This window comes from Copadichromis virginalis, linkage group LG7 (assembly GCF_057382275.1).
Source record: "Copadichromis virginalis isolate Kocher_CV1m ecotype Utaka linkage group LG7, C_Virginalis_male_GT1.1, whole genome shotgun sequence".
Classification (NCBI taxonomy): Eukaryota; Metazoa; Chordata; class Actinopteri; order Cichliformes; family Cichlidae; genus Copadichromis; species Copadichromis virginalis.
This window is the reverse complement of record NC_140624.1, coordinates 64,482,333-64,626,511: the sequence shown is the minus strand read 5'-3', so window position 1 is coordinate 64,626,511 and position 144,179 is coordinate 64,482,333. Positions and strand designations below refer to the sequence as shown.

Here is a 144,179-nt window from a genome sequence, read left to right as displayed (position 1 = left end):
TCTAGTAAAACCAGCAGATCCCTTTCATTACACATGTCTGTAATTCTCTGCCAGCGGATGTTTTCTTGTGGATTCGCAGCGTTTTCCTCCAGGTGTTAAAAAGCCTCAAGCTGAACGCTGGTGTGCAGACGGGGTTAAAATGTGTCCAAAATGTTGCCTGCTGTTTTACATGCTTCAGTTGCATGTGTGCTTATTGTCAAATATAATTGTGTTAAGTATAGACACACACACACACACATATCTACTTCACACTGCAGGCTTGTTCGGGCTGTGGCAAGGGGACAGTGCATGGGAAGTGTGAACAGTAGAAGACCAGGCAAAATGACATGTGTTCGCCCAAGGGGCTGGCACAGTAATTGTGTGTGTGTGCGTGTGTGTGCGTGTGTGTGTGTGTGTGTGTGTGTGTGTGCATATGGTGGTGGTGTTTGAGTGTGGTGTGTACTGCGCCAACCCTGCTGTTTACCATGGGGGATTTTAGAAGAATTGTAGGCAGCTGGCAAGCCCCTTCAGTTTGTCTTTTTTCCCCTCCCTGAGTCTGTCGCTGTGTGTAGTAGTAGCCTGCCCCTCACACGCTTGCACTCCTTACGTGCATGGATTTGATGTACCACAACGGTTTTAACAAAATAGGCAATTTCCTTCATGAAAGGAAGCAATACTTTACCTCTTGCAGCTGGAATACAGGCTTGCTACATGTTGATCGGTACTTAAAGCTACATTAAAAAATATTTTCCTGGTTTAAAAAAAAAAAATCTGACTTAATATCAGTGTGAATCACAAAGCAGGCTGCAGAGAGAGAAGAATGGCACCCCTCCATTATGTTTGTCCCATTTTCTGAAATGAAATTCTGGGATGTGGTGATCACACCTGCACAATGCAAGCTGAAAAGCAAAATTTAGCAGTGAAATCCGTATTTGTCTCCTGAACATGACCAAGAAGCTCATTGGATGCAAGTCGCTGGGTGATCAGTTGATCCTTTCCTCTGGGCTTGGGGGTGTAATTGTATCAAAACTTTGACTCTAGTTTCTTTTGTCCTTTTCTTGCTCTTTTTTGTGTTAGTTTTTTGATAAAACATAGGCACAGCCACAGTAAGACTGCTCGCTGGAAAAGCGAGGCACCCTTATGAAGCCTCGAGCTGATTTTGTTTTTGCTGTCGCCGTCTTGGTGCTTTGGAATCGGACATGACAAGCGAGAGGCGCATCTGTCTGTGGAACAGAACTCAATGTTTTATTCAAGAGTTTGATCGCAGTGAACACTCTCCTGATCGCTTTCACAGAATAAGGGATCAGAGGGACGTTTTTCCAGAGACTTCTATACAATCGGGAGTCTTTTTGGAACCAGAGGAATCGGCCCCTGCTGGTCAGTGTTGGCTTCAGTTTCCAGACCCTAAAGCTGCATCCGTCGTTTACAGTCAGTGGTTATAAGCAGACCCCTACTGTACCAAACAGTAAAATTATTCGCAGTTTCAATATTAAAAGGTTTTTCAATAGCGTGCCACTTTGTCTTGTCTTATACGTGAGCTTGTGTTGCTGCAGTAAAATTTAATTTGCATATATGGGAAGAATCAAGTTTGAATATTAATGACTAATACGATACTTTTCTTTGTTATTCCTCTTTTCTTGTAGAGCTCTGAGGTTGGATTTTGGAGCGGCTCACTCACTTTTCTACAGTTCACTAGTCCTTAAATTTTTATTACTGGTAGTTACCATTTGGAGCTACCGTCAGTTTCTAGTTGGCCACAGCTGGCCGTTGTTACTGGGAGTTAATTATTACCATTATAGTTCATTTTAGCTTCAGTTTATCACTAGACTTTTAATTACTTTATCAACTTGGCATCAAGGCATTTGCACTGAGTACACATCAGCTAGTTACCGTTAGCTGCCAGTATGGAGCGCAGTAGCTGGAGTGGCAGTGAGAGTCCAGGGGAGGACATGGACAGACTGAGTGATTCTGGAGGGGACAAGACCATGGATGGGGATCCCGAGGGAGTTTGGAGCCCGGACATCGAGCAGAGCTTCCAGGAGGCCCTGGCCATCTATCCGCCCTGTGGAAGGAGGAAGATTATACTGTCGGATGAAGGGAAGATGTACGGTGAGTGATGGGAAATCAGGGCTGGGTATAAATCAGTACAAGTTACTGACACTTGAAAAACTGAAAAAGGTCTTTTTCTCATATCAGTGTAGATAAACAATGAAAAACAGTTTTACTCCTCGCTTAATAAATGTTCCTATTGCTTTGGACTGCGAATTACAGGAGCTGTTGTGAAAGTGCGATGCACCCCGTGTGCTTTGTTTTGGTTTCTTCACGAAGGCGCAAACAAGCAGAGGTCACTTCTTTGTGTTGTTCTACAACCGTGGGCCATATTTAATAAGTGTGAATAAATTTGATAGTTCGTCACTAATTCACACGGTATATGTGGTAGAATGTGATATAAACGCACCGAGCGACTGGCCGAGCTGTTGAAATGTTCGCTGTTGTGTCAGACGGTGCGAATAACGACATAGACGGCTGTGGCGGAGGCTTGTCGCGCAGGGCAAAGTGTCAGAGATGCAGGGGGAGGAAAGAGCCGTAAAAGAGAGGAAATAGAAGCAGGCTATAGGTGCGCAGTGTGTGTGAGCGTGGGACTAAGAGAGAGTACTTATATGTGTGTGTGTGTGTGTGTGTGTGAACTAATAGAGTGATGAACAGATGGTTCTCTGGCTGCCACCAGCTGCGTCCCCCCCTCCCTTTCACCCTGTTGTTTTTCTTTTTTCCTCTCTTTCGTCGTATCGCTCTCTAGTGAATACTTCTTGAGTTTTGGGAATCGAGAGAAAATCAAAATCAGTATCCTAAATATGAGATAGTTATTTCCTCTATCATCTAGGTTAAAGGTCCCACACAGACTAGAACGCTAAATATGAGCCCCGAAAGAGGGCGGCCATATTTGTTTGTCCCATTAGTGAGGTCAGGTCCTGTTCATGGGTGATCTGGCTTACAGTCTGTGTACCAGTGCATCTCTAGGGTGTTTGGTTAGGTTAAGGTCAGGACTCTTTAAAGCACCTTAAAGTTATACTTTTAAAAACTTGTGAATTGTCCCAACATCACAGTTTCCTTCGGAATTTTTGCAATTTTAGCGAATCGTCTTCTTTTTTTAGCTTCATGTTGTTGTTTTGCTTCAGCTGTCCTTTTCTTTGAACCCCAGAGACACAATAAGAAGAGTTTCTAAGCCTGTAAAGCAAACTTATGTAACATTAATGCTATGATAATCTATGAGGAACATGATCTACTATAATTAGATGTCTTAAACCAACAGTACTAATGTTCTGTGTGCTGGTATAACTCAGTGGTTGAGCAGGTGACTTATTTGCTAAAAGGCTTCTGGGTTCGAGTCCGCCCTGGGCCATTTCCTGTGTGTTGTTCCCCTTGCTCTCTCTCTGCTGTTCTACTGTGCTGTCCAAAATAAAGGTGAAAATAAAATTAATACATTTTCTGATGTGTAGATCCGGCCACGTGTGTTGTTATGAAGGGCTATGGAACAAAAATAATCTCGCTGCATTATTTGGCTGAGTTGTGATGCAAAAAAAGCCAGCCAGCTTTCAACAGAAATGAGCTAAATGTTCTTTCACATCCCCTGGTCATTCATGGATGCACTGCTGCTGTTCTCTGAATAGAGCAGAAACAGAGAGAGGTGTACCCAAAAAACCCTAAACGCTACGGACATGCACAGATTGGAAGCAGCAGCGCTCTCCTGTCGCGTTGATGCTAAACCTCGCGATCGACCTCCTTTGTGTTCCCGATCAGTTGCCGATCAATCAGACTCATTCTGTTCTCTGCCTTGGTGGCATGTTCGGTTGTTTACCTTGTTGACTCTGTGTGCAGGTTGTTGACACGTTTATCATGGTGACCTAATCGAGTTAGATGGTGTCTGTTTTCAGAGGCAGAGCAGGAAAGGCGAAATGGCAAGAAGGGATGAGCAGCATTTGGCCACAGAGACCAGGGGTTTTAATCATTGCCTACAACATCTGTGCAAAGCGGAATTATAAAACAGTATCTCGTTTATTGTAATTTTTAGCTAATGGAGCTTGCAGGATTGAATAGGCTCTTATTTTATTTCATGCCTGGTGTGTAATCGGGCTCTTGAGGCTTTGTTGAGTTTGTTTTGTTTTTTAATGATTTTTCTGCTTTTTTTCCTGCTTGCACAGAAGCAAAATACAAGCTTAGTTATTAAAGGCAAACTTAAACATCTTTAAGGGTAGATTCGCTTTCTTTGACATTACATTAAGGCACACTGAGTGGCTGGTAAGTTGTCTTACAGTACAGAGGAGAAACGAGTAATACTTGATAGGCAGGGGACTACTGCGGTTCTAGAAACACCCCCCACAGGGTGGAGGAAAATGGAGTGAAACGTAAAAGAAGAAGAAACGGGTACAAAAAGTGCCGGGATAAACTTAGTGGATGAGAAGCTTAGAAACATCATAATGTGGGTGCATATAACAGGGAATGAAAAGGCGAATAATGGCTCTATTATCCTTGGGAAAGATGCATCAAAAGTACAATATAATGACCAGTGTCTTTGTCTCCTACATATCCTATAGATCTACTGACTAATACACAGAACGGCATCTGTCTCTTCAGCGGCGAGCATGCTCAAACCAGCTATGTCACAGGGGGCTTTACTTATCGAGAATAACAGTGGAAGAAGTATAGACTGTGACACATGTTGGCAAAAGTTTTCCAGTCACATGGTGTCATACACACCTACATTTTCTTCATTGTAAAAATGTAATCGTCTTAAACTGGAGGTTGCATCCTTCATTGGGGCTGAATGGTTTTGGTTCTTTCCAGTCGACATACCAACAACGTTGCAAAATCAACTTCAGCGAAACCAGTTACTCGACTTATATGACTCATTTTGAAGATACTCTTCATCTTCCCCTAAGACAAAGGGCTAGCTACCCTTCTGCCTTTGTCTGTTCATTTCGAAATCCTTTAGATGGCGAGGAGTTGAATCCTCACGTGCCCGATGCGTGACTGTATTTTTTAAATGTTTCTTCCTGTGTGTGCGTTACTGTACCCCGCCGATGTATCTATATTGTTTTTTACCTTCTTAGGGGCTGTAACCTACCCAAGTTTGTTTTCCAGTAATAATAAAATACAAATCATAAGACTCACTAAATTTCAGGCTCACTGCCGCCTACTTTATGTGACGTTATTAAGAGAAAAGTTCCTCAAATCGCCGCTTTTTTCAGCTACATTTGTCTTTATTTCTAATAAATCACATAAAAGTAAAGAAATTTCTTTTTAAAGGATAATTCAGTAGAAAACAAATTTACTCTTAAGCCAGTGTCTGGTCAGATTAGTGTGGTTTTCACTATGTGATCAGCAGTGCTGACAAGCTTTAAGCACAACACCCAGATCTTATCACCTTATGGTGAACATGTGCGTGAGCACGCGTCTGCATTAGCATTTATTTAAGCCCTGTTTGGCAAATGGAAATCTGGTAGCCTTCGCTCTCCTTTTAGCTGTCTCCACAAACACTTTTAAAAGGAAATATCTGTTTTTTTAAGCTGCTAAATGCTCTCCAGCTAGTCCGTGACTTCAGCCGTCAAAGCTGACGTGTGCTGCTGCGAGTAACAGGATTTATGAGACCGAAGGAAAAGAAAGAGACGCAAAAACAAAGCAAAGAGGAACCGCCGAGTCCTGCGATCATTCCCCCACAAATAACGAGTCATCTTAGACCACTGTAATACGGAAAAAACATTTTTAGTCCACGTTTAATTTCAGTGTGCACTGTAACTAAATTGGAATAAACTGGTATTAATACTGAAATTTTGGAGTGGTTTCAGAATGAAAGGAGAAAATGAATATTAAAGGCTTTATTTGTTGTCAGAGTTGAGGGTTTAAGTCTTTTACTGGTTCTATCCTCACAGCTTCTTCTTGTTGCATGTTTTAATCATCACATTATTCCGTTCCCTGACACCGGCAACAAATATCATACTATTATCAGCACTTTGAAAAACAATATTTACACGGTGCTGGGAACACTCAGTCAACACTTCTTGGTTCCTTTGAAACAAGTCGGATACCGTGATGCGCTACATATTACGGTCGTCCAACATTAGAGTAAGTCGATGTTACCAAATCTCTGCAGGTGGCATCACCTGGCAGTAAAAGATTAACAGGATTTGGTTACTCTTTAAAAGAACTGGCAGCTTGTTTGTAATAAATGAAAGATTAACTTCAGTCTGCACCAACCAGGATTTCAGGGATTGTGCCTTGGAGGACAAAGGGAAGAGCCTCAAATGAGTGCAAATGCAAATCCTAAAGGTTTAGCACTTTAAAAACTGCTTTTTGGATGTAACGAACAGAAACTCCCACAAAGCTGCTGCGAATCCAGGCTCTAGGCCAGTGTTTGGCCCCTGTGGTCTCTGAGGTCTGTCCAGGGTACACAACAATACACACCACTCAACTCCAGCCTTGTTAGCGAGCGCGGTCAGCGAGGCCTTGACCTTATTCTGAAAGGGGTTTTGAGCTATTCTATGAAGCAGCTGAAGCTCTTAATCACCCCACTAAGAGAGCGACGGCGTAACAGTAATGTACTGCGGCTAGCGGACAGGAAAGAAAAGGCGCATTTCTAACCACACAAACTGCAGGAAGCGTCTGATTTAGCTTCTCCTTCTCACTCGTTCTGCCTCGTACCACCTCGTATTCACTTTTGTATTGTAACCCTGTGTCGTCGTAGCATTACATCACCAACCCGGCTCTTGTTTCCTGTGTTTTCTGGAACTTTTTTCGTGTTCTCAAATCAGCTCTAAATGGTTCAGAATCACATAACAAACATGTAATTTCATTACTTTTCTTTCTTCCCAGTTTGTCGTCTCCATTAATATCGGCTTGCACGCGGTGGCCTCAGCCTAGAGATAGGGAGCTGGGGGGAGCACGGGGGTTGCTTCTGTTCGTCACGGTTAATGACCATCTGACTTTGGCCTTGAAGTCTTTCACTGGGCGAGTAGAGAGAGATGGAGACAGAGAGTGGAAGAGGGAGGGAGGGAGCAGACGGGAAGCCCATTCACTACAAGAGGGACAGAGGAGGGGGGAAAAGGAACAGCCAGAACACAGGATGGATGGATGGCCGAATGAAGGGAGGGAAGAAAGTGTGTTTGTGTGTGCGTGCGTGTGTGTGTGCTGGAGAGTTTTTGAAAGAGAGGGAGGGTGAGAGTGAGGGATGTGTGCCGCAGGGTTAGTGAAGGATGATAATTCACCGTTAAGCCTCCTAGAAAGACCAGCTGGCCCCTCTGGAGTCAGATGTCAGCCTCCACAGCCAGGACTACTCAGTGTGTGTGTGTTTCTGTGCACGCGTTCACAGCACGCACTCATGTTTGCGTATACATCTATGTGTACTGTGTGTGTGTGTGCGTCTGCGTGCTGTCGTCAGTCACAGCTTTTGACTGCTCGAAGGAAAACACCTGCATGGTGAGCTGTAGATTTTATCAGTCTAAGCTCCATATCTCAGTGAGAGTGGGACTGCTCAGAAGGTACACACACACACAGACACACACACGCATGCACACACACCATCTGCTAGTTAGTTAGGGCTATTGTTGCAAGCCATTTGGGTAGTGTGTAGAGGTTTGGCTTTGTGCTGATCTTGACCATCAGTTGGCCAGCTGGCCCGACTTTGGTTTTCCACTTGGTTGCAACAGAGAACAGATCGGGAGCGAAACCAAACCAAACCAAACTGAACCGCATTTGCTTGTTAGCAAATAAAATTACAGTCAAATTACATAATTTCCTGAAATCTGTAAAATGGTCTGTCGTCCTTAATTCCTAAGGACTGTAAAGCTGTAATATAGCCAGGCGGAGCAGGCCTAAGTTAATATGTGCAAACGACCCCTCCCCTCCCCTTCGGAGTTTCTCTGGATGTAAAAGTTGTGTTTTTCTGCTTTGTTTCTCACTGCCTCCCTCTCCCTGGCTAATCTATACTAGCCAGGTCATGCTGAGTCTGCTGTGCTCCCCATTGAATGGGTTGAATTATTCAGCATCGTAAGCGTGCGTGCGTGTGTGTGTGTCTTTATGTGTGCGTGTATGTGTGCACGCGTAAACACGGGTACAGCTGGCCTGCTGGCTCCTTTAATCAGGGGACGGCCGGTCCGCATGAATGCCTGTATTGTTGGGTCATGTGTATTCAGGGCTGTGGCGTGTGTGATTTTATGTGCATGTGTGTATGTGTGGACGGCTCAACAGGGGTATCGGTGATTACAGCGTTTCTATGTGAAACTGCACGTCAACCAGGCCGCTGGGTCAACAGCTCTAAATCAGCCACTAAGTTGTTTGTCAGGGTCATATGATTTCTGCGTGCGATTGTCCGCGTAAACGAAAGACCGGTCAAATGGGGTTTAACATGCATGTGGGCATGCATAATGTTTCATTACTATGTTCTGTGTCTTGTGCCTCCAGGTCGAAACGAGCTGATAGCCAGATACATCAAACTCCGAACGGGGAAGACGCGAACAAGGAAACAGGTAATAATGGGAGTGCGCTTTAAATCTAGTCATGCCGCCTACAGTATGGATCGCCACGTATCCCATTATACAAAGAGTAGCTTGGAAAAAAAAAAGATCTCCAACTGTCGGAAAAAAGCACAGAGATTTAAAGAATATTGTTTCCCCGATTAGCTGTTGATTCAGCAGTGCAAAAAAAGCCCATTCAGGTGCAGCTACAGTCAGCTATACTCAGTGTTGGGGAGGAATAGTTTTCTATACGAGATCGCTGCAAAAAGTGCAGCCTTACCTAATGTCCACCTACTGTTACTCATTTATATTAAGATTTAAACATCTAGTTGGTGTTGGTATGGCGAATAACCTTCAGTAATAGTAATAAATCACATTCATGTAGTTGTAAGAAGCATGATAATATATTAAGTAATCCAAAGTATTCAGAATACGTTAATCTCATTGGGTAACGTAACGGAATACGTTATAAAATACATTTTGGGGCATGTACTCTGTAATCTGTAGTGGAATACATTTTAAAAGTAACCTTCCCAACACTGGCCACGCTGGTTACTGATCCTGATTTTACTTGTATCATTGTTACCTCGAGGTAAAGATGCGTGTGCTTAGTAAAGCTCCGGTAAGTGTGATAGTGCAGCTGGAGCTGTAAGCCAACATGCGCAAGCTAACCTCTGATGTAACTACAGTGGGGCAAAAAAGTATTTAGTCAGCCACCGATTGTGCAAGTTCCCCCACTTAAAATGATGACAGAGGTCAGTAATTTGCACCAGAGGTACACGTCAACTGTGAGAGACAGAATGTGAAAAAAAAATCCATGAATCCACATGGTAGGATTTGTAAAGAATTTATCTGTAAATCAGGGTGGCAAATAAGTATTTGGTCACCTCAAACAAGGAAAATCTCTGGCTCTCACAGACCTGTAACGTCTTCTGTAAGAAGCTTTTCTGTCCCCCACTCGTTACCTGTATGAATGGCACCTGTTTGAACTCATCATCTGTATAAAAGACACCTGTCCACAGCCTCAAACAGTCAGACTCCAAACTCCGCCATGGCCAAGACCAAAGAGCTTTCGAAGGACACCAGGAAAAGTATTGTAGACCTGCACCAGACTGGGAAGAGTGAATCTACAATAGGCAAGCAGCTTGGTGTGAAAAAATCAACTGTGGGAGCAATCAGAAAATGGAAGACATACAAGACCACTGATAATCTCCCTCGATCTGGGGCTCCACGCAAGATCTCATCCCGTGGGGTCAAAATGATCATGAGAACGGTGAGCAAAGATCCCAGAACCACACGGGGGGACCTGGTGAATGACCTGCAGAGAGCTGGGACCAAAGTAACAAAGGTCACCATCAGTAACACACTACAACGGCAGGGAATCAAATCCCGCAGTGCCAGACGTGTTCCGCTGCTGAAGCCAGTGCATGTCCAGGCCCGTCTGAAGTTTGCCAGAGAGCACATGGATGATACAGCAGAGGATTGGGAGAATGTCATGTGGTCAGATGAAACCAAAGTAGAACTTTTTGGTATAAACTCAACTCGTCGTGTTTGGAGGAAGAAGAATACTGAGTTGCATCCCAAGAACACCATACCTACTGTGAAGCATGGGGGTGGAAACATCATGCTATGGGGCTGTTTTTCTGCCAAGGGGACAGGACGACTGATCCGTGTTAAGGACAGAATGAATGGGGCCATGTATCGTGAGATTTTGAGCCAAAACCTCCTTCCATCAGTGAGAACTTTGAAGATGAAACGAGGCTGGGTCTTCCAACATGACAATGATCCAAAACACAGCGCCCGGGCAACAAAGGAGTGGCTCCGTAAGAAGCATTTGAAAGTCCTGGAGTGGCCTAGCCAGTCTCCAGACCTCAACCCCATAGAAAATCTGTGGCGGGAGTTGAAAGTCCGTGTTGCTCGGCGACAGCCCCAAAACATCACTGCTCTCGAGAAGATCTGCATGGAGGAATGGGCCAAAATACCAGCTACTGTGTGTGCAAACCTGGTAAAGACCTATAGTAAACGTTTGACCTCTGTTATTGCCAACAAAGGTTATGTTACAAAGTATTGAGTTGTATTTTTGTTATTGACCAAATACTTATTTTCCACCCTGATTTACGAATAAATTCTTTACAAATCCTACCATGTGGATTCATGGATTTTTTTTTTCACATTCTGTCTCTCACAGTTGAAGTGTACCTCTGGTGCAAATTACTGACCTCTGTCATCATTTTAGGTGGGGGAACTTGCACAATCGGTGGCTGACTAAATACTTTTTTGCCCCACTGTATAACTGTAGTTTTACTGACGACCAACCATCCTTTTATATTATATACACGTGCATTTTGGACCTCATATTGTTGACTATGGTTATGTTCCATTGATGGATTTTAATTGGAGTATATGTGTATTATGTCATATTGTGTGCCATATATAATGTGTTTATTCTGCAGTTTCATTTCATTTTAACATAACGGTCGTCCAGTCAAATAAACTGTGTTGGAAAGTGTTGTGTTTGTTGTCACAACAACCAAATGTGACATCTTCTCTGTGCTACTAGAAAGGAAACCAGGAACGTATTGTCCGACTAACTGCCTAGCAGCTGCGCTACTGTTACAAGTTGAGCAATGATATAAATACAGGAGAATGATAGATTATACCACCCGTCTGTTGAGAAACACTAACTGGGTGTCTGGATTTTTATTTATTTTTTAATTATTGCATGTCAGTGAAGTGTAATCTTAGTATCTGAGCTCTTGGCCCGTGTTCCCAGGTGTCATTTTGCTTGCTCAAAAGATGTGCATAGATGGGTCTATTCACTGTTGTCAGGGGAGGTAGGTGTGTGTCTGTGTGTGCGTGTGTGTGTGTGCACCCTTCCAGTGTAGCAACAGTCCTTTCATAACCATGGCAACTCACTGTTTGGTTCTTCCTCCTCTCCTTCCTACCCTTCAACCCCTCCTTCACTTCATCCTCTCCTCTCGTCTCCTCTCCCCCAGGTATCCAGTCACATCCAAGTATTGGCCCGAAGAAAATCCAGGGAATTTCAGTCCAAGCTAAAGGTAAGAGACCGCACAGAAACGTTTCCAGAAAAATCCTCTGCTGCTCAGGAAGTGTTGCTGTTTTTTCTTTTCCAGTTTGTTTGCTATAAACACAGATGATTAGTGAGGATTTGCTGTGATGACTACAGTGGATGAACAGAGTGAAAACAGCATCATCCACACAACTGCAAACAGATTTTTCTACGTTAACATTAAGAAATGGAATGAAAGAAAAATCACTTTTTAAAATTTGGAGTCTCTGAAGCTGTCCTGAAGAAGCAGTGGGAATCTGTAGCTGGCTGCTTTGCTCTTTGCTTGTTAATGTGACGCTATAGCTGGGAGGACGCCTGTCACGTTGACACCAGTTTCCTAGGTGTATAATTAGGTCTGTTTAGGTTTTTCACTCTCTCATGTTTCCTCCTCTTCCTGTCATTCTCTTGTATCCATACATTATTTTGTCCTTGTCCTCTTACTCTCTCTCTCTTTGAGTCTGCTAATCTCGTGTCCTTAGTATCTTGTCCTTCTTCACCCCTCTTTCCTTTTCTTCCTCACAGTTGGTTGTAATTAACTTTATGTAAAGCAACAAGGGAGCGCTTGTTTTCCGAGAAGAGCAGTCGGAATGAGAACAATTGTTTGCTTTCATAAAAGAAACAACAGATGGTTAATTGAAGTTTATAATAAAGGTTATTCAAATTCATATAGATCCTTTTGTTGATGATACACTATATGTTTAGGAAAAATTGTGCATGTCTCTAGTGTTGCTTTCTGATTTATTTATTTATTTTTTACCCCCCTTAACAATTTTCTAATTGGTTACACATCTAATGACAAAAAGCTTCTAGTGGGGTATAAGTGACGATTGAGAGCAAGTACTTCTTTATGTGTCTATACATTCATTTCAGTTCTTGAATATTATACCTTTTAACCCACAAGTAAGTTGGTAATTGTCAACAAAGGAGGTGGAAAGACCTCTTTAACCGTAGACAATCTTACATGAGATCACGCCACTGATGATGCTCGCGAGTTCTTGGGCCGTACACGTTTTATAACAGACAAACGTGTATGTGTGAGTGCTAATTTCGTCACCACGTGGCTTTCTTGAAGAGCTGCACGCATCTCTTACGTGACTGTAACGTGTGACGTGATTAACTGTGTATATGGATGGCTCTTATGGCCAAAAGGTTGTATGACAGTCTTTGGAGTAAAATGAAGGCTTGATCAGATGATTAGGTCACAGAGCCCGTCACTAATCCATTAAAATGAATTGACCTGTAGCCCCTGAAGGTTTTAACAGCACCTAGAAGCCACCTGTGAGATTGATTAGGACAGAAATGGCAGGAAATGGGTTGCAAAGTAGTTTGTAGGGCAGGCAGCAACTGTATGCAGGTATCATTACACATGCAAGATTTCCCAATTGGTTGTGAAGATGGTTATCAGCTTAGGCGTCAGCGTACGTGGGCAGGGATTGAGATCGACTGAGCTACCGGTACTGCTGGCTGAGCTTGATCTTTTGTTCTGAGTTTCGGTGGATTTTGTCCTCTTTGCCACCCTCTGTGCGTAACACTTGACCATTTAGAAAACCGAAATATTGTAGAAAAGTGGGAAGAATGGGGAAAGTGTGAGCTCAGTGTAGATCACATCCCAGACCATGAGACCATTCAAGATACAAGATCATCAGATAGTGTGTCTGCTGTCCGAGTAACATTTGCTGCTTCGCAGATTTAATACATTTTCTGATCATCTATTAAAAATCAAACTACGTATGCGACTCTTTGTGTGGATTTCACAATACTTCCTCATTCAACAGGAACAGGATCATTGGTGATTTTGAAGGAATGAGTTGAGGTCAAGGTGGTTATCATACCCATATGGCTCCTGGTATTTAATATGAAAATCCAGCATGATTCCCATTTCAGTGCCTCCTATAATGTTATTACCTCCCCTAGGAGGAGAGATTTCTCTCAGTGCCAATTAACTTGAGTGAAGCAGCCAATTAGTGATTCTCCAGCTATGGCAGTGGCTCTAATTCCATTTCTTTCAGCTGTTTCATGAGTTTCATGCTGCCTTTTTGTTCACGTTATAAATAAGCCCACACCATCAAGCTTATAAATCTGCTATATGTTATCGTTTGCCCCGAGGCAGCAGCTCTGATCAGCAATGTTCACCGCGCCGTCTGAAGCACATTCAGCTCTGCTGTACAATTTGTCCTCGCCGCTCACCACTCATGTCGCCATGATTTTCCCTCGAGGCCACAAGCAACATCACCACACCCAAATGACACGCACAAAAAGACAAAGCCCTGTCCCCTGAATCGCTCTGAAACGTCACAGGGACAGTTTTTTACAAAGCAAGAGATTTAGATACGAAAGAATGTAGTCTGACCCTGATAAGGGTGTAAAAGAAGCTCCTGTAATTGTTCGCTTGGAGCTACACGGTGTTTTGTTGGCAAATGAGCTGCTCCATGTTGGGCAGTTTACTTAAATTGCTGTACGTTAATTTGTGCAATCAAAAAGTAGCAGGAAAGTGGCAGCCTGATCACATCCAGTCACACAGGGACAGTGTTTTCCCCTCAAGCTTTAATATTTAAGATTCCATTATTCAAGACAATTCAGATTCTTCTTCTCAATTTCATGAATTTTCCGGCTTTTTATGACTCACTGCTGATCTGCACAAGCTGCACGGTAATGACAATGTTCAGAGGAATGACGATGTTAATGAGTGTGTGGTGTTTGTTTACATGCAGGACCAGAATGCCAAGGAGAAAGCTCTGCAGAGCATCTCCTCCATGTCCTCTGCTCAGATCGTCTCAGCCACGGCCATACACAGCAAGCTGCTGCCTGGGATAGTCCGTGCCAGCTTCCCTGCTAATGCACAGGTAATACTTGCGCACACACGTGCATACATACATGCATACATACACAGATGTGCTGTATTTATTCTCTGTGAATAAATACAGGGAGTAGGGGATGAATAGAAATAAAGCAATCTGAAGTGGCAGTGCACAAAAAACATGCAGAGATTGCATTGCATGCATGGTTTGCATTCTCAGTCCAGTGTATTAATGTGCATGTGTGTCTTTCCAGCTGTGGCAGGGGATGATTCCTGGAGGACAGTCCAGCTCCACCGCAGAAGAGTGAGTCGCAGTCACCTTACACGTTCTCATCCAACTTTACATGTTTTCTCTTTTGTCCATGCTTGCACAACTGCAAACTATCATGCATATTATGCCCTTTTGTAGTAAAATGAAATAACAGCGACTGGTCTGCAGGTGTGGGATAGGATTTGAGAAATAACTTGAGATCAATTCACGACTTTATGGAAAGATTGCGATGATTTGAAAGTAAAATCTGTCGATAAAGTTAAGAATTCACAAGCAAACACTTGGGAGATTTTCGTTTTTAAGTCAAGGAACTTGATAAGCTGTCAGTTCTCCCAAATCAGCGTATTGTTTTCTTCTAAATAGGCCCAATTTACAGCACCGTGAAGCCGGGATGCTTCTGATAGTATGCTCAATGTGGTTACAGGTCATTCTAAAATCACGGGTAATTTCTTATGGCTTAATCCGATTGCCAAGAAGGCTAAAATTTGATTAGTTCATCCACTGGAGGCATAACACATGTCAAGCACCGGCAGCAGCACTGGTGTGAAGAGGTTGTTACACCTTTGCAAAGTAACACAATATAGTTCGTTGACCAAGAGAAAAAAAGACCTATTTTTCCCCCCCAAAATCTATGAGATGTCTTCTAAATTTGTAAGTTTTTAAATCTTAAACTGCTCTGTAATTTCCATTTTCACCGACAGTGGCCATACTAACCACTAACTGTACTAAACACAGTGAAACATGCACTTTGTTTCATTTAAGTGAACTTGTAAACCCTCACATCAGGAGTTTTTCACTCCTCTGACTGTAGACATTATTACTGAGTACTCGCTATGTTTTTGAAATGTCAGAGAGGGTTCATCCCATTTACTACTAAGTGCTTTTTGAAATATGACAAGCCAGAACTCAAACACACAAAGATTTCTCAGTGTTGTCAGTCTGGATTTGGCTTAAAGTTATTGATGCATTTTTTGCAGCACACAGAATCATAACAAGAGTCTCGCAGACACATCCAGATGCATGCAATCAGAATAAATGAATGGATGTTTAAACAAGGTGGCAATTCAGAAGTCATAAATCTGATTAGTTTGCAGGAGTGACACGTGGAATCTTCCAATTCCTTAGAAAATAACGGTACATTTGATTTCCAACATGGTTAAGCTGGTTTCTTGGCCTAGTTTCTGTTCACATGGCTAGCTGCACCAAGTTCAAACCCCCTTTTCATTTCATCACCTGCTGCTCTTACGTGCCCGTGAGATGATGATAATGGTTGGAAATAGGGCTGGTATAGCTTTTACTGAACTCGGAGCTGCTCTTGATCTCTGTGCTTCTACTACTGTTCATACAAGACGCACAGCAGACTTCCTCGCTGTATAATGTAAGTACAGTGACAATGCTTCCTTTCTGCTTCTGTCTCTGTTTCTCTCAGCATCAAGCCTTTCTCTCAGCAAGCCTACTCTGTGCAGACAGCAGGGACCACCACGATCTCAGGTGAGACGGACCACAGCGCAATTATCTTCTTTTTTTTAAAGAGGACTCGCAGTCCTGTCTCCTGCCATTTAGACCGCTGCCTCACTACAGGATGGTTTTTGAATCTGTCTGAACACCTGGGTCTCCAGCACTCCCGCTTTTGTATCGTGAAGAGGTCGTGAGAGGGAAAAGGTGTCGATCTGACTTTTCTTACGTCATCTGTACTAAAAGTTTGTGTTGCTTTTTCTAGAAGCAGCTTTGAAAATATCAGGTGGAAAGTGCAATTTCTGGGAAAATTGCACTTTGATTGCTTGGCATAGCTTTTGCAGCTTGCGTGCAGCTGCTGAGCCTGTCTGTTTACTGCCTGAAAATGCTAGTAATTTTAATCTTGGAGCCATATACCCTTTAATACAAGGAGTAGCAGGATAGCAAGCAGCGTTCATTTGGTCCTGTCAACTTAAAAACTCTGTGTAACCTCAGAAAACCATTATCAATAATGACCTCCATTGCCGCTGAGTGAACTCCAGTGTTGAGGACATTAGTGTGCAGCTCGTGCTCACACATTGACTATTACTGCAAAAAGTCAACTTATACATCTGCCATTAAACAGCTGGCAAGCTATCCAGATAGAAATATCCCTCGGATATGATTTTGCTGCCGATAATGTTAGCAAGAAAGACAACTATACCCAGTGACGTGTCCATAATGTAGTGCTGCTCACACCGAAGTTGGTTCCTCTTGTTACAACCTTTATCCAGAGGAGCTGCTTTGAGTCTACAGTCTGGAATCTACATCAGACGACATTATTAGTTCAACTGGCTGCATCAAAGAATAGATCCAATTTTGTGATGATACGAGCCAGGCCTGTATGCTACTTTGAGACCAAGCCTGGGATACCTAGTGACCTAAAAGAAATGGTAAATGGACTGTACTTGTTTTCTATTCAATTTAAGCTCTTGGTGTTTTTCTACTCCAAGCCTCATTCACACACACATTCACAAAAGTGCTTTTTCTTTGCCTAACTGAAAAAAATGATGCATCAGGAGAACTCGGGGTTCAGTATCTCGCCCGAGGATACTTGACATACAGGTGTCAGAGGAGCCAGGGATCGAACCACTTTTCCAATTAGTAGACAAACCACTCTACCTCCTGAGCCGCAGCCATCCACAAAAACTGCTTAGTATAAAGAAGAAACACTTTAAGGTGACAGGGAAGAAGTGAACTCCCAGAGGAGAGTGAGAGTCCACGTAAGGGTGAAGCTGGAGGCCACACGCGACCACAAGAGATATGTGGCGAGGAATGAACAACGTCACTGAGGTTAAGATGACAGACAAGCAGCGCACAGCCAGTTTCTTCAGCAAGTTTAGCGTGGCCTCTGTTCACCATCGCTACATGATGGTACCAACTGAGAAAGTTGGAGGTGGTCTCATTTTTAATATTTTTATTAAATATATTACCTAATTTTTATATTACGATCCTGTCAAACAATGAAAAACTAATGAAATGACAAAAGTTAGTTTTATTGGCTGACCTGTTGATTGCACACACCTTGTTAGCTTTGCTGTTTCAGAGTGGAAAACAACCTCAGCTGCGTGGCCTGTCCTCTCAAATGTGGAACAGGGCACCCAAACTAACGAGTTCCTTAGTGTAGTGCTGCTCTTGAAAAAGTTAAAATTTGAGTTTGTCAGAAAATTAGGTAACCACGGCCACTGGAAATGCCCCAAAACATCTCTAATCTTTTATCCACTCATGACAAATCAGAAAAAGACTGAGCCAGAACTGAGCCAGCCACATGACTGACCACAGATGAGGTCAACAAAAGTTACGTTTCATGAATTTAAGAAGGCGCCGCGTCACTTGGCTCACCCGGCACTGTTGAGCTTCCTCTCTTCAGATTGGATGATGGGGTGTGCTAGTTACAATAGCATGAAACTAAGTGACGAGAGTGGCGAGGTTTTTGAAAATGGAGCGAGTGAGTTTTGAGGCAGCAACCGGGGGTCTCGCTGTGGCCCCTGCATTGTTACCCCTTTACATATACTGTTGTTAACCGCTTTTTAGTGCCTCGCCTTTACCTCAGCCGGCTTTTGTCCTCAGGCCTCCAGTAATGGCTTAAAGTTTTACACGTTTACATTACTGCTAAGCCCGTTAAAAAGCACGATTGAACATGTTGCAGTGGTGAAGTGGGATTAAATGGTGTGTGTGTGTGTGTGTGTGTTCAAGGCTATGAACCTCCCAGTGCAGCCCAAACGCACCGAGAGCCGGCATGGCAGGGTCGCTCCATCGGCACCACCAAACTACGACTGGTGGAGTTTTCATCTTTCCTGGAGACACAGAGGGACCAGGAGGCAGTGAGTTACTCCGCACACATGCACACATATCCAGCACCAGACTACAATAAGCACTCCCTATTGTCCCATAAACAGAGATGACAGATAACCCCACAGCAGAGAACAGCGTTAAAGCCCTTTGTGTGTCGCCTAGTATGAATAACCTTTGTAAAGCTCTATCTCTCTGTCTGCTCAGTCTATCTGTCATCCTGCCACGCTGCGTACTCACTGCCATTTTTCTACCTTGGGCTCATAGACAGCTGGCATTCATCTTGTTGCTTTTTGTTTGCTTAGTGGGAAAAAAACTGTTGTACAGTGACTTTGTTGTACAGTGAAATAGATTCTGTTGTCAAACGGCATCATTTACATTAGTGGGAATAAATGGAGTCCTTAAATGTAGATCCATCCCACTGAAGTCACATTTAACATGCAGATTTATCAGTAGGCAAAGACAAAGTTGGGTAAAAATGTAGAAAATTATGTATTTTTTTTAACCAACCAGACTAGCAGATCTTTCTATTAAGTTTTTTGCCCTCTGTGATCTGTATAGCTGGCCAATATTGCATTAAACTGTATGATTTATTGTGCTGCAAAGCCAAACAAACTCACACCCTGTCTAAGAAAAGCAGGTCAGAGAACAGCCCAGTAAAGTTGCCGTGGTCCTGTTCTGAAACTGGTCAGTGGGAGTAAGTCAGTAAAGCCTCTATTTGAGCTCAGAAATAGAAATTTGAAGTTTGCTTTCAACATAAGCGTATTAATCAGCAGCTTACATGGATACTGAGATTACAGTTGAATTATTAGCAGTTTATCCCTCAGTTTAATTTTGTAGTTTTAGCCATAACTTCTAGCAGCTATGCTTGCATTCAGTTTGTTATAATTGATAAAACCTGACTTAAATTTAACGATTAAATGATAACCACACATTTAGGTTCCTAATCTTTTGGACAAAGACAGTTTTTGCAGCTTTGCCTGTGCAGCGACTGCAGCGTTTGACTTTAAATCAAACAACGAAGATCTGACTGAAGTGCTTTCAGCTTTAATTCAGGGGAATTAACACTAAATTTGCATTAACTGTTGAGGAATTACAGCCATTTATACACAATCCTGTTTTCAGAGGCTCAAAGGTATTATGAGGATTTTTTCACTGCTTGGATGAAAGCCATTTGCAGTCTGCCTGAAGTGGAGAACCCATGGACACCATCGAGTGTTTCCTCCCTTGAGATGCTCTGCTAGACCTTTACTGCAGCTTCCTTCAGTGGCGGCTTGTTTGGGTGTTTTCTCTGCCATTAGTTCAGTAATGAACAACATGATCTGCTGGGTTGAGATCACAGCTAGTGATAGAAACATTTCTGAGGGTTTTTTGGGTCCTCGGGGGGAGAGAGTAGCTTGTCTCTTGGTTGCAGAACTTGACAACCTCGATGAACGGTAGTGTCTCAATTCATGCTTAGAGTGTTCTTGACTGTGTTTCATGTCGATAAGTTGATTTTCTAAACCATGGAGATAACTCGTTGCACTTTCAATGACTTCTGTGGTCTTGTTGGCTTTTGGTTGTGCTGTGATGACGTGCAGTCTTTCTTTTAACAATCCACCAGATTGCTGATCTAACTTTATATTTTTCTGTTTCTCTGTTAGGTTCAAAATTACAGTGAAAAGTTATAGCAGGATCCTTGAAGTAACTTTAGGCGTACCCAGTGTGTTTATCTCCACATTTCTGGCGTCCGTCTGATTCAAATGTTTCTCTCTTCTCAGTACAACAAGCACCTTTTTGTGCACATCAGCCAGAGCAGCCTGAGCTACAGCGATCCGCTGCTGGAGTGTGTGGACATCCGGCAAATCTACGACAAGTTCCCCGAGAAGAAGGGAGGTCTGAAGGAGCTGTTTGATAAGGGCCCACAAAACGCCTTCTACCTGATCAAATTCTGGGTAAGCAGACAAACTTTTAATCAGTTTCCTGTTTACTTGAGTTTTTTTTCCAGTACCTGTCAAATATCTTAAAAATATTTCTGGACTAAGGTTAATGTTTTTTCCTCCTGAAAATGCTTTGGACGTCACCGAGTAGGGTCAGCAAGAACTGCATTCCATGCACCTCTGCCCCCACCCAGGGAAAGTTCCCTTATTTTTCTACGCAGCACTGTGTGTGTGTGTGTGTGTGTGTGTGTGTGTGTGTGTGTGTGTGTGTGTGTGTGTGTGTGTGTGTGCTTGTGTGAGTTCCATCTGTCCACCTGGAATATGGAGGTGGTGGGTTGATGAAAGCGCAGATGCTTTGTTTGAACACCTGCTCACCTCCAGACTCACAGGTAGCTGTTTTCACCTGTGTGTGTGTGTGTGTGTGTGCTGACTTTACTGTCCTTTCTCAGAACTCCTCTGTACCATAGGACTTCCAAAAATCCGACTCTCAAACTAATAATTTATAGCCTCTACGAAAAAAAGTCAGTAACAAAAAACCCAGTAAGATGACAATAATTGGATCTAAGTGGGCGCCTGTGGCGTTATTTTTGTGCCACTATTCTGAGTGCACGTAAAAAAAAGTTTGCAGGTGCAAGTGTTGTATTTTGAGGAGAAATTTATTTTGAGTGAAGAAAAGCTGAATTTGAGTGAACAAAATTCATTGCTGCGTGCAAAAAATGTATTTCAGTGTTTGCTATTATCCATACAAACGCACAATAGCAGCCCCTCAGTTCGGTCAGTTTTTGCATTTGCACTCGCTCGCAATGTGTTGCTCGCACTCTAAACATTTCTGCCCGTGCGCGCTCAACTCTTTCTCTACACCGTTATATTTGTGCCACAAAACCAGCCAATCACAGACTTGGATGCAAAAAAATCTGATTGGCTGTTTTGGTCTCCAATCAGCTCGAAATGACAAAATGCAATATCCCAGAATCCATTTCGTCCAAAACTCAATCGAGGCAGTGGCGGAGGAACACAAAGTGGCGGAGTTTGAAATATTGCTCTTTCTGGGTCTGAAAATAAACTTTTAAGATATTTTCATGCGAGAATGGTGCTGTGTAAACTTCTAATATCTGCTCGATTCATCAAGACATCACATTTTTGCATAAGTGCTCTAACGTTTTCGGAGATGCCTGTTACCCACCAGCTGACCGCATAGCTGGACTGGAACCGGCCCCGGTGAGCCGATGATGATTTTTCATTTTTATGTTTGTTTGTTTTTGTAACTGTATAAACAATGAAAGGTGGTGGATTAGCCAATTCGTCATGATCAACTCTGGGCTGGACCAATTACAATACATCCGTATTGAGGGGAAAAGGAACGCGATTAGTCCCGGACTTCAGCTACAATGAAAAAGACACAAAGCTGGAGTTATTCTGTCTTTACGCTGTGAGCTGCCTCTTCTTCTCTCATCTTCTCCCCTCTCTCTCCTGTTGCTACTTCAATCATGAAACTGATCAATGATCAGCTGATCGTCTCTCTTGTTTGTTTATCTCCCACTTTGCGCCAGAAACAGGAAACCAGCAGATGTTGCGCTAAACAACAACAGCAGCACGTTCAAGCTTGATCAGCTGTTGTTAGAATTTATTTAAAATTAATTTCTAGTATCAGCTGATGTTTGCTGGAGCCACAGCTGTAAAAGCTGCTGCTCATCATATCGGTTTGGAAACATGAAGGTGAAATAAATCATACATATATACCAACAAGACAGTGTACGTCACTGTCACAACAGCGTTTGTTTTAGTTCAAAGGCTTTATTGTTTTTTCCTATAATACCTGGTGGTGTAGTCGGTGATTTTTTGTCAGTTCAGCCTCATATATTATGTTTAACCTGAGTGACCACCCGGTCAGCTGGTGGGTAACAGGCGTTGCAGGAATGAATTTTGTTCACTCAAATTCAGCTTTTCTTCGCTCAAAATAAATTTCTCCTCAAAATGCAACACTTACACCTGCAAACTTTTTTTTACGTGCGCTCAGAATAGTGGCACAAAAATAACGCCATAGGCGGACGCTTTCAGCTATTGTGTTGCTGATTTTTGGAACAAGCTACTCTCTTCTCAGTTACATGTGTGCATACATTCAACAACAGACCCCAAACCTTTTTATTTACACAGATCTTCGCTTAATAGGCGTTGGCGTTGTTTTGTTGTGCAGCTTTGACTGCCTTAAGGCATTGCAAACATACACAGGTTTTTATGTCTCTATCTTCTGCGTCAGGTGGATTGAGTTTACATGTAATGAAATGTGATCTATAGATAAAAACGTCATTGTCATTTGCAATATGAATTAAATGTGTGTAAAGGTGTAGTAAGTAGTTTTTCTTAGAATCATCTCAGATGAATGGGTCAATTAAAGTAATTGGATTTGGTGATTGACAAACTGAGCTGTTGGATGCTTTCAGTGCTCACGGTGGAAAAACATACTGGCTTTTATCTTCATGTTTTCAGACAGTACTTCAGTCTGATGATGCTATGTCATAGTTATTATGCTGTAGCATTGTGGTGGCCTTTGAGTTGATGTTCTGTGACCGTGTGGCTACATTGTATTGTTAGTCGCTAATCAGAGTAGCTAAAATCCTTGCCTGGAGAAGTAAAATAAAGTGGATATTGTGTAATTCTTTTTAACCACAAGCATTTCGAGTTGGATATCAGATGTTGTCACAGCCCTAATTCGTAAGCAAGTTAGCTTAGTAGGAGTCACACTGATTTGCTAGCTAGATGAGCTCATGTTACAGCAGACGATCTATTCTCGACACCTTTTCCTCTTTCCGTCATTGTCATAAATGTAATTCTAAAACGACACCATCCTCTTTGCATGTGTTACACTTGCACTGCTTCAACATGAGCAGAAATCCAAGGCTTCCTGTTAGTTGCAGCTGCTAAGCTCCATGACTGGAGAACTCCTGTTCTGGGGTGGGGCTGGTCAACCGACAAAATCACTGTGAGGTGAGGAGGTTGTTGGACAGTAGAAATAATCCAGGAGAGGACAGGAGCCTGCAGGCTTGTGAAGTGGTGAGGTGTGCTTGCAGCATGCGAACAAATAAAGAGAGAGGGTGTGTGTGTCATGTAGAGAGCCTTCCCTTGAATTTAATTAAAAAGCTCTCAGATCTACCACAATGGAGTGTGTTTCTGATAATCTGCAGCTTTAATAGAGCACGGTTTGATGTTTGTGTGCACGTGAATGGATGTAAATGTAAGCGAGTAAGCATATGGTGTTTGTGTTTGTGTGTTCTCTGAGCCCCGAGACGCACGGTGCTCCTCAGAGGACTCATTACAAACAGTACAAACCCTTCCTCGCTCCTCCCTGCCTGCAGTCCAGGTGCAGCGTGTTCTCTCTGCTCTGATTAAACATTTTTCTGCTTCAACTTCAGTCGCACAAAGTTGTATAAGAAAATGTTTCTTTCTTCTGTTTCCCCCCTGTACCTGCCTCTTTCCTGTCTCATAAAACACCTGCATAAAGGTTTGGTTCAAATAAAAAAAACAAACAAACAAATGTGGATGTTATAAAGGTCAATCCCCACATTTTACAACAATACATTTTTTCTTCTTCTAAAGATTACACAACAAATTGCATTTTAACTGTTTTATGAGGTGATTAAGGAGATAAACATGCATATGCAAGGTTTCAGAACATTTTAGTGCCCAATTAAAACAGCACTCTGCACTGATGGATGGAGGAAGAGTCTCGGAGATGATTCTTTTACTTCATGTACTGAAAAATAAGGTTGCACATTGCATTTTCATGTCAGTTTCAGCATCATAATCATGGATCTGCTCGTCCTCTGGAGACCTTTTATGGTGCAGTACCAGCAGAGGGCACTGTCGGAAAACTTTAGCTTCAGAAAAGCAACAGGACTAAACGTGCTTGTTTTCTGTGACCTGATGTTTGCGTTGTCGTCTTTGCTCTGTGGTTTCCAGGCGGACCTGAATTATAACGTGCAGGACGACCCCGCAGCCTTCTACGGTGTGACCAGCCAGTACGAGAGCTCGGAGAACATGACAATCACCTGCTCCACCAAGGTCTGCTCCTTTGGCAAGCAGGTGGTTGAGAAGGTTGAGGTGAGGACTGAGGATAACTGCTAAATAGAAACATGTGGGGTTTATTCACACAGCAGGTGATTTCTGCATTCAGACTGAAAAAATATTGATACTTGCAAAATGTCCTGTAACTCCCTATGTGGGCTTTAAAACCACCACATCCTTCATTTTCTTCACCTTAAGCCCTCGATGGCATCAAATAATCCCTTATGACACTAGCAAAAATGATTATGTCAGGCCTGACAGTTTTCCACAGCTGCACATAATGTTACACAACCATTTTCAAAGGCTGAGCTTTTCGCTAGAAAGCTGCTTTTGATGTGTAAAACTGATGGAGGTGCCTTTCATTGGTGCGTTGTGTAATATTATTTGGCTAAAGCATCTTCCTTTGCTTCCCCCTCTCTCACAGACGGAGTACGCGAGGTTTGAAAACGGGCGTTTTGTCTACAGAATCAGTCGTTCGCCGATGTGCGAATACATGATCAACTTCATCCACAAGCTCAAACACCTGCCGGAGAAATACATGATGAACAGCGTGCTGGAGAACTTCACTATTTTGCTGGTGCGTCTCTCTGTGTGCTGTACTGTTTATGTTATGCAAATATATATTTACCACCTTCCTTCTCTCGATGGGTGAAAATGTTACACTAATGCAGTTAATCCAAGTCTGGGACGTCTCTTCCGCTTTTCCTCATTCTCTGTTATATCGTTACTGTTATCATGGCAATTGCTTATATTAAACATGAAGCTTCAAATAATGAGGTCAACATATGTACAGGTAATCCCCATGAGATAAAAGCTCCGGTTTCATCCTGTCTAAAAACTGAGTTTTTAAACTCTTAGACCTCTGTGATGTCAGAGTCATAGAAGCTAATTATTAATATCCTTAATATGATCATCTCACACTGACAGCCAATCAGTAGAAAGCTGGATTACAGAGAGGGAGATTTTAAAGGGAGAAGAGCTAAAACCGCTTGCTTTAGAGAGTGGATAAGGTAAAGACTGTATATCAAAGATGTACAGTGTGGCATTAATGACGGACCCGACCACAGGCTTGTGCTTTTCAGCATCTCTTTATTAACTCGGTTGCTGTTAAACACACACGAATGGCCTCAGCTCTCCCGCTGCCAGCCGCACGCATCACCAACAACAATAACCCAGGACCCAGTGCAGATCTTCCAGCCGACGACGCGTGACTGCCGATGTCATGCACGTGCATCCATCTCCCCTGCAACGGCACCACAGACCACGCCCCGCCACACACAGATTCTAGGTCTGGAAAAGGAATGGAACATCAAAGTGGTTGATTCATCAAGCTGGTTGCAAAGAGGAGTATATTAAGATCCTACTTCCCATCAAACACACGGGAAGATAAGGCAGGGAAGGTGATGGAGCAGTTCTTACAACATGAGCTTCAGTGTGTCTCAGTTTCCCAGGCAGACCAACCCCTCCCTCATCATGTCTGGCTTTAAAATGGGAAGATGACAGCAGTGAAAAAGCTTAGCTCAAGACTTCACAACAGGATTTCACTAGTCAGCATCTGTGTTGACCTACTTTTATATACAGTCTATGGAATGAACTTGGGGGCAGCACCAAGATCCAGTACAAAATAAACAAGAGTGATTTTAAACTAATGCAAAGCCACCTTAGTGGAGTCCAAGAATAAAAACATGAAACTGGGAATGAGCAGCGTAGGTCCCCTTTAACACCAGCCGGTGCCAGGTCTCTGTGACACTACATTCACTGGGAATAGATAATGAGAATCTTCTTCAGCGTCTGTGCAGAGCTCTCGCTGCTACTTTATCCACTTTTTTTGCAAAAATCACACAACCCCAAAACAAATGGGATTAACCAAACTCTGGTTTTCTCCATAAACCAGCACCTTCAGTGTGCTACTAAAACTGTGCATGTGAATTTCTCAGTGGCACCTTTCTGCATTGGTAGACCTTTTAAAGTGCTTTTGTTCAGGTGCTGTAATTGTTTCATGTGCTTTGTATAAGCATATTGTCTTCTATATCCTACAGCTGTGAATACATGTTGAAATATTAGTTGTTGCCTTAAGGAGGATAAGAGTTTAGAAGTATACTTGTGCAGTTCTTGATCTCGAATGATATATGTATACGAGTGTGCTTAACCTTGACCTCTTGTGTGTTCTTCATTCCCGTGTGTGTGTTTCCAGGTGGTGAGCAACAGAGACACTCAGGAAACGTTGCTGTGTATGGCTTGTGTGTTCGAGGTGTCCAACAACGAGCACGGAGCACAGCACCACATCTATCGACTCATCAAGGAATAACACACACACATATACACACTCACGTTGAAACACATGTATGGCCTTTGCTTGGTGTTTTTTTTTTCCTTTTTTGTGACATCAGAGCTAAAAATGTCTCTAAAAATTAGTTTCAGCCAAACAAATTCGTGAAAAAAAGAAAAAGGCTGCATTTTCACTGAAAATAACGGGGGTAAAAATATTTTTTTTAATTAACACCAGATGTGACACCGCAGAAACCTCCTCAACAGGAGCATATCCACACTAACTCCAAACCTGGTGATCGGTAGCTCATTAGCTATAATGATAATAAAAAAAGCACAGTGGCAGTGCAGCCATAAAAACACATCAGAATCGACCTGGTGCATTTCCCCAAGAACATCCTGACTCTGATATCACCAGGGGATGTCACGTCTCCACTAATTGGTTCCTTCTTCTCTTTCTCCCAGTTTTTTCTCTTTTCTGTCTTTTTTTTCTCTTTCCTATCTTGATGATGGAAATGAAAGTGGTGTTTCTGTCATGAGTTTTGGTGAAAGTCGACCCAGGGAGAAGAAAGAAAGAGAGGGGGAGAAAAACAAAACAAAAAAACAACAAAAAACAGAGAGAGTGAGATCTCATAATTTCCCCCCCGTGTGTTATCTGTCAGGAAACTGACAGGCGCTGAAGGTCAGACCCTGTGTATCATCAATAAGCAGAGAAAGCTGGAGGAAATAACACTACTGCATTATCATATAGTAGAATATAGAGGTGGATTTGTACAGATGGACACTGCAAATTGTGTGAGCTGAATTCTTATACAAGAGGTTTGTCCCAAAGAAAAAGAAATCAAATTTTTACCTTTTTGTATGTTTTCTTTACAAAAAAAAGAAAAGAAAAAAATCTTCTAAACTTTGGGGAGTTGTTTATTGATAATAGCATAGAGATTCTATTTTAATTCCACAATCACTATCTAAACCTTATGTTAATAATAAGAAACTATAAGTGAAATTGAACAATTCAGGTAGCTTTTTTTGTGCAACAGGTGACTCTTTATTTTGCTTAAAAGACTAACGAAATTATAATCCTCAAGATTTCAGAATCCTGTTTTGTGGGCTTTTATTGTGAAGCAGCAGCTGTAGGAAATGCCAGCTCTGTGGGAGAACGGCAAACGGTGAAACTGACGTCACTGAGACGTCATTAGAAATGCTAAAACTGGATTCCATAAATGGATTCAACGTGGAATTGCAGGCTTCATCCCAAACCGTGACAGCTGTCAACCAGAGGGGTGATTAACAGATAGAAATGTGATTACAAACTATGATCAACTATTAATATGAGTTTGCAGATCTTAAGGATTATAATCTGAAGCATACTCTGGTCTACTGAAAAGCACTGTGAATTTTAAACCTTATACATTGCCATTCATGGTGTACACGTAGGGAAAAAAGTTTTACTGCTGTTTTTATTGTGTAAATTACTTTTGCAACTTAAAGGGGACCTATTGTGTTCATTTCCAAATTTTCATTCTTTTAGTCTCCTAGAGTAGCTTTGCATGCGTCACAGTTCAAAATAATCCTCCTTTATCTTATTTTGGTCCTTGATGTAGCCCTTCAGTTCATTCAATGTCTGAGTCAGCCTCCCATTATTAAACCCAACTTCTTCTAATTGGCCACTTCCTGCAAACAGAAGGCTCAGCAGGTGGGCGGGGCTTTTGTACACAGAGGTTGTTTTTTTTTTTGTTTTGTTTTGTTTTTTTGCTATCTGAAGCAGAAACCTGAGCTTTTGGTTCACAGGGATTACTTATACATACCCGGACATATTATTTAAAATGTTGGCCTAGTTTATTCCAAGTGTCCACCATTTTAACTTTATATATGATGGAAAACAAGGAAAAGTATAATATGTCCCCTTTAATGTTATCTTAGGTAAGTGTGATGACCATGCCCATACAAGCAAGCCTGAATATTACATCCATATTTAGATGGGACAGCCCTGACCAGAAGCATTCTCACCTCAGTGTCAGGGTTATTTTAACTCTAGATGACACAGTTCCCCTCAACCACTACAACACAGGTTTTTCTGGTTATATAATATTTAAAAAGTAATTTATGAATTTTAAAAAACCAAAAACTCTCGATGGAGTGTACTGTAGCAGGTGTCGTCTGGTGGTTTGTCTGTGTCATGCCCAGCAGCATGAAGTGCCTTTGGCTGGAAACAGCATTAGACATTTCTATTGTGTTTCCCAAAAGTCCTGATAATTTGATGTTGTAGGTGGTGCATGGGTACAAAAAAACAAAAACATTTTATTGTACAGGAACATTTTGGTCCCACATGCCCCTGTTTTCTGTGTCCTGGGATCAGTTTATCCAAATTCCATGTAAAAGTGGTTCTTTAATTTAATTTGTGGACAGTCCTGATTAATTTTTCAATTTTTTCTGATGTCTTTGGGATAAATTCTTGTTCATGTGGTATCTATTGGCAGTATTTATTCCATGTATTTGCATTTGTTTATTACATGTATGACGGATTCATGTAGACAGAGCTTGTGCACTAGATATTACCTGGCGCCTCGTTCATAAAATGCAATTGTTTGGACTTGTCACTGTTTGGACGACCTGCTCTTACAAACCTGCTGTAGAAGCATTTTGATTATCTGTTTTATATAGACGCTGTTAAAAGTAGTGGATGCCATCAATTAACTTTTTACAACTTTAATATCTCTGTCTGATACAGCTACAGCTAGCAGGTTAGCTTAGCTTAGCATAGCAATGAAAGCAAGTGGAAACAGTGCTCATAATCCCTTCTAAAGCTAGCAAATTCACATATTATATTGTGTTTGTTTGGTATGTTTTAAAAAAAAAGCATATAGTCAAGTTAGGCAGTTTAAAAAATAAGAAGAAATGCTAAAAGTCAACCAGCTCTCAAATCATCTTGTCTTGTTATATATTCGCATACCTATAGCTGGTTAGCTTAGCGTACTCATAATTAGCTTTTGCAGATTTTCTGCAAGTTTGGCCTGTATTCCCAACCACCGGTGTTTGGAAGGCTAGTTTTAAAAAGTAATAGATTAATGAATTAAAACTGAGTCAGACTGCCTGCTCTCAGACTTGTTCCAGCAGTCCAAGCATACTTTTGAGAAGTAGGCAGTTTCACTTTTACCTTTGCTGTTTCCACATGTTTTCATGGTGTGATAAACTCATGGCATTAGCAGCTTTCACACAACAAACCGAACAAGAAATGTATTTGTTAGAGTGCCAAACTGATTCTTTCAAGTTAGACTGAAAAGGCAGCTATAATAAGCTACACTGACTAGGTTTACCGATTTATCTGGATAAGCTTCTTTCTCTTGGAATTAAAATCCATGATTTGTAACTCATTGCAGCTCTTAAAGATTTCTTTTTTTTTTTTTGTTTACATGTGGGAATCTGTTTAAACACTAGAAGGTCGGAAAAATGAAGCAATGTGAATAAATGAGGCCCAGAGATTTTTATGTTTTAATAAGAAAACCTTGATACAATGATGTTGGCCGAAAATGCTTTGCGGTACAGAAGATCCAGTAACTTGTAGGAACTTCAAACCTCAAATGACACATCTTTGCTCAGAAATGGCCAGCTGTTCAAAATTTAGCCTCAACAAGTTATGACTCACACGTGATTCACGTCTCCTGCCTTTGTGCTGAAATGGATTAGTGTTTATCCAAAACCACTAGGTTTTGACTCTGTTAAACTAAAGACCCCTGTGGGTGTCTGTCGGGATTACAAACCACGCTTTCCCCCCTCACACTCGTGAATCATCCCGCTAGGAAATTCCCCTGCTCTTGACTTTCCCAGACTTGTGGCTCACACTCCAGTATTTGTTGTTTGTAGACCGAACACTAGGCCTTCTGCAGGAGGATGGACACGTAACGTGCAAGTGATAGCCCAACAAAAGCTGCAGCTATGACCCTCTGTCCAAACAGTATCTAGCACCTGCTTACCAAAGACAGTCATGTGACACAAAGTAAAGAGGAAAGTGATTTATTAAAGCTCGCTTAATGAACATAAAAAAACAAAATCAAAAATGGACGCCCCTTACCATCTTGGCTGTCAGGAAAAGGCTTCTTTAAACTGTGACTCATTAAAATGCTCTAACTGTCCGTTAAACATTACAAGGACTCAGCTGCACAGCTTAACTGTTAACTGTCCATTTGCTGTAATCAGCTGGAGAATATGTGGTGACAATGAAATAACACTAAAGCAGTGAAGTCTAAAAGGTCGTTCAAAAGGTCACAAAGTCCAGTGAAGCACTGAGTTTTTCAGTCATCGTCGTCTGTGTTGTTAATGTCGTCTTGTATGTGCAAGTTGGATATTATCTTCTATTACGGATCACGTGAGGCGCAGAAATCCTGTCTGTAATCAATTCCAAAATGGCCTTGAATCTTTTTCGCTCCGGTGCAGCACGCGTGTGTCGTGCACCGAGGGGTTTTTGATAAGGTGCTTTGTATAAAAGTGACAATAACGTTTATTACAGATGTTGTGTATATCTTTGATATTCTAATGTTTATCCTATTTTGTGAAGAGAGTACATTTAGGAGAAATCCAAAAGCTAGTGATGTGTGTCTATTGGTACTGCACAGGGTCTGATCTTTGCTTTGTAACTTTCTCCCCCCTCATGGCTAAAGGTATGTTAGATATTTTCTAGCTTTGTAGAGACTTTGTACGCATATGCTATTCAGTTTAAATAAATGGTCAGTTCTAAACTGTGCTCGTGGGTTTTGTCTTTTCTCATTAGTCTCATCTCTGAACTTGCTGTTATTGTTGTCATTAATTAATTTAGCTTGAATGCATTCACATGATACATGCAGAATTCTTCTTTGCATACAGAATAGCAACGGGAGGTTTCAGCAGAGCTGTTATAGATTCGTATTTTCCAATTAGTTTTATTGTCATTACATTTCAAGTATTTATGGTAATGGTAAATGGACTGATTCTTATATAGCGCTTTTCTACTCTCACGGAGTACTCAAAGCGCTCTATACAACATGCCTCATTCACCCAATCACACCCATTCTCACAAGCACTTAATCTACACTTAGTGCTTTCTAACGACATTCATACACATTCATACTCCGATGGAGAACAAGTTGGGGTTAGTATCTTGCCCAAGGATACTTGAAATGCAGACTGGAGGAGCCAGGGATCGAACCACCGACCTTCCGATCAGTAGGTGCCCTGCGCTACCTCCTGAGCTACAGCTCAGTGGTGACAGCAATATTTAAAGCTTAACCCCTTTTTGTAACCTTTTGATAAAATTCAGGATTGAGGTTAATCAAGTCGTTGTTATAAGTTGACTCTGTCATGAGACCTCCCACAGCATTAAGAGACACACACTGTTTTTTTAGGAATTTGCTTTCAAAGAAGCTTTGATATATTAAAAGAAACCAACTACACCCTCCCATACAAGACTTCCATATAAAAATGTGAAACTCTACTGTAAAATATGCTGTATGTTTACAGCCCGGTGCAGAAAACTGTTCTCAATAACAAACTTTAGCAGTTCGAGCCAATGAACTAGACATCTTGACCATGTAGAGCCTTTTTGGTTAATTGCATCAAGAATCCATTCAGGAAGATTTTTATTCCAGTTTTGTGTTTGCCACACCGACTGAATGAACTATGAACTCAAGAATTGTTCACACATATGTCTTATGAAGCTCAAACTGTATCGATGCATAGCTCACACGCAAATGCACAAAACATGCAAATCAAACCTGAACCATCTGGAGTTTAAATAGGCTAAGAAAGTAACCATATAGTATGCTTATTATACTGGAGCAGTGTTTTCAAGTACTTGTACCCTGTTTAATTATTGCCATTATTTTTTAGCTGCCAAGTCAGCTCAAAACAAAACTGAAGAACAACTAATATATGCTGAAACCTTTTTGTTGTTCTTTACATGAATTTTACTTCACATTAAAGTTAGAACTTCCTTATATTCAAATATCAGCACTAATCCCTGCGCTCATTAAAAGAACAGATACACACAATGAATTTCAAGTAATGTGCTTCAAATGATTGTTGCTGAAAAGATTTTATTGGGTTTTTGTTCCTGTTGTACAGATCAATGGAGAACATATGGATTAAGTGACCGCACATGGTAGCAAGTGTGATATGATTGTAGCAACGCATTACCTCCAACAATGTTTAAGACTTTAGGATCTTACAGGAAACAATGGAAGTCTTTGGCACTGACAATTTTTATTCACATAGTGTTGAGGTTATAAGATGCTACATCTTAGAGATCTATCAGGATGACCTCTTAATTTCTGTGCCCCTTGCTAATGGTCAGTACATTTTCTCTAGCTGTATATGATTAACAGTCAATGACGCAGCCAATCAGAATCGCATAACAAAACATAAAACAACATCTGGACCCACAATTCCAGATGTAGCTGAGACAGAGTGAACGTCAGCCAAGCAGTTTCCCTTAAAAACACCAGAGGGAGCTCTACTCAAAGAAATGCATCCAAAGCGCCATTGAAACTGCATTTGCTCTGTCACTTCACTTTTAAGAATTTGTTAGAAAAAAATGCATAAAAATCTTTGATTGTTCACGTTATTAAGACAATGATTCATTTGTTTTAAAACTAAAAAGTTTGTATTTAACTGAGGCTTTATCCATAACTGAGCTCAACTACAACATTTTATTTTTCATCAACAGTGAACGTGACGTTTTGTGAAGTAAAATGTTTTTCATGCTACAGCTGGCTTTGTGGGCATATTTGTTGTGGTGAGACTGGAAACTCCAAACGTCTGACAGCCAATAACAAGTCTGCAGGTCACACACAGACAGACACAGTGACCTCACAGGAAACAAGATCCAAGATAAGAAAAACATTCCGCGTTATCGTGCATCCCAGACGCAGAGCCCACAGTCCTCTTAATCCAAATCTACTGTTTGCAACGCATGCCCAGAACGTATGTGAACATGGTTCTGTATCCAGTAAGTGCGCACACTCACATGCCTTAACGCGTGTGCGTGTGTTCATATTCCCAGATGGTTTCCTAAGCAGTTATTTTACCAACAAACCCGGCCTGATGTATCACTCCTGACAGTACTCAAACAGACTAATGGTGCCTGCTGGGGATCAACGCTTGCCATCAATGCAATATGTTCACTACCACACACACCAAAACACTCTTAATGCACATAAATCCTTTTACGAGTTTGGTCGACCATATTCTGTCCTGAAATAGTTGAAAGAGCCGATTATGGGATCAGACGCTATATGAGGACCCTGCGGGGTGTAATAGATGGATTTCCTTCCGCTTTTTACCCAATCCAGCTGAGCTCTAAAACATTCGGCTCTGTGGAGATTATGAAGATGAAACTGAGTAACAATACATACTGCAGTCTTAACACTGCTGAGTAAGAGCTTCATCAGCGGTTTAGCTCAGTCCGAGTGCCTCTCTGCTCCAACTCTAGCTCTCTCTGTCTTGTGCGGGACACAGTAAGCAAAGCCAAAAGACTGAAGGTTCTGCTCTGTGCTTACCTTGAGATTGTACTAACCTAATGAGGCAGACAAAAACACACACAAAAAAATCTCATAGCTGCAAACAAAAAAGAAAAAAAGTAAAAACATGAAATTCCACCTCGTCAGAAATTATAATGACAAGTCTTGCAGTTACCCTCATAGTCTTTAGATGAGAAGTATTTGAGTTAAAATAAATAAACCAAACATTAAACGTGTGGACGGTCACGAGCCAGTTTGCATTTCTGAGCAAATGCACAAACTGCAAACTGGTATCTCGCTCAGTCAGCCAGAGGAAGAGAAAGTGAGAGGAGCTGGTGGGGCTGCTGGATAATCTCCTGAGCTCAACCTGCACAGGTGTGCTGCATGGCTGAGCAGGTCAGCTCCACCCACCCACCACGAAGAAAGAGAAGACAAGAGGCCCACTCTGTGCCGCCCTCCCACTCCTGTGAGACATCTGTGAACACATCCGTCTATTTACATTGTGAAGAAACTGGACAATATGGAATTATGTTAAAATATTTTGCATGTGCCTGACCTGACATCCCCTTCCAAACACTTCAGAGTCTGTGAACAGATTCACAGTGAAAAGTGAAGAAGACTGCAGAAATCATGAAAGGCCAGAAAGTCGCGTTAAAGATGGAGATGATCAGGAACTAATCTGACGTGTTTCTCGTCAGCTGTAGTTAAGACTTTGAAATATTATAGCGCATTTTGGCAACCGCACTTTTTTCACCCCTTTTTGCTGACCTGAGAGATGACGGTTCTATTTCCAACCGAACTTAATAACTGTTGATTATTTGACATCCCAGATATCAAGTTTGACTTCACTGCAGTTCTCATGTAGACCAGACTGATCTCAAGAATAAAACCTGTGACATTAATAAAAATACTACAGAGCTCTAAGCAAACGTGGATAACAGCGCTGACTTTTAACCGTGTAAACACACCGGCCCATAGATTATTAAGTCACGCACGGAATTAGTTTGATAAGTGTGTTTCAGACAGTTATCTGAAGGCAACCTTGTCTTAACCCTCAGTACCGACTTTCTACTTAACAAAGGCTGGCATATCAGTCCAGATTACCTTTGTTATCAAGAGTGAGAAAGTGTGTGTGTGTGTGTGTGTGTGTGTGTGTGTGTGTGTGTGTGTGTGTGTGTGTGTGTGTGTAAGTGAGAGAGAGGGGGCGAGAGAGCGAGAGAGGAGGCAGGAGGCGTGTCCCAGCGTTACAGCACCCTCCTGTTTTGTCCTACACACCAGAGCAGCTTGCCCTGACGCAAGGACGCACTCCTCATCTCCTCTCCGGAGCAGCGCGCAGGGCTCAGATCGATATGCCGGGGAGAGAGCCATGAGGTCCCAGCAGACTGCCCCAAAACAGACCACGGAGGTAAATAAATATATGTGATTTTTTTCTTTTTAGAAATAAGGCAGATATTTTTAAGCGTAATGAGGTTACATGTCCGGACTTCTGAGCGCATTTAAAGTGAGAGCTGACACAGACGACTGCGCAGAGAATTCCTGATGAATGTTTTGCATCATTAATAAAAATATTTTTGTCTCCTTTATTTTTTTTTAGTTGCAGCAGACGAAGGCAGCAGAGAGGATTCAGTGAGGGAACTTTTCTTTCTTTCTTTCTTGGAGTTCAGCCGGAGATGGAGTCGGAGGAGGGAAAGATCTCGGTATGGGTCTGCCGGGAGGAGAAGCTGGTCTCGGGGCTGACTAAGCGAACCACCTGCGCCGACGTGGTCAAAGTCCTGCTTGAAGATCAGAACCTGCAGCAGGGCGCCTCGGCAGCGATGCTGTCTGGCTCTCCTCAGTCCTACTGCGTGGTGGAGAAATGGAGAGGCTTCGAGAGGATTTTACCCAACAAGACCAAAATCCTTCGGCTGTGGAGCGCCTGGGGAGACGAGCAAGAGAATGTTCGCTTTGTCCTGGTGAAAAACGAGGCTTCGCTGCCCAACAACGGGCCCCGCAGCGCCGAGGCCCGAGTCGTCCAGAGCCGGGAGAGTGGTGGTCCGGGCGGCTTGCTCAAGGGTACCGCCCGGACCTGCTGGACCGCAGCGGCCGCCGCGGCCAACCTGTCCCAGGAGAAACAGCGGCGCATCGTCAGGAAGGCCTTCAGAAAGTTGGACAAAATGAACAAAAAGAAGGAGCAGACTGTTTCTAAAGATAAAAGCTCGGTGGAAAAGATGGAGACGTTGGTCCACTTGGTGATTTCTCAGGACCACACCATCCGCCAGCAGATCCAGAGGATCAAGGACCTGGACCGGGAGATCGAGCGCTACGAGGCCAAAGTGCACTTCGACCGCATTAAGAGACACGGGGTGAACTACGTGCAGGACACTTACCTCGTAGATTCCACTTCAGGGGCTCCTGCCCTTTCGGATTGTAAGCGCAAAGCGGAGCGTCAGGACGCGCGGTGCACGTCGGAGACGCTTGCGCAGTTTGAGGAATACGCGCGCCGGTGCGAGGAGGTGGTGAGGCTGCAGGAGGAGCTGACGGAACGCGAGGCGCTCGTGGAGAGCATCACCGGGGAGATCCAGGAGGAGCTGAATCGGCGGTGGATGAAGCGTCGGCGGGAGGAGAGAGGCGCAGAAGCAGCACAGGACACGGACAGTGTTTCGGAGGAGATGTGTCTCACTGTGTCCGCCCCTCCAGCTGTGGAACCAGATGTTGAGAGTTTGTCTGAAAATGAGCTCGTACTGGAAGAGGAAAGGATCAAAACGCAGCTGGACACCAGCCTTTACATCGGCCTGAGACTGAAGACAGATCTGGACGCCATCAGGGGGGACTTGGACCTGAGTCTGGCACTCTGGGAAACCAAGGAGAGTGAACTGCTGGACCTGCTGGCCAAAGTGGAAACCATGGAGATAGAGCAAGCAAACAACACACTGACCGATGATGGAAAGGGGGAGCTGGGTGCAGTGAGCGCTGATGCAGAACCAGCATCAGGGGAGAAGAGCGGCGGTTGGGTGGAACAGGCCCGAGGTCTTTCCAAAGCCTGCAACACAAACGATGAGGACTCGGACACGGGGCTGAGCTCCATGCACAGCCAGGACTCTGACAACACACCTGTGTGCGAGTCACTCGTATAGACTCACTTTGCTTGGAAGCATGTTGGACTTTTATGCAATGCCATAAACTCAGGGGCAGAGAAATCAGTGTTGGCAATACTGGGAGATGTTCTCCCCTACCCAAAATGCACCTCTGTATGGATGATGTAGTTCTATAGCAATAATTCTGACATGTAGTCATGCACAATAAGCTAGAAAGGACAGCATGCTTATAGAGAGAGATGCCATGCTGCTCTATAGCTGACCTTTGACCTGTAAGAGGAAGGTCAACAAAGCACCACTTGTTAGGCGAAATAACCTAGAAGAGTATTATAACAAGCCTCTTAAAATCTGTAGTCCTCAAATTAACTTTAAGGCGTCATTGATGGAAGGATGGCTCAGAGGTAACAGCTCGCTTTTGTCAGGGAGTCCAACAACTCGCTGAAGCGACTGAAAGACACGGCTAAGTGTTGTTATGCTGAAAGTAGGTCTAATGGCCATGCAAAGTTTCCTTTAAAAGGCCAACATGAAATGTATCTTAATGCACAGTAAAGACTAGTCAGCTATCCACTACTATACAGATAGATGAGTCAGCTAAGAACATGTTACAGCTCTTTCAGTCTCCAAAAAAGTAAATGTGGAATCAGTTCATTGCTTCCTTTTCAAAATAAGACTGGAAACTATAAGCGCTGACTATTATTACCCAGAACTGCCTAATATTCTGAATGATATCAGGGTTTGGAGCAATTATACCGTAAAGTTTATGAACGTATACTGATCCCTGATCTAGTCGGCTAAGCAGAGCTGATAGATTGCTCGATATTGTCCTGTCATACAGTATAGCGTGTCTCTTAAGCACAAGAAGTCATACGTATTTAACCATACTGCTGAACTCTCACATTCTAGACTTAAAAAGAAAAAAATGAACTATTTGATTCTTGTGGTTTTTGATTGCTGTGAGCTTGTGACCCTTTAAACCGATGCAAAGTCAACATCATGCATTATATATTTCCATGAGCTCTTAGCGTTTCAAGTAAGCAAAGCCAGAGAAGGCCAAGTGTTATGTCATGAATAGCCCTGAACAAGCACCAGGTTTCCAAACATTTTTTTTTTTAAGTTGATTTATCTATTTGATTATTAGGTTGAGTTAACAGCAAGAAAAAAAGTGCCATCTTTCTAACGAAACAGCTATGGAAAAAGGGGGAACTCCAGCAATGTAGTAACAGATTAGGGGAATCACAGGAAACGGACTGAAAAACAAACAGAAACAGCAGAGGCTCCTGTTTCTCAAACAGATCCCAAACCTCTGAATCTTCAGGATTTCCTAAAATACAACTGGATATGATCTCTAATTAGACCCTCCTGCCCCCTCGATGCCCACAGCTTTTAAATCTTAGACCAGACCATATGTTAGATAAACATGAGATAAGCTAGGTGTTGTCATGAGGAGTGACAGAAACAGAAAACATCAGCAATTTATTTACATCAGCTGGGGATTGCGCCTCCTGATGAGTACTTTGAATTTGGTTAGCGAAACTGACAGAGTGCTCCTTTAAATCTGGGTCTGGATTATTGTAATGGAACATCGGTTTGCTGCTCTGAGCAGTGTTGTTAACATGAAAAGCTTCTTACTCAAGCATAATCAATGTGAACAGACAAGAAAAGCCAGATGTTTATATCAAAGTTTAAGTCGAGGAATTACTTCCCCTATCAGACGCCACATGCATTTGTGTAACAAACTGAAACAGCAGGTTTACATGTGTGAACCTGCACGTTAGTTATTTACATTATGGTGGATATGTTTTTTGCCCAATCAGCAAAATACCCCCCCCCCCCCCCCCCAAAAAAAACCCAAAACAAAACAAAAAAAACCCCACAAGAGAAACGTAGGCCACATTCCACACATTTCCATAAATGAGATTTAATCTTGAACTTGTTTTTATTTCCAGTTTAAATAGGCATGACAACATCCCACTTATTTACAGAAACAGATTAGAAAACTGTCTAATCTAAACCTTTACATGCTGGCGGACCTCTTTGAATAACACCTGTGAGGCTTTAAGATGCTTTTTGGGAGATTCAGCACCCCAAAATTTAGCAGTCCCTCCGTAGCCGACCACTGGACTATTTTAAGACTCTCTTCATCTTTTTTCTGGAAATATTTGCTCCAAAGCAGTGTTAGCTGTGCTGCCTGGTATGCTACTCTAACATCTGCAAGGCAGGGGTGCCTCCAGAATTTTTGCATAGGGGTGGCCAAATGGGGGCCACTAAAAATATTGGGGTGGCACACCAAAAACTGAATTTCCAGTTTCATTATGCTGTTGTTAAATACATGTTACTTCAAAAATATTTCCAAAAAAGAGAGACAGAAAACAATGATATGCCTAGATAATTTCCTGCTATTAAAGTTGACATCACTGAAAATAGATACATGAAAACCACATCAGATTTTGACATCCATAATAATCTGTTTAAAGCTGGAATAAATAACAATTTAATGTTTTAAGTTGTTTTGGGGTTGTCTTCCTCTCACTTGTGCTCACATTTATTAGAATTATTACCAACATAGGACAGTCTTGCCAGGGGTGCCACTGCGGAGGCCCCCTTGGTGGCGCCCCTGCTGCAAGGGGAGGGGTCAGAAACAGAAGCTAATATATATATATATATCATTATTATTTTAAGATCGTCCTTCAAATAAATCATTTACCCTGTGTTATGTCAGCACTGTGTGATTTCAGATCTTGACTCTGTCTACCTGTAAATGGTGAAAAGTAACATGTTTATGACAGATAGCTGATAATACTGTGTCTGTGGAGTTAGCTGTGATGTGTCTCCTCACACCAAAATGACCAGCGTGTAGCTCATTTATGTCGCTTGATCAGGAACAGTTTGGGTTTCTTAGTTTGGGACATTCAGCCTGCTTTTTCTAGATAGACGGCTCTAGATTAGCAACTGTGAGGCTACAGCAACAGAAGTCACATGACGCCAGTCAGCACAATATTACACATGACTGTTAGTGTTGAAATAAATGGGGGGAAAAAAACCTGGATCAGTGTGTGGCTTTATTCGGTATGACTGACAGGGCTGAATGTATTTTGATCTCAAGCACGTCAGTGTTTTCACACCTCGATTAAAAGATGACTTCCTCCCGCTGCTAAACATCTTTTCCACGCACAAGTTTGGGTTTAGCCTGCATGCAGGGGTTAGGGATAGGAAGATACTTTGCATACCTCTAGGCCACAGAGCTTGACAGTGGAAGATGTGTGTGTGTGTGCATGTGTGTGTGTGTTGGTAGATTGTGGACTACCTCTCCTGTTATCCTTTCGTACTCGTCATGCATAGTTGTGTTTAATCGCTGCCTCTTGATCACTCTTGCATGAACTCCTACATTAATTATGACAGGATGAAACGGAGATCTGAACATACAGAGCACAGCTGTACAGCTCAGGTTACTGGTTAGTAACACTTCCCTTCACATGGTCCTCAGGGGGTGTCTTAAAGGGTCAATTAACCACTTTATTAAAAGTGTACATTTTCACTTAGTCCTATCATCTTACTCCGTATCATCTCACTTTTTGTGGCGCTCACACTGATGATAAATTGCTTTTTTAAAATATTCATAAGTACAATGCTATTTTAGAAACTCTGTCCTGTGTGTCTGGATCATCCACAGACCTTAGTGTGGATAGTTTTGGATAGAAGAGTTTTCTTAGATGAAACAGGAGTGCTCCATTCACGTCTGCTGTGCTGGTTCTACAAACCCAAGAACAAGGCAAACTTAATTAAGTCAAAAGCTCCAAAAACTATTTTTCCAACTCCTGTTTCCAAAGTCAAGAATGAGTTTTCAGAACCGAGTAGAGAAAATGATTCATATCTAAGGGTAGACTAGCTGTAGTCTCAATATCATATAGTGTGTACTTTTCCTTAATGCACTAGCTCGCGCTCCTTTCTTCAGGCCTCGCGGACAAGTCAGTGCTCCTGTCAGCTTAACCAAAAGAATTCGAGATATTTCCTCGAACATAGGTTGTAATTTGGTACAAGTTTTCCTTGTTTGGTGATGTGTCACTCTGATCAGTTTTCCCCTCCCTGCCGTTGGCATGATTAGTATTATCTGCAGAGCCTGTGTCTACAGAATAAGCCTTGTTTCTACAACCTAACCTGCAACGGGGGAAATGGTCTTAAGTGTAGAGAGAAAACGTGTTTACCAAACAGGCACAGAGTATTAGCATCTTTGTGGGAATTCCAGAAAAGTGTGTGAGATGGAAAATGTGGACAATTGTTCCCCAGGGAGATGTGGAAAGAACCAGGAACTACAAATTTGTGCTTACTTCTACTGATCATTTGATCTGAAGGCACTGAAAGAAGCTGAGGCTAAAGCTGGGTGATAACACTAAGTTTAAATTTTATAGGAATTTAGCCTTGAGTGAAGCTTTCAGTAGAACCATTCAGCTGAAGTCAATGGGCATAAAAGAGTGATTTTGATTAACAGAAGCATCATTAAAGTTGAAGTCCTGAAAGAAAGAATGTCATTGAAAGTATACAAATTAAAAGATTAGATCAGAAATCAGTAAAAACACACAGTGAATGAAGAGTGGGAGTGGTGCTGAAGATGTTAACCAATGAAAGCAGCTGAACTGGTAGCCATTGAAGCAAGTTTAAATGTGGAGTGAACTGACGTTAAAATAATACAGTTTTTCAATGAAATACCAGGTGAAGTAATAGACTGTATATAAGTGATGGACACTGCAATTTGAGGCTTTAATGTGAGATCTGGCTGCCAAACAGTTATCTTGTTTCCCATCAGCTGTAAGCGTGCAACACAATGAACCGCACTCTGAAGTGCAGGATAGGTCTAGTTTAGTGACTCCAACTGAGACCTCACAGACACCGATTGGCTACAGCAACCTTCACTAGGACACCTGTCAATCAAAACAGCCACTCCCCCAGAATCCAGACTCACTTCCTGTGGTGGCTTTTCTGCTCTCTGTGACAGTAAACATGCTTTTTAAGGCTGCAAAGTTGAACATTTTATCACAGGATAAAACTCATTTTTGGAGCCACCTTCAAACAGCCATTAGAGGAAGTCATGTTTTTGGTATTTCATTCTTCATCCCCAAGGTTACAAGTGATAAATCAGGTTTCCTTGGAAGAAGTTAATGGTAACTAAACTTTACAACCGGGGTCTAAACTGGGGGGATGTTTGCCTCATGGTGCATGCATGAGGCTGGGCACGCTAGGCCTAAACTTTAGAATTGGTAACCCTTAAGGGTGAAACAGATTTGACAGTGTTTGCACGTGTATTAATTCTGTGACAGCGTGATGCTCTTTGAATGGCTGCATCAGCATCGCTGCGAACGCCACAGAGTCTACGTGCAGCGAAGCATATTTCAAACTTCAGTACTGTCATGTGTAGATAAGACATTTTCCCAGAGGGGTCGTCTCACATCTCAGCCAACTGTGAGCCTGCTGATCTGGGTCTCATCTAAACGTGTCACTCAGGATGCCTGCAGTCATCTGATACCATCTGTTTTATTCCTGCTCTGACGGGTTAAATTCATCTGGGTTCTCATTCACTGCTTAAATCCACCAGTGGTTCTGCTGAGTCCATCCATGCTGGACTGACATAAGACGTCGGAGTGATCCAAGCTGGCAAACGACACCCACTTTCTCCTGTGTCTTCAGGAACAGAGTTTCAGTTACACCAGCAGCTCTTCTTTTTCCTCTTTACTTTCTTTTCTTTCTGCTTTCTTTGACACTCTTTCCCCATTATTGTTCTCCACATGTTTAAGGTTATTTTTTGCCCCTTAATATGATAACAGATAAATATTTTTTACACATGAATGTCTGCATAAAAAGAGCATTTTGCTGCTGGAGAGAATATTATTTGCTTACCTTTGCATAAACTCAGAGACAGTATAACTATACTATATATGAAGTAATTTATAAAATAATTCCTTAATGGCAAATATGACAGTTGTCCTACAACACCCCACAAAATAGCCTTGAAATAGCTCATCTAGGAAACATTGCAGGCATATCGACTGGCTGTCGTAATAGAGATGCATGAGGTCTAAATAAAAAGTTCTAAGAACTGGTCCACAAGACTCAAACCCCTTACCCAATTTAAAAGCGGCTGATCTCACATTCAGAGTATTCTTCGCATTCACCTCTGGACCATTTTCAGCATTTAAAGTCTTTCTATGTTTTGTTTTGTGTTCTTAATTCGATTTGAAGTTCACTGGTGATTTTATACATGCAGTTTATGTCTTAGTGATGACTAGAAATCAAATTAATGGATCTCTTTGCATTCACTTATTTAGTTTCTTAAAACTAATTCCCTGGTAGTGTTAGCAAAACTGCCAAAAAGTAGTAAAAGTTGCTTTTAAAAGGGCTTTGCTAAAGTCTAACTCTATTCAAAGTTTATGGCTCAGCTCAAAAGTGAGACAACGAGAAATCAACTTTTTGGGTTTTTTTAAGGATCTTTCAGAAACATGAATTTTATTTAAATGATTAAAAAAAAAGCTGATCAGTGGACAACAGAGCACGATGAGGTCCAGTAAAAGGTGGGGGGCCTCCTGAGCCTCCTTCATACTTTTATCCACACTTCATAATCAGTGAAGCTAAAACACCACCTGTCTCATGTTTTATTCTAGAGTGAGACTTTTTTTGGCAATGCAGAAGGTTTGTCTGTTTTCTCTTTGCAGCAATGACAGCTGCACAGAACATGCCAATTTTAAGAAAACATGTACATTTTCTGTAAAACAAAAAGTACTGGAATATACTGAAAACTGATACTGTGAATTGTTATAACTCTGCTACGTCAAAACACAGACTTACTGATTGCATCAAAAAACAAAAGCTGAAAAATCAGAAAATCTTGTAACTCCATGTAAAACCAGATCGGTCGTCTAACTGTTGGGTTCAGAATTGGTTTAAAGAAATTAAATACACTGAGTGAGAGTTCAGTTTTCGAGAGATTGGGAGTTACTGTCACAGTTCTGGGTCAGTTTGACCCAGTATTTTGAGTTGTGTTTTGGCTTATTTTTGAATGATGAATCTGCATTTCAAGGTACTTTGGTGTGTTTGATTGTTTTCTTATTCTCTTAGTGCTTGTGATGATGATTATGATGATGTTCTATGTTCCAGCTTATTCTGGTTTATTTTTAGTTCTGCCCGTGTTAAGTTTGTGTTTCTCAGTCTGCGTCCTTGTGTCTTATTTCCTGTTTTATTGTGAAAGTCTATGTCTTATGTTAGTGTGTGCAGCTTTGCTCCCCCTGTCTCGTTAGTCCAATTTCTCCCAGCTGTGTCTCCCTCCTGTTGCCCATTCCCTGATTACCACCCTGTGTATATTAGCCCTGTGTTTTCCTGTTCTCAGTGTCGTGTCGTACCCTCAGAATTATGCCTGTGTGTTCAGTTCATGTTTTTGTTTATCACCAGCAATAAAGCTAAGGTTCTCAGTTTCAATTCAGTCTCAGAGTCTTGCATTTGGATCCTCCTCTCCATCCGCCTGCACACAGAGCCCTGACAGTTGTGTTAGTTAACTTTAGACGTAACAAGGCCAGCTGTTCACCTGGACTTCTAGTCTTTATGTGAAAAACTAGGGTAATCCCATTTGGACTGTGACTCCACACTGACTCCACAATCTGACTTCCCACTCAGAGATTGGCCAGGTTTGCAAACAGGAAATAAGTTAGGGCTTTAATTTTTACCCATAGTGAGAGGCAGTTATCAAACATTTTAACAAACACCATTAAAAAAGTACAGTTTTTGGTATAAATGTTGTGTATTTGCATGTCCACCAACCCCAGCATCTTCCTCTTAGTCTGATCCAGTTCATAAAAGTAAGGCTTTATTTCCAAAACGACACCAAACAAACAAAACTCACAATGTGAACATCATCCAGAAACCAAATCTTAATCCTGGAGGAATTGATAGTGTGCTGACTTGTAACGAGGTCTGAGCCACTCTTTTTTCTCACTGAAGTGTGTCTAAACACACAGCTTGCGGTTCGGTTTGCACGAACGTGCCTTTTTCCACTGTAAACACTGGTCACTGTAAGAATTCGTAGCGCTCAACATGTATCCAAGTGAACCACAGAATAAACTGCACACTGTTGTGCAATCAGACAAACAAAACATGCAGTAATAGGAAGGCTGCAATTACTCTTAAACAGCCACTAACTACATGGGTTATGTGTGTGTCTGTGTGTTTCTGACCTCCTGGTGCCATGCTTGGCATACTCACTGCAAAACCATTCAATTTACTCAAAAGACTGGAAATTATGTAACTTGGCATTTAGGCTTCTGGGGATACATTCAGTGTGTGTGTGTGTGTGTGTGTGTGTGTCACTGAGATAAATAGAGACAAGCAGTGATGAGAAGACAAGAGGAGAGGGCGATACAGTTAGATTATGCAATTTTGTTAGAGTGTTTTGTGTGTGTGCAACTGTGTGTGTGCTTGACCCCCTGGTGCTGTGTTTGGCACAGACAGTGTGGGGTGGTATAAGGCCCAGTTAGCAGCAGCTGCTCACATCTTTATACCAAAAACACCACGGTTTATGTAACCAGACCTGGAAAAACGTGCAAGGACAACATGCATTATCTATGCACAATGGATGAGTGTAAATAGGACTTAACTAGCAGTTTATCGACATGGAGTTACTATAATTATATATAAACTCACCTGCAGGGACCAGATGCAATACTGAGGGACACAAGAAATGAGAAACGGGGCGAGAGCGTGGGGCATGAGAATGAGAAAAAAAGACATATGTAGTGAATGAGTGTATGAGTTGTGGTTCTGTTGCTGATATTCAGGTAAATTATCTCAAAGAGATGCAACATGCAAGCACTGATGTACTTTTTGAACCTCTCAATGATGGAAATGCTTTGAATTTAACTTAATTTTGCAGCCGGTGAATGTCTTCACCAGCTGTCGAGCTCTTTCGCTGCTTATCCCACAGATAAATGATTTCTTCCTTCTTTTAAACTATAGAAAATCTACGTGTGATTTTTGGATTCACCCTATTGGCCATCTGCCTCTGCGGTCTTAAAAAACCTGAGTTTCTATACATACATACAGGCGGGCAGGGATTTATGGACAGCACGTGCACAACAATGATGTAACATTGTTACGTAGAATGAACTGAAAACCTCATAATGAAAAACAAAAGAAAAACAGGCAAAAGCTTACAACCACACAGCAAACTGAATAAATGAGTTTCTCCGAGTCCTTCAGGCCGAGGACACGGATACACAAACAGCTGTCCAGCCTGGACAAAAGAGGATAGTGTTTGAAAGAGTGTGTGTATGTGTGCACGTGCAGTTGTGTGTTAAGTTAATCCCTGATGACAGCTTGCAGACAGACATACAGACAGAGCTGTGTGTGTGTGTGTTTAGTATTTGTGGAGTAAGATGGTCACCCCGTGTCTTCCAAATCATGTCACAACAGATCTGATGCACATTTCAGTGGAGACACATTCAAACACTATCTGGGCACCAGATCCTCGTCAGGAAATGTGAGACTGAAAGGTAAAATAGATGGAGAGAGCATCTGATCTGTTAAAGCAATCCATTCATTTGCCCTTTAAAGCTGCGAGTGTGTGTTAGCGCGTGTGTGTCGGGCACCCGTCGGTCACACAGCTGGTGACAGATGCAGCTTAATTTCTAGTGCAGCATTTTAAAAACACCTCGTTAGCAGCTCACCATGTCAAAATCTAATCCTCATTGAAAGGCTTTAACAGAATTTAATTTGGAGTGTGAGAAAGGGGCGGAGGTATTCTTAGGATGTGTTTATGCTCGGTGCCTGATTGATATTGTGCATTTCAGCTGATTTTATCTGGCAGCGATCAGCCACTGCGATAAGACTGAAAGCCACAGCTCGTCTTTCTGCTGTGTCCTTAACTGGCCTCTCGCTTTTCAGAAGCCAGTTTGTCGGAAACTACCTGCAAAGGGATGAGACATCAACTTATGTTTACTGAATAAAAGAAAAAATGAATGCTATACGTGCAGGACTCTTCTTTATGGGGCTACACGGTGTTTTGCACAGAACCCCCCCATTACTACCACCACCACCACCACCACTAACAACAACAACAACAAAAATGCAAATAAAAACAGTTTCATTGATCCAGTTTATGGAATCCCAGGGCTGCCAATATTAAAACTAAGCAGATTTTACTTTTTTCTTTTTGCATAACTTGATTAATATTTTTACTGCCTGTCATACAATAATTCTTTTGCCTCACATACTATATTTATACTTATGTCACACAAGAATGTATTTATTCATTTTTTAAAATTATTTTATCAATTTTATTTTATTCATCTATTTTAGTTAATTTATCCATTTATTAATTAATTTAATTTTTTTGCATTTAAATTGGTGGTCATTCATAGTCAAAATTAAGTGTAGACAGCAGTTTAAATGTTTATTTTAATAGATGTAGGATAGAATCCACTGTCAAATATGCTGTGTCTCAAATCAGACAGTGTAGCACTAGCAAAAAGCTGGTATACAGTGGGGCAAAAAAGTATTTAATCAGCCACCGATTGTGCAAGTTCCCCCACCTAAAATGATGACAGAGGTCAGTAATTTGCACCAGAGGTACACTTCAACTGTGAGAGACAGAATGTGAAAAAAAAATCCATGAATCCACATGGTAGGATTTGTAAAGAATTTATTCGTAAATCAGGGTGGAAAATAAGTATTTGGTCAATAACAAAAATACAACTCAATACTTTGTAACATAACCTTTGTTGGCAATAACAGAGGTCAAACGTTTACTATAGGTCTTTACCAGGTTTGCACACACAGTAGCTGGTGTTTTGGCCCATTCCTCCATGCAGATCTTCTCGAGAGCAGTGATGTTTTGGGGCTGTCGCCGAGCAACACGGACTTTCAACTCCCGCCACAGATTTTCTATGGGGTTGAGGTCTGGAGATTGGCTAGGCCACTCCAGGACTTTCAAATGCTTCTTACGGAGCCACTCCTTTGTTGCCCGGGCGGTGTGTTTTGGATCATTGTCATGTTGGAAGACCCAGCCTCATTTCATCTTCAAAGTTCTCACTGATGGAAGGAGGTTTTGGCTCAAAATCTCACGATACATGGCCCCATTCATTCTGTCCTTAACACGGATCAGTCGTCCTGTCCCCTTGGCAGAAAAACAGCCCCATAGCATGATGTTTCCACCCCCATGCTTCACAGTAGGTATGGTGTTCTTGGGATGCAACTCAGTATTCTTCTTCCTCCAAACACGACGAGTTGAGTTTATACCAAAAAGTTCTACTTTGGTTTCATCTGACCACATGACATTCTCCCAATCCTCTGCTGTATCATCCATGTGCTCTCTGGCAAACTTCAGACGGGCCTGGACATGCACTGGCTTCAGCGGCGGAACACGTCTGGCACTGCGGGATTTGATTCCCTGCCGTTGTAGTGTGTTACTGATGGTGACCTTTGTTACTTTGGTCCCAGCTCTCTGCAGGTCATTCACCAGGTCCCCCCGTGTGGTTCTGGGATCTTTGCTCACCGTTCTCATGATCATTTTGACCCCACGGGATGAGATCTTGCGTGGAGCCCCAGATCGAGGGAGATTATCAGTGGTCTTGTACGTCTTCCATTTTCTGATGATTGCTCCCACAGTTGATTTTTTCACACCAAGCTGCTTGCCTATTGTAGATTCACTCTTCCCAGTCTGGTGCAGGTCTACAATACTTTTCCTGGTGTCCTTCGAAAGCTCTTTGGTCTTGGCCATGGTGGAGTTTGGAGTCTGACTGTTTGAGGCTGTGGACAGGTGTCTTTTATACAGCTGATGAGTTCAAATAGGTGCCATTCATACAGGTAACGAGTGGGGGACAGAAAAGCGTCTTACAGAAGACGTTACAGGTCTGTGAGAGCCAGAGATTTTCCTTGTTTGAGGTGACCAAATACTTATTTTCCACCCTAATTTACGAATAAATTCTTTACAAATCCTACCATGTGAATTCATCGATTTTTTTTTCACATTCTGTCTCTCACAGTTGAAGTGTACCTCTGGTGCAAATTACTGACCTCTGTCATCATTTTAAGTGGAGGAACTTGCACAATCGGTGGCTGACTAAATACTTTTTTGCCCCACTGTATAGCATCAACTTAAGTTAAATATATACAGTCGGGGCTGAAGTTGCAAAGCAATACGACATCCCAGAGCCCACTTACAAGCTCACCACATCCCTTTTTTCTTCTCATCCCAGTGATGCGTTCATGGTGCAGATGCAAATGAAGTTGTGGTTGTGGTACTACCTAGCTAGCATCTAGCAAGTGAGCACAGTAGCTAGCGAACATAAAAAGATTCGTGATTTCAAGAAGCTCAGCAAATGTGATGAATGTGTTCAAAATTGTACTTTCAGCTAGCAGACACATCCTGTGGAAAAGAGTTTCTCTGCAGTTTGCCACACAATGAATCTACAAGCTAAATATACAGTTTTCATTAATGTGCAACAGAGAAGACAGCAGAGGAGGATGAGAGATTATGTTTAAAAGTATAGACTGCTAAGCAAGTCAAAAGTGGCAATTTAAGTCTTAAATTAATTCATTTTAGAGCTTTTAAATGAGATATTAAATCTAACTAACCCCCAGCTAAGTTGGTTAGCTAACAGAGTCATAAGACTAGCCCCAATAAAAGTGATCGTGTTGAGAATATGAATGTGCATGCTGGATTAGAAAAAAGTCCATCAAGTGGGTAACTACAAGAACACCTCCCATCAGACACTGCAGTAGGATTGTGCAGTCACTCTGGCACATTAGAGTTCCTTCCATCATTAACCTTTTATCATAGCCTACACAGAGCCCTGACCCCGTGCAACAAGTCACTTAGCTCGTGATTTATAATGCTTGTCAGTGATATTATTTATTTAAACACATTTTTACCCCAGGGTAGAATGTGTCTAAATACACATCCTCTATGAAATCCATTAAGGCTGACAACCGAGTAAGAGTCAGGCCATAAATAATGAAGCAGAAACAGCTTGTAGGGCCAGAGCTGCTGTTCTGTCATGTCAGCCTGTATTAAGACAGGGACTGATGAGGACAGCAAGGGTGGAACGTAATCATACGTTTTACTTAGAGAATCACAATCTGGTGGCAACACTAATGAGCATGTCAACATGCATTAGCAGGCTTGTACTTTAAGAGACCAGCAGGCAAAAAGATACCAGGGAAGAGTTTTTAATGGCATGAATTTGAGCTGTGTGGTTTACAACTTTCAACGTGAAGATACTGGTTAAAACTCAGTAAAGATCAAGCGTCCCTGACGCCGAGAGGGAAACTTAATCCTCTGCAGCATCGGGGATTTACAGATATGTTAGCACTTTGTGACGGTTTTTCCTTAATAATAAAAGCAGCTGGCAGCAGCGCATTGGTTAATGCAGGTGCAGAGAGCAATGACAGGAACAAGATACTCCAGTCATGGAAAGGGATGAAATAAGCTTGCTTCAGTTTTCTGGCATGAAATCTGACTCAACACAAACTACTTCTGTTTTATTTTGACTGCTTTTGTCTGCCTGCTGCAGCAGTGCTGTCTGACAGTGTCGAATCCTTCAATCCTTCTTATCCACAGTCGTGTCACAGACAGTGTCTGGAGGCCAAAATGCATCAGAACAGTTGATTGTTTTGCACGGCTGATATTTAACACCACGTTCACCCTTTGGCTACTCATCATGCCGGTTTATTGAAGCAACTGCAAATATACAAACAAATTCCTTCTCGGCTCTGTGTCTCTTTGACACGTTCTGTTCTTAAGCTCTGTCGCAGCATTTCTGGAAGAGCAAGAAAACAGGCAGGGAAATGTTTTCATGCTTTTGTATTGAAAACACATCCCCAGGTCTTTAGGAGGAAAAAAGATGATTACATTTTTACCAGCTGCAGTTAAGGAGAAACATTTATTGAGCACACCTTAATGTTTTTGAGAAGACAGATTTATCCCTCGCAGTTTTCTAGCTTAGTGGTATTAAGAAGGAGTTACATGCTGTTACTATCTCAGTGTACAAAGTTCATCTCCAGCGTCTCCAGCTAGTGAGGCTTGTTAGATTTGGTCAATGACAAGAATCAGTGCTACTGGTGAAATGTTACCCAAGGCCACTCATAACTGAATAATAACATGCTGTTTTTAACACATCCATCCTGTCCATAAGTAAGAGATACAGAAACAAAAGCACATTTATAAATAGCCACACCTGATACAGTTTTAGCCACGACTGTGAGAGAAGTCATGATAAACTCACTGGAACAGTAGACTGATTATCAGCCTGGCTGATTATTGGATCTAATATATCTAATGATCCATTTGCTTATTTAATACAAGTATTGGTATAATAAATTCATTTTCACAGAGAACCGCTGTTTTGGTTCTCTGTGACCAATACTGTTTATTTACTCATTAAAACAAAAATATGAAACATTTATGCTAAAAAAGAAATGATTATGTTTTATGCATCAGGACATGGAGGTTAGGCAGCAGCCATGTACTCCTGATCATCAGCTGGTGTGAGCACCTCTATAAAAGCAGAAAATTTTGGAGTTTGATGCTCTGGAGCAAGGATTAGCAAATGCATCAGCAATGGTCTTAGTCTAGGAAGAGTTATTAGTCCATGTTACGGCTGTGGCCATAAGAACACTGTGTGGGCTGTTTGTTCTGTGTCTTTACTGTGTTTAGGACTCTTTACAGGTCCCTCCCCTAATGAAGAGTAGTGAGCAGCTGATTGGACCATGGAACAGGTGACCACATTCAAAAAGCCGCTCTGACAGCTCCAGAGAGAGAGAGAGAGAGAGTGTGGAGCCGTCGCAGTCCTGACCCTGGTTTTCCCAGCCTGTGTTTATCTTGTGTATTTGTGGGAGTGTGAATTGTAAAAGCACTCGTGGGCTGAAGCGGAAGGGGTGAGCTGCCTTTTCTTTTGGAATCGTTTTCTCCTGTTTTCTTGGTCAGGGAGCGAGGGATAGCTCTGTCATTTGTTTGTTCTTTTTTCTTTCTTAGGGTTTAGTTAGTCTTTTCTGGTGGGACTTAGTTGGTTTTGTTTATTATTTTGGCCTGGGCTCACCCTGGAGCTATGCTTCTTGTCCTTAAATAAAATCACTTTTTTTATTCACAACTGGTTTGGATGTTTGGCTTGGGAACCAGGGCGGGGATTTGTCTCTCTCTCCTCCAACCTTATGTGCGTCCCTACCCGCCTAGACCAGGGGCGTAACATAAATGGGGGCTCGTCCCTTTTCGTTCGTGTGATTGGTTCGTTTCCTTTTTGCGTTTGTGGTGGGGGGGAAACCTCGTGCGCGAGTTTTGCGGCTCTGGAGTGCGCGGATGCGGTTGGGTGTCTGCGGTGTTGTGTTTTCCTTTTTCGCTTTGCTCGTGATGTCGTTTGACATGGATGATTTTGCGCAACGTCCCTCCATTGAAAGGTTGGAGCGGTGCACAAAAGCAGATTTGTTGGTAGTGGCTAACTTATTCAGGGTGGATGTTCCGTTGAATGCTAAGAAGGCGGAAATTAAACACTGTTTGGTGGAGAGACTGGTGGACAGGGGAGTGTTTGGGGGGCAGAAAACCTCGCCGAGTGGGTCTGGGAGTTTGGAGACGGCGGTGGGGGCGGAAGCTGCTGGGGCCGTCCCGAAGCCTTCCAAGGGGCGGATGCCGTCGGGGGCGGAAGCTCCTGTCGCCATTCAGTCTCCTGTATTTGACCCGGCTGGCCAGGTTGGGGCGGGTTTGGTGACGGAGGATCTCAGGCTTGCCCTTCGCTTGAAGGAGGTGGAGTTGGCGGCTAAGGCTAAGGAAGTCGAGCTCATGCATCTCCGCATTCGAGCTATGGAGCTTGATCGTTCTCGAGCGAGTGACGCTGCTCCCGTTCCTGTAAGTACACTCCCCGACACTCCCACCATAGACCAGTTTAACGCTAGCAAACAGGTTGTTTTGGTACCTCCTTTTAGGGAAGGAGAGGTTGACTCATATTTCACTGCTTTTGAGCGCATCGCAACCACTTTAAAATGGCCAAAGGACGTCTGGAGTCTGTTGCTGCAATGCAAATTAATAGGAAGAGCGCAGGAGGTCTGTGCGAGTCTTTCTATTGCGGACAGCTTGGATTATGAGGTTGTCAAATCCACTATTTTGCGGGCTTATGAACTTGTCCCAGAGGCGTATCGACAGAAGTTTCGTGCCTGTCGCAAGTTTGATAGTCAAACGTTTGTGGAATTTGCACGTGAGAAAACTGTCTTATTTGACAAGTGGGTGGCTGCCAGTCACGCAGAGGACTTAACTCAGCTAAAGGAGTTGATCCTGCTGGAAGAGTTCAAGACATGTCTCCCTGAAAACATTGTCGTGTATCTTAATGAGCAGAAGGTTGGGTCACTGTCTAAAGCCGCGGTCCTTGCCGACGAGTTTGTGTTAACTCATCGTGCTGCACTTTCGACAGAGCGCCGTGAGTACACTTCCTCACCTCGTCCTGTCAGAAGTTATAGGGTTTCCCCTAAGCGCCAGACACGTTCTGCTGCTATTCCTATGTCAGATCGCAAATGTTTTTATTGTCATGAAATCGGGCACCTCGTTGCTGCTTGCCCATCACTGCAGCGCAGGGAGCAGGCCAACACGGTGAGGAAGCCGAAAAGTGTGGGTTTCGTTCGTTCTATGTCAGCTTCCACTTCACCTAGCAATGGAGTGGGAAGTGAAGGCTTTGATGAGAGCTACCGCCCTTTTGTGTCGGAGGGGTTTGTTTCGTTGAATGAAAAAGAGGAGGATCGGGTGCCGATCATGATTCTGCGTGACACTGGGGCCGCGCAGACTCTTATTTTGAAGGGGATTCTACCTTTTTCTGATGACTCTTTTTGTGGTTCGGATGCTCTTGTCTGGGGTGTAAAAATGGATGTACTACGTGTGCCACTGCACAATGTGTTTCTTCAATCGCCGCTCGTTTCGGGTTCGGTACCGGTTGGCGTGCGCGACCAGTTGCCAGTGCCCGGAGTTGCGATGATTCTGGGGAATGATTTGGCTAACGGAAAAGTGTTTTCTACCCCGAGAGTGGTTGAGATACCGGTGCCTGATATTTCATTACCTAACCCTGTCGCTGAGGAGCATTCCTCCTCTGTTTTTCCTGCTTGCGCGGTAACTCGTGCGCATAGGCGCAAGTACGGTGACGTGGATTTATCTGATTCTTTTCTCTGTGCTGGTGGTGGGCCGGAGTCTGAATCTGAAACCCGTGTTCCACTGACGGGCGACTCTGAGGCGATGCTGCCTATTAGCCCATCAGTGACACCTCAACTGTCTTTGGAAATCAACAAAAAGGAGTTGGTTTCGGCACAGCAGAGTGACCCAACTCTTGTGAGTTGTTTTTCCGCTGCCAACTCTAGCGACCAGTACCCTCGTGTTTATAGTGTCGAGGATGACGTGTTGATGCGTACTTGGTATCCGCCTACAGCTGGTGATTTGGGTTGGAATGTGTTTAAACAGGTTCTGGTGCCTCAACAGTACCGACCCAAAGTTCTTGGTCTTGCCCATGACAGTTTTTCTGGACATTTAGGTATTAGGAAAACCTATCACCGCATTCTGCGTCATTTCTTTTGGCCAGGATTGAAGAATGACGTTGCTCAGTATTGTCGTTCTTGTCACACCTGTCAGATTAGTGGTAAGCCTAACCAAGTCATTCCACCCGCTCCATTACACCCTATTCCAGTTTTAGGGGAACCTTTTGAACACATCCTCATCGACTGCGTTGGTCCGCTCCCTAAAACAAAATCGGGTCACCAGTACCTCTTGACTCTGATGTGTGTTGCTACCCGTTTTCCCGAGGCAATTCCGTTGCGCACCCTTAAGGTTAAACCAGTTGTTAAGGCATTGGTGAACTTTTTCTCTATTTTTGGTTTACCAAAAGCTGTTCAAACTGACCAAGGCTCTAATTTCATGTCTAGGATTTTTGCTCAGGTTTTGCAGTCCCTTGGCATTAAACATCGGAAATCTAGTGCCTATCATCCGGAGTCGCAAGGTGCGCTCGAGCGGTTTCATCAGACATTGAAATCGATGATGCGGAAATTTTGCCTTGAGTCTCAAAAGGAGTGGGATGAGGGGTTGCCGCTGCTTCTTTTAGCAGTGAGAGAAAGTGTGCAGGAGTCGTTAGGATTTAGCCCTGCTGAGCTGGTGTTCGGTCACACAGTGCGTGGCCCCTTGCGATTGCTTAAGGAGAACTTCCTGTCCGACACTGTTGCCCCTAAGGAAAATGTGTTAGACTATGTGAGCTCTTTCAGAGAGCGTTTGCATAAAGCGTGCGCAATTGCACGGGATGCTCTCAGTGCAACACAAGGTAGGATGAAGAGGAAGTTTGATGTGAAGGCTGTGCAGCGGAAATGTGAGGTTGGTGATAAAGTTTTAACACTTTTACCGGTCCCTGGATCTTCCCTCCAGGCCAAGTTCAGTGGTCCGTATACAGTGCAGGCGAAATTGAGTGACACGGATTATGTCATCGACACCCCAGAGCGAAGGAAAAAGTGCCGTGTGTGTCATATTAATATGATGAAGCCCTACTTTGCTGGTGGTGTGTCAACAGTTGCGACTGTGGGGGTGCCGGTTTCCGAAACTCGGTATGACCCAGTAGGTGACGATTTGGTTTTCGGTTGTGCTGTGGGCTGCGCACGACTTAGGAATTCTGAAATCCTACGTGATTTACGGTCACATTTAACTGGGGTAGACGATGATGTCCGAAATGACGTGTGTCGGTTGATTGAAAATCATCCTAATCTTTTCTCGGACACTCCATCCTGTACCACCGTGTTGGAGCATGATATCGATGTGGGGGACCATCCTCCAATCAAACAGCATGCCTACCGGGTGAATCCCACTAAGCGTGCTCTTTTCCAGACAGAAGTCTCTTATCTGTTGGAGAATTGTCTTGCTGTCCCTAGCTCTAGTGCGTGGAGTTCCCCATGTCTCCTAGTGCCTAAAGCGGATAAGACCCCACGGTTTTGTACAGATTTTCGGAAGGTGAACAGTGTGACCAAGCCTGACTCCTATCCTCTGCCCAGAATGGAGGATTGTGTTGATAGGGTCGGTTCTGCGACCTTCGTTACCAAGCTGGACTTGTTAAAGGGCTATTGGCAAGTTCCCCTAACATCACGTGCGGCCGAAATCTCTGCTTTTGTTACTCCTGACCATTTTCTCCAGTACACTGTCATGCCTTTCGGGTTGCGCAACGCTCCCGCCACATTTCAACGGCTCATGAATATCGTGCTGGGCGGCGTCTGCAAGTGTGAAGTGTATTTGGATGACATTGTCGTCTATTCAGACACCTGGTCAGAGCATATGGAGACACTCACTGATGTGTTCCATCGCTTGGAAAGGGCATCCCTCACCCTCAACCTCGCCAAGTGTGATTTTGGTAAAGCCATGGTAACGTACTTAGGAAAGCAGGTGGGTCAGGGGCAAGTGCGCCCTATCTCGGCCAAAATCCAGGCCATACTGGATTTTCCTGCCCCTCAGACTAGGCGTGAGCTTCGCCGTTTCCTCGGCATGGTGGGCTACTACCGGAGTTTCTGTCAAAACTTCGCGGACGTGGTCGCACCTCTCACTAGCCTCACTAGTGTGTTGAGACCTTTTGTGTGGACCTCTGCGTGTCAGAGTGCGTTCCGGGCTGTTAAGACTCTCCTGTGCAGTGCGCCAGTGCTGGCCGCCCCTGATTTTGCACGCCCTTTTAAGTTGGAAGTGGACGCCAGTGCAAACGGGGCAGGTGCCGTATTGCTGCAGGAAGACCATCATGGTGTGGATCACCCAATCGGCTATTTCTCAAAGAAATTCAATGTCCATCAGCGAGGGTACAGCACGATTGAGAAAGAGGCCCTCTCTCTGCTGTTTGCATTGCAGCATTTCGAGGTGTATGTCGGTGGCAGTCCCTCGCCTGTGATTGTTTATACCGACCACAATCCCTTGGTATTCCTAATGCGGATGCGGAACTCGAACCAAAGGCTGATGAGGTGGTCCCTCCTGGTGCAGGACTTCAATTTGGAAATCCGTCATAAAAAGGGCACAGAGAATGTGTTAGCGGATGCCCTATCCCGTGTTTTCCCTTAAACATGACTGTCCAAAACATCTACAAAGGAGATGTCTTTGATTTTGGGAAGGGGGGTGTTACGGCTGTGGCCATAAGAACACTGTGTGGGCTGTTTGTTCTGTGTCTTTACTGTGTTTAGGACTCTTTATAGGTCCCTCCCCTAATGAAGAGTAGTGAGCAGCTGATTGGACCATGGAACAGGTGACCACATTCAAAAAGCCGCTCTGACAGCTCCAGAGAGAGAGAGAGAGAGTGTGGAGCCGTCGCAGTCCTGACCCTGGTTTTCCCAGCCTGTGTTTATCTTGTGTATTTGTGGGAGTGTGAATTGTAAAAGCACTCGTGGGCTGAAGCGGAAGGGGTGAGCTGCCTTTTCTTTTGGAATCGTTTTCTCCTGTTTTCTTGGTCAGGGAGCGAGGGATAGCTCTGTCATTTGTTTGTTCTTTTTTCTTTCTTAGGGTTTAGTTAGTCTTTTCTGGTGGGACTTAGTTGGTTTTGTTTATTATTTTGGCCTGGGCTCACCCTGGAGCTATGCTTCTTGTCCTTAAATAAAATCACTTTTTTTATTCACAACTGGTTTGGATGTTTGGCTTGGGAACCAGGGCGGGGATTTGTCTCTCTCTCCTCCAACCTTATGTGCGTCCCTACCCGCCTAGACTAGGGGCGTAACAGTCCATCATTCTACAGAGAGATTATTCACAAATAAAAAACATTCAGGATCGCTGCCAACCTTCTCAGAAGTGATCGTCCCAGAAAGATCTGCTCAGAGAAACTGCAAACAATCTCAAGAGCTACACCTGAGATTCTGTAGGCCTCGGTTATTGCGTTAAATCTTAAAGTTCATGACAGTAAGACTGAACAAGTATGACTCGTTTGGACGGGTTGCCAGGAGAAAGACTCCTCTCTGTAAAAAGAACTCATATAACCTATGAAGTGGAGAAAACTCTGCTCTGTTAACTGTAACTCAGATTTGTAAAATCTTTCACATGACCCCTGTGCTGAGGGCAGCTTTAAATTTGGAATCCCATCCATGTACAACATAATCCAACAGAATTGTGTTTGCATTGGATTGTTCTGGCACTCCTTCCTGAAAGTGTCCTGTCAGATTTAGTCACTTATTCCAGAAGAAAAAAAAAGCTGGATAGAAAAAGAGGAAGACGGAGAGAGGGGAGTGCAGGAGCAGATGATAAACAAGAGGAATGAGACACTGTGATTTATACGGCGAGGAGGAGGGAGCTGGGCTTTGACGTTTATGAACTCGATGAGCCGGTTCTTTTTTTCTCCTCTTCTTTCGCTTCATTCAGACTCTTCAATCATTTCTGCGGCTCTGTTGCTGCCAGTCAATTAAGGCAGACGCCAGCAAGGAGGGCGGAGAGATGATCAATATTTCACGAAAGCAGCTCAGCGAGACAGAGCGAGTGCCGGTGGTGACGCCAGAGACATAAAGACACGAACAAACAAACAAAAAGCTCCAGAGTCCAAAAACTAAAGTCAGTCCCATATACGAATTCCATCAGTTGGCGTGAACAGAACAGAGAGGCGTGGGTTTGATCAGCGGAGGCACAAGATTTATTAGACTTCAGCTGCTGATGTCCTCTGTAATCTCAAAAGTTGCATGAAAGTTGTTGAGGCAGTAGTTAACTTGACTGCTGTTACTCTGCTTCAGTGCCAGAGGAAAGCTGATGCTGCACTCCTTAACTTTTTCATTAGCTCTTCCTGCGCCAGTGTTTTGTGACCTTCACTCAGTCGTTGTAGCCACAGAGGAAAATGACTCAGTTTGATAATAACTTAGTAGTGTGCGGCAAAGCGCGATGAGATAATTGAAGAACGTATCGCTCAAACATCAGGTGCCTTTCTATTTTCAAGCCACGGCGCACAAATTCATATGATAGAAAATCCAAAGAGCGTGGGCTCTTTTTGTGCTGATGAGATCATTTTTCAAGTCTGTGCACTTACTTTCTAATCAAATGTTTAATCAAAATCATGCAAATTCTGATGAGAAGAGAAGTTTGAACTTTTGAGTGATTTCCTCTTTTGATAAACTTGTATAATCAGTACTTTTGGAGCGGGATGGTTAGCGGCCCCTTTCAAGCTTTCCTACATACTCATACTGACTAAAGTGCACCTTTAGATTAGATATATATATATACCAGATATAGTTGTGGTCAAAGTTTTAAATACACTCATGAACATGAATGGGTTTGTTTAATTGGACCACTGTACAGCTTATGTCTTTAATGACTTTAAAAACCAAGAATTGGGTGAACAAGTTAGAATTTGATCTTTTTAGGATTTTCTCTAATCCAAGTATACGCCAAGATTTGGTTAAATAGCAAGGTGCACTTCAACTCATTTTCCAGCACAGACGTGGCTTCTAATCGCAGTCCAGACATTTCACAAATGTTCAGCTTTGGGAAGCCCAGAAGCTTAATGGTAGCATGCTTTATCCACTCCACGCGTTTGGGATCATCGTCCTGTTGAAACATCCAAATATGTCCAAGTTTCAATTGTCTGTTAATACAGGTGAAGTTGAAAACATTTGGATGTAGTCATTCTCATTCTTCATTATTGGATTTGTACTATTACAACTTGCAAAACAGCCCCAGAGCGTGACGCTAACACTGCCATAAGCCGAAGTAAAAACACAGAAAACAAATTAAAACAAGAAGTAAACTTAAATGAAAACAGTTCAGAGGCTTTTAGCATTTCACTGAATTGTGTCACCTGCACTTCTGTCTCCTAAGGCCTATGAATGAATCTTAGTACACCATGTGGAAATCCTATTGCATTGTGGAAAAGTGCAATCATTCTGAAAATGAAAGAAAATAGGGGACTATTACTGATTAGGCTGATGTGGGAATTTTGCATGTTAATGAATATTTTGCACACCGAAATAAAAACCCTGTTAAAAGTCAGTGAATTTGCTCTTTAAGACATACAGCTGGGAAAGGTTCCACATGGAAGAGATGCAGTATTGTGCAAAGTTTTTAGGCATTTAAAATAAAGTGAAGAGGCTTTCAAAAATAGTGCCGCCCATAGTTTTTATTCATAAGCTGACTTCATGTGAAGTGTACCTTCTAAAGTGGCTGCAACCTTGTCTCAGTATTGTGGCTCTGGATACACACACAGTACATTAGTTGGATCAATTCTTTATTGATTTTTGTCTTTTAATGGAATTTGTTGAGTGTAATAAAAATGGAGAATATAGCAGGAGGAAAATGCTTTGCACCCCATCTTCTTCCAGCATGGCAAGATGGTGAAAATCCTCTGGCTCCGTCTGAGCTCCACACCAAAATAGCAAAGACAGAAAAAGATTTGTAGTCTGGATGACAATGTCAGCTGAGGACGCACAAAGCAAGTCAGAGAGAACGCAATGAAATGTAGAGAGCCTCATCTGTTAGAGAAATTGGAGATAAAAGACAGAGCAGCTAAAAAATGGCATCGCACACGAGAGCAGTCCTGACATCATTCGTGGATCACAGGAAGGAAAAGCACTCGTCTATTTTAGTCATCGTTGTTCCAGATGGGCAGGGCCGGGTCAGACGGAGCGGAACAGCACGATTCTCCATCACACTGATAGAAAGAAATCGATTTGTGATGAAAGGTGAAAAATACTAAGGAGCCAATCAAATGAACCTCTCAGTTCTGAAGGCTCACGTATACAGAGAGCTTCAGTTTTGTATGCAGAAGTTTTGCAACATCCGCTTTACATCTTTAACAGAAAATGCTGTAAGTTTCAAAAAACCCAGAGCTGCATCGATGGGTGGTCAAGACACCCTCTGCTTACTGCGATGATATTAAACCCAAAACTATTTGCTTGGCAGGACATAAAATATGGCTCTGAAGTTTAGTGATGGTAAGCAGGTGGATTTAGGGAGTTATCTGAGGTTAGTCCCAGATTCACCCTACATGATATCTGTATGAAAGTAATCTGACCATAAAAGATTCAGCTTTCTGATCTGAGAAGTAAAGGAGGTGCTTTAAACCTGCATTCTTTTTAATTGTCAGCAGGGGGCGACTGATCTGGTTTCAAAATGAAGTCTCACAGTGTAGAAGTCTATGAGGAAATAAGAAAACTTCTCACTTGGATTGTTATCTCACTAAACAGTTTCCAGTCTCAGTTGCTACTTTTAGGCTTTCTGCAACACAGGATGACTTTCATTTAGAAAATTATTCTTTCATTTGAAGTACGATTTGTGATGAAGGTGGCATCTGATTTAGAGGATTTGTGAATGAGTTGAGTTTAGGCCCTCAGTGCTCAGTGACATGACATTATCTGTTTTTTGTAGCACACTTTTATAGCATTAATCACCAATAGCCCAATGAGCTCGTTCACGCTCAGTGTAGCAAATGAATGTCGCTACACGCTGCTTTGAATCGTGAGACCCATTTAATTTCAGGTCCTGTTTTTCCTTTCATGTGTTTCTTGTAGCTGATGATGCCTGAATGGTTGTGAAAGTATGGAAGATATGACTGGCCTGTCAGTCTGTAATGCCTCAAACATTTAGGACTAATCATTTTACGCAGTGACTATCTTATCAGACACAAATATTGTGCAGGCTGAACCTAGCGCCAGGCAGCGACTGCTACTGGGCAACGTAAGTACCAAGGAAAGTCTCAAAGAGGCACCGCCTTAAGGACACACCAACGAATAAATGTCAAAATGTTCTTCCATGACTCACCGGCTCCGTACGTCATAACCTGACTATCACTCTGAGGCATTATTACTTCTGACTGTGCTACTCAGGACTACAAGCCCAATTCCAAGTTGGAAAACTGTAAAATGTAAAAAAAAGTAGAATACAATGACTTGCAAATGTGATAAACCAATATTTTATCTGCAGTAGAACACAGAAAATTTCAAATGTTGAAGCTGAGAACATTTGAATGTGATTGCGGCAGGACATCCCATGTAAATAGAAATAGCTGATTATTTATCTCTCTATCGTTATGCATGTATGTGAACAGCACTCTACCCAGTTAAACATCAGCCAGGAGTCAACACACACTGCCTGAAGCTGCCTTAACCTCACATTCCTCAAAAAGTGTCAACAGCACAAACACCAGCCGATGTTAGGGTTTAAAAAATCATTATTTTAAAACACTAAATACTATATTTAGCAACTCTCCTTCTGTGGGTTGGTGAAAGACAGGATCTCTTAGGAAAAAGGAAGAATCTTTTTTTTTTCTCCAGACTTTCACATTTTCTCCGAAGGAAAATGGTCGATGGGCTGCGGTGGTGTGTGAATGTGTGCGAGCTCGTTCCCACAGGTGGGTGGTATCAGAGCTGAGCACCAATAACTTATCAATCATCCCACAGTGGAATTAGAGACAACACACATGCACGTGCACCCCTCCCCCACAACAAAAGGGTTTCTTTTTCACTGTTTAGTGGTGGAAAAGATTTTTTTTGTTGCTCACCAAAATCACCATTTTTTTAATCGAATAATATTTAAATCAAGTCAATTTTAAGGAGGAAAAAAAACATGACCAGTGAAAACCACAGGCACACTTTTCAGTCTGTGAGTCACCACTTGTTGTTTACACTGTTGTCATCATGTCAGTGTAATCTGAGATAAATGAGGAAGGGGCTTAGAAGGCAAAGCTGACTGAGGGGTATCAATCAAAGCCTTAGGAGACTGTTGAAAGGTATGTACATTTAGAGATGATCTACCTTTAGCTGGAGACTATTGAGGCCGGGTGTTATTAACAGGCTCCCCTGGATTACAAAGAAACCTACCCATTCATTACCATTGCTGGCATGATAGGTACCTATTATGTATTAGTATAAAGGATGGATGTGATTTGGATGCTTATTACATAATGACACCATTTATTATATCTAGAAAACCAATACGAAGGCTGTTATGGGGGCTTAACTCCCACACTATTGACAGAAGCTCCGTCTCACATGTACAAGAAAATCTGTATAATGACAGTAGGTGTAATATATATATATGGAAATATTATTATTGTATGTAGTTATTGTATGTATCATCATACATACAATAACTAGAAACACTACGTTTTATGGTAAAGCTGAAGAGGTGTTTCGCGATTTTGATACTGGATGATCCCCAAAGAATGTTTTGCAAAATTTTATGGAAAATGTTATTTTCACGTTTTTCAATCAAAACCAACAATGACTCTCCTGGTAAAGAAGAACATAGTTAGGACACCAACGTTGCTCTTCAGTTGAGATGATCAACAGAGTCTGCAATAATCAGAGACAGAAAAGACAAATCATGCCCTCATGAAACAGAGATCAGGATCAAAAACAGCTCAGTGTTAGTCAGTATTTCTGGTAAATGAACCAAAATCCGTATAAGTCAAGGTGGCTGAATCTTTCTTATATTCTGATTTACTGTCACTAAATTTTCGAAAGCTTTGTGCTGAGGTTGTTGCAGTATCTACGTAACACTTACAAGCCACTCTATAGTTAGGATTGATCTTGCTGAGATGGGATGCATGTTGAGTATTGAAAATAACAGTGTGCTGAGAACAGAGCCTTGAGGGATGCCGCGATTAAGTATCGGCAACTCAGGAGCTTGCATTAGTAATGGCCAGAGAAAATGTTCTGTTTGAGATGTAAGAAAATAAAAGATCCTTGATAACTAACCCAGACGTTGTGCAGGACAGTAGAATGATTGATGGTACAAAGACTGAGTTTGCGCAGAGCCAAGTTAGTGCTAGCAACTCCAGATCTGGCACAACCAAGTGTGTAGTAACACCCCCATGAGGGACTTTACGAATGATGCAAACTGGAAAAATGGAAAAGCTGCAAATCTGGATGGGCATGGTGAGTATGGAAGAGGCAGGCAGGATGTTCCCTAGGTCTCCAGCCTCGCCATCGTCCTAACCAAAAGATGAATAGAGGGAAACAGATGCTGCCTTTTTCTTTCCTGTCTGTCGCTTCCCATTACCTCTGCAGTGTGTGCGCACTTACATAAGAGGGGTGTGTGTGTACTATCATCAGCACAGCTACAAATGGGGGTCGGTGTGTAAAAGGGCACGACAGGCCCTAAACCCTGAACTCCTACTTCCTTTTTCTCTATACGCAGGGCACCAAATACCAGGTAAATGCATAAATATCGTTTACACCTTATAATGATATTAATCAGAATAGTTCTGTCATATAATATTTAAAGATGTTTAAATATAAAAATTATAACAAGTCTGCACCTCTGAGATTTCTCTAGTCGGCAAACATCATGTGTTTATGAACTGAAATGAACGTTTTATTCAAGAAAGATTGTTGTTTTTTTATATATATATATTTTTTAATTCTTCCACTGACAAAACATTTAATGATTGTCTAGTTAAGGTTTTTGCACTGAATAAATTTGGCTTATCACCTACCCTTGACACTGCCTTTTCTACTTTTATTTTATATTATTTTAGATATATTTTCCCTAAAGCACTTTATGGTTCCTGTCTGTTAAAAGCACTGGATAAATATTGGTTGCTTTTATGTGATGCTCTTCTGCAAAAACAGATTGTAAAATGGGAAATATTTTGGGATTATGGCATCATTTAAATAATTTCCAAGTTCAAGTTTTACTTCAACATACTACCCATCCATCCATCCATCTTCATCCGCTTTATCCGGGGCTGGGTCGCGGGGGCAGCAGCCTAAGCAAAGAGGCCCAGACCTCCCTCTCCCCAGCCACCTCCTCCAGCTTATCCGGGGGAATACCAAGGCGTTCCCAGGCCAGCCGAGAGATATAATCTCTCCAGCGTGTCCTGGGTCTGCCCCGGGGCCTCCTCCCGGTGGGACATGCCTGGAACACCTCACCCAGGAGGCGCCCAGGGGGCATCCTTGTCAGATGCCCGAACCACCTCAGCTGGCTCCTTTCGATGTGGAGCAGCAGCTGCTCTACTCTGAGCCCCTCCCGGATGGCCGAACTTCTCACCCTATCTCTAAGGGAGAAGCCAGCCAACATACTAATCTATCCAAATAGCATCATGTCACTCTACATATTTTGTATTTATATAAAAGTCAGGTAAATAAATGAACTTTTACTGTATGTCATGTTAGAGCAAGACTCTGCTTCTAAAGCAGATTATTACCACATACAGCGACATCACTGACCGATAACCTGGTTTTTCAACATGCTTTTGATTCATTAATCAAAATGTTCATGTTGTAATCGTACCTGACATGAGCCAGGCTCAGCTTAATTTAGTGAAAAGTAAACATCACATCAGATTAAAAGAAAGATTACGTATTGTGACGCATCAAATTAAACATGTCGGTAAAGTGGAACAATCTGAGCTGATGCTCAGATATCAAAAACCAGAATCATGTGTCGGTGACAGATTGGTGGAGATCTATTCAGTCTAGTTCTATGTTGTTCTCTGTTTACTTTGCAAAGTAACAGCGGCAGCACTCGATGCTGTCAGGAGGAACCTATCAGCAAAACAACAGCTTTTCCATGTGGAAACTGAGGTTAAAGGAGCGCACATGAAAAGCTTTGGCTTCACTCCTTCATGTAATTTAAAAGATGGTAGTCTGGTTTATTACACGTTGAGAAGCTGTGAACTTGATTAATATTATTTTACTTCTTCTCTAATGTGTTTAACTTGATAATGAGATAAGACTAGTGCTAATAAACTTGAAGAATAAATACAAATTCGGGAAATTTATGTTCTTTGATGGTTTTTAAATCCCTTTCTCAGAGCAACTGACAGTTTACTGTTTCTATGAGGTAAATCAGGCATACTAGCAGATCAGTACTCTTCTTAGAGCAACCGTATCTACATCTTCACATCTTTATTTACATTTTCACTACTTTAAAATTCTTAACCCAGACTTTAAACTCTCAGTATTTCCAAATATCACAGTTTGTACAGAACTACACTGTTTGTCTGTGAAGGTTCTCAGTCATCCAGGTCATCGTAGTCAAAGGAGCTTGCAAAGAAAAGCGTCTGGACTTCTTTAAGTTGCTTGAAGACGTTTCACCTCTCATCCGAGAAGCTTCTTCAGTTCTTCTTCAGTTTCTTCAGTTCTGATTGGGACCCACACCCAGTTTCACACCTTGGCTCAGGCGATTAGAGGATCATCAGGGGGTCCTTTTGTCCCTCTGTGGGGGGATACTCCCACTAGGTTTATATCTGGGACTCTCCACCATTTGACCTTAGAACTGAAGAAGCTTCTCGGATGAGAGGTGAAACGTCTTCAAGCAACTTAAAGAAGTCCAGACGCTTTTCTTTGCAAGCTCCTTTAACTACACTGTTTGTTTTTTCTGCAAATTAAAACTTCTTTTGGTTAATGGTTAAGTCAGATTGCACATAACCATCTACTGTTTGAATTACAAGGTTATTCATATCAAGTTCAGACTTGCGCACACTGACTCAGATCCAAATGATGTGAAAGGTTTTCAAAATCATCCAGTGCAGTCATATAACTTGAATTTTGTAGCTGTTTACACGTATTGCGTACATTTCCACGCTGTACACTGTGCTAACCTCTTGTATAACCGTATTTCTGGGTCTTGTCATGCCAGCACTTGAACTAATTATGTATACAGACTTGGCATTATTATTTATGGTTTTATGATTAGTTAAGAAGCTGCAGTTCTTGCCTGGGTTGAAACCGACACTCCCACGGTTAGTTCGCACATTCAGCATGGTGCAGGGATATTTGGTTCAGAGGGACTGTCCTCCACTTTACCCTGGAATGAAAGAATGCCATTGTAGATTATCTGAGAGGGGAAGTTAAGAAACAGGTGGCAATCATTAACCTCCGGTTCCTATCCAACAAACTATGAATTCTCACATAAATTTCCCTGCTCCATATGCAAGAGTGACAGTATTTATGGTATATTCATACTAATTTGTTTGTGCAATGCATTTGTAACCATCAGAGAAACTGTAACAAAACAATTAGTCCAACCTTTAAGAATTTGGTGAAAAAAATATATTGAGCGGCATCACTCTTGCCAAAAGTAATTTTAAACCTGCAGTTAGTTGAAAGCTGAAACTAAAATAGCTTTGTTCACATTCTCAGCCACAACAGATCGTGCTACAATATACTATTGTAAATACTGAAGGAAACCATGGGAAAAATGTTTGCTGAAGGCATTGATTAAAAAAAAAAAGGGTATTAAGGCAGCAGCGTGTTACCTTTAATGATAACTGTACATCTGTGGGGTGTGTTTGCTTTAGTCTATGTCCCATCACGGTTGTATGTTACAAAGAGCTTTGCAGGCAAGTGTCTACATACTGTTAATGCAAACTGTCACTTCAGTGTCAAAAACATATGGAATACGTTCTACAGGAAAGCTTCATTATTGTTGCTGGTCCTTTAGCTCGCTGCTGAGAACCCAAAACTTAAAACATAAAACAAAATGTATTTAGTAAAGTAAATAGATAGAGATGATTAAAAAAAACAAACATGGACATAGAAATGTCTATGTTCAAAATTGGTGTTGAACTTTGCATTTTGAAGCCTCAATGTCAGCACTTTGGCCACCACAATGTTTGTCTTTACTTTAGCAAGAAGTTACTACATCAGGACCAATCACTGTCATTGATCAGGACCATAGGGCTCAGTGCTAAGTCATTATATAAGGCTAGCATGTTTTGTTAGCAAGCTGCATTCATAAACTGTATGTGCAAAACAAGCATACTTGCTCAGAACGACAGCAAAAGAACAACCCTGTTGGAGAGATTCAGTTCAATGACTGGTAAAAGTGGAGTCTATCAGGCAGCTACAGGTTAAGCCCCTTTCATGTAGGACTCGGCAAACACTCTGAAACCCAGTCTTTTCCATTGCTTGTATGAGGCAATAACGGTTGCCTGTGGACGAGCCGGTGAGTAGTCATGCATGCTGTAAAAGGGCCTTTAGGCAGCAAAACTATCAGTCTAAACAATCAAATTTAATCCCCAACAGTATCCAGATGGATAACTAATGAGCGGCTATGGAGGGTAAAATTATAATAATTATAATCCACAGAGGCCAAAGGTGTTTTTTTATACCAGGCTTTAAACCAGGGGTCCCTAATCTCAGTCCACGAGGGCCGGTGTCCCTGCAGGTTTTAGATCTCACCCTGGGTCAACACATCTGAATCACATGATTAGTTCATTACCAGGCCTCTGGGGAACTTCAAGACATGTTGAGAAGGTAATTTATCCATTTAAATCAGCTGTGTTGGATCAAGGACACATCTAAAACCTGCAGGGACACCGGCCCCTGTGGACTGGGATTGGGGACCCCTGCTTTAAACAAACGTTTTAATGCTGTTAAATTGGGCATTTTAAAGGATGCCTCAAGTGGCCATTAGAGGAACTGCACTTTGTGTTGGCTTCACTTTTTAGCGGGGGGGGGGGGGGGGGGGGGTGTTCCTTTTCTGTTTAAGATTTTTCAACAAATCTGTATTTGACCCACGGGATAGGTAACCAGCGCTGTTGGTTGGACTGCATTCAAGTGCAGCTCCAGAGCCTCTGCACTGGTTGAACTACAGTCAACGATGGATTAACCATAGTTGCAGATAGGAGTTGTAAAAAAATATTGTCTCCTTCATGATATTTGTGAATCCCAGTTCTGGTATTTAAAAGAAATGAAAGTGCTTCATAATGGGCATCTGATTACCATTTAACTGATATGACCTATAATTTTAGCACTTCCTTAAACATCGAGCATACACTTACACAGGCAGGATGGGGAACAAAACCTCCATGGTGGAGGTAATAATATGTTAGGTGCCTTACATATAATTATCCCAAACAGCAATTTTCTGTATTAAACTTAAATCCAGAAATTTAATGTTTTACACTGAAAATATAGCCCTTATGATACGTAAAAGGAAGGTCTGCTTAATGGGTTTGGTGTTCTTTTGTTGTTTTAAGACTTCCTACAATAAATACAAATCCTTAATCTGCAGCATGACAATATTTTAGGGGCTTCGGGGAAATGTGTAAAAACATCAGAGTGTTAATGTTTGACCAAAATGTGATCTGTTTCGTTTTACCTCAGCTTAGAAACAGACTTAGTATCCTGTGAATCCAGGGACAAAATACCTGCTGTAACCAGTTTAAAACTAAGCACAGGCTTAATGTTTCTCATAGAGAGAGCTGATTTCATAATGACATACTGAAACTGTGCAGGCCAAGTGAACACAGGTATGCGACCTGCTCTGTGCACCCCCGCCTTTTTGGGCAGGTTGTGCAGTTTGTCTTTGATCCTGAACTACCGGGTTAACTAATTTCAAGGTCAGAGGGTCCACAGTGTACATTCCACAGCTTTTAATAGGTCACTGCTACAACACTTTGCACTGGAAAGAATGACAGAGCATGTACAAAATTATTAATTGGACGAGGAGCAAACATGTAGAGGAGGTGAAGGATACAAAAATGTTCCCACAGTCTATCTTCTTTCACCTGCTCCCCCATTTAAAAGCCTCCGCCATCTGTGAGCCAAGTATCAGGAACAATGTCTGCTTGTCTCAGACTATGCCCTTCACCCATCCTCTGAAAATGCAGTTTGCTGCGACATGATAGATTAATGCCAGCACTAAATCAAGCTCTTCTGTTGTGACACTGCAACCTGGTGTTAATAAACAGGGAGACCCTGGGCTTTCCAGGTAAACAAGGAAACAAAGGAGCAGTTAGAGTATGTTAGAACAGAATCTAGTGTTTATCTGGTATATAAAGTGCTGTAAGACCAAAAATAAATTATTATTATTGTATTACATGTAAATTAAGCTTCGTTACCATCGCTCCAGTCAGCTGAGCAAATCAGCTGCTGATTGTGGTTTCATATGTTTGACACAGATGCATTACAGATGCAATGCTTGCCTTGAGAGTGTTGGTAGAGAAATATACAGATGATCAGAAGTTGCACATCTGTGCGCCAAGAGAGGAGCTATAGTACTGCATGAGGAGTCGGGAGTGGCAGAGAAGTACAGTATGTGATGGTGCAGGACACGTAACATGACAGTGGTGAAGCATGCGGCAGGAGTGACAGATGGGATGGGGTGGGAGTACATCAGGGATCAGCTGTGAGCCCATTCTTGTTTGCAGTGATGATGGACAGGCTGACAAATGAGGTCAGGCAGGAGTCTCCATGGACCATGATGTTTGCAGATGGTACTGATCTGTAGTAAGAGTAACAGGCAGGTGGAAGAGAGACTGGAGGGGTGGAGGTATGCACTGGAGACTAGAGGAATGAAAGTCAGTAGAAGCAATACAAAATACATTAGTGTGACTGAGAGGGAGACAGACTAAATGATGAGTATACAAGGAGCAGAGGTGGTGAAGGTTGTTAAGTTGGAGGTGTTTAGATTCTTGTTGCGTGTGGCCGGGATTACAAATAAGTATATGAGAGTGGCAGCTGGAGAAAGAGTGGAAAGACAGATGGTTTGGACCTGTGCAGAAGAGGGAGAGTGGATAAACTGGAAAAGGGACATTGAATTTTTCAAAGCAGAAAGAAACAAGTCAGACTAGAGAGAATAAGAACTTCTACTTCTGCACCATCGAGAGCATCCTGACGGAAAACATTCGCACCTGGTTTGGGAACAGCACCAAGCAGGACAGACAAGATTATGATGGACCTCTCCCATCCCAACAATGGGCTCTTCTCACTGTTGAGGTCTGGGAAGCGCTTCCGCTTCCTTAAGGCCAAAACAGAGAGAATGAGGCGGAGCTTCTTCCCCCAGGCTATTCTTGCCCTGAACCAGGTGTAGGACTGGACTCTCTCACACACATCGCATCACCGCACACACTCTGTTTATTGGCACACTTCTTATAATTTTATTTTTCCCTTTCATAATTTCCTCTGTAAATCGTTATTTATTTGCACATTTTTACTGTAAATTTCTAAGTTAAAATCTGTAAATTTTGTAGTCTGTAAATCTCTAAATCTCACTGTCATTTAATGGTCGGGCATTGCACAGCAATAAGCATTTCACCACATGTTGTACTGTGTATGGTTGTGTGTGACAAATAAAATATGAATTTGAATGAAAAGGCAGAATTTAAAATTAAACAAAGTAGATCAGTTTAAAAATGTAATCTTTGCAGTCATGTTAACTTCCAAAACCAGTCACGTCATTTAATTACTTCAAATGTGAGTTAACTACAGTATCTTAAATTAAAACAGTTGCATGCTCTGAAATAGACATGATATTGTGAAACCCTTTTTAAAGACATTTCCAAACACATCTGTGACATTCAACAAGTTGACTCCCTTCTGCTTTTGTAACTCACATAAACTTGCATTATTCTACTTTGAACTGTGGGAGGTGAGAGATCAGATTATATACACATACTGGCCTGAAATGTTGCCAAGTTTCAAATGTTAAGATCATGCTAACTAACAATGCAGCTAGAAGCTGCCAGCTTAGCTTCAGTACAACCAGCTGCTAACTGAGGGTCATCCCCAAAAATCTATTTCAGTCATTCCATGTCAGTCAAATGTTCTTCTACTAGAAGGCTACGTAAACCATTAATGATGTTAAACCATAAGCTTCAAAATATTTCCAGTGCTCAGCTTTGACTGCCGTCTTCAGTGGCTGGAACGCAGAGAGTTACATACTAACGTAAAGTAGCACCAGGACGAGTCAGACTTACGCACAAGCTTCCTGGTTAAAATTTAAATCACGAGGGAGTCACAATCATTGAAATCCAAACCAAAGTTCTTGTGTTTTCTTGTTTTCCACAGTTCTGTACGTTAAAGTCTGATTAAATGATGCTAATATTGAGCTTTGTCATATTAAATGTAAACCACAGTCTCCAGTATCGAAGGCACACACTGAACACCCTGAACTTATTGATATTTATTGCAGTGCTACAAAAACATTCTGCTCTTTCTGTTCCTGCTATTTTTGAGTCCGAGGGTGGAATGACAGTTAATGTTAACAAGACAGTCCTCGTCTGTAGAATGTGGTCATTTTCAGCATTTTAACCAAAAGCCACCGCTTTTATCCTGGAGCACAACTGCACCAATAACCAGTCAAACTGACCCAATTTCCAAAGCTTTTTGCACTCAATTTAAATGCAGTGAACACAAACATCAAAGACTGAGCACTGGTGACACTTTCTGGGTGTGACTGATAAGAGTTCCAATACTGGTTCAAAATAATTACATAGTAAGACGGTGGTTTTGATAGTCTGATGAAAAACTGGCACAACCAACGCAGAGTGCAGTTTGGGCATGCTCCTAAATAAATAACGTGTCACTTTCAAAAACAATATCATAATTTATTAGTGTCAGCTGCTAAAGGGAATAAAATGTCAGTGTTAAGCATTTATGATTCAACTAGAAGAAATACATTGCACCAGTAGACAGAAAATAAGCACACAATAAAATTTCAGTTACACAATCAAACTACATAAAACAGTTAGCAGGTTTCACACTGCGGCTGATCTGAGATTGGCTATACAGCTCAGCACAAACTATAAAATCAGATTGACCTCAGATGATCTGGGTGTGTTTGAGGTGCAACTTAATCACACATCCTTTACCAACTATTCCAGATCCCAAACCAAACTACATAGTAAGGTTTAAGCACTGTATTCCTCCCTTGTTCCATCACATCTTTTCTTCTTCCTTCAGTGTCAGATCAGCTTAGACTCTTTGGCCTTCCTGAACGGGAAGCTGTTCTGCTGTCTGGATGACAACTCCCTGAAAGACAGAAATAAATGTGAAGAAATATTCAACTTTAGGGGAAAACAAAAAGTGGAGATTACATTAAATGACAAATCCTAGCAAGTTATCTAAACAAAAAGAAAGAAAAAAAAAAAAAAACACAGATCCAAGGGCTTGATGGCACTGTGATACAGAAGTGCTGCAGTTTTTGAGCCAAACATCTCTCTACTAACATTTCTCATTATCGTACACATTTAAATGTCAAGTACGTTCAGTGTGTAAAGATAGTGAATTTGTCACTCTGCCATAAATACTAGGGATCAGCCAAACACTGGCATCATAGAATCCTAGAATAACGTTTACTCGACAATCGTCTAATGTGTCCAATCAATCCTGTGCTAAATGTTCAAAGAGAACATAATAAAGGTGTGACACAGCCTTTTCCAGAGGTGAGCAACCAATAATGACAATGAAAATGGGACATCTACTTTTTAATATACAAGAAGAAATGTTTGCTTTGTTACATTATTCTTATATCATAACTTGGGTTGGTTCTCTAGCTTTAGCATTAGTTAGCATCATGAGAATACAAACACACAGCTGTAAGCTTGTTTTGGCAGAATGCCTACATGTTGCTTCATCACATGCGTGTCTACAAAACCTACACACTGCAAGAGATCTTAAGCTTTATCATCTAAGCAGAATCCAATAACGTGATTTTCAATTAATGCCGTTTTCCATCTTGAACATTTACTGTAGGACAGGTTTCATTTCATGGGAACAGTTTTTTAATACCCAAGCTTCCAGACTAATAAGTGACATGGCAGCAGACACAAACAACACTGGTGAGTTATAATTATGTTCTGGGATCTGACTGCTACACCCAGATGCAGCAGTTTAACCCGATCGACTTCACATATTTAGTTTGGTTCATTTAGTGAACTAATATAAAACGATTTCATTTTATTTCCTGGATATCAGAACCAATTCTGTGGGTTTATTCAGTTATTAATTATGGTTTCTGGCATTTATTTGAAATGATCCCATCCCATCCATACCACAGCTCCTCTTAAATTGCACCACAGATGATCACTCTCAGGAGCTCAAATGACATTTAGCTCATCTGCCAAAGCCAACAGACGTAGAAAATGTTCTTGGGTCCAAATAAACCACAAACAATTGTCCCCACCCAGCAGCTTATCTAAGAGAATCCGTCAGGCGAAAACCAGCAACGTGGAATCAAATATTGTACAAACATCCTGAAAGAGGTTATGCATACAAAGCGTGTTTGGATCCAAACAGAGCAGCGCTCTGAATATTTCGGATGCCATCTGTCCTTCCTTTATTTTTCATTGTTTCTGTTTCTAAGGACTTTAAATATTTGACACAAAAACACTTCATAGATACACAGCCTTTGAACAAAATTAAAAAAGATGCATTGCCTGTGACACAAAGTATTATCGAAAATTCTAGCTATGCTTCACTGCACAGTGAGACCCCGTCTTTACCGTCAAGGCCGTTTCACTCTCCTTTGCCAGCCAATAATAACCCAGCCTGCATCAACTCCACATGAAATAAACAGCAATTGAGTTTCTTGGATTAAAATGTCTGACTGTGCTGTGATGATGTGAAGGAGGACTTGTGGCTGGAAGAGATATGAAAGTTTGTCTGTGGGAATATGCCTTTTCTCAACTCTGTGTTTGATTGACTCAGTGCTGTTTGGCTTGATTGTGTGTTTCTGTCAGTGTGTGAGAAGTGATTAGACTGAGCAGGTTAGCTATGGTGGCTTTAGCTGCATGTGGTTGGAGACAGACCCAACCTGATGCAAAACAGCCATTCACTGTGACCAGCCCTCAGTCTGGCTGTCTTACTATACAAGCCAGTGGAGGTAATTCAGTGGAAGAATTGACACTATGGTAATGGTGCTCCTTGACCTGGTCCCATACTATACAAGCATATGGCCAAGGTGGTCTTTATAACCATTTAAATGTTTCACTAAGCAGCACAACCCCATGGAGCAACCCCACAGTATTCAGTGCTCAGCCTTTAAATGAACTCAAATAATTACTTTATATAGGCAAAGAAATCCTATAAGAAACCCCCCCCCCTCCAGAGACAGCTGAATGGCACAAGAAATGAAAACACATGGCTCAAACAAAAACAAGAAATGACCATTTGGAGAATAATGCACACGCACAAGCACTATTAAACAACACTGTTGAACAATTGCTAGATCTGGACTTGCATGGCTAATGATTTTTTTGTTGTGTGTGCAGCTGGACAGTCTACATGCCTGCGCATATGGGTGTGCTCCCTTCATTCAAGGTGGAAACCTAAACTTGTGAAAACCCTTTCTCCATGCAACAACCCACATAGAATAGAATAGAATTAAACTTTATTGTCATTGCACATGTCACAGGTACAGGGCAACGAAATGCAGTTTGCATCCATCCAGAAGTGCTTTAGCCATGATAGATATATTACAATATATATTAGCAATAATATAGATATGTAAGTATACTACAGAATGGGTCTATTACGGTATGTAATATGTACACGGTATGAAATATGTTATGAACATGCTATAACTATAAGTTACATTGAGTCACCATTCAGTTTGCTCGTTCCTGCCTGCCATTACATTGACCACACTCAAGTTACCCCTCCCCCAGACCACATAAATGTAAAAAACACCACAACCAAATAATAACGAACACCCCCCCCCAAAAAAAAAAAACCAAACAAGCAAAAAACCCAACAACAAAAAGTATAAAGTTGCCTGTAATCTGACATTGTTGCACGCATGGTTCAATTCACAAGGTGCATAGAGAATATTTAATTAAGAGAACGTTTTCTTGCCTAAATGCACACTGCTTTAGCTCACTGAGATTTGTGGGCAATCATTTGTGCACAGCTTTTATACGGGCCCGTCACAGGGTTTTCATTTGAGCTGTATTGTTCTGACCCCTAAATCAATACACAAGGGACACATTGATTTGTTCTGTTAAGGGAACGAGAGGTGAAAGCATCAGCTCTATATGCAATACATTTATCCAAACATATCTAACAAAAAGTGAGCACAATGAGCTCTCTTGACATGTTACAGTCTGACAGTCTGTAACTGTCAGACTGTTTGTCACTGACACATTTTAACATATTTCACCGTCGTGTCAAACAAAAACTGCTGCGTTAATGCTGTTTGCACTCACGAGGAGCTTCATGGCACTACTAGAACATTTAGTGTGGGTATCAGGTTGGGACCACACTACAGAGAGATGGATTTTTTTTAAAAATTTATTTATTTTTTAAAAATACACTAAGATGGTTGTGACATACTTGTGTCAAGCTCCGTCTCACACAGACACTCATACAATAAATCATGTAAAGCCTATTGTGTGTGTGGCGCAGTAATGGGGAATGATGAGCTGGGTAACATCAGTCAGCTAAACTGAGCTCAGGTTGCTTTTAGGCTCTAGAGGCTGTGTGCACAAAAGTAATCGGGGAAAGTTACAAAATAAACTGATGAATATACAGTAATGTATACAAACACAGATATGGACGGCACATACAGGCATGAAAAGAAAAGTCATTCTTACTCTGTTACTATTCTCACTCTCCTCTAGCAGACACACCATGCATAATTTAAATTCAATTAAACTGTAAGGAGACAAAGAGAGAGAGAGAGAGAGAGAGAGAGAGAGAGAGAGAGAGAGAGAGAGAGGGAGAAAGAGAGGGGGGGGGGGGAGAGAGAGAGAGAGAGGGAGAGCGAGAGAAACTGTGGTACAGTGCTGCACCAGTAAAACCATTTCCTTTGCCGTGACTCAGCAAGACCCACAAGCTGGGCTCAGGTACTCTGTGCTTCCTGCTTTAACTGGCTTCTTAGTACATGATGCGTCTGTGACACCTGACACCAGTGATACACTTGGAGAACCACTGTGGAAATGGGCACTGTTGCACTTACGGGTCCCCAGGTACAAGCGCATTAAATTTAAGTTGAGTTAATATTACTATTTTTCTTTAACCTGCACGCACACACACACACACACACACACACACACACACACAACATCGTACTAGTTTGTTGACTGTGGCTAACAGCAGGAGTGCGAGAACAGCAGCCTTCAGAAGCCTGTGCAGAATGTGGTTATGCATTTCATCCATCAAATGATTATATGCTACTTTACACTGACACAGTTCACATACAACAGCTCATTTTCTACATTAAAGTGTTGCAGAACCGTGTTGGTTTTGCACAGATGCCATTTATCTTAATTTTCACCTTCTTAAACCCCCCCCCCCCAAAAAAAAACCCCACTTCCTATTACATAGAAAAAAATCTAACAGGTGGCATTATAACATATCTGAACTAACAGGTAACTGCTGTTCTATATTAGTAGAATCAAGTTGTTTAGCTTTATTCAAATAGTATTTTTGGCACCGACTAGCAAGAGCAAAAACGTTTAAACAGATCTACAAGTTTTTTTTTCTCTTTACAGGTGGCGCACATGCTCTGTGCATCTACACTCACTAAATGTCAACTGCAAAATTCTGATGTTTAACGAGTAGGTATTCACGGTTTGAAGTGGCATGTTAGCATGACAACATTTTCGCACAGCACAGAGGAAGCTGGTGGTTTAAAAAACATTTATAAAGAGAAATTCATCACATCTTCACCATCTGAAGGAAAAAAAAAAAAATAGTGCAAGGACGGGACTGAAATCACACACCTGTGATAAATGCAAGCGAGAGGATAAAGAAGAGTAGGCCAGTTGTACTGGGGGGTTTACAAACAGAATATCTGACTCTTACTCAAGTGTCGAGAAAACTCACTATGGCTGTATCTTTGTGATGTTTTGTCAGAGATTTCCTGTGTGGCCTCTCTTCTTTATTAACCAACATACAATACTCCATTTTAACACGTCAGTGGCAAGTTCTGCATTTGACAAGCAGAAACAAAGACCTCAGTCATACATCAACCTTTACAGCTCCCTCATCCTGTCCTCAGCAGGTGTTTATACTCAAGACAGCAGACATCAGATACAATCTAGGCTACGGGTAATAGGAAGCTCTGGGAAGTTAAAGAACTCGAGCATGACAGTTTATTTAAGACAAGTAAGATGCCGATCAGAGTAAGCACAGACCACCTCATTTTCCCCAAACACTTTAAAAAAAAAAAAAAAAAAAAATTAGTTTTATTTCACTTTAAAATAAATAAATACAATAAAATGAAATTGGAAAAAAGTATTGAGAAATATCATCAAGTGATAAACTAATCCAGATATCCTTTAATTCTTATGCTGGGACTAATTTTATGCATAGTGGGAGGAATTTTCAGGAATATTACTGCAGTTACACATGCTCATTATTCCAGCTTCAAACTGTGTACCACAAATATCTTTAAACACATAAAACTTAAACAAGTATCAGATATATATATGCCTGCTGATTATATCATGCTGCCCATTTTTCTTTTCCCAGGAAATGATCAGATAAATGAAGGTCTTTGCTGGGTCAACTGGTTCTTGAATCTGGTGATTAAATCACAATGAGTCTCAGACATAAAGCCTCCTAAAATCTTGAATTAATATCTTTGCACAAAATACCCCCGTTGGCTGTTGACCAGAGGAATTACAGATTGCACAGCTCTTTTATCCAGGCTGTTCTTTTACTGGCAATCACAAAGGTCTTAGTGTGACAGTCAGCGACTTTAACCTGTTCCATTCATTGCTGTAACTATCATTCAAACCAAAGCCTTTCATTATGCTTGCAGATAAACAACAACCTATGACATATTTCTGGTTGAAATCTCAACATTGCTGCCTTTTCCATTTTTCAGTAACAAAATGACATTTTTCTTTGTTAAACCGGACGACGAGTGTGTACCTAACAGAGAAATTTATGCTTAATCCAATTTATTACTTCCATTTGGGGGTGGGAGGGGGTATCCTTTTCATTCAACCCTTACAAAAACAGTGAGGTGTAGTCCATTCATGGCTCACTCACTTTTACATTTGTACCTGTTAGCTTTTGTTTGCTTTTCTAGATACATAGCAAGGTGTGGGCCAGTGGTGCCATTTATTTACAGTATGCCATCCTGCTGCCTTGAGGCTGACCCCTGACAGTGCAAAGGTTAGCCCTTATAATACTGTCAACATGGAAAATCGACTCTGGTGATATGGTAAATAGAAGTAGTAATAGCAGAAGTAACAGTACGCCAACATTCGTCAGTTCCAAAACAGCCAAAAATCACCTTTTACTTTGTCATTAAAGCCTCCCAGGCTTCAGGGATGACATGCCAAGTAGAGTGGGTGTTATATAAGGTATGTATGATCAAGCCATAATCACTGCGTGGGATATCAGTGCAACTCCTGCTGTTTTTTTCTTTTTGCTATGTTTTTATGCATGTGTGACCTTAAAATTCACACAGGTACAGCCAGGTGCATAAGCTCATATCTCTGCAGTAGTTGAGGCCAGTTTAAACACACAAACGACAGCCGGGCATCGCTGGGAAATCTGGAATGATGTCATGAATGATTAAGAGTAGAGTGGTGTACTGTATCAAGGGAACAGCACTTAGCTGAAAACTGAATGAATGAATGAATAAATAAAAACATGGAAAACAGCAGTAATGATGACACAGTATAGCCTGTCATGATCAATTGAACCTGTCATGTTTAACAACAGCTGAGCATGAGAGGATTAGCGACTTGTCACAGGAGCGACAGGCAAGTTGAGACCAGACTTGAAACTTTTTAGAGGCACATTGCTTTTGGCTGTCGCATTACATAACTGGGTTTAGGAACAGCGTGTACTAAATACTACAGTCTTTTAATATTTTTAAACTGCCAGAGGCAGTGAGAGAGATATAGTTATATACAAATGAAAATACATAAATTTGCTACGAGGAAAGGAGAAGGTAATAAGACACAAAAAGGACAGATGCTGATATTAGACTGTAATAGTGGTTTTTACTATAAAATTTTAAATTTTTATCAAATTCAGGTCTTGTTTGGTGTGAATTTCTATTTCTCTCTTTCTTTCTTATTAAAAACAAAAACACAAAACCAAACTAGTGAGTGATGATGGTTATTACTGCAAAAAAAGGTTAGCCAAGTAGAAGCTTGCTTCACTGGCAGTTTTTTTTTAGTAGTAAACTAGATGGCAAAGTAGCACACAGGTAAGTAAAATGAAAAGTAAAACCGCTGCTTAGCTGAAAAGCTTTAGCAGACTTTCACTGCTTACATTAGTGTACATTTTCAGTGCTGTGTTTGCTATGGCTGTGCATTGTCTTTATAGTGTGGACATATTCATTTGGTATAAACTTTAATATTCTTACTAACAGAAGGAGCTTTCGTATAAGACTCAGTCAAACAGTGCGTCATAAGCACCGAGAACAATCGGCACTAAACATAAAAAGCTAATCACAAGTACACTTCACACTAGATCTTATGTGAAGTTTAGTGAATGTACGGTCATCAGTTTATCATTTCTGGGATTTTTGTTGTTTCATGTTTTAAGATTGTGACTACACAGAGTAAAAAAGGCTTTAAGATATTATAAAAAAGACTAAATGTGCTCAATACGTTATCCTATAAAGTAACAAACTATCCAGTGACAGAATCCATACTTTACTGGTAGTGTTCAGGGGATGAAGGTCTCACGTGATTGGCCAAAGCACCTCACACTGCAGTAATGTTCCCACTGTCCCTTTCTTCCTTGTGATTGACCACTCATTCATCCTGTATCCTCACTACCCTGTTACATAACACTGCTACACCTGCATCTTAACAATGCAGGGCTCTAGACTAACTTTTTGACATGGGCGCACCGGTACGCCTAACTTTAAAAATTTAGGCGTACCGGCACAAAAGTTAGGCGCACTCAAATTTTTCAACCGCATCGCTTAACACCGCAGTTTTACATGTGCACTTTCTTTGGGGGGGGAAGTCCATACAGACAATATTAATTTCTAAATTATTAACTAACAAACTTGTGCTTAAAGTGCTTTGTCAATATTGTAGAAAATGTTAAAAACTTAATCATCATCTTGGCCTCCTCTGACGACCTGTTTGCTGCTGTCTGCTGCTGAAAGGCCGTGGGGAGAGGGGACACTTGGGCAGTGCATTTACTGCAGCATATAATGTGTTCATCCACTTCTCTCAGGCCTAGGCTGCTCACTAGGGCTGAGTATCATCACTGATTTCTATAATCCATTCAATTCCGGTTCTCAAAGTCCTGATTTGATTCAATTTAGCCTCAGACAGTCAGAAATATTATAATTCTGATCATTTATCAGTACTGATACACATGAGACTTCATCAGAATTGTGAAAATCACAGCAGATGCCTTTGTGTGAAAGTAACTGAGAATAAAACACAGGAAAACATGAAGGAGATTTTCCTGGTCTGGCTTTTTATAGCAGATAACCTTAAAAATATTCTGCAATTTTGCATAATTTTAAGAAATTTAAATTTCTTCAGTATTGAACAGCAGAAATTAGGCTTTCTTGTCCGAGGTCATTTAAGTGAAAAAAGAAAAAGCGCTGTAAACAACGCTAGACTGGTGGGTAATAAGCGAATGAATAATGCAGAAAACAGATTTGAGACGGGAAGCTGTGCAGGAAGTGTGATTTTTATCGTGGTGGAAGCAAAACAGCAAAAGTCAGAGGGAATTCATGACGACATTGATCAAATGTGAAGTGCAGTTTGCTGCTTCTTTTGCTGCAGGCTCGGTGAATTTTGGTTGGAGAGAGGCAAAACCTGCAGCTCAGAATCAGCGCAAAAAGACGTAAACACAGCGTGGACCCGAAGAATCGCTAAGCTCCGACAGTGTGTCCGTGTTCAGGCCGTCGGGTGAGAAAGCCGAGAAAGACGAAGCTGATTCTGATGTGTTGGGTCCGCTCCGTGTTTAGGTCTTTGTGTGGAATCCGTTAATGAATTGATATCGCTTTATTCAAGCTACTCACCTCTCTCTTCCACCTGCACTTTCAACTGGACCACGGCCAATCAGAGAGGTCCCGCCCCTGACTATCTCTGATTGGTTTAGTCCACGATAGGGGCATAATGTGTGTCTGTTGTTGACCACACGGAGAGTTACAGAGATTTTTTTTTTGTTACCGGAACAGTTGGTCGCACAGGTGCGACCAAATATTTATTTTTAGTCGCACCACTGAAAAATTTGGTCGCATTTGCGACCAAATTGGTCGCACTCTAGAGTCCTGCAATGGTAAAGGTGGTGTGCGTGTGAATCTAGTACATCCATGCAAGCGCTTGACTTTTTCATGCATATAAAGGTTTTTGTTTTCCTTTTACACCACATTTCATTATATGGAGCATGTACGACTCAAAGGCACACATATGTAAAACGTGTATATAACACATTTCCCTGAGGGGAGAAGATGAGGTGAGTACCATGTGTAGTGGCTCCTACGCTGCTGCATATATGTCCTAGATGAGGATCAGATGACACACACACACACACACACACACACACACAGAGCTGGCTTGTACACTTCTGCCACGCTGCAGAGTCACATATGTTCTGCTGCAATAATGTGTGTGAACTTTTATTACAGCCTTCAACACATGAGGACCGCTTTACTGTGTGACTCTGTATTGTTGCCTACAGAGACACACACTTCAGTAGATTTATAAGACATCTGTAGCCTTGATATAAAGCCAGCACTTCTTAGTAAACTAGTCAGTGAAGGTGAAATCAAAATACATGCCATTATTTGTCGTGAATACAACGATATCTGTGTTATTATAAAGTAATACAAACGATTAAAAAGAAATCCTTTAGCAGACTTTGAAAGTGAACCTGGCTGCAGTTGGATTTAATTAAAGAAACTAACACGCCCAGTTTCTGTGAAGAGATGGCCGAGAGACACAATGTGTGTTTCTTAGTAAATGTCAGCTCACATATGTTTGCTCTAAGGAAAAAAACAAAACAAAAAACCTACCTTGAAAATTTACAATAAAAACAATATTCATAATAAACAATATACACTGTAGAACACACTGTACCTAATGCAAATGTGTACTTCAAGCACAAAGAAGAGTGTTTGTGTGTCTGTCTCTACTGCAGACAAAATACTGGTTGAACTAGTTACTTGGCACCGTGTCAGTAATAATTGGTTTTATGACACTTGAGAGAAAAACATGTTTTCTTGTCTCCTAGTGTGTCTATCTTGTGTTTCTCACATGATCACATGACAGAAAAGAGCAGATGGACGGAGAGACAGGAGGATGCACAGGAGTATGGGAAGTTCTGTGAGCAGGCCAAGATCTAGTGGTTTTTAGAAGAGTGTTAAGTACAGACCAAAGCTGAATTCAAAGCAATTTCTAAAACAGAAAACATCTGTCCTGGCAAGGCATCGTATAAACAAATTTAACTTAACCCCCCATTAAAAACCCCAAAAGGAATTCCAGCCCTTTTTCTTCAGCTTCAAGTTTTGAGCTCTAGCAATTGTGTCGCTTTGATTAAAGCATTCCTAACATTAACCAATACTGCTGGGTCAAAGAAAAAAATGCCACCTCACTTACTGTTTAAAAGAAGGAACAATCAGTACACAACTAATAACCAATACTGGAAACAATCATCCTGTGAGCAAACATGTGTTTTATGTGTGCACTCATTTTGCAGCCATGACATCAGGGTAAGTTTGTATGCAGTCATCAAATTTTCGAGGACCTCTGATTTAAAGGACTAGCATGCTATTATTTGCTAACTATGGTCAATTTATCAATTATTGTCATAACTGTAATTTTCAATTTTGTACTGATGATGGTGTGAAGAGTCAAGAGATCACCACAAAGAAATTACAAAGTCATTTTAAATGAAACATTCATCAAATGTCATGACAATCCATTACCATCATTGCTCTTATTATGGTTCAAGCAATAGTCGCCCCAGTCAATCACCATCTGGTGACTATGAATGGAACAAAATGTTAGAAAGCCCTTTCCTTCTTTTTTAAAGAAAATAACTGCAAAAATGTTATTCCTAAGGCAATACAGCTAGCAAAGCACAAACCCCCGATTAAAAAATTATTTATACTTTTTATAGGTTATAGTGTGCGGTATTTAATGTTGTATTTCACAATATGGCATCAAAATAGAAAATATAGGCACAAGTCCCTTCTTTTATCCAATGGCTTTCAAAGTCCAAAATTATTGTTATTTAAATTAAAGGGGCTTTTAAGTCATCCCTGTTCACATACCCTTTAACCCTTTTTTCTTCTTCTTTTATGAGGGGCAGCCAATTAGATTTAATCAGCATGTGGGCGAGGCTTCTGTGTTTTTGTGTGCCTGCCTGCTTTTACCAACATAAAGAAGCTGTTTAGAAATTCTGGCCAAGTTTAATATGAGCTTCACATCTTTGGTTTGGTTATATCTAAAAAAAAGAAAAAAAGAAATCATTCCCTGATGTGAGCTGCATGATGGAAGTTATGAAAAGGGGAAAAGTAATTTCAGGTTGGGAGTGTCAGGGCCTCTGGCAGGCAGATAGTGTCCATCACTGATGCACTGAATACAGGACAGCTTAGCTCATCTTCCTGCACATACCAATCCTATTGCCTTGTTTCCCACACTTTCAACTGCTCATTCCTCAATTTGTCACTAAGCTGTCAATTAATATAAAATTCCTAATGGTAATTAACTTATTAAAGAAAGTAATTTAACCACGTGGATTCCTTTGATTATTGGGAGGGACACGATGTACAAAACCTGCATTGTGCGTAACCAACTCAACAGGAAAGTACTGTTCTATTTTAGTGCTATGTGTCCCCACCCTGACCTACTGGAAAACACTGGAAAACAATGCATCACAACGAGGGAAGGAGGGGGTCAACACTTTCTCGTAGTCTGTCACTCGCATACAACATATCTTATAAAACCATTAGACCCACCATAAACACACTGGTGTTTACAGCATGAAACAGTACATACTAATAAGGATTATAATCACTGGGAAATCTAGCTTTAGGTTTGTGGAACATGGCAGCCGGACGTTTGTGTGTTTCTGAGGCTAAAATATGACAATTTATAGTATTAAACATTCATGACAGCAAAGAAACATCAGTGGTGTATTATTAACCACTCCTGTCCCATAAATATTAATAGGATGAAAGATTAAAAAGTTGCACTTCAACCAAGCAAATGAATAATGAATGTTTTTGTATGGTGAGTAAGTCTGGTGCCATTTCCACATACCACCTGTTTCTAGAAAAGTGCACACAGTGAAAGGTTAATGGATTTCATATATCATTGAAAAAGTCTGTAAAGTATAAATATAACATTCACTGCAACAACATAATATCATAAAGTATAAACAAGCTAACAATCATAAGGCAGAGGTGGATACAGGGTCTTATTAGTGCTGCACAGCTTTTCATGCTAATATCATGATATTCAACGCCACTGTGCTCTCAGATATAGTTGTTAATACAATCTTTACATGTTAGTCCAGTGAAACACATCTAAATGTCAGTGTAATGGTGGGCAGCAGGAGTGAGCCAATATTCTCTTTCACTTTCTTGTAACTCGTAGCAGTATTACCTTTACTTGTGGCACTTGTGTCTGAATTTCTCCTTGAAGTACCTCAAAATGGTATATTATTACAATTCATGAATATTTAAGTGGCTGCTCTACATTGATTATCATAATTTGCATCACTAGTTGAAATTTTATTGAATGGCAGGTATAGAAATAGGAAGAAAAATGGCTTTGTACTTCTTCAAACCTTTGACTCTCTTGATATTGATTATACAGCTGGGTTTGGGAGACATTACTTCATAAACATTCAGTGTAAGAGCCAGCCAAACCACAAGTGTGTACCTTTAGACTAATTTTTTATGAAAGATAGTAAAATTATACTATATAGTAAATTAAGAAGTGTAGATCTGTATGCACTAAGCTGGGATCTAATATTTTGTTACTGTTTAGATTCATTCAATGTGTCTTGGCCTTGTTTTTGGAATCTTGGAGGGTGTAGAGGATGGCAGTGCATGGAAATTAACATTAATCTGGCTTCCAGTCAACTTTGGAATTTTCTGTTTAACAAAAGCTGAAAAAGAAATTGGTTTCTGTGGCAGCTGTCACTGCCTGTAAAATAAGTACACTTCCTCCAACCACATTATTACAGAATTACAAGCGGCTCATTTGATACTGTGAAACCTGATATGTTATGTGATGTGGTACGCTCTGCTTACCAAACTAATTTTAAGCTCGTCTCCAGCCTTATTCCATATCCGTTATCAGCCCATAAAAGAGTTTATTGGGCAGGTTACAGCCTGTTAATTAGCAGTAAGGTTGTCCCAACGTACTCGTTACGATCCAGCAAATCCACAGTAAGTGAAACCATTTATGGAACATTGTCAAATTTTAAATGTAGTAAGTTTTTAGCTCTTTTGTATCTTTTTGAATACATTCATACGACTGAAAACAATCAAGCCTGGCCATTTTAGTTTACCTTTAAAAATCCACGTCTGTCTAGATCCCGTACTAACATTTTTTCCCCCAAATTAAGTTGTTAGTGTTGAAATTATTCAGTGTGGATTAATCAAAATAATAACTGTACAAGTTGTTTCAAACTGGGTTAAGCCACTTTTAACTAAGAAAAACATAGGTGTTTATACAAAAGTCACAATGATATGCTATAAACCTCACAGTGCTTTCAGCTTTTCATATCTTTGTAACGTGGGACTCATTCAGAGAACACATTAGCATGCAGCACATTTATTTGAGGTCACTGGAGGATAAATAATTCAATCTGGGTGGAAGGAGATTTAATGACAATGTCAAATTAGTCTTTTAATGAAATTAATTTTATGCTCTCAGGCTGTGTACAACTAAACACCCACAACACTTAACACTTTCAAGAATCTAATATTCTGTGATATCAAATGAGCTTGTATAACTCTGGGGAATAAAGTTCTTAATTTTTCCACTGCAGGAGGTATGGCAAGTCTGATGGCATTTGAAGGTGAAAAATGAATTTGTGGATCTTACTTGATGAGAGCTGTCCTGGGCGAGTCGTTCTGCTCCCCACTTTTAGGAACACTGGAGGGCTGAAGAGTAGAAGGTGGACTATGGGTAGATGGAAGAGTGGAGGATGAAGCGGGAACAGTGGAGGATGAAGCGGGAACAGAGGAGGAAGAGGGGGGAGGGGCCTGCTTAACTGGGCTCTTGACGCTTCGAAGAAGACGGAAAGACTTGACTCTGCTGTGATTGCTCCGACCGTGAACCACCTTGCAAACAGGTCCTGTACCTGACCTCTTTAAAGTTTGCTCTGACCTGAAATACAATCGTACATGGCTGTAGTTAATTTGAATCACTTCACTGAGGGATATTTCTACAATTAAATCTGAAATGTAAACATTTATACAATGCAGCTAAAGTGATCAGCAGTTACTTGTACATGGGAATGAATACATAAAAACAACAGCAGCAAGGGGTGAGAGAATCTATATGAATATGAAGCAGGAAGATGCAATGTAATGTTTTGGGAGCATAAGGGAAGAAGCTAGACCTTGTGGAGGGCCTTATTAGATTCACCTCAACCACATTATGATTCCTCTTACATTTACTCATGCATGTAACCTCATAACATTATCATTATGTAGGCCACCAACACACTTCATAACAAGTATGAATGAAAAATACTTAAAAAAAAAAAAAAAAACAAAACCTGATGTGGGCAAGTACTTCAAACCTTTAGGCTACTTACACTACTATACACCAAACATTCTTCTATGTATATGTGTTAAATATACAATCATGACAATTTGTCACACTAACTTCAGGTTTTTGGGGCTGGGTGGTTAATCAGACTTTAATTTAAATTATGATTTTGGATTTCAGTGATTCAGTGAATGAAGCTTGGTCTTATGTTATAAATCAGGTTTGTCCCAATCATGTGTATGTCACCTTTCCTTAAAACTCACATCTCAGAGACAACATGACAAAAAGGAAAAAAAAACACAAACAAAAACAAAAACAAAAAATAAGATCTACATCAAATGAACAAAAGTTAAAAGGTCCAAAGTAAAAGGCTTTGACAAGTAAATCTGTGGATCGTTCACAGATGCACCACCACGCCCACCATGTTCACCTCTCTCTCTTTTTTCACCTGATTATTTGAACTTTAAAAAACAAAAACCTTTTCTTCTCATCTTGCAGTTTTTGCAGTTATTGAGCAAACTCAGCTAGGGGCAAGTATAGCTTCTTGTTCCATCTCATGACAAACATGCATATACTGTAATGGAAAATACAATGAAACTCAATATCTGGGGTGGGATTACATAAAAATGATGCTAATGTCAAGACTTCAAAAGTTATTCCATACCATAAAGAACTTTCCCAAATAGATTTTGGATCCAGATTTGAAGATTAAAAGTATCACATCTGTTGAATGTATGTAAGCCTGCTTAGGCAGGTAGGGAGGCCAGGGGGAATTCTGAGGGACAAATGCCACAAAGGAACGCAGAGCATTCCTACTGTTGTCTGATGGACTGCCTCCTGTACGTCGCTTCATGTTTTGTCTACTGGTTTCTTAACAAATTCAACATGTCTGACAGTATACCTCTGAGACAAAGGCTAAGCAAAAATACTCAAACACTGCACAGGGATAGGTATGTCACGCAGTCTTGGTATAATGCCAAGTGACTGTGGTATTCAAGTAGTGTGACCTCCTAGTGTAACAGGGGTCACACACTACCACCAATCCCTGAACTTTGACCCCGCTGAAGCTGGCCCTACTTAGCCAAGCCTGATAGGATCCTAAGCAAGATGTTTTTCTTTGATGTTTGCTGTGAGCACACAGTAACTCTCAAGTCCTGGTTCAACATATGAATCGTTTGTGAACACATTATACAGAAAAAATAATCCTGATGCAAACTGAGTATTTTTGTTTGCCCTCAAGAGAAGAGAACAGAGCCCACCCTCTCAGTGACTTGCTGATTAAATTAAGAACATTTTAGAAATCCTTTGCAGTAAGCAATGTTAAAAATGTATTTTTACTGAATCCTTGAAGCCCTGCTGAGAAACAAAAAGAAAAGAACAAAGCTAACAAACTGGATCAGACTTAAATTATGCAAAACTCCGCACAAGTGAGATGTGCAAAGGATTTTTCTCATTGTCTTTGTTACTGAACATTTTAATTTCACACTTGGGTGGTGTGAACTGCTTCATTTTCACTGACCTGCCGTGACGAGAAATCGGTCTAATGTTTAAAACGTGTGTTCTTAATGTGACAACAATCTTACAGGCTAATATGAGGTTTAATTAATCTGTATAATAACTTATAACAGCTCTATTACCATCTCAGATAATGGAAAACAATTACCAATGCTATCATCCTAAACCTGCATTAGTGTTTGACTCTGAAAAAGGTATATCATCCAGTCACACTTGTATTATTATCGTTATTGTTAAATACCAAAATATTTCTCCTTCTGTAAAAAACGCATCTGGAACGCAACTCATCTTGAAGGGGATTCAGTTTGGTTTTATAGGGCTTTGGAGTTGACATAACGCAACAATGCATTGTGGGAGCCATACTGGCAGGCCACAAATTAAAACAAACACTGTGTTGGAAGGAAGATTGCTACGAACCATACTTAAAAGCAGCTCAAAAGAAAAAGGACGGTATAGAGACAGATTGCGTCCGGATGCAGAGAGACGGTACTTGCAAAAAATAGTGTGCATTGGAAATGTGGACCCATATGAATTACAGCAGTAGAGTACAAACCCTCAAGACCAACCGCTATTGACTTACCATGATATATTCTCGTACCTTGTCTGTGGAGTCATACACGGCGAACCAGTTTTGCAATCATAAATCTCTGGAGGCGCACATCCAATTCACCAAGGATTGGGTGCAAGATTTGGCTATTTTTAAACCTCCACATTGTGAATACGTCATCATTCAAACAAAGGTAAGTCAGCGTGAGACAAGTCAGCTTGTTAAGACAGTAGGCATTTTCACCGCCTGGTCCTAACCCTCATCCCCTAATTTGCCACCCTATTACAATAATCCCAGTGGTGACCCCTGGTGACCCACAGCCTGGTTACAACAACCTAAACCACTTGACACGAAGACAAAAGCTGCGAGGAATGACAAGTATGCTTGAAACATGAGCACAAACACATGCATGAGTACACACACATGTACACACACACACACACACCACTAACATGAGTGTGACAGCCTATGAGAGGGGAAAAAAAACCATTACAATGGGAGGATTAGAAGACTTTTGTGAAATTCTAAAAGCTGCTGAAAACCGAGTTGGTTTCACAATAGAGAACAATACTTTAAGTGACTGTGAAATTGTAAAAGTAAAAAAAAAAATTAAATGACTGTATGCTACCATGCAGCAAGCACAAATTGTAACTGTCTGTGTTCTTATGTAAGGATTAAGGTTTCATTACATGGTGTTTGGCAAAACCAGCGGCCTGATTGGCAGGTTAACAAAAAAAAAAGTATCCCAGGTAACAAAAACAGCAAGAAGGGTGTGCAAAACTGGACAGTGTAAGCGATTCACCTGCATTTGTGACTAAAAATAGAAGCATCCAGACTGTTAAATGTATTTAGGAGTACGTGCACGAACAAAAGCAAATGAGTATCAGCCCAGGCAGCCTCTTACTCTCACTTTTACATACAACAAATACAAAATAACCAAAAAAGCAGTGACAGTAATCATGTTATTATGGTGGTAGTTCATTGTGGTGCTGCCAACTCTCCTCTTTGACACACACATACACACTTTTCACTTACTTCCATCCAGTGCTGGTTGGTTTTACACTGTGAAAAAGCTGTTTTAAAATGAGGTAAGACAAAAGCTGCCTGTGTTTGTCTGCCCATGCAAATAAACTGCAAATCTGGCAGATTTCATGCAGGAAGACATCAACCATCCGCCTCTATGTCAGTACCTGCAGCATGCAGGTGTGAGTGCAAGAGCACGGGGCACAGTGTTTACTCCAAAACATATATTGTTAAGATTTTAACACAACTGAAGGTTTTGATTGTTAAAAATCTTAGTGCTCTACACTAAATATTTAAGGTTAAGCTACCCAAACATATTTAAAAGTAATTAAAACCAGTTAAATGTTTAATGGGCCAGTGAAACAAATGAAACCAATAAAATGGGAAAATATAACATTGACATTAAATTACCCCTTTCTGTAGTTTCCCTTTATATTTACTGTAAATAAAGGAATGAAAAGAAAAAATACATTAGCCCAATCCTGTAGTTTAGGACATGCATGTTTAAATACGAGTTTTTGCGTCTGTTTGTGTTGTTCCTCATGCTTTTAATTGTTAACTGTATTATGTATGTGTGGGCTAATTTGCGTGTGTGCATAACCACTTTTAAATATGCATGGGCGGTGGAGGTCACAAATCAATTTACTTCCAGTGCCTGTCCCAAGCCTGGATAAACATGTCTGGCATTAAGGCTGTCTGGAGTAAATATGCATATGAATCCGCAGAGGGAACCCCATTAAAGTTTCGGAGCAACCGAAAGTATCTACTACTCACTTTTAAGTATGCATGGGAAAACCTCTCATACAGTAAAGTCCCTATGAGATAAAGAGTTTCTTGAATAAGCCCTACAAAGTGAAGACCAAATTACGTTTGTACACACCTAACTATGAAAATGTTTCATAGTCTGACAAAGGGACTGATGATGAGCAGCCCTCAGGACAAAATTATAATCTCACATTCCAATTTGTTAATGACTCATGCACAAAAGGTTTCTTACAGCCCAAACAGCTGCAGGGGAAATTTTACCGGATTGTGGGAATCAAAGAGCCCACCACTTAAATGAGCATAAAAGAAAAGGTGTTGATGAAAGGAGAGGGTTTCATGACTTTGTTTAATGTACATAAACAAAGGGAGTCTGAAATGGAGAGAAGAGTAATGATGATATCAGAAGGTGTTAATGTGTATAAGCTTCTAAAGGATTTATTGTGGATTGTACATATTTCGTTGGAAAATCCTAGACAAATGTATCTGTTTGTGCTGTTCCTTTCAAACAAACAAACAAACAAACAAACAAACAAACAAAAGACTCATCCACTGTGGAACAGTGGACACTGTTCTAAACCACAGTCAAGCATAAAGTTTTAAATAATATAGCTGAGTACAGAGATCTCAAAATTAAACTTCCTTACCCTTCAGTTTTTTCGCAATCTTCTGCATCTCCCACAGTAACATCGTCACTGCTCTCCTCCACTACTGGCTGATTCGTGACGCCTCTCTGCTGCGTTCGCCTCCTGGATCGAATCTGAAAGAAGAAACAAGGAGCTGGTAAAGGAGCTGAAACCAGATGATTTGGGGCTGAATCACAGCGATGAGATGTATCCCATTCTGTCTCATCAGCTAGTGACACAATTATGAATGTGTATTAAGACGGTACTGTGTCATACCAACTGTGCGCATTTTCTATAAATTAAAAACAAACACACAAATTAAATGCTACACAATTTGATTCTTTACCACAAAGTGCTGTTGTTGATGTTGATTGTGCCAAAACTGAACTTCAACACTTTTATAGACAATGAACGGGGATCGTGATTGGCAGACAGAAAACAAGCTAATAAAATCCTCTAAGAGTTATTCAACAGAATTAACTGAAGCTTCTTTGCACTTTTATGTTTTCAAACTTTGTCTGCTTGTGGCACACTAGATCAATTGGACACCTCCAATTCTTTTTCGCTGCTCTTATTTCTATTATTTTTCACTTCCAGTTTTGAATCGATCATCTTTATGGTTTTTTTTTTTTTAATTTCTTCCGATTTGTTTCCAGGTTGCATGCCCAAAGTCTCTCACAAAACCCTAAGAAATCCAGTTATTCTGTCACTTACTTCATGGACAATCAGAGCAACAGTTTGTTTGTGACAAAAAGGTCACTTAAACAAAAAAAGTTGTTTTCACAGAAAATCCTTTATGTACCAAGCTGTGGTGTCAAAGTGCAGTTCCAAACGAATGAACAGAGCTGGATGTCCAAATGCAACCACCTCCAGAGATTTAGTGACCTGTGTGGTTTCATAACCCAAAGCTCCATCAATTTTATGCTCACAGCACTGTCTAACTGAGCTGTGCTGCTGAACGTGACCAGTTTATTTATTCAGTCATCAGGCTAATAATGAAGAACTACACTAAGTAGACCAAGCTTGAAATAATAAGCATTTGTTTTAAGATATAGGAATGTGCCCCGACAAATAATCCTCTTTTTCCAAATTTACTGTAGCTGCTTCTGTGCTGGCATGTAAGGATACAAACACTTGTGGTTAGAAGTTCAGAAAATCCTTGTTACTAAACATTATGTAAAGTCATTATGGGGACTATAGAGATAAGCCCTGCTGTGTCACAAGTGATTTACATGAGATGCCAAATTGGTGATTCTTGCTGCCCAGATTGGCTTTAGCTAAAGGATTTTGGATTGTGAATGGAGCTGTTGAAACTCTTGTCGTCAGACACTTGGTCTTTTGTTCAAGGCTTTCATAGATGCTGGCACTCAGTGAATGCTGGTTAAATTAAAAACAAAAGAAAACTCAATTTAGGTGAGAAAAATCAGTCTCCAAACGGCAGGAAATCTTGCAAAGAATTGAAGTGAAGGGGAATGAGCACTCAAAGAACAGCTTGGAAGAAAGTTTGAATCTGAATGAACTGTGAATACGAACGTTATATTACTTTATTATTAGCGAGCCAAACAAAACAAAAACCAGAGTAACGTACAACGGCAGTGACCGGGTTTCCAAGCACACCTTCTATTTTTGTTCTGTGGTGGGTTAAATGGAAAATAATTAAAAGGATGTGGTTATTAATCATTATCTTCTCAGTCATCAAACACTTGTGTCAGTCACAATGGAAAAGAAAGAAAAAGATACTGAACAAGTGAGTTTTCATAATAAATGTATACTTTTGCATGTGTAGTAAAGTAAGGCTTTGGCATTTAGAAAAATATGACAGATGTCAAGATCAGGTCCTCTCTGATATCTGTCCAGTAAAAAACAGGTCAACGGCAAGCAGCCATTGAGCTCAGGGCAACAAACTAAGACAGGAAAGCAGCCAGGCAAGCCTGTCCAATGGTAATAAAACCTCCCTACCAGCAACTCTAAATCTTATCTCTAGACATGTTCATACACAAGGTCTGTAAAACTCAGGTGTGACTATGATACATGGGCAGTTTTATCAAAGGTTTTATGCTGGAATGGAATCAAATGGTGAATCAGAGAAACCCTACAAAAAGAAAAAGGTCCAGGACCTGTCTTACGGAAACTTAAAGGACTTGTAATTTACAATCTATAGCTTTTTGCAGAACATGCAGGTATGAGTAATAATAAACATCTTATCTAAATCTCTGAGTAGAAGACAACAATTCTCCATACAAAAAGGCTTGTGCTGTGAGTTACACGCTTTAAAACCTACTGTTACTGTCATGGTTTAGCTGTATTTCAAAGCAAGATGTCTCCAAGTTTTACCTGCGCTTGTGTTAATGAAGCCGAAGTCCGACTCCCGCAAAAGCGTCCAGTTGCAGGACTCTGCTGTCTGGGTGCTGCCTGTGTTTGTGAACTCTTTTTTTCGACCCGCTGTCGCCCCATTGGGTCCAAAAGGTGCCGTTGAGCCAGGCGCATCACCCGTGTCAGTATATTTACAGCACCTGGAAGTGTGACTGTAGGCAAAAAATACAACACAAGAATCTCTCATTCTGCTTGGAAGAAATTCCTAGATCTTTCATTCAGAAGAACTATTGTCTTTTGCTTCCTGGCTCTGTAAAACAGGGAATGTCATTTAAGATGGTGTAAATCTGCTGTAATACATTTTATTCAACTCAGATATTGAACACAACACTAACAAAATCTCAGGTACACAGTACAGATAGTGCTGTAGGCAAAGCATGCTGGAGTAACAAAATAAGTTATCATTCCATGACAGAGCTGCCCCTACTAAAATGCCCGTGTGTGTACTGTGTGTGTTTTGGTGTGTGTATGCGTCCTTGCTATACACAAATGAATGTTATCAGTAGCTTCCCATATTTACTCAGGGGGCAGAATCTGCCTGCTTAGGCAAGCTGTGAACACAAAGACTCACTTATAAAGTGTACTGTCCATGTTTGTGTGCAGGCACACTGATGCATACAATCACAGTCAAAGACTCTGTAGATGCATCTCATGTTTATGCAAGTGATTAAAGGACTGTGATAATTTTTCACAATGTACTGAAAGGAGACCCTGATATAGTATACCATTTCAACAGGACATCAGAAAGTGAGCATTAATTTAGCAGTTTGAAATCTTTCTGTCATCAAGCTGTGCTAGAAGAAAACCTGTGAAAACCTTAACATCCTAATATTCTTGTAACATTTTTGACTTTAAAATCCAGAAGCACGATTTTGAAAAAAAGCATCCATCACATTTTAACAATGTACCAGCTATGTTTATGAGCTTTAGCCTACTAGTAAGGTTCAACTTTGAAGACAGCTGTGTGATTTCCGTTCATCTTGTAAAATGTGTTAACTTGAATTACTCAGAAGACCTGGGGCTCAAATGCCTGGGACAGGAACTTTTCGTTGTTACAGACCAGTGACTGTTCCAATAAGGTATTTCAAAGTTTGACATGATCAGCAGCCCAGAGTAAAAAAAATCAATAAAAAAAAAAAATCAGCTTACTGTCTGGCAAGCTGATTGGCCAGCTGCTGGGTCGTTGGGGCCAGTGATTATGTCACCACCAACCACTGTTGTGACTTGTGTGAAACAAACAGGCTGAAGTGACCTTTGCCAACCAGTAATTCTTTTTCTCGCCTTCAGTAGCCAATTTTCACATTATAGGAAGCCTGTGAGGTTACTGTGTTAAGGAGGCTGTTATTAGTGAAAACTCAGCAGGAATGCTGGCTGTGCTCGACAACACTTCACTTGCATTTCTAACTAAAATAGATGTATGCTGACTGTAAAATATGTAGGAGCATGTGTGTGATATAAAGTATTACAAAATTTAGCCAAAGCAGCCTCAGTGTTTCGACAAAAAAGCGGCTAACCCAGCTGCAGTGAAGATGATGTTTACTGTAGTTCACTGTGGAGTCTCTCCTCTACAATTGAGGCCTTAATTCCTTAAGCAAACTGATGACAAGCAGTTTAGCTAAAATATTAGAGAGGATTGTCTTGCAACAGTACTGTGGCTTAAATGGAACTATTAGACAAGTTTCTACTTGTCATACGTTTTGCATGGCTCTACCCTACTTTGAACCAGCTCAACTAAATTAGACTTCTTTTTTCTTGTTTTAGTATGGCCCTTTCAGCACTTCGGCTCAATACATGGATGTGAGGGTTTCAAAACATTATGTAGACCAATGATGTATGAACACATGAACATTTGTGCACATAAGGGCAAACAACAGAAACTCACCCTTCTCAGTGGTCTTTTCTCCCACAGATGATGGTGATACATTTTCTTTCTCTTTTCCTTCTGTGACTTCACCAGACAGTGTGCCCTGAGTTTCACTTTGTTCTAAAAACAGCACATCAAATTTTAGACACAATAGTTTAGTTTACAACATTAGAGGCAAACAGTAGGAAATCTTTAAGTTTTTTTTTTTTTTTTTTAAACAGTTGGTTTTTTGTCGACACATGAAACATACACACAAAATCTACCAAAACTACCAGAATTTTCAGCACTCATTACTCGCCATAAAATTGTCTGATTTGCAACCAAGTCACAGTTATATACAACCCAATGTATGTGTTTTTTAGTTTATTCCAGTAGTTGGATTATTGTGTCTTTACTGAATTGTTTAAGTAATCACACTTCCAAGCTGGGAAAGTAAGTGAATCTCTGTAGTGACTCTTCCAGAAGGTACTTGGAGTAAAGTGTTCCAAATTAAGGAGATGAGGCTGAAAGTGTGGGTTATAAAAAGGTACCTCTCTGTGTGTAAAAACATACAGTCTGGTTACTTAAAGTCTAAGCAGTAAAACACAAAATAAGAATGATGTTAAGCACTCCAAAAACACCCAAAAACTGCCATGTCTTAAGTTTATGGAAAAAAAAACAAACAAACGTAGAAACACTTGAAGATGCTTGAAACAATGTTGTCTGGACAGATTAAAATGTTTTTTATATTATACTTTTTGGTGTAAAGCATATGTTTAGGCTTGGAGGAAAAAGGAACTGAACCCAAACAGTCAAGCATGGTGGAGGAAGCATTATGATTTGTGCCTCACTTTGCTACCACAAAACCTGGACACCAAGAGAACAATAAATTCAAAATTGCATCACGAAATGTTACATTTTAACCATTAATTCCAAATGAGATGCTGTATAATGATATGGTAATAAGCCTTGTTCTCGTGTTCATTTTGGGAACTAGCCAGATAAAGCTGTGGTATGGTTGCAGTAACTGGGTTTAACCTGTAGCATGTGGCAAGAATCTGCAGAATGAACACTTCTAAAATATCAACTTGGTCTGAGATGCTGAATTTATTTCAGGTTTGTGCCATGTGGGTGGGAATGGTGGTTTAGACTTCTAATTTATAAGGATAAGGCTTCTGGCAAACAGGAAGAGCCAACGGTAAAGCGCAGTGTGTCCCAATCAAATGCAAGGTCTTTTCTGGGTCCTGAGTACAGTTATCTTTGATGTTAAAACAAGTCCATTTCCCAGACACACCCTCCTCCCCCCTTTTATTGCCAATGGCTCTCTCCAGTAGCCTCATGTCTCTCTTTGCTTCCTTCCCTCCCTGCGATCCATCTCAATCACTGTCAGACATCAGTTAAGGAGAGGTTACCTTCCATAGCCAAATGCCAACTTCAAAACACTGACATGTTAGAGCATGTCTCCCGTTAGCCACCCAAAGACTAACAGGATGAGAACATGTGGCATTAGCTCATCGCCTCTTTAAAATAAATTACAACGTGAAAGTATGTTCACTGCTGTTGTGTCGTGTGTATGCATGGGTACAAATTAGGAATGACTTAATAGCAAATACAAATAGTTGTCTCTGACATATACTTTATCTGTGACATCATAGAGCTGAAACAGTTAAACATATGTATATAAAAACTAACCATGGATTCAGGAACACCTGTGACCTCAACTCAAAGTTTCTGTATGACTCAGTGTTATAATTAGAAGTTCCAAATGGTTGTGTGTGTTTGACTTATTGCTGAGACTCACCCTAGAAGCACGTCTACCCTCACTGGAGCTGCCACCTAACAGTCGGCATTTTCACAGAACCTCAGTGATTTAAACAATACACGCAGGCATTACAGGACAAAAGCTACACTGTCCAGTATCAGACCAAACCTTACAATATACAGTTCAATGTATCAACACTATCAATTATTCCCTTAAACTGAGAAGAGTCAGAAGAGTGTGCAGTGTATCTTGGCACATGTTTAGGAAAAGGTGGGTTACAGGCTGGAAAAGCCCAGAGTCTATCACAGGGCTGACACAGGCTCAAATTGCAAGAGATTAATGGAGCTGCCTCTCCAGAGGGTTAGGGAAAAGTTCATGTCCCAGCACTTGGTCTAATCTAATCTAATAAGATCTGGTGTAAGGTAAATGAGTGGTGTTGAGTGGCTCTACAAAAAGGGACAAATTAATTAGCTATAAGGAGAAAAAAACCTGATATGTGAGAAAACTTGTAATGTTGCGCTTACGTTGTGATCTGCAATATCTTAGTTATTCCTAATATATGTCCGAGCTTACAAAGAGAGCATTAATGCCTGATACCTCTGCAGCTTTCAGTGAAAACTTTGTGTCGTTTGTTTTTTGGTCTGACTGATCAAAATTTGGGAGACAACCACCATCCAAAATCTGATCTTGTTTTGAAACTCACAAGCTGAGTCCATATCATTAGTTAACATGATGCTATGATCCTGAAAACTGAAGAGTTTGGAAAGAACAGAGTTGGTCGACCTAAAAGAATATTATGTTATGTATGGTATATTGGGGTATCCCTGAGTATCAAGCCAAATGGAAATCTATTTAATTAAAACTAGCTAAGACTTAACTTCAAGCTACGCGCAGAGATACAACAGCTCAAGATGAGGCAGATTCCATTTCAGGGATCACTATGAAAATATTCTGAGATTATCAAGAAATTCCAACTGGAAGGTGACAAACTTAATAAGGCATTCGACTGAAAAAGTCATTTGGATGAGTGACAAAAACGCTACGTCCAGATGAACAGAAGGCATTCACAGTTTCCCACGTTTGACTCAGCAAAGACAGCTAAAACATTTTCAAAGTAAAGTGGGAAGGACATAACAGCTTTTTGTAACCTTGTTAGAAGAAAACATTGAAAACTTTGAACAAGTAAAAAAATTAAATAATATACTTTCAGATCACCTTCACATTTACAGGACAATAGATGTACAATTGTGAAGAGTTTCAAAGCACGACCTGAATTCACTATAGATCATCGATATACAATGTAACCAGGTTTAGAACATCTCTTTACAATGTATAGCTAAGTGTATAGACGAGTGTTCCCTTCATCACCTTGGAGGAACAATGATCCCCCACCAGAACCTCCACCTCCAATCCCCACATGCCCACAGCATGCCTCAAGGTCTGTTTTTAGACACACCTACATGCATATCCATGTATATACACAAACAGAAAGACAAATATACAAAACCAACACAAACATAGTGATGTGGTTACTTGCAGCTATTACTACATATGGTCAAAATCCCAACTCCCACACAACCGGTTGGTAATGTGAGTGTAGGAAAGCTCAGCTCCGGGCTTTCTCTGTGACTCAGGGATATAATGAGAAGGTATGAATGACAGTGTGTTTTTCTGCCCACACTCTCTCTGCTTCTCTCTCACTCTCTCAATGTCAGTTTCAGATGACAGAGCACTCTGCTGATTCCTCAGTGGTCAGGAATTACTGCTGATGACACGCAGCCTTTTGAAGGTTGTGTTTTGGTGTGTTTGAAGCGTCTCTTGTCCCCTGGGAACAGGCAGCGCAGCACACCTGTAGCTGGGATTGGATAAGCTTTAATGTAAGCCTGGGCTCAGCAGATCCTGCAGCCTGGGAGCTTACTGACACTGCTCAATGGAGGCTTTGAAGTGCTGATCATTTACAAAAAGGAGGGGTGGTAATGGACACACAAAATGTCTTAAGGGAAGAAACACAGAAGAGGACGAGAAACATGGAGACAAATAGTCAGAGCCATGTTCATGTTTGACGTTTACCATGTTCCATTTTCTCTTTAATCTGTGCAATAAGTTTGGAAATGACATGTGACACCTGGGAGTCAGCGCAGAAAACACAAGGTTTTACTACGAGTAGTAAGCAGAAAAGCTGTCAGCCAGCATTTTTGAAAATTGGAAATTCTAGTGTGACATAATGACCCGAGGGTAAATGACAGGACTTCTGTCTACTAAGCAATCTTTTCATATGTTTGGTGATGTAATAAACACACAGACTGCTGACCTTAGATTCTGCAGTGTGCAACCCAATTTATTTTGCAAAAGAAAAAAAAAAAAAAAATCCTGCAGGACAAACAAGACATGATGAAAAATATCATTTCTTATTTAAATCAGCATTGTGAGTAATCAACTAGGGCTGTGCGATATGACCAAAATCTCATATCCCCATATAAGAATTCTATCGTCCTGATAATGATATAAATCACAAAAATGTAACATTTTCTGTAAATTCTGTGAATCTCGGGCAGCTCGTCTTGCGGGAAGTGTTTCCAGCTGCACGTCATGTAGCTGGAGTTGAGTGTTTTAACCGATGTATGAAACTATACATTTTTAGACACAAGTTGTAACGGCCGCCGTTTTCTTTGTGAGTATTTATTACACGGCGTGCTGCGGGGAAAAGCCTGTTTGAGTCTAAGGTTTATTTTTTAGCACCTGACGGCTCTTTTTTTACTTCTCATCCGTAAATAATCTGCTCTTTCACGTAATTCAGTTTATTTTGGAAAGTCTCAACAGGATCTTGAGCTTTATTGTGAAAGGTTTATGTGGAACATAAACAAGCAGACACGCGATGCTGTTACCGTCGTTGTTGCTAACCACAACGCATAAAAAACAGGCGCTTGTCCGTCCGTAGTGTGGTTATATTAAATATAAAAGAAAGAGAGAACTAAGAAATTAATATAGCCACTACAGTGACCATCAAAACGATGAAAAAAATATTGCCGTAAACAGTTTATTTTGCGACACCACGAAACAAACGATAGCGTAAAATGAAACGATAGATGTTTTTATATCGTCATCCGATATATATTGTTATATCGAACAGCCCTATAATCAACTGATCAGTCACATCATTCACAATAGTTTATTTGTAAGCTAAAGGTACCCTCAGTCGTTTCCGTTTATTTATTAGAGAAAGAAAGAATGCGGTGGTTCATGCGTCATGAAGACACATTATCCATGTGTGCACCAAGATATGAAGGATGATAACTATGTTTTAAGGTGGACAAGGGCCAGAATTATGGCCCAAGCTCTCACTGTGGTTGTAGAGATAGAATGGCTCGTAGAATCAGGGTGGAACCAAATAACTGATTGTTGATTTTCACAGTCAAATGACTGATTTCAAATTATATAATTACATTTTGAGTATACATTAACAGCACTGACACTGTGTGCTTGAAGTGAAAAACAACTCTAGCATTCAGAGCGGACATTACAGTTAACTAAGTGTAAAACAAAAAACACCCAACTGTGAATTAACCTGCTCGAGTGGAAACATGTCTGTGGATATTCTTCAGCACGTCATACGTTATACTCATTAAACCAGGGGCATAATCTCTTATGAGATAGATGGCCTAACAAAGTTCTTGTTATTTTAGCCTACTAGACATGACTAATCAATCTTAAGTCTGCAGACTAATAAATCAGACAACAAGGACACAGATGAGAATTTTTTTTACTCTAAATATTTGCTTTGGTAAAGACACTAAAATTCTAGCATGCTATTGGTTGGCAACAAGTGGACAAGTAGTCCTTTTATGTCTCTGGCTGATTCCTGAAATTAATTCAATTCAGTTTTATTTATACAGCGCCAAATCACAACAATGGTTGCCTAAATGCATTATATTGTAAGGTAGACCCTACAAAAATATATAGAGAAAAACCCAACAATCATATGATTCCCCTATGAGCAAGCACTTTGGCGACAGTGGGAAGGAAAAACTCCCTTCTAACAGGAAGAAATCAATATTTTAAAGCCTTTATTTAGAAGCATTCTTCTAAATGCCCTAAACTTTGAGGGAAGTCTCCAGAAGAAGAAGAAGAAGAAGAAAAAAAAGAAGAGGCTAGCTGAAGTAACAAAAATAAATAAATAAATAAATAAATAAATAAATAAAAACAGAATTTAACCATCTTAAATTCTTAAGATGGTTAAATAAAAGGCTCCAAGAACAACTGATTGATTTTAGAGGTCTGCCTCTGGTCAGTCTTATAGAAAAGTAAATAAAGCTTCAATATTTTACATTTTAGTTAGAAATGTATTCCATAGGCTCTATTTAAATAGGCTGACTAGAGCAATGGCAAGCAGAAAAAAAACAAAACAAAAAACTATACAGCTAATACTAATAAAGAAAAAAAAAAAAAAGGCAGACAAAAAGGTAAACACGAGAACAAAAACAGTAGGAAAGACGAAGACAAATGAACACTGAGATAATCTCTGAAGTCTGTGGCTATGAGAAAAAGAAAGGGGATTTCCACAAAGAGGCCACGGTCCACTTAAAGAAAGAAACACAGACCCTCCCCTTTACTACTCACAAAAGACCTTTCTGGACATACTCTTAAAAGCCACCACTATAAATCAGAAATTGTTCTTAATTATTAGCAATTTTAAATCTAGTTTAAATACAATACTGATTTTAAAGTTTACTTACATGACCGTTAAGGTCTTGAAAGTACTGAAATAACTGGCTGTTTCCTATGAACTGCTGTGCCATGTTACTCACTGGGTTTGTGTGTCTGCATGTATCTTAGGGTACAGTAGGAAAGAATTATCATTTGGCTACAGAAAGGCAAGAGGACGACAGAAGGAGGAAATTAGATAAAGGGGTTAAAAATAAACCCAGTATATTCAGGAAAATGCAACAAAACACACTTCAACTTCACCCTTACGAACAGTTTGTGTAGAAACTAAAACATTTAGTTTCTAAACATTTAATTAATCATAATTTAACTCAGTTAAGATGAGACCTTTTGTTTCCTGCTGAAGACTTTCTGTGTTAAGATGTTAGATTTTGAAACATAGATCAGTAAATTATTTTAGGCCTGTGATTGGCAGATTGGCTGTCTGCACCATTCCTTTCATCCGATGGCAGTCACCCTTTCAAACATGTTGTGATCTCAGAGTTTTGACCTTTTTTCTTACTTGAGGACTTAGAACCCCATTTCATTTTCATTATAGTAATTTAGAGAATTAGTTCTTATTTATTCTTATTCAATTTGAGCTACGCCCCTGTTTCTACAGAGTTTTGGGTTTAACTTCTAATTCTTAGGGTCTTATAAGCTTCAGTTCCTACATTTGAATTTATTTTTTGTGTTTTCTTCCCTTTGCTCTTGTACGCTCCTTTTAGCTGACAAATTGTGTTTGATAGTGCCAAGTGTTAGTCTTGGCATGATCAAATGATGTATAGTAAATAAACATCCAGCATCATAGGCACCTGATATCCTTCTGCAATTTACCTTAAACAGGGAAGTGATTAAGTCAAAACATGCTTCAACTTGTTTAACTCCCATTATGAGTTATGTCCTAAATCCTGAATGTGTTTACAATATCTAATCTTAACCTCTTAACTATTACGCCTCAAAAGGACTCAATCATCAAGCATCAGGCTCCATGAGAGCAAACAAACACATACACCTACACTTCTATTTGTCACAACAGTCTGGGCTTACAAAAACACTTAAATAGCCGAGGAGATCATCTCTTCTCAGACAGTATGTTGTCATTTTTCAAAAAGGAGACAGCAACTAAATCATTCTTGTGGTTTGTTTTTGAATGTTTGTCGCTTTGCGTGCATGAAACCGACAGACTGGAGAAGCTCCATTATTATTGGCATTAATCGGTGGTTAGAACTGCAAACAGCAGTCAGTAACTGATGACAGGGGAGTTGGGTAAAAAACAAAAACAAAAAGGTCTTCGCATGCGCTGATTCAGTCACTAATGTGGACAAAGAAATGAAAAGTCCCTTTAGTGTATTGGTATATCAATGGCTTAAGAGTATAGAGGCCATGACAGGGCAGGAGTAAGAGAATAGATGTTGCAGGGTAGGAAGAAGGGAGGAGGGAAAATAACAGCAAAGAAAAGGCTAAGGCTGAGGAGGATGGAGGCAAAATGAGAAAGAGAGAGGACAAGCTGAATAGAGTAGGAAAGAGTTTCACAGGAGGATAAGTTAGAAATAAAATTGTAACTGTTCTGTTTAACCATGAACTAAGCTTGAGCTAATCATAAACTACATTTAAGGTAAAGCTTATGTAAGAACCAGAATACTGGAGGAAAAAACAAAATAGGACAAGAGACAGTGGACCCCACAAGTCTGGGGATGATAACTTGTAGGAAGAAGTTATTAACTCGTGATAATAACTTCAGGGAATAAGTTAATTATCTTGTGCAAACAAGAAACTAACTTTTATAACAACTTAATCTGATGAAACTTGGACAAAGAGGATTGGGAGAGAAAACAGGACATAATGGATGGGAGTGGGCCTGTTTGGCCCTGATCCCCTTTGACCCATGGGTATTGACCTCTACCACACCCTGTCATTCAAAGTGTGCCTCTTAATATGGCTTAAGCCTTACTGCAAGGTCAAAGTTCATCCCCAAAGGGCTAAAGTTCTAACAAGAACTCCAGAGGCTGAGATGCATGAGTAATAAGTAACAAGTAAAAGGCAGGATATGATAAATGTTAGCTTTGACACTGTTAATGTTCTTAGTACAGTGACTGAGAGAAAAAGGGGAGGATGTGCTCATTGAAAAAATAAACAAGAGGAAGTGCATGAAAAGAATCAAAGCAGTCATTTATCTATTTTCTAACATGTAATTACAACTGTCAAACTACACAGATGAAAGAATCTAAACAGAATGTGATGCTGCTCATTTAAACCCACAACATTAATGCCATGCCATTGTGACATGATAATAGCTTGGTCTAACACAACACCTTTATCCAACACAGATAAAGGTAAGTTTGATTGGTGATAATGGAGGCAACAGTCAGGTCTACCCTGCAATTTCTCTGTGGGTCAGTATGAATGCCGATTTTACATCCTGTTTGTTTTACCGTTTTTTGTTGTGTGTTTATTTTTTTTAGCATTTTCTATTTTTAAAATAGTGCAGCAGAGAAAACTATTTTACACTGTTTGGCAAGAAAAGAGATGACCCAAATGTATGTGTATGCAAAACATGAATAACCCCTTTAACAAATTATGCCCTAGATTTTAACGGAAGTAAACATAATTAAGACAATCCATTAATTATTAAGATGGCACATTCTCTGCTCGAGCCTGAAAGCCAAGTTCCAGCACAATGTAAACAAAGGTGCTTTATTCACATGCATGAGCACAAAACAGTGCTTCTTTCCTGCTCTTATTTGATCCCACACAAGCACGTTTCTCCTTTTACCTCAATTATATAGCAATACACACATACGCCAGGATAGCCAGAGGGACTCCACAGGGTGTAACAGCAGAATAGGTCAATGTTGTGTTGGAGTATGTGAACACACACACATACTTCGAGAAAAGGAAAGCAACCAGGCAGGAAAACCTTCAGGGTCTAACCCTGGAGGAAAGTATCCGGGGCTCAGTATGATCTGAGCCAGCAGTGCTTTCCTTTCTTTCCTATAAAAAGATAAGCTTTTGTCTTCGCACAGTCTTATCTCCTCTCCCACCTGCAGCCTCTAATCCCATTATCCAACACATTTATACACAAATCACAAATAATTAATAAGGCTCATAATTTCATCTAATTAAGGACCGTGTGCAAACAAGCGCAGAATTTCAAACCAGCTGCCTGCGTCTCATTTAATGAGGAGACATGAGGACACGGAAGCTGTGTTAAAGTCTCTTGCTTTGTGTTTTTTCTGTGACAACTCCTAACTTATGAAAACATATTTAGATGCAATATCAATATAACTATTCTTTAACTTAAAACAAACTATGCACATGATAAAACAGATTAGTTGGATAGCCTATAAACTGATTAACAGAACAGATCAGTAATCCAACAACTATGTCAGTGATATTTTGAACAGAAATGACATTTTCCATTTCTTTAATTCTGTCATATGTTGATTTGCTGTGCTTTTAATTTCAGTCTCATGTCATATACCATTGGTAGAATTAAATGATTCTTCAAGGGTTTTTTTTGGGACAGAGCACACTGAAATAACAGTACATAGCCCCCATTATAAATGAGGTCATATGTAATAGTAAAGATGTTGTAGTGCAAGACATCAGAGAGGCCAAGGAACTGTAGACCACTCCAGTGACATAAACCATTTTGTACCTTAGAAAATATGGAAGCTACTACTTCCTTGATTGGTTAATTTGCGCTATTGTGTGACTTTGTATTTTATTGTGTTAGTTTTGAGCACTATGTTAAACTGCAAATGCTACACTGCTTTCTTGAGGTGTGTTTTTTTCCCCCTATGTAAAGACAAGTGGTGGTGAAAATGGAGGCAAAAGAATTTATATGAATTCAAAACATTTTTAAAATTAGCAAAGAATACTGGGTGAGATTCGCTGTTGGGTAGGGAATTCCAATGATGCCAATGACAATCAAGCAAAGGAAGAGGAGAGGAATGTAAGTAGACTAAGTGAAATAAAGATTTCCTGGTAAAGACAGGTGTACTTTGAAAGGACTACCCAAAACAACTACCCTGACCAACTTCTTCTGCCTTACAACACAAATTCAGCTAATAGAGAATTACATCATGGACTGATTGAGTAGGTGTCATTCCAAGTGAACTACCAAAGACAAATTAAGATGAAGGACAATTACAACAAAGCCTTAGGAGAAAAGCTTACTAGAAAGCATTCTCAACTGAAAGGTCGTAGGTGGGATAATGGAGGTTAGAAAGGTGACATCCTCTTCCGCTTCTACTTATCAGTTTCGAGGGAGGACTGGAGCCTATCCCAACTATCACAGGGTGAGGCGGGGTGCTCTCAGAACAGGTCGTCAGTCTATCACAGGGCTTCAAACATCTCTATACAATATTTTACTTTAGCAACTCCGATTGCTGTTGAGAAAGGCAATAAATATATTAATCTCAGCCTGACCTTTTTGCTAGCAAGATTTAAAAAGAAAAATTGAAAATAAATAAATAAATAAATAAATAAATAACAAAGGTGAAAGAATGAGATCACAGACACAAGCGGTGGAAATTAACTTTCTCCAAAGGACGGATGGGCTATTCCCTTTGCAACAGAGTGAGGAGTTCAGTCATTCAGGAGGGGTTCAGAGTATAGCTGCTACTCCTCCACATTGAAAGGAGCCTGTTGAGGTGGTCACCTCCTGGGTTCATGTTCCGGTGTGCCAAAAAGTGATCACTGAGCAAAAAGTGAATGTCTTGTTGGCCTAAAATCTATGAAATATTTGTCACACATATCTCTTGTGAATGCTATCTAGCCATTTTAAGCCAGAAAGAACATTTCTGTCATGAGGCAGAAGCTGCAATCAGTTGTTGACAACAAGACTATATATATTCTTTAATTACAAAAGTAGAATTCTGACATTAAAAATGTGTTTTACAAGAGAGATCAAGCCAAGAGAGTAGAAGAAATTGCAACCAGTGTAAAATAAGTTGATAATGATGTGGAAAACAGTATGTACAATAATGCAGAGTCATAAAGACATCTGCAAAACAGGTCATTTCTTTACTTTTACGTATAACCCCTTTGGAAATCCTGTTGACTTTAGACTATTTACCAATATACGCAAACACACAAACACCGGAAAACATGTTTTGAAACTCTGGCTGAGCGTGTCCTGCCAAGTGGACGCACCGTACTAGACCCAGGATACAGTGGAGAGATTATAGCTATTGGCTGATCCTTAACTATTTTTCAAGTGGTTGTCACGAACTGTAGAACAATGTACATCATTCATAATGCACAACACAAAGCAACTTTTCAAACAGCTTCTCATCTGGACACTTGCAGTAGTTGTGCAAGACTAATTTTTCTTTTTTTTAATATATATAAATAGGTCACAAACTTTGGACTCTGACACAAAAAAAACAAACAAACAAACAAACAAAAAAAAAAGCACCTCTCTTGTCATTGTTTGTGTGTGGTCATTCCAGTTCTGAGGCCATTTATTTTTTGCTAGCTTGTTCCAACACAGACTATTTTCAACTATTTAAACAGACTAATTTTAAACCCCTCTACCCTAAGAGAATGTTCTGTTAAGGTCTATGAGCTGTGAAAGAATCATACTTGTTTTATATTGTCTTACTCCCTTGTTACGCTCTCTTTAGCAGAAATGACAGCAAAAGCATAAAAAATGTAATACACCAAGTTGCAAAGGTAGTATTGTGTGCCTGAATCATTTATCATAAACCAAGGAAGCACAGAGAGGGAGGAAATGGTGCCGTTACAGTTTTCACTAAATGATCCTGAATAGATTCTGACGCAGTCTAGCCACACATACACACACAAACCCCCCCCCACACACACGCTAATATACATAAACTACTGCAGTGTGTCCGCAGGAGCCAAATAACAGATGGACAAAGAGTCAAGGTCAAAAATGGTGTGAAAAGGGGATAAAACAGATTTAGAGAACAGATGGACACAAAATTCACCAAATAAAATGATAACAGTATGATTGCCTTAAAAATAACCCCCCAAAACCCCACTTTCATCTGGGTCAAAAATGTAAAACTGTTTGTAGTGCTGGATGTTATAAATGATTAATATGAATAGAAAAGAAATTAACTAATACCAAAGAGATCTATAAAACAGTGGCTAATACACCTTTGACATTAAGAAAAAAAAAAAAAAGAAAAAAAAAAAAAGGTAAAATTAGTGCAATTATAGAATTTGAACTCGAAGGTTTGATATTAACAAAACTTTCCTAGACACTGCTGGATGAGTAGACTATGTTATGTTATACAGGTTTGCAGCAAACCTCTGCTATTCTCAACTAATAACATTCCTTACCCTCTCCTAGTCATTGATGTGGTAATTTTAATGGTAGTTAATAACTGAATCATTCAGAGTTCCAAAATGGGTATTACATTATATGACAGTATTTAAATTCAAATGTATGCAGGATACACAGCACTGGTTGGAGGAAACAGTTTGGGGGCACTGAATAAAATGAATGCTGAGTCACTGCACTGAGGCTCAAGAAGCAGGCGGACAGGAAGAAAACAGCGTAGGTATCATGGGAGCCTGCTGAGGAGAACAGGACACTGGCATCTGCTACTACACCAGGGGAGGTGTGGGAAAAAGAAAAAAAAGAAAAGAAAAAGGAAAGAGACATATGAGGGCAAGAGAGGAAATGGAAGTACAGCACAAAGAGGAAAGGAGAAATGATGAAGTGCAGCAGAGGACTGAAGGGTGAAAAGAGGGCAACAGAGAACCTAATAAAAAAGGAGAATAATAGAAGAGCAGAGAAGGACAGGAAGAGGACAGAAAGCAGAAAGGTCTAAGAGGGGCCAGGATAGGGACAGAACAACATCTATGCGTTCTCAGTGCTTCTCAGCTTGACTCAGCAATAAAGGGAGAATTGAGTGACTTCAGATTATGCTGACTCAGCCTGCTTTTGGACGTGACCCCAAGGCCCCTATGGTCACAGGATATACATTTTTTCCCATGAAAAATGCTCATTAATATGCTATGCAGTTATAATTGTAAATAACAGAGGTTGTAATTAAAGATTTTATATATACATTACCACTTTTAAAAACAATGAGCTTGAAGTGGCTTCAAAGAAAACTGCATTTCCAATATGACATGAACTTGGTGAGAAATGGCACAGATCATAGTTGATGATTAATGGAATTATTTTTGTTAATCATGAATCACATGGTTTTTAATGAAATGTCAAAAAAGCTGTACAAAGGTCCATCTCTCTGTCAATCCTGCGCTCTAATGCCACAGTATTTTGCTAGTCAAGAATCTTGAGCATCAGCATTTGGGGCTTTGATTACAGTAAAACCTACCTTTATTAAAAAACAAAACAAAAAAAACTAAGAAAAGAAATTCCTTCTTGAACCAATCTGGATATTCATGGTAGGGCTGGGCGATATGGCCTAAAATTCATATCCCGATATTCTTTAGCTGGATGGCGATATCCGATATATATCTCGATATTTTTTTAAAGCCATAAAGTAAGAACAAAAAGAGAGTTCTTAGTCAAAGCTGTGTCCCAGATAATAATAATAATAATAATAATAATAATAATAATAGATTGGATTTATATAGCGCTTTTCAAGGCACCCAAAGCGCTTTACAATGACATTATTCATTCACTCTCACATTCACATACTGGTGGAGGCAGCTACAGCTGCCCTGGGGCAGACTGACAGAAGCGAGGCTGCCATATCGCGCCATCGGCCCCTCTGGCCAACACCAGTAGGCGGTAGGGTAAAGTGTCTTGCCCAAGGAGACAACGACCAGGACAGAGAGCCTGGGGATCGAAACCGGCGACCTTCCGGTTACAGATATGCTTCCCAACCCCCTGAGCCACGGTCGCCCCAGATCTCACATAGGCACTTTTATTAACATACAGCGCAAATGTACATGAAAAAATTACTCAGAAATAAATTATGAGCATTTAATAAATAATAATTCTGGATAAATAAATTAAAACAATGTTGTTTTTGTGCATAACAAAACGCTCACAATTGCGCAGTCAAAATGTAAATTAAAAGACGCCGAGCATAATAACAAAGACAGACAGATTTCACAGCTGCTCTGTTCCCAAGTTCTACTGCGTGACTGACAGCCTGGAATTTGACATCCTCTTTGTAACCACGTCTCTTACAGGTGCCATTTGTGGTCCTTGTCGCTACCCGATCCGTACCGGAAACCCGATCGAAAAAATTTGCAGGTGCAAGTGTTGCATTTTGAGGATAAATTTATTTTGAGCGAAGAAAAGCTGAATTTGAGTGAACAAAAGTCATTGCTGCGTGCAAAAAATTTATTTCAATGACGAAATGCAACATTCAAGAATGCATTTCGTCTCAAACTCAAATGAGGCAGTGGCGGAGGAACGCAGAGTGGCGGAGTTTGAAATATTACTCTTTCTGGGTCACAAAATAAACTTTTAAGATATTTTCATGCGAGAATGGTGCTGTGTAAACTTCTAATATCTGCTCGATTCATCAAGACATCACATATTTGCATAAGTGCTCTAACGTTTTCGGAGATGCCTGTTCACAAATAGAGAAAGAGTTGAGCGCGCATGGGCAGAAATGTTGAGAGCGCGAGCAACACATTGCGAGCAAACACTGAAATTTGCAGGCAGCAATGAATTTTGTTCACTAAAATTTAGCTTTTCTTCGCTCAAAATAAATTTCTCCTCAAAATGCAACACTTGCAATTTTTTTTACGTGCGCTCAGAATAGTGGCACAAAAATAACGCCATAAAATTGTGGTCATAAATATTTTGTACTTGTAAATCAGGATTTGCATTTGTAAAAAGAATTTGTGTGTGTAAAAAGAATTTGTGTGTGTAAAAAGAATTTGTGTGTGTAAAAAGAATTTGCGTGTGTAAAAAGAATTTGTGTGTGTAAAAAGAATTTGTGTGTGGACTTAGCCAAAAAATACGTGTGAAACTCTGCACTCAAGTTTCAAGTTACAAGTACGAATTTTGACCCTGTTTTTCTTCCTTTCATCTGATTGACCAATGTCATGTCAATCACAAATTTAACTATCCAATCAGAGAACAGATGGGTTTGGCTGTTGGAGGGGCGCTTTTTTGACTGCAGGTCCTTGAAGGGTAATACAGTTTGAAGCTGGAGGATCTCTATGTAACATCCGATAGAAGCTAGGTGCCCTAACTTTCAGCAGCTGTTGAAAGGATAAAGTTGTGGTATATCAGTGGTTAGAAATACCATTATTACTTTAGGATTAGTGTAACACAAAGTCAGGGCTGACCTGGGACCATGGCTGTGAGTCACAGTGCGCAGCATAAAGGTCCTTTCACATCGGAGGCAGCACGTGCTGCTAATGCTTTTGCAGCAGCTCTACCTGTACTAGATGCACCTGGTCCTTGTCGTTTCTATCTCTGACTTTATGTCCTCTACAAGAGTTTGGTTTTTTTGCTGGTTCTTCAAATATTCAATAAAAACATGTATGCTCATTCATAACGAAGAAAGCTTTGTAACTATCCACACTAGTGAAGACTGTCATTTCCACAATACGAGAGTAACGCTGCAGCACTAAAATAGTAATCTCCAAATGTTTTCTTTTTACCGACCAGCTCCTCTTTGATAACTGCCGGGTCCATCTTGTCGTTACCTGCAGGTGAAGCGATGCGGGAGGGAGAGTTGTGTTCAGTGAAGGAGAGAGGCGAGGCAGAGTAACGCAGCGTAGAGACAAAAGTGGATGAAAGAGAGGCAAACTTGCGGTCCCACAAGTATAATTATAATGTAACATATCGATATAAACGATATTGTCACATCTCTTATCTCGTATGAAAATATATCGATATATTTAAAAACTCGATATATCGCCCAGTCCTAATTCATGGTACGACACACGCATGCACACGCATGCACATACAAAAGGACAATTTCATGTGGAAACTGACAAATTATTTTACAAAAATTACAATTACTGTGTAAACCATCTTGGTATAAAAATAAAGCTGACACTTCAGAGCATAACAGCAGATGCCATTGTGTCAATGTAACTCAGGATAAAACACAGAAAAATATTTAGGAGATTTTCCTGGCCTGGTCTTTTATGGCATATAACCCCACTGAAAATATGCTGCAGTAGATCAAAAAATGAAGAAAACCACAAATCAACCACAACTTAACATGTGGATTTTGGCCTTGACTAATTTAGTATTTTGTAACTTCTCCATTTTAGCCAAAGTTCATTTTCAATTTTTTTAATCAATGTTCTCCGAGCATAGTTTCGGGTATGTGGCAGGCAGATTATGGAAAACTTGCCACAATTCTTTTGTGGGTTTAATATGTCTTATTGTCTTTGGCTTTTTCATGTAATACCAGTATGACTTCTTGATGCTGCGATTAGTGCTCTGTGGGGATGTACTTGTTGATGGAGGATAATTTGATCTTCTTGGGCCGAAGAACGTTTTTTGTGACTGTGGCAGACTGTTATGGGAAGTTCAGGTTGACTGTAAGTTATGTCTAAGTCTTGCTTCATGAACAGATCTATTTTCCAAAATGAATAATGTTCTAAAGCTGAGGCACTTTGTTTCAAGATTCAAGAGGCTGAAATGCTAATGAGAGTGTGGACCACACATCAAGAAATGTTTAATGACATTCTGATTATTCTTAAGCGTCACTGGCAGACAGAGTGAGTGAAAATGTAAAAGAAACAGACTGTTGGATTCTGTCAGAGGCAGTAAATGAATCAGCTCATTCCCCCCCCCCCCCTGTTGTCTTCAGGGCTAGACAGTCAGACAGGCTGGCAAATAAGGATGACTCATCCTGACTCTCTCTCACGCACGCACGCACGCACGCACGCACGCACGCACCCTTCTTTCTGCTTTCCCCACTACACTGACAAACAGCCCTGCAGCCACCAACATGTGACTCATCTCTTAGCCTTTCTGAGTCTGTCAGGATGCACCCCAAATACACACACACACACACTCTTAACAGTCTTTTGCGAAGATGAGACTCCAGTGGTGAGGGGTTTCCATGTCTTGTGGAGGTGATACCTGAACAACCTTCAAAAGAGATAAGCTCCTTTGTTATGTTCAGTTATACCAGGGACAGCTGAACTGACACACGCATGCACACATGAGAAGCCTTTTTTTTTTTTAATCAGTTTCTATAAGATGTCAACTGACACCCAGAGTCAGAGTGTGCCTTACCAGCATATATATTTACTTTAATTTGAACATTTCCATAAAAGCTAAATATTTTGATTTGTTTGTGGCAAGCAGCAAAACAACAGACATTCAAAAGCCCTTCAGTAGGAGACAAAAACCTAACAAGCAGTTTAACATTTATAAAGCGGTAAACTGTAGGAAAAAAGGGACTGAGGTGAACAAGGGGCAACTGTTTTCACCCTGTTGTAGCAGAGTTCTCACAAACAGGTTTGTGAATAAAGTGTGTGTGTGCGTGTGTGTGTGTGTAAGTAACAGGATCAGCATGTGTGCCACTAAAGGTTAAGTGATGAATGAGTTACAAGAATTTGAAAGGCTATTTGCGGAGTGCCCCAAAGTGTCCCTCTGCTTTGTAAGTTTCTGCCTAACAAAACATGTTCTGGTTGTGAGTGCATGAGTACCTGCTTTTGGTTCATTGTGGCTTTCATCCAGCTCCAGGCTGTTCATGCATTTAAGCTCCCAGTCTTGGACCTCTGTATTCCACAGGGCAGGAACCAACACAGTATACTGGGCCCTTTGATTAAGAGACAGTACAGGACACATTACTATGAAAATAAAGTGGACATATGATAATGCAACTTCTGATGTAGTATTCAATCTGCTTACAATTGCATCCAAAGTTATTCAAATGGATTCGATATGGTATGGTTTCTATAATTTAATTTGGGTTTATTGCTTCCAGCTTTTAAAAAAACTGAAATTAACAGTAACTGAGAAGATGATTGATAGGTGAGAAAGAAAGTGTCAGGCTAGCCCCAGAGTTCACTGCAAATGGCATCTGTGTTAGAGGCAGATCATCTGTAACATACAGATTTGTAAAGTAAAAACTGGATCTTGGATAAAGAATAACTTATCTGTATGAATGATTTATGCTTCGGGGAATCAGCTTTAAGAACATCTAGCATAAATAAACCCGACTTCAATATGTACTTAACACAGAGTCCTGATACACATATTGATCTTCAGTTCACTCTAAAAGCAGACGAGAAATTTTAGTTAAAAACCATTTTTAACTGGAATTGGGATAGATCACAAGGTTCAGCCATGTCCCAGCATAGAATGACAGATGGCTGCACATAACAGCCAGAGCACTTTCCGGAAAATGAAAATTGAGTGAAATGAGTGGGAAGAAGATAGATGAATGAGGCAGAATTCTGATGGATCTGGGTTTTTGTCAGCTCATTAAAAGATCAAGCAAATGTTTCAGAGCCGGTGATGTGCTGCTGATGTATGATGAGCAGAAATCCTTCCTCACCAAACCAAACTGATGCCATAAACATACACGGCACACAAAAACGTTCCAGTTTATGAAGACCAGGCAAGAGATGCAGAACGGTTCTTTCAATTGTCACAAAACTTTACTTACAAAACTAAATAAACCATAATCCTCCGGAAGCTTGCACCACTAAAGAAACAAACAGAGCAGACCAGTATTGCTTTTACTGAAACTTTGCCCGCTCAAGTTCGTAAGTTAGATAAGAGTTCTTTAGTTGGACAAAGAATTACTATAGTGGTATAATTTGAAATGATCTGAAGTTGTATCCACATCCACTTTACTTACAAACTCTCAAAGCTAAAGATCATCGCTGAACTTCAGTGTTTAAGAGGAACACAGTGAAAGTGAAAGACATAAGACATGGCTTTGGAAATAACATGTGATCTACATCAAACTAACTTCAATGGTCTATTGTGAAGGTGTGGTTAAGAGGAGGTCACTGACCAGAGCACTTTCACCAACAGACGTTTTCAGCTCTATTACCACAGGGAGAGATTCGGGAAAGGAAAGAAAATTCATTACAGTACCTAATAACTCTTTACAATACAACGCATCGCAACGCATTATCAATATGGTAGAAATATACAATAAGGTTGTTTTTTTGTTGTTTTTTAAAAAAAAGGAATTAACGTACTTTTAAAGTAGTTCAAAGTATATACCAGATGGTGTTAGATCTTTTAAAGAAACCACCGAGACGTTTCTGTCAACTTTCTCTCATAGACTGAATTTCTCAAAGAGCAAACATGCTCGATACGACACAGCACAAGGCTGATCAATCCCAGACATTTTTTGTATCAGGTTTCTAAGAAAGTATTTTAAAAAGTTTGATTCACTAAGAGCAACTGAGCAACCCTCAGTGTGAATGCAGCAGAGACTTTTTTGTAAGCCACCCTTGTCACTGTGAAATAAACAAATGATGTGTCAACCCCTCCAGCTGAACTAGAGTGGCAGTGTGGATAAATGAATGAATGAAAGAACGCATAGGAGAGGAAAGGGGGTTGCAGAAAAGAAAATGAGAACACAGGGGAGGAGGGATAACCCACACTGTTTTATGGGAATTGACGAAGGAGGGGGTAAACAAAAAAGAAAGAGATCGTACTGGTGGCTAAGAATGCTGTGTATGGGAAGTGAGTGGGAGGGGGTGCAGAGGGGGAAGCACAGAGACAGGACTCTGCACAGGAGATATTGAAGACGGCACAATGAAAAGTAGCTACTGAAAGAAAGCGGTAAATGAGTCGGAGGGGTAGTGAAAGTTTCAAGGTGATTTGAAACAAAATTTAAAACAAAAACAAAGTAAATTCAAGCCAATTTTATTTGAAAATGAAGACTATAAACCTACAAATAAGTAACTTTTAACTTGAAGAGTTTTATATGTTTTACTGTGTCTCTACATGCTGTGCTCTCCAAATGCACCTAAAAGCAACATACTGAATAAGCACTGAATAGGTTTGCCAGCAGCCTCTGGAAAAAACTATTTAAAAGCAATGCAGTGCATCTGGCTGCTTTATCAGAGGTTCTATAGTGCAGCCTCCTGACTCCAGCTAAATATGAGGCTGACTCGACCTCAAGTCAAGATAACAACACTCATAAAAATAATTAACAAAATATGTCTGTAGTTTGTGGCAGTAACAGCTTAGGTAACAGCTTGTTAGTGGGCAGACATAAAAATCAATCCCCGCCCCGCAAAATAAAGAAAAAAACAAACCAAAAAAAAAAAAAAAGATTAGAGTGAAAACATTTCAGAGCTGGACAGTGCACAGCAGGCTTCTCTCTGGCTGACACACACCCACACAACAAAGAAATGACATAATGGAAACAACCAAGGTAGAGTGACAGATAATGTCTTTTTAAAGATAAGAACTCTTGTTTTGAAAGTTCAATTAAAACCTTTGAGGTTAAAAAGCCTGAAATGTTTATCAAACACACACGAGTAGACAAAGAATCTTTTCAGTTGCTCCACCCAGAACACGTGTTTTACTCAGCCACAGCAGGTAGTTAAACAGCAACCTCCTGGCTATTTTTTTTCTAAATTCATGCAAAACGTTTTTTTGAAACGCGCGTTTGAAAAACTAATATGTGAATTTGTGTGTCATGCAGGCCTTTTACAACTCAGATGGAAAAGTGTGAATTTTAGGCAGCACTATTTTATTTCCCCTCATCAACACATATTACACCACACAAGGAAGTCTCTGTGCAATCTGCCTTGGTGTTCTGTGCAGTAGAGGGTGGCAGTGACTCCAAGCGGTAGGAATTGCGTGAGCTGGGTGTGTGGGGGTTGCACAAACTTGAACGCTACAGGACACGATTCCAGAGTTTTCATGACATGAAGCGCAATGGAGCTCATTTTAGTACTGCAAATAGTTCACATGGAGGATTACTTGTTTGCAAACGTCTTACCAAGTAGTACTGAAACTGAGAAAAAAAACAAAAACAAAAGCAAATGCAAATCGAAAACCGGCCGTTGAAATAAGTCCGCACAGCTTTTAACTTGAAGGTGAACATTCTTCATTTCCAGTTTGGGTTGTACTTTAAGCAGCAGTGAAACTTAAAACGAGTAGGTGGTGAGTGTTTGCAAACAAGTTAGCGTCTTCCAGGCAAACAAAGGTGACCAATCAAAAGGAGGTTTTTGGTGTAGTGCATTCTGACCAATTTCACTTAGCTTAAAATCTAGTTATTGCTTTTTTAATTTATTTGCTGAAGTTGCCAATCTGCAAGTTCTTTATGCTGTTTTTAAGGTGCCAGCTTTATGCTGACAGACTGCTATAGCCTGTATACATTTAACAGGTCTTGTAAACAAAAGGTACATATATCTTTTTTTTTTTTTAAAGAGCCATCATCACCATTATGTTGTTTTGTTTATACCAACAATATTAATGAGAATATTGATCATTATCGATAAAATCCTAGCGATGAGCATAATCATAACAAATACTGTGTTCAAGACACGTGGCAGCTAACAGCTAACAATAAGGGAGAATGTCATTAAACCCAGCCTCAGGGGGTCACAAGCTAATGTATTCCTAGTGCTGGTCGCAAGCCTAAAAATAGGGAGGGTTGTGTCAGGAAAAGCATCTGGTGGAAAATCTGTGCCAAATCAAAACATGTGTATCCAGCTGCTGTGCCAACCAATTGGAACTAAAGGGGCAGCCAAAAGTACATACTAGAGTTTAAAAAAAAATTCTAATCCATTTTAGGTTGATAAAGAAAATAGATTTTTATAATATCAAAGAAAAAGTACGCTAATGAATTCAACTGGAGCTCAGTAATACAATTTTAGGGTAGATAATTGAAAAACAATTTTCCATAAGCTGCTGACTAACTTACTATGCAAATCTTTTTAAAGAACAGAAAAATTAAGAAAAGTGAGAAAAACATCTATTAAACTCACATACCTGGATCACAGATGCAAATCAAATTAAAGAGTTAAGAGCTAAATTAGGACTTATAGGGAGTGCAGAATTATTAGGCAAGTTGTATTTTTGAGGAATAGTTTTATTATTGAACAACAACCATGTTCTCAATGAACCCAAAAAACTCATTAATATCAAAGCTGAATGTTTTTGGAAGTAGTTTTTAGTTTGTTTTTAGTTTTAGCTATTTTAGGGGAATATCTGTGTGTGCAGGTGACTATTACTGTGCATAATTATTAGGCAACTTAACAAAAAACAAATATATACCCATTTCAATTATTTATTTTTACCAGTGAAACCAATATAACATCTCCACATTCACAAATATACATTTCTGACATTCAAAAACAAAACAAAAACAAATCAGCGACCAATATAGCCACCTTTCTTTGCAAGGACACTCAAAAGCCTGCCATCCATGGATTCTGTCAGTGTTTTGATCTGTTCACCATCAACATTGCGTGCAGCAGCAACCACAGCCTCCCAGACACTGTTCAGAGAGGTGTACTGTTTTCCCTCCTTGTAAATCTCACATTTGATGATGGACCACAGGTTCTCAATGGGGTTCAGATCAGGTGAACAAGGAGGCCATGTCATTAGTTTTTCTTCTTTTATACCCTTTCTTGCAGCCACGCTGTGGAGTACTTGGACGCGTGTGATGGAGCATTGTCCTGCATGAAAATCATGTTTTTCTTGAAGGATGCAGACTTCTTCCTGTACCACTGCTTGAAGAAGGTGTCTTCCAGAAACTGGCAGTAGGACTGGGAGTTGAGCTTGACTCCATCCTCAACCCGAAAAGGCCCCACAAGCTCATCTTTGATGATACCAGCCCAAACCAGTACTCCACCTCCACCTTGCTGGCGTCTGAGTCGGACTGGAGCTCTCTGCCCTTTACCAATCCAGCCACGGGCCCATCCATCTGGCCCATCAAGACTCACTCTCATTTCATCAGTCCATAAAACCTTAGAAAAACCAGTCTTGAGATATTTCTTGGCCCAGTCTTGACGTTTCAGCTTGTGTGTCTTGTTCAGTGGTGGTCGTCTTTCAGCCTTTCTTACCTTGGCCATGTCTCTGAGTATTGCACACCTTGTGCTTTTGGGCACTCCAGTGATGTTGCAGCTCTGAAATATGGCCAAACTGATGGCAAGTGGCATGTTGGCAGCTGCACGCTTGACTTTTCTCAGTTCATGGGCAGTTATTTTGCGCCTTGGTTTTTCCACACGCTTCTTGCGACCCTGTTGACTATTTTGAATGAAACGCTTGATTGTTCGATGATCACGCTTCAGAAGCTTTGCAATTTTGAGACTGCTGCATCCCTCTGCAAGATATCTCACTATTTTTGACTTTTCTGAGCCTGTCAAGTCCTTCTTTTGACCCATTTTGCCAAAGGAAAGGACGTTGCCTAATAATTATGCACACCTGATATAGGGTGTTGATGTCATTAGACCACACCCCTTCTCATTACAGAGATGCACATCACCTAATATGCTTAATTGGTAGTAGGCTTTCGAGCCTCTACAGCTTGGAGTCAGACAACATGCATGAAGAGGATGATGAGGATAAAATACTCATTTGCCTAATAATTCTGCACTCCCTGTACATGCAGAACAGCTGTGAGTAATTCAAGAGTTTTAACAGCTTATACATATTGATGCATAAGAATGTGATATCTCATTTTAATCTGTAATCACCTGAGATTTTTAAAAATGTGAATGAAAAGAAAGAATAATGAGAAGTGGTTCTAAGAGTCCCTTGAAAAACAAATAGCAAAAGTTTAAATGAAAGAAAGAAAAATAATGTACCGGTATGAAATACAGAAGCTGCTCCTTGACTGGATATAGGCTGTGTTTGGAGTCATTATTATAGCCTATGTCTGAGATGACAGCTGACTGACAGCCAAGTGTAGACAGACAGTCACATGAGATGGATGAGCCTCTCAACCACTCATTAATCAGAATGGCCTATGTGGCTGCATGACAACACCCATTTATACCATTCACAGAGCAGAAGAGCTGAGAAGCTTAAAGAAAATTAAGGAGAGGTTGAAGGTCTCAGCCCCTCTCCTCCTTCATTTTTGTCCCTCTCTTCCCCCCCCCAAAAAATTAATAAATAAATAGAAAAAATAAAAAAATTGTACCATCTCTCCCAAGCCATTTCCCTCTCTGACCCCCCCATTCATCCCTTTTCCTTTCCCCACTTGCCCCCTTTCACTCTTTCTTCAGCAGTATCTTCCCACTGTAAGGAGATCCTGCCCTGGGAGACAGCCGGACCACTTAGTGTTGACTTCTGACCAAGCTTCTGCAATGATGCCAAGCAGGCAACAAGGACTTCTCAATGTGACGTGATGGCAGGCTGCCCACTGAACGCCAGGGCTAGAACAAAACGGGCCTGTCAGTGCTGCCCTTGATGCATGCTTTTACAAACTGCAGAAGAGGTTCACAGATGGATCGAAATGTTCTGTTTCTTTCCTTGTAACATAAAAGAAAACACAACTGATTGCTTTTTTAAGCGGAATGTAAGTTAGCTATAAATGTTACAAGTACAGCATGATTAAACAGTTATTAAGCTGTTACACTCAATAGTCCTGCATATTTGGTCCTTTCTAATCTACTTTGCAAGTCACTCGTGCGTATCTAGTACATATGCTCCATCTCTGGCTCATGATAAAGTGCTTTATCACTACCTGTGACACAGTTACACTTATAGAAACTACTTGGCTGCGTTGCCTCCATTTGTCCAGGGTCTACTTTACAGATCTTTGTCCAAGGTAAACAACCTTGGGTCCACACAGTGTCACCTGTCTACAATGAGAAGCACACAGGAGGGTAGAATTCAAGTAGCTGAAGGGAGCTTATCTATTAAAACAAATATGATAAACTGAATTTTAATATTCACTGTGCAGCTGCACGTCTCTCACAGACAGACTGTATACACAAACCCAGTGACCCTGCTGAGTTTCCATAACTACAGCTCCATGTCAACAAAACATGTCCGTCGGCATGTGACGTTTATATTCAGCATAGTGAGAGAGAGACAGAGGGCTTCAACCAAAAGCACCATGGGCTGCCATTGAAGAAACTAATTTAGCAGAAAGGATGTTTAATCCAGACATGGACGAAAACAACCTCGCCAAAACACTAACACTCTATTTTTCCTGGAATGCTTGATGTCAAACATGTCCAGTCTGATGAGCTGATTGATATTCATGAGCTGCCTGGAGTTTTATTTAGTGCCTAAAAACTGAGCCCTTGGCTCTGAGAAATGTGCAGCACATTGTACCCATGCAGCTCAAGCATGAGGGTGGTCTGGGAAAATATTAATGCATGAAAGTTAAAGACATGTGACAATGATAGATGTCAGAAATAGAAGGATAACTGTGCACTAATGCTACAACAGCAGAGCATTCAGAAAGCTCAAGCTCAAGTCTCATTTTACTTACACATCAACAGGTACTCTTAACAGCAGGGGTAATATTGCTCCTTCATCCTTCAGGTCCATTAGTCGGGGCTCCAAGAGCTCAACAATGGTCAGAGCGGTACGGAAGACAGCTGACAAGCCTGTGGGAAGAAGTTAGAGCAGTAGTTTAACATTTTAGCAGTTTTTGCTTTTGTGCCCAGAATTAGATTAGAAGATCACTTTTACTGTCATCTTTACTGAAATCTGCAGGCCAGCAGCCAGTTACCCAAGTGAAGTTCTGTGACTGTGCACCCACCGTGTAGAATGATGAGATCCCAGACAGCCAGAACAGAGTCCCAGCAGGGCAGGGAAGTGAAAAGGGTCAGGAACCACGGCATCACAAAGTGGACTGACAAGATTCCCACTGACTCCTGAAGGGAGGATGGAAAAAAAAAAAAAAAAAATCAGGAAGGACTGATTTGGCATGACCCTTTAGTACTGATTGCCAATTTCCTTACTGAAAAATCCTTCCACTACATAAAATGATAACAGTCATACAAGGAAATTTCCCCTTGTGGGACTAATAAAGGTATATCAAATCAAACTACGCAACCTTGCAAAGGCTTTTTTGGTGTTTTCCTGTAACCATATACTTTAAGAAAGAACACACACTCTGGTTATTTTATGACAGTGTGGCATTCAAGATGCCTCCTGGCTGTGTGTGCTCAGGTCTGGTGTGTGCAGCACAAGTACAAAAATCTGTTTACAGCTGGTTTGCCTCGACTCTGATGAACAGCTCTACTACAAAGGAAATGCTGACCCCTGATCTCTAATAGGCTTCTTCTGTTTGGAGAGGAAAAAACTGCCTACAATAAACCCCTGGTGTGTGTGTGTGTTTTGCCTTCAGAGACAATTAATCAGCACAAATGGTATCAGTGAATAAATTTATGGTGGTTCTCAAACTGAGGCTGGCCACACTAATGGAACAGAGTCACTGCAGGTGGAGTGTGGATGACACAGGAAAATACAGAGCGAGACTAATTTGAATAAGTATACTTTTGTAGGGAAAACAAGACCTTGTTGATGTTATTTGTTGTTCATTAGTCATCTAAATAATGAATTCTTTTTTTTTTTTTTTTTTTTTTAAATTGGTAAACTCATGTATATTGATTTAAAAAAAAAAAAAAAAAAAAAAGACAAAAAAGCCCCCCCAAAGCCCACAGCGGCCGGCATAGGCCATGGTTTACAGCAACAACAAGAGAACAAGAGCTGTGCATAAGCCTCAGATGACGACTTAAAACCCGAGCTACTTCAACAACCTCCAACAAAGCACTGCAGTCTGCAAAATACAACCAGGCCACGAAGGCATGCTGCACAGAAAGAGCAAGTGACGAACGGAAATTGACGCAGCTACACGGTAGAAAAGCAGAGCATTAAGCAACTAGTTAACAAGCACAACCTAAGATAAAGCATCCTTGGCAGGCAATATCTGTAAGGTTTATTATACAAGACAATTGAGTGCAGGCTACTGAAGACTTATGAGGTTAAGTGACTTTAATTTAACAATGAATAAAGTATTAAACAGTTGTGATATACTTTTACTTAACATTTCTGGGGTAAGCGCTACTACTTTTGCGCTTACATTTGACTTGCACATACAGAGTTTATATGGTTGGAAAAGAAAGATCTAAAACACCCTTCACTTTGTTTGCACTAAAAAAAATGCTGCTGCCTTCAAGCTGCAATCACAGATAAAGCAGTATTCTGTAGTTGGTTTGCTATATTCTCATGAATATCATTATTGCAAATCTGAGCCTAGATACAGACATTTTAAAAATGTCTAGTGTAGTATGTGGTACACAGAATAAACTGACATCTGTAAAGAAAAGCTCAAATGAAAAAAAAAAAGTACAATCTGTGGTTCACTAAATGAAACAAGTGTTACTTGTTCAGTAACAGTAGGCTTGGTGGCAGAAATCTGCACAGCTGTAGGTCTTTGCCCCGCCTAAAGTCACTCATTTTACAACTTTGACAAGCAACGAACCAACAGACTGAATGGGAAAGGAGGCCCAACTGATGATGGAGACATTACAGGGCCTCAGCTTGCAGATGAATCATTCATCACATAGCTGTATCTGGTCTCAAACACAAATGTGTGTATATACACATACACACATTAAAATCTTTCGGTTATTGTGGTTTTAGCAATGCCATTTAGATTCCCCAAATAATGCCAGCAGAAACAAAGGCACCCAAATAAGCACCAAGTTTTCAGTGTTTGCTTATATCAGGGTTCATACGCATTTTTCCTGTCAGGTCCTGTTATGCAAACACTTAAATTTGTCTGTTGTCTCAGTGGCTGATAGTGCCCCACAGGCCTCAATGTGAACTAGAAGCCATTTATAATTTTTAAGTTGTTTAATGTGTAGGTGCTCACAATAAACAGATTTTGAGTGAAAGCCAGGGAACTTCAATAGCAAAGAAAAGTGGCTATTCCCATTGCCCATATTGATCAGTCCCTCTTATTACCATTATTTGCTTATGCCATAAATTGGCTAGTTAAATATCGGACTAACGTTTAAAGCTTTCACTTGAGTGAAGTAGCTCACATTACTGCTACTACTAAGTAATGTTAGCTTACAGCATATTCCATATATCACCATGCCTTAACTAACTACTATAATAGCGCTGCCATACTGCATCACACTCAGTGCATTTCAATCATTTCTCCAGCAAGTTTGATAGCTAGCAAAATAATAATAATAATAGTTTTAAAAATTAGCATGTGTTATGTATGTATACTTGAAAATCATCTCATCTGTCATGTGACTCAAGAGTACAAATTCCACCAGTGTCGTTTTCTATCAAACGCTCATTAAAACAGCAACGTCAAGTTTGTGCACTCATCCCAGACTGTCCGGGGGGAGGGGCCAGGTGGCGCATTGAAACAGACTGACGATGCAGAGGTGCAAGGCGGCCCAGGCGGAGGAATTTTGCTTTACACTTTGCGACTCATTTAATTTCTCTATCTGATAAGAAAACTGCTTGGTCAGATAGTTATTTGTGGTGAATGAAATACGGTTTCAAGCACGTTTAAGCACCACATCTGAAATTCAAGCACTTTTCAAACCTTGAAAAGACAATATTAAAATTTAAGCATTTTCAAGGATTTCAAGCACCCTGTTATATTCTCAACTCTAGCTGCTAGTTGTAAAAACAAACATTTTACTGTGAAATGGAATATTCATCTGATGGCAAAAAGCACCATGTGTCTGCTGCACAGAATACAAAGTGTTGCATTAATATAATTCACTTACATGATCACTCTACTTAGTGACAAAGTCAGAACAGCTGTGTATCTCTTCCTGATTCTTATAGATGACAATGTTTTGGTCCACTGTAATTAGGGAGCATAATTGAATGGACATTACATGGGCAACTAAATTCAAATGTCCTGACTTCTAACATTTTACTAGTTCTGCTTTGTTTGTAAAAATCTGAATTTGGTTCTAACAACTCTTTCAGCATGTTTTTGCATGTGTAAAAACCCATTAACAATAACTGTATACAGACAGTTAAAGCTTGTGTCTAATACACATTTTAAAAATACAAAATTCTCTAATTTTCAGGCACAGCATGGGGCCAATTTAGGGCTCGAATAATTCATAAACAATCCTGTAGTAATGTTAGCAAAAAGTTCACAACAAAACTCTGCTCTAAGCAGGGTGTTTAATGTTTCATGTTACATTCTGTAATTTTATTCATGTTGTTTCTTTACCTTGAGATGTGTAAGGATGTTCATGCAGAGACAAATCTACCTATATAACAGTTGCATGTCTCTTTGTATTGGTGTGCCCTCTTGTGGGCACAACAGGACACTAAATTGTCCCCCCCTTTAAAATAATGTGACTTTTGGGCATCCCTAAACTGAAACAAATTACTTCCAGGATTTTTGTAACTCAGATAGCAATTTAACAAAAATTAAAGTTTATCATCCAACTTTCATTGTTTGCAGAAACCCAAATAGTGAAACGCGGAAAGTAAAACGACTCACCATGTGCTTGGAGAGCTCAGGCTTCCTGTGTTTTAAGAACTGGTCAAACACCTTTACCTGGTGCTGCACCCTAATCAACAAGAAGAGAAAAAGCCAGACAGTTTAGCAGATCACAGACACAGAGACACACAGGGACACACAGGGGCACCAAAAAAAACAAACCCCAACAACAAAAGGTTTGTAATGATCGTTTCATGATAACCCAACTATCAGATAAAACTGAATTTTTCTTTTCTTATCCTTAATTTACATCAGTTATATCTACACATAAACCACCCTCTGGTTGTATTTTCTTTGTATTTGTATAAAGGCCAACAATAAGAACTGAAGTTTTCTTACTTGGTGAGACTAAGGTCAAACATTTCACCCAGATATTTGGGTTTATCCAACAAAGCCACCAGAGCCCAAAAGGCCTCCTCCTCCCCCAACTCCATCAGCAGCACTGCTGCTATGTAGGACATCCCTGTAAAATGCACACACATTTTTTCCTGGATGAAGCACAGGGTAAAAGGTAGCATTAATATGGTTTGTCAAGAAAAATATACACGTGTTTATAGGGGTGCTCAAGATCCAGCTAATCACGGGTGTGTGTCACCACATTCTGCACAGGCAAAGAAAGAATGTTGCTGCTTTCTTTCTTTCTCATCAGACATCATGTAAATAATGTTATACATAGCATATAACTGAAAAATTTCAGACACATGCTGTGTCTATCCTCAGGTTTGACTTGCTTTGACTGGATGATTAGTCTGACATCAGTTAATTGTTTTCTTGCTGCACAATGACATTGTCAAGCGCACCAACACCGACAATGAAACTGGCCATAAATAAATTTTTCTCCCACCCATAAATTTTAAAAGACATTCAAAATAGGACTTCTAGAATATATAATGTCATGCAGAAGATCACTAGAAACCATTGTTCATAAAGGGCCATCAAACAACATTGTTTTCTAATAAACATTTCCCAAACAAGATACAAAATGTAATTATGAGTATTGTCTATTTGGTGCAGATAACTGGGATCAGCTTTCGGTTATATAAGATTTACAAAATAACAAATGTTCTCTACAGTTTTACACTAAGCAGTATTCTTACAGAGACAAAATTAAAATGCCATTCTAACCATGATGTTATATATTTAAGAAGAAAATTGGGAAGACAGAGAAAAGGTGATGGTGATGTTTCAGAAATCCAAAACAAAAAAGCAGGTATAAAAGCTTATGTAGTTATTTCTGCAGATCTTTAGGTTTTAAGACTAAATTATTCTAAAGTGCATCATGACAGAAATGTGCAATTAATACAGGAAAAGATATTATTACCGAGCTATTTTTAAAAACAACTTGACCAGCGTCAACTCTGCTCTGTATTAAAAGGTCATCTACCTCCATCAAGTGGTCACATGATGTACTGCAGGTATCTATAGAATAACTGAAGCAGCTTTCAAAAAAAGTGTGCTGACTAATGAGGGAGCACAGTGTTAGGTTTAAATCTCCCACAATATGTAGCATAAGACCAATAAAATGTTTCTAATTTATTGATATTATTTGCTGTGTAGCACAGGCAGACAAAAGGAAAGGGTACCACTATAGTATATCCAGTTAAAATGCAGGGAAGTGAAAACATGCACAAACAGTTCAGTCATTCGTCCCATTACCTTGGGTGTATCCAACCTTTGGGTTGTATTTGGCGCAGGCGATTAGGACCCTGAAGAGTTTCGCTTGACCCTCGATGGCCTCGGGACTTTCTCCCATCAAGGACCGATGAGTAGGGAAGGAACGCTCTGTTGGCATGGACCATTTCAAATGAAGTGCATTACTTTTATTTGTTTCAGCTACACATGGTGCAACATACAGAAACACTATGTAAAGTGAGTGTCTGAACTCACGAAGGTCCAGGGCGATTTGTCTGAAGAGTGTGATGTCATCGACAGAGTAGCGGGGCTTTGAAGGGCTGGTGGACTGTTGACGGTTTAAGCCCAGGTTGTTCTGAGTGTCGCTCAGTGTAGTGATTGCAGACAAGATGCCGTATTCACTGACTCCCAGGTCGACCAAAGGTCCTCGCACCTCAGACAAACATGTCTGTTGAAAAGAATACAACATATACTCTGGCTAGAAATCCATCAATAACATTAATGGTTGAAGGAGAAAGACACTAAATGCATGCAGAGTAACATGGATGAATAAAACTTCAATGAAACTGTGGCATTTGAACGCATTGAGGCTCTACAGAGCAGCTGGGTTAGGGTATTAAAAAACAGGGTGTTAGGTAAAGAGCGTATTGGCTCAAACATTTTAAAAAAGTTCAGTTGTTATCTTATGTATATTGTTAATCCATGAAATTGCATTTCAGTGGATACAGCAGGGTCTTTATGTTCTTCTTTATTGACTTTAATAAATGAAATTCACATCTAACTACTGAATTTGCACTAAGCAACCTTCCGGTTATATAGGAATATAATCAGCTGGCAGCCAGTTGACTCGAGTCATTCAGACTGATGGCAACATGCTGGCAATCTGTCTGAATATATAAATTAAAGAGCAATTATTTGCAAACCTTTGACAATCTCTCTAATTCTAATTTGCAATTCTAAATTGGCCAAATGTTGTCTGTTGCTGTGTGGTAACCATGCAACAGACTGGCTACCTGTCAAGTGTGCACCCCGACTCTCAGCATACGACAGCTGGGGTAGGCTCCAGCAACCCTGAACTGGATAAGCCGAAGAAAATGGATCAATGAAAGTTACAAAAAAATTCCCCCCAAAAATGACTAGGCAGTAGACTTGTAGTCAAGACCGCCTAAACCAAGACAATACCAAGACCAGAGAGTATCAAGACCAAGACAAAGTCGAGATGAGACCAAGACTGAGACAGAGACAAAAAAAGTCTTTAAACTGCAGCCAGATGCTGCTTCGTTTACGGGTGTCAGGCATATTTATGTGTTTTTGCGATACACTCGCACAGCCCTCCTCACTGCTGTCTAATGTCTCACTCACTCACTGAGGGGACAGACACACGCTCCACTTGACTGTCGCGTCTCTCACCCTCTCTGTTTTTCACATGATGATATTATCCTATATCCTCGCATGTGATTGGCCACATTATGGAGGGCTTGGAGCATAGCTGAGCCACTGTGTGAGAGCTGAGCAGCGAAAGGAAATTAAGTGAGGAGCCGGCTCTCGCTCAAGGGGAGTCGACTCTTCTGATTCACTACAAAGCACTCTAAGCACGGCTCTTAGAGCTGGTGCTTTTGCGCATGACACATTATAAAACATTACGTTGTGTGTCATGGATACTGTTGACTCCAAATCTCCCGACCACTATGTTGAACTGAGACAGCAAGACCAAGACAAGACCGAGGGATCCGAGACCAAGACAACACCAAGACCATGTAAAATGGTCTCGAGACATCCAACTCTACTTGGCAGCCACAGATTTATTTATTTTTGTGTAGATGCAAGGACCTTGCTGACCTATTTTACTTGTTTGACTGAGCTTTTAGCACTCTCTGACATAGAAGGTAGGTATGTCAAACTAAGTATGTTCAGTGTTGGATGCTTTTCCCCCCCCCTCGTTGAATCAATTTAATGCAAGTTTGTGTAACTAATACTATTTCAGGATGGTGGTGCAAGAGATAAGCCCTCTTGTTTGTATTATTCTCAGAGTACTTTAAATTATTTAATAAAACACTGATATTTGGTGTATCTGTATCGATACAATATCACCATGCAAAATATTGCAAAACTATGTTTTACAGACTTTTTTCAAACACCACTAGTGAATCGACCAGAGAGGTAATTAACAAATACATTTTTCTTATTTGGTATTATGTTGCAAGTAAAGAAGGGAGAAGGGGAGAGATATTTTCTCTCTCCCCCCCCCCCCTTCTCAGTTATTTTTGGTTAATTAAGTGAGATTCAGCAACTACAGGCTGCAGGTCTCTAGGCCTGTGCTTAGCTAACATTATCGTTAGCCAAGTTATTGTATGATGCAGTCCTACTGCTTAGTGTTACAGGAAATAACACAGCTACTAATGTTGGCTAGTTAACATTACTTAATTGCCAAATTGGGTTTGATTCAGCAGATGTAGAACTTATCCCCTTCTTTGCAACTTCATCTCACGAGCTGTTCACACATTTTTGTTTCACTTGAATTCATACAGTGAAGTTGCAAAATTATTCTTTTTTGTGCGCTTCCAGGCTGCCACTGTTTCACATAAAATGTTTTTCAAACAGTAACTACTGTGTGGAAAACTTGGAGCTGCTCCCGCAGTGACACACTGCAGTATCAGTACAATCTGAATCTGACATATCATTGGAAAAGCACATGGGTTTCAAACCTGTGACACTGCACGTAATGTGAAGGTACACAAGAATTTCTCATTCATGTCCAGTTGGGCAGAAACATTTCTCATCCATTTTCCAAGGTTGCAGAAATGTCAAAAATGACTAAAAACGAAATAAGTGCCCAGATCTCATGGGAGTATTTGTAATTTATTTTCAAATAAAAAGTATAAACCATCCTAATATTTAGTCAACACATCTAAAATCTGAAATGAGGGGATTTTTGTTGTTGTTTTTGTTGTTTTCTTTGGCAAATTGCCAGCATTTTTTTTCCAAGGAAGACTAATCAATGGCTCAATGACACAACTAAAGTTAAATGGTAGCCAAATTCTTTTAAAATTCCTGGTCAAAACGGATAGATTGAAAAAATATATGGAATCGCCACTCTTGGAGGATGTTTATTCAACTTTTTTACTTTCCAGCAAATAAAGAAATCAAAAATATGTCTCAAAACTATTTCTGTTTAAGAGCTGGACATTCTGGCTTCACGAAACAAACCTAAACCATATTAAATTCACTTATTTTAATTAATAGCATGTTTTGTCCTTCTCTACATCAAGTAGATGAAAAAGAAAATTATGGAATCACATTGCAAATAATACTTGCAGAAACCTAAATATGCAAACTAGTCTGTAGTTTGCATGTGATTTAAAGGAAGCTCATCAAGAGAGTTCCCAGCTGAAAAAGCAAAGAGCTATAAAACTGAAACTGAAACGAAAACCAGCACTCACATGCACACAGAAGAAAATAAGCTTACAGTGAGCTAAAGAGAAACAATCCTGGGCTGCAGTTGAAAGCGATGCTCACTGATGAATCATCAATCTATATTGGCCAAGAGATGATGCTCATACTTTTGTCTGGTACTTTTGCACCGATTGTGAGAAGGAAAAAAGGGACTTTCCTCCACTCATGTGACAAGGGGTTGATGCCAGATAAAGAGCCAGAGGAGATGGCAAGCATGACATCAACACTAAACTCAAAGCTCATAATTTGGACACCTTTTCCCTTTCCTTATTGTAAAATATATTTGGTGAAGATGAAGTTACTTTTTTAGGGTGACAATGCACCTTTCCACAAAGTGTTAACTCAGTGACATGGCCAGCAGTCCTGATATCAGTCTGACAAATATTTCCCCCCTCAATATTGCGCAATTCCATCTTTTTGCTCAATCTATAAAAATATGCCATATAAATTATATTTGTTTAAGACATGTTCCATGAAGCCAGAATGTTCCACCAGTAAATAAAAAGCAAACAAAGCAAACATGGAAATACTTTTTTACAGCGGTTGTACACCATTGTGGGCAACTTTATGATGACAATTCAGTGTTAAAGTGTGCAGCTTTGCAATGTCATTCTTTTGGATGTCACATGGTATATTACCTGGTAGTTGAAGTCACTGGCATCTCTCAAAATATCAGTGGTAAGCAGGCACTTCCATACTCTGCCGCGCAGGCTTGGAGGGATACCCATTTTGATAAATCGCTCAATCTGAAAACACAGCAAGAGTGCGAAGAAAACAAGCATGTTCGAATGGTTGCCAAATGTGCAAAACACAAGATTTTCATCAGTGCTTTTTGTAGTTTATACAAGTCTTACTTGGCTCTTGCAGATAAAGCTGGCTCCATTCCAGTAGCTGAGCAGCTCACACAGCTCTTTCACCCTCACTGAGCTCAGCTGGGGGTAGCTGATAGACAACACAACATGGTGAGCTTGGGCTGATTCATCAGCTTTTTCAATCAGACAGATACTGTCATTTTCAGTAATTCTAAACTCTGGGCTTTAAGTGCTCAGTGTCTGACAAACCATGACTGCAGCTAGTCAGAGTGTAATGCAATACTCACTGAAGGAAGTATTCAAGTAGAGATTTTTGCGTTTTCATTATCATTTCACGTGTATGACGTGTGGACATGTAAGCCTGCAAGGTACACCTGAAATAGTTTTTAGCAGAGTAGCTTTGTCTAACATTATAAATATTCCGCTTAACTCAGCTTTTCTTGTTTGTTTCAGCAACTTGTTGAACTTAGATTCTATTTAATAAATGGATCAATACAGTTGGCGATAAATAATTTAAAAGACTTTAACCTTATTAATACAACGAGGTTTACACTTTTAAGAACAAGATAGTTAGAAACTCTTAAAGCCGACAGCTAATGTTACCACGACTATAACTTACTGAAGTGATTAGTTTACTTTAACAACAAGATTAAAATCATACAGTTAAAGAACACAGTTGAGACAGTGAATACTGAAATAACTGGCGTTTAGGAGTAAATGACTCGGGTGAGGAGCATAATAAGCCAGGCTAGTTGCTTAAACGGGAGCTAATGTATCGTGAACCTGTTCCGCACCTGTAATCGTGACACCGGTGATGAAGTTTCTGGTCCTTTTTTTTAGTGAGAGCAAAGCCGAATTCATCAAAACGCAAATTCTCACTGCGCCTTTTAATTGTTGAACTCCTCCTGGTGACGTTGGTATTGCTTCTCCGCTTCATGGTGATGAGAAAATCCTTCGAACACTACTTCATCCGTTCCCTAAAAGGAAAAGTGAAATTCACCGTCCAAATGATTTCTTGCCGCTGCAGTCAAAGTAACCGGCCGCTCTGGAACCGCCCCCTTTCCCCACGTCATCTCCAACCGAAAATGGGCGGGTAAATCAGAAACTTTGAAATGAGTGATGCGAAAATGCTCTAAATCTATATGACTAAACATCAAACAACAATATAATTCTTCTAAGATAAAGAAGCTTAAGACCTGATATATATAGTGAAATGTGACTTAACAATATTAATGCACTGAAGCAAACGCAGTATTCGAATGTATCTGGTCAGCATGGAGCTGATTTTCACAGTTCTCCACCCTGGGGTCAGGCCCTTAAGGGTCCCCGAGTACACCTGTTAGGCCATGTGATAATTAATGGGGAAAGCAAAAAAAGAAAGAGCAAAGTTCTTGAAACTTCTTGAAAATGGTGGTTTATTATCAGTATTTTGACTTTGACTTTTTGCAAATAAATGAAATATATTTATTCTGTCACAGTTAATTATTACTATCTTTTACATCACCATTTTCTATCACGTTTAAAACAAGGGAAATGAAGTAATCCACTCTGAGACTTTAATGCAAAGGGGACACAACGAAGGTAAACGTATAACCGGTCATAACCAAGAGAGGGCGCTGTCGCACTATTTACATCTGATTCACATGCATTTCCAACCATCTCAGCGCACTCACACTAAAAGTCACAAACAGTTCAAAATAGAACCTTCATCTATATCAAACTAATAAATAACGTTTGTTGCAGATTATGGCAACACAATCTGTAAAAAGCAGATTCCACAATTTATGTGTCGTATTGAAGTTTTAGTCTAGTCTTACTGAATGCCTGCTGTACTTTGAGGAGAACTGGATAATGTAAAAGTAAATCCTCTTAAGATTCTGATTTTAAGAGCATTCTACAAGAAGATGCAAATGTGCAGAGAATGAATGCAGCATGCACTCTGGTTCTGCATAAACTGAGAACATTATTCTTTGATGTCTTGATGCATGCTCAATCATAAATGCAAGGAAATCCCAGAAAGCTGATTCTCTTCAGCTGGACGATGCGTTTTCAGTGGGAGACACGTTTCATCACTCATCTCAACACTTACATGAACTGAATCTGCTTTTTGGCATAATGTTTGATGTCGATGAGAATGTGTAGTGTAAATGAAATGAGAGTTTCCAGCACTATTTTGTTACTGTTTGCAGAATATACAATGTTGACATTTGGTTGTCCTTTCCTTGCTCTGCCTCCGCGAATCTTCACTCCTCATTGTCTTCAATACTGATTTAAGTAGGGTTTTTTTTGTGTAATTCTACTGTGTTCAAGTGCAATAAATAAGCTTTACAATACTACTATATTAGCAACTTATACATGAGGGATTGGAAGATTTTAACAACTGGGTAGACTGTTGACCAACTTCAGCAATGAAATAATGCCAACATTTTTGGGAGAACTCAGCTATTCAGCTGACAGAGACATATTCTACGTTACATATTTCAAACAGTTTTTAAGATGGAATTCATCATTCTGAAAAACATACTGAAAACCCTGACATGTAAATGCTCTTTATTGTGTTGCTACAAAGTATAAAGTACAATGCTTAAAAAGGCTTCAGTTAGACATGGAATTCATTTCTATAACCCTTCACAGTGATAAAGGCAGCATCCATTGCCAGCAAAGGAGCACTAAACAACAGCAGATTATAAAATACCCTATGATTAGCTTTCCTAGACGTGCTTTTTTTTTTTTTTTTTGCATGATTTTCAAGTGATAATAGAGATTTTAATACAGGATGCAGAATTAACCAACACATTCTCACACCCCACTCATCACACACTAAAACTTGTTCTGGAACTGCCTCTTGTCATATTTTAACACTGGGGTGCCTAGTTGATATCAGCAAATCAGTATAGTGTCAGAAATTCGCATAAAATAGCATGCATTATATATGTTGGCACAGTTAATGGCAGTTTTGAGTTTAAATGCAAACTTTCTATTTGAATTTCTGCTTTTTTGCCTCATAAAACTTTTCTCTAAATATAGTGATAACATCGTTATGGTGAGGTTTTTTGATCACAAAAATCATAAAGTGTAAATCTTATATTTTGGTAAACCAAGACAGAAAACAACCCTGTTTTAGGTTAAAATACATCTTTCCTTGAACTACACATTAAAATTAAACATTTTAAAACATTTCTTTGGTTACCACATCTTTCAACAGCAACAACACCAGTAGAGCAATTTTTCTTGGGAATGTTGAATAATTACACTTAAGGGGTACCCAGTACATTACAATGCGAAGCAGCTATGTCCTCAACAAACATCAGTATATTAACACTGTTGTAATATTAGTCTGCAATGACTTGGTCATTCTTGCGTGTCTCCACTTTGTAAATCGTCTGGTAGCCGTCATCCCAGGCATACAGCTGCTTGTCTCCGGGGTGATAGTGGATGCTGCTATGGCTGGTGTAACGTTTCGGGAAGAACATCACAGGACTCTCATTGCTGCACAGGGAACGGGATGGCACAGGGAAAAGAAAGTGGTTTGTCATGTAGATACTGTATGTATGTATGCAGGTGTATACTGTGCATGCATGTGCATGTGTACAAGCCAACCTGTGAATGGTGTCATGGATGTCATAGAGACACTGTATGGTGGAACGTCCTCCATAGCGTGTGTTGTAGACCACATAAAGGGTGCCACATATTAGGAAAGCTCCTTCAGCGTCATGGCTTCTACACTGTGTGTCCCACACAGACTCTACTGCCAAGGTTCCTAACATATAAAGAAACAAAGCTGGACTGAATGGATATATGTTCTTGCTTTATGTAAGTGGCGAGATCAAACCATAGAGGGTACAAAAGATGGATTTACTGCTCTGGGCAAAAGTTTTGAGTCACCAGTCATTTCCCAAAAAATATGCAATACAGGTGCATTTATTAAATTTACATAGTATATAGGAAAAAATAGAGTTTATGCAGTTCTTATAGTTTTAAAGCAAATATTTGCTGTGACCACAACACAGCCTGAACTCTATGTTAGGGAACCCTTCTTGCTATTTTTTTAAGTAGTCTAGGGGAATAGTTCTCCAGGCATCTTGAAGGACATTTGATGTTGGCTGCCTTTTGTTATGTTCTCTCTCAAGATTATCCCATACTGCTTAAATAATGTTTCTGGGCTCTGGGAAGGCCAATCCATGACTGATAGTGTTGCATTGTGTGTTGTTCTATCCAGGTATGCTTTTACTACATTAGCAGTATGTTTGGGATCATTGTCATGCTGAAAAATGAAGCCAGTTCCTTTCAGATGCTTTACAGATATTATTGCATGGGGAATCAAAACCGTGCTATACTTTTATGCTTTGATGAGACCATTTATGGTAATGATAAACTGCACAGTAAATGGGTCAGTTGCAGGGCCAAATGCATTTCTCAGGTCCTGTATCAGGTCTTTACCAGAATTTTTTCCAATTTTTTTAGTAATCACTTGCAATAGCTGTTGTTTTTTTAGCCTTTCGTGTTCTTTTGACCTCCACTTGTCCAAATAAATAAATAAAGCACTCCTTTGAAAACTGTTAGGAGCAAGAACTAGAATGAGTGAACAAGCAGCCCATGTACAGAAAAACTTTGAAAGACCTTTAGATCTGTATAGTCCTCCTTTCTGACTTGTTGAATGACCTGAGAGCATAAACGCATAAGTTTTTAAAGAGCAAATAAGGTTATGCCTGTTTTCCCGTACATTTCGCCTCCTGTTGCCCATAAAAAAGGTTTTTTTTTAATACAGTCTACGGATCAGAAACCACTCTGATGCTTGTTTTATATATATATATATATATATATATATAGACTCAAAACCTTTTTCACAGAACTGTGTATGTGTAGCAGGAGTAGTACTTTACCTATTTCCAGTTTGGTGATGACCAGGTTTCCTCCATACTCAGCATCTGCATGGATGACCCAGAGGCCAAGTTCATCAACAGCCATGTCCAGGTAAGTGTTAGGGTTCAGACTGTAAACAGGCATATGACCAGCTCCTGGAAGAAGCATGCTGTCCACCACTGTGCCATTCAGCAGGTCTACCTTTAGGAATTTAATTGATATGAATGGACATCATTATAGCATAGAGGGCCTTTTGTTTAAGTCACTTTATCTAACCACATAATTAGATTGAGTAACTACTGAAAGTATGTGAACAGTGGTGTGCTATTTTAGTCACTTTATTAGCACAGAGTTGGAGGGTACTGCATGTTGAAACTGGACTAAGATAAAAGTTAACGTTAGCATGCTAACAAGCTTACAAAAGATTCATTTCAGAGTAGCATTTTTGAGGCGATTGTTGTTGTGATTTGGTGGTATATAAATAATAATAAAATGAATTGAATATTAATGTAGACTCTATTTAATTTTGGTGACTAGTACTTGGCTTGTACAAACCAAAGGCTTTAAAAATCCCAGACAAGCCAAGTACTATCAAAATGTGGTTACTTTATGTACTACTTAAAGAAGGCTTCTGTAAGAAGAAAAAGAAAGAAAACCAGTGCACACATGAGCGACCTTACACAAATTAGCTGTGTTAGCAATGCTCCCATGTCAGCTAGAGTAGGTCAGAATCACTTGCATGGCAATGAGAGGGACACCACATTGCTTACTATTTACTATTAAGAAAGTGATATTAAGTACAACTGAGGCAAATATGACATTCCTCACAGACATGTATTATATTTGTGATTAATGGAATAAAATACTGGAAATTCTTCAAATCCCCCTAAAGTATCCTGACAAAAGTCTTTAGCTCTACTGGAACAAAACTGTTTTCTCTGCTCACTGACCTCAGTTGACACAGAAGTGAAGGAAAGAAAACAAGACCGACTCCTCAGTGACTAAGCTCCCTGTTATGAAGTCTCAAACTGGTAAACTGCAATTGTATCCAGGAACTGTTGCCAAGCGACATGAACAACTTTAATCAACCCCTTTTGTACACAGAGTGCAAATCAACACAAGAATGCCTTGATGTGAAGTACACATGAACAACGTCACATTCATGTTTGCTAAATCACTTACAAACCTTCACTATTTGGTTTGTTGTATCTGCTTTGTGGTAGTAGAGGAATCCATTGTAGACCACATGACCCGATCCTTGCCAGTGGAAAGGCAGCTGCACCACCTTTGCTGGAGATGAAGTCCTCTCTGTGAAGCTTTGCAGGGAAACGTACTCAAGCATGGTGTCGTTACGAATTCCGCTGAGCAGATAAATCTGAAAGATTTCACATTGGGACAAGCTGAGATTTTGCAGCTCAGCTTTATATTCTATTCTTTACAATAAACTGTATAAAAAGGCTGTTTTAAAAAGCTTTTAGCATTTTGGTTGGCATCATCTTAAGTGTTTAGAGCCAGAAAAACTACTTTTGCACAGAAAAGTTTGTTTATTACCTAAATCTAGTAAGTGTGGTTAGTAATGTACATCTGCAGGGTGCATGTGTGAACAGCCGCAGACACTGTTTTATTCTAACTAACATTTAAATAAAATCATAGAATTTTACTCACTTATAAAGTTTGAAAAGACTTCTTGGACAGTCTGTTAACACACCTGATCATGCAGCTGTAAACATGTTCATTTAAAGCACTAAATTTTGCCACTTTAACACAGCAGTCCATGGGAATTGTCTCACTTTTGGAACAAGCCTCAATTGGCCAAACAATAAACTGCAGTCTGGCCTCAGCTTTTAAGTTCAGCTCCAGAATATTGGGCAGGTGGTTTTATTCTGTTGGCCAATCTTATATAGCTACAATACACCCACCCATTTACATCTGGGTGGAATTATTAATTATTAGGAGCTCCATAGTTTACACATTTGCCTAACAAGCCAAAGATTCCTGGTTCAGTCCCAGGAGGAATTCCTAAAGCACTGGCTAAATGTAGCTTTGTAATTATTAAAGTTGTGAACTATTATTTAGTCACTTGCTCACTCACTGCAAGCAAAGAAAACATACATATTTAACAGAAATACCGAAAAATTAGCATCTTTGGGAGCTGTTTTTCTGGCTCCCTGAAAAACAGAGGTCAATTTTCTTACCCTGCTGAACCATATTTTTTGTCACTAACTCCTATCAGGAAATATCTGGCTCTTCAGATACAAAGTGACAAATGTTACAACAGCTAGTGTCAAACTTGAAAGGAAAGTGAGAGCCAAGGGAGTAAAATTATGCATTATAAAACCAAATGATCTGAAGCTGAGCTCAAAGATGTTAAAATGTTTTGCTGAATGGAGGGAAGCTGCTCAGTTGGTAATAATTGTATGTGGTTTTATCACCTTAAGCCAGCCATTTCCATCACAGGTGGTCATCTGATAACAGCTGATCCAATCACATAGGACAAAATAGTCCAAAAAGCATGATTCATTTTGATTATTCAGAGAACAGATCAGTGAGTGTCCATTTAACAGAGCGACAGTGAGAGAAAGATAAACAGAAGAGTGCAGCTCAGAAGGAAAGACAGCTTTACCTCTGCTGCAAACAACCAGTTATTTCATCATCTATAAAAAAAGAAGAGACCTTGGCTGATCCTTCCGAGGGGTCCTTGAACCAGGAACCATAGGTGTCTCCTGCCTTCTTCACAATCTTGAGAGACTTGATTTGACTCAGACCAGTGCTGCAGTCTGGAAAAAGCACAGAAGCAGGAATGAACATTTTGTTGTTTCTTTCTATTTTCCAAACTTATGTTATGTGGACCTTTAAATATCGCGTCTTATTTAAGCACCATTTTGCACTTTGATCTTGGCTTTCCTTTTCAGCAGGTCGAGTTCTGCCGCTTTTATCTGCTGTTCCAGCAGTGCCTCCTCCATCTCAATTTCAGACTGACTGGGAATTTTGTTTTCCAAATATTCCAGCTCTCTCTCCATCCGGTCTACACGTACAGACATGCCGTCCATCTGGCTCTTCACCTCTGATCTGTACAGCAAAACAGTGCTTATTTCATGTATTTCATTCAGTCTCTTGGAAATTTGTCATTGTTTCATTCATTTTTCATTTAAATAGTGTGTACTGAGAGAAACTTTGTAAAGGAGATCTTTCACATATGTTACCTGAGAACACTGAGTGTAGACAGATAACCTCTGATTTCACTGGAAAGGTCAAAGGTTCTTTGGGTGACGCTTGTGGTGCTCTGCTCACACTGATTCAGGCGTTCCTGGTTTCATGAGAAAAGGAGTTAAAATGAGAATATTTAGTTTGAGAACTGATGGAACCTAAAAAGGTTCACGTAAATTTTACTTGGTCAGGAACAATACCACAAAGTCTTGCTCCACTCATTCTGTACATTAATAGCACTTGATGCATTGCTTTGTTTTTAAGTTATTGCATTCACAAGAAAAGTTGACCTCTCACTGTTCATGTCACCCACCCACCCGGCCGTCTGCCAGGCAGGGTGACAATACCCCATCGGCCCTTTTACGGCTCAGAGGTAAAAACTGAACTGTAGTCTCCCACTGTGATGGGATCTAGTGTGATGATCATTTGTTCCCTTAATGGAAGGTGTCACAAAGTTTTTCTTAGCATTCACCTCTATTAAGATGAAACACAGTGGACCACATCATAGTGGTCTGTTTAAGCATGACAGTGACCTCAGCCTCAGGGCATGGAGGCTTACTGAAGGTTTAATGAAAATCAAAATGGTGTGAATTCTCTGCTATTGCCTACACAGTCACCAGATCTCAACCTTGTTTGGAAAACATAGTGTTAGACAGGATTCACCACCACTGCCATCAAAAAACCAAATGAGGAATATCTATAGAAACACTTTATTGTCTTGATCCCAGTTTCATATTCTTGGTTTCACTGTTTTAAGTCATGATCAGGGCATTCCTGTTTATTTTTGTTTTGTGTGGAAATAGTTTTTTTTTGGAAGGGTCTGGGAGTTGGATGGTTTCCTTCACACCTGATCTGCTGCTCTTCATGTAGCGGGCAGTATTTCAGAGTGCCGTGTGCAGCAGATCATCGCCAGATTGTCTTCACCTCTTCGGTGCCCACCAGCCGTCAGCTGAACTCAACTCAACCGGTCCTTGATCTCCAGCCTTCTTTCCTGGAAATTTCCAAACGCTTTTTGGAACCAGTAAATCGCGCCCTCCTAACCGCTACCACCTGCCCACTCTCTGCCAAACTCCCCAGTGCCCTGGATTGTAGTATGGACTCTTCCTTCCTGGTTATGGAAATATCACAGCAAAAGTAAGGCTGAAGACTTTGACTGCCTGCTTTGGGATTCATTCACTACCACTCGCTTACACTCTCTCTCCTCCACAGATTGCACAGTTCACCCCCGTTTTTTGTCAGAGCAAGTTTTGTGTTTGTTGGATTTCTGGATTCCTGGTTTGGTTTTTCTTTGCTAATAAACTGGAAACTTTATCGTGACATCATTTTGTGTTTGAGTTCAGTTTTTGCTTTATAGTTATTCCAGAGATGAGTTTCAGTTTTGCAGCCCTGCCTTTTGGCTCATGTCTTGATTTCTATTAGTAGTTTTCAGTTGCCCTTAATGTTGCCTGTGTCTAGCCTCTGTGTTTATGTCTTGGTTCTCCTGTGCTCACTTGTCTGACATTTTGTTAAGTGTTAGTGTTCATGTCTGGGGCTTACATCATATGTTGATTTAGTTGTGTTTCTGTTCCCCTCCCTACTTTTTTCTTTCTTTCTTCTTCTCTTTCTTTTACTTGTACAGGGTATTCTCTCCCTCTCGCTCTATGACAGCTGGGGCTGGCTCCAGCTGTTCTGTAATCCCACGCTGCATAAACAGTAAGAATGATGGAACTGGCATAATTTGTATCTTGACAGCCTCCAGCCAAACACTCTTTAACTGCACAAGTTCACTGATCAGTCTTTTCTCTATTTGCTCCAGTTCTGCAAAACTTCTGGATTTTGATAACAGACTAAGCTAGTACCTGAAAGTCCTTCAAAATGTAGTAAACCCACCATAATGAGACATGTTGTATTTCTATAGATTGGAAAAACATACTGACTGATATTTTTTGTTGCCTCATTTAGATTTCCACAACTCTAGATGATCAGATTATGCAGTAAAGAGGAAATTTTCTGAACTGAACTGCACCATTCAGCAAAATGTCAAAGCAAAGTGAGTAACACTACAAACAGCAGTTAATAAGTGGGGGCTGAGTCTATGCTCTTTGTGTCTCTGACCTCGTGCCAGATGCACATACATGTAGTTGACGTGAAACAGAAGAACCAACATCAGCTTACCTCCATCTGAGCCAGTCTCCTCTCCAGGTACTGGATTATAAAGGCATCCTGAGACGAGCTTTGGCTCTGGACTGAGCCCACGATCAGACACAAAGATACGAGAAAGAGGGGAAGCATGCCCGACATGACTAAAACTCAATAAGTCTGGCCAGAGTAGTCAGCCCAAGTTTCACTGCCTCTGCAGCTGCAGGGAAACTTTAGTCTTTTTGTTTCTGAAAAACTTGTCAGTATTAATGAGACCACTTCCTGTATTTCCGGAGCACTCCTGAAGCACAGAGCTCAGTAAAAGTTCTCCAAAGTGAGAGCATACAACAGTTTTTCTGTGTTAAAAGCAATCCCAGATTCCGTAAGTGACTGAATTCTTCTTCTTCTTCTGCTTTATTCAGGAAAAGTTGTTGCTCCAGAACGTTCTGCCTTGTTTCTCTAATAAGTTGTTGCTACACTGGGTTTTGGATCCAAGTGAACCTCACCCACGGTCCCTCCCAGTCTCTCTCTCTTCTAGTTGCTCCGTCTACCTCTCTCGCCCACCCTTCTACACTCTGTTTTTTGTGCATTTAAGGTATGAGAGAACCATCCAACAGAGGAGGGGGAGAAAGAGAGACAGTGAGCGCTAGAAATAACCCCGACAGTTTATACCCCATTGGTCAATCCAACATTTTTTCCATTGTAATACTCTCCAGATGGCCCACTGACACGTCCTCAGTTCTCCCACAGAGCAAACCATGACCCAATAAAGTTACCAGTTGGATATATTAACCAAATCAGTGCTCTATAACCTGTCTGTAAATATTTCTGAAGTATGAGGACAACCGCCATTTATACTAAACTGATTCATAAACACACAAATTGTATTTTACAGGCAGGATTTACAGGCTTTATTTGAATATACTGATACAAAACAATAATTACAAAGTTGTCTTTTAATTTCCATCTACTTATTGTTGTCAGGGGGGCTGGAGATAATGCCAGCTACCATAAGAGGAGAGGCAGGTACACCCCGGACAGCTCGCCAGTCTAACACATAGAGACAAACGACCATTCACACCTATGGAAAAATTTGATTTACCAATTAACTGCATGTCTTTGAACTGTGGGAGGAAGTCGGAGTACCTGGAGAGGACCAACACAAACATGGGGAGAACATCCCCCAACAACTCCACACAGAAAGTACCCGGCCAGTTGCTGGAATCAAACTCAGGATCTTCTTGCTGCTAGGAAACAATCGGGGTTTTAACATTGGTAACATTTTTAGCTCTCAAACAAAGATATTTTTTGTGTCCTTGGGCAAGACACTTCACCCGTTGCCTACTGGTGGTGGTCAGAGGGCCCGGTGGTGCCAGTGTCCGGCAGCCTCGCCTCTGTCAGTGCGCCCCAGGGTGGCTGTGGCTACAATGTAGCTTGCCATCACCAGTGTGTGAATGTGTGTGTGAATGGGTGGATGACTGGATATGTAAAGCGCTTTGGGGTCCTTAGGGACTAGTAAAGCGCTATATAAATACAGGCCATTTACCATTTACCATATGTGAAAATATGTCAAAATAACAAATGTGTTTTGTGTTACAGGGATATCTTGTGGTGATAAAACACGAGCCAACTAGCACCATCACCTCCAGTCTCATAGAACTGCTTTGTTTTAGCATAGCTTGAACCCCTGACCCTGTGCCATGCTTGGTTGCACACTGCACATGACATACCTTTTACAATCTGCCAACGATTGGAGATCTGGTCGCTACAGGGGTCCAGAATTACAAGGCTTATCCATTGTCATGCAAAGGCAGCCACTGAGGGGCCACATTCCTGTGTACTCCTACTTTGCCCAGCCTCCAATAAAAGGGGAGGTTTGCTGCAGGAAGGGGATCGGGTGTACAATCTTTGTCAAATCAAATATGCAAATCATAAATAAATAAATCCAACCAGATGTAGGCAGATGATACTGTGACCCTTTAAAGATGCAGCTGAAAGATGAAGAAGGAGAAAAAGATACAGCTGTCACATAGGCCATCCACCCATCCATCTATCCTCTTAACTGCTTGTCCATTTT

General features: G+C 40.5%; 4 protein-coding genes across 5 annotated transcripts in view; 2 read left to right on the top strand and 2 right to left on the bottom strand.

Moving 5' to 3' along the window:
* Nucleotides 1–31,397, top strand: part of tead1a (TEA domain family member 1a) — a 50,130-nt gene extending 18,733 nt beyond the window's left edge. The window contains exons 2-12 of the mRNA XM_085464742.1: nt 1,623–2,088; nt 8,434–8,498; nt 11,483–11,545; nt 14,268–14,399; nt 14,608–14,657; nt 16,054–16,115; nt 18,315–18,442; nt 20,171–20,344; nt 24,287–24,427; nt 24,816–24,968; nt 26,586–31,397. Coding sequence (XP_085320868.1) covers nt 1,884–2,088; nt 8,434–8,498; nt 11,483–11,545; nt 14,268–14,399; nt 14,608–14,657; nt 16,054–16,115; nt 18,315–18,442; nt 20,171–20,344; nt 24,287–24,427; nt 24,816–24,968; nt 26,586–26,699 — 1,287 coding nt within the window. The 5' untranslated portion in view covers nt 1,623–1,883 and the 3' untranslated portion in view covers nt 26,700–31,397. The remainder of the gene's footprint in view (nt 1–1,622; nt 2,089–8,433; nt 8,499–11,482; nt 11,546–14,267; nt 14,400–14,607; nt 14,658–16,053; nt 16,116–18,314; nt 18,443–20,170; nt 20,345–24,286; nt 24,428–24,815; nt 24,969–26,585) is intronic.
* Nucleotides 31,398–35,424: 4,027 nt separating this feature from the next.
* Nucleotides 35,425–39,930, top strand: rassf10a (Ras association domain family member 10a). The gene is made up of 2 exons (XM_085464741.1): nt 35,425–35,551; nt 35,741–39,930. Exon 2 carries the CDS (start codon nt 35,817–35,819, stop codon nt 37,257–37,259), a length of 1,443 nt encoding a protein of 480 aa, XP_085320867.1. The 5' UTR covers nt 35,425–35,551; nt 35,741–35,816; the 3' UTR covers nt 37,260–39,930.
* Nucleotides 39,931–72,452: 32,522 nt separating this feature from the next.
* LOC146706548 (TBC1 domain family member 2B) lies at nt 72,453–132,974 on the bottom strand. Of its 2 annotated transcripts, XM_085464739.1 has the most exons (15): nt 132,709–132,974; nt 131,957–132,044; nt 131,741–131,848; nt 127,905–128,097; nt 127,674–127,799; nt 126,357–126,480; nt 126,018–126,087; nt 122,280–122,394; nt 122,007–122,124; nt 114,283–114,395; nt 96,264–96,365; nt 94,343–94,533; nt 92,030–92,142; nt 86,864–87,148; nt 72,453–72,890 (listed from the first exon to the last, which is right to left on the bottom strand). In XM_085464739.1, the coding sequence occupies exons 1-15, from the start codon at nt 132,849–132,851 to the stop codon at nt 72,824–72,826; spliced, it is 1,956 nt and encodes a 651-aa protein (XP_085320865.1). In that variant the 5' UTR covers nt 132,852–132,974; the 3' UTR covers nt 72,453–72,823. The 2 variants fall into 2 exon arrangements, with proteins under 2 accessions (XP_085320865.1, XP_085320866.1); XM_085464740.1 differs by lacking the exon at nt 86,864–87,148.
* A 1,473-nt stretch (nt 132,975–134,447) lies between these two features.
* Nucleotides 134,448–142,679, bottom strand: olfml1 (olfactomedin-like 1). The gene is made up of 8 exons (XM_085464738.1): nt 142,139–142,679; nt 139,981–140,084; nt 139,656–139,846; nt 139,451–139,554; nt 137,964–138,152; nt 136,798–136,978; nt 135,515–135,674; nt 134,448–135,403 (listed from the first exon to the last, which is right to left on the bottom strand). The coding sequence occupies exons 1-8, from the start codon at nt 142,262–142,264 to the stop codon at nt 135,247–135,249; spliced, it is 1,212 nt and encodes a 403-aa protein (XP_085320864.1). The 5' UTR covers nt 142,265–142,679; the 3' UTR covers nt 134,448–135,246.
* Nucleotides 142,680–144,179: the final 1,500 nt, after the last annotated feature.

Coding starts and splice junctions, on each gene's coding strand:
- rassf10a (XM_085464741.1), top strand. CDS start 35,817: ATGGAGTCGGAGGAGGGAAAGATCTCGGTATGGGTCTGCCGGGAGGAG.
- LOC146706548 (XM_085464739.1), bottom strand. CDS start 132,851: ATGAAGCGGAGAAGCAATACCAACGTCACCAGGAGGAGTTCAACAATT. Junction 128,098..131,740: donor CCAGTGACTTCAACTACCAG/GTAATATACCAT, acceptor TCTTTTCAACAG/ACATGTTTGTCTGAGGTGCG. Junction 122,125..122,279: donor GGATCTCATCATTCTACACG/GTGGGTGCACAG, acceptor TTCTTCCCACAG/GCTTGTCAGCTGTCTTCCGT.
- olfml1 (XM_085464738.1), bottom strand. CDS start 142,264: ATGTCGGGCATGCTTCCCCTCTTTCTCGTATCTTTGTGTCTGATCGTG. Junction 140,085..142,138: donor GGAGACTGGCTCAGATGGAG/GTAAGCTGATGT, acceptor TCATGAAACCAG/GAACGCCTGAATCAGTGTGA. Junction 139,847..139,980: donor TCTACACTCAGTGTTCTCAG/GTAACATATGTG, acceptor TTTGCTGTACAG/ATCAGAGGTGAAGAGCCAGA.